The 114,925-nt window shown below is 36.5% G+C and overlaps 1 protein-coding gene across 2 annotated transcripts; it reads left to right on the top strand.

Annotated features, from left to right (window-relative positions):
* The first annotated feature begins 28,994 nt into the window (after positions 1-28,994).
* Positions 28,995-111,111, top strand: LOC145694338 (peroxisomal acyl-coenzyme A oxidase 3-like). 2 transcript variants are annotated; one of them, XM_081770457.1, is made up of 15 exons: positions 28,995-29,200; positions 66,785-66,944; positions 69,706-69,864; positions 75,423-75,569; positions 79,552-79,699; positions 81,902-82,076; positions 85,329-85,444; positions 87,297-87,460; positions 89,000-89,122; positions 90,920-91,040; positions 96,719-96,949; positions 100,228-100,382; positions 100,664-100,799; positions 107,821-107,975; positions 110,735-111,111. In XM_081770457.1, exons 1-15 carry the CDS (start codon positions 29,148-29,150, stop codon positions 110,834-110,836), a joined length of 2,145 nt encoding a protein of 714 aa, XP_081626583.1. In that variant the 5' UTR covers positions 28,995-29,147; the 3' UTR covers positions 110,837-111,111. The 2 variants fall into 2 exon arrangements, with proteins under 2 accessions (XP_081626583.1, XP_081626584.1); XM_081770458.1 differs by lacking the exon at positions 28,995-29,200 and adding an exon at positions 48,873-49,070.
* The last annotated feature ends 3,814 nt before the right edge of the window (positions 111,112-114,925 follow it).

Below are 114,925 nucleotides of genomic sequence, written 5' to 3'. Positions count from 1 at the left end.
ATTACTAGTTTGTACTTAAATCCTATTCTTGCTTTAGGAAGTGGTCCTAAAACAAAATACTCATGTTAGGACAATGTCGTTTTGCATATAATACTCATGTTAGGTCGTTTTGCAAAATACAAATTTATCGCATTAATTAATGATATCGCAAATTTTTAAATAAAAAATCATGTTATCAATTATGTGCAAATTCTCATTGCTTATCATTAATAACCTAAAACACACTTATTGCAGTAATTATACGACAACAGTGTTGCCAGGGGCCGCGTTTCTGTCAAAAAACACCCACTTTACGGACTTTCATTAAATAACCTTTTTATATATCAACACTGCAACAACCTTTTCACAGTTTCGCATCAATGGATAAATGTTGATGCATACTGTACATATAAAAAGGAATTTACCAGCAGGAAACCAGTTTTCTGCAACTGATATTGATTTTCTTAATTTTGTACAGTTGTATTTTCACACTTTCGCTAGTTTCTTTCATTACTACACAAAAACGTTACAAGTTCCAGCATTGGTCATGATCTCGAAAATATCTACATAGAACATGCTTATATTTTGTTTCAAGTTTCAGGTCTTTATCATTCTTAGATCAAAAGATATACACAATCAAAATTTGGGTTGCGCAACTTTACGGACACACTGTAGAATTGGATGTGTGGAAGGACAGTGAAAACATGGTTTCCAAAGAAATGAAAGATTTTGTGGAGTATTTTACGAAAAGATGAATGAGAAAAATAAACAAAAATCTCATACAATTTTTCAACGAATATAACGATATTTCCGTTTCCATAGCTAAACTCTTCTCGTTCTTTCCTATCCTCTAATTTACCCTTTTTCCTCTTCTATCTACACAATTACACATCTCTGTGTAAATATATTTCCATATAAATAGAAAGCACGACACACACAGAGAGACATATACTTTAGTCTACTTACTGCATGGAGGAGATGATTGATGCGAGACGTCGTTAGTTAACCTTTGGTCCTATTTTCTTCATGGTTTTGATGTCTTGCGATTAGCTTTCTTTTCTCTTCGTGTGGTTGCTCGCAGTGGTGTGATGTTCCGTCAATTTTACTTGGTGTTGTATGTTTGAGCATAGACATTGTCATGGAGCCATTCAGCCGGTTTTCAAAATTATTGAGGTTCTTTGAAAACCGGCTGAACGGGTGTTAATATTTAATTTTCTATTATTTTCTTTAGTATCCAGTATATATATTTTCCCTCTCCACCCTCTAAAGAGGCAATTTAAGGCATACCGCTATTCAGAGATAACACTAAGTTTCTTCAGCATTTCATTAATGAAAATATCATTGTGTCATTGTACACGTACTGTTCTTTATGTCACAAGTGTTTAGTTTCCTGACAGAAAAGCGAATATACTCTGTGCGGATGCATCATGTCGCGCTAAGAAGAAAGAAACCTTCCGAGTATTCTAAACAATAACTACATTGGTGCTTCCGTCTTTAATTTAGATTTTTTCAACATTTGGTGAGTTTTTTCAACAAAGTGTCAATATAGTTAATCCTGGCAATCATACTATAGCACGGTCAACAAGAGGTGGTCTCTGACGTTTCTTAGCACATGCGGTGGGACATTGCAGCCCCTACTTTGATACCAGTGTTACCAACCACGATCACTTTGTCATATACCATTAATTAAATTGCCACTACAGTTGCACCGAAAAAAACCTTGACACGCGAGTAGTGGCAATGTCATTGCTAGCTGTCAGAGACCTTCTCTTATTGGACGCACTATAGTACCATTTGTATAAATAAATAAATAAATAAATAAATAAATAAATAAATAAATAAATTAAATAAATAGTAATCTAGCAGACAAAATTAAAAGCTGATAAAATCATATTATTATTATTATTATTATTATTATTATTATTATTATTATTATTATTATTATTATTATTATTATTATACTCGTCATTAATATTATATTATAACATTAATAATAGTGTTATAACAAATTTTATTAGTATATTTATTGTGGTTGTCTCACCGAAAGAAATTCAGGAACAACCAAGGGGGGCGATTTCTCTGTAAATTTTTTTGGGGGGGCATTCAGATGTAGAAGGTATATATGTAAGGATTTTAAGACAAATTGCATTCAAATTATGCCAAATATTGTATATTCATAAATACAATAGGGAGGCCCACATGAGCTATCGGGGGGCCCGGGCCGGGGCACCCTTGGGAACAACCCAACTAGACTTCCACAGAAAAACTGAAGTGTTTATGCCTTTATACATATAGTCCACTAAACCTATCACAATGGATCCAGTAGTCTTAAATGAACCACCCACTTCAATAGTAATTTTCAATCTGTTATTCAACAAATACTACTGTTTAACCTGCCAATACAAATATACAAATACATTCGCAGGCTTCATTCAAACATATTCTTTTATAAAATATCTGCAAACATACTGACATATCCCTAGTTGTTACCAAACGACTCTCTTCACCATATGATAACAAACATTCATATATGATTACGCAGAATACACAACATACATGATCTAATATAAAATCACAACGACTTTTCCGTTAATAAAATAACGAGTCATTTCTACAACAAATAATTACATTCATTTAACTTACTATATTAATCATAAAAATAATTTGAATGACACCACTGGTTGTCATGTGTCCATGGAAGAATATTCTTCTAATGAAGATTGCTGATTGTGGTAACGGTTAGTTTGTTATGTCTGTGTATTGGGATTTATTTTTCTTCTTGATCGTTGCGGTTATGTTCTTTTGTTTTATTTTAGTTTTCTTCTTTTGCATTGTTTTTACTGTTGGATGTAATTTGGTGTATGTGCTATACATGTCGCCTTGTGTACTGATATGAGTATTGAGTCTATTCTAGAGAGAGTGTTGTGATGTTTTGTGGATGGCTTATGTAAGTTACTATTGGTATGCAGGGTTTGTAACCATGGGGAGAACAGAAACTGGCCATTTTATAATGGTCTGGATACTTTCATGATCCGGTCCTTCATGGCAGCAGATGAGACCCTGGTTACCCTAGCAGACATATGCTACCTTAAATACAAAATGTTAACAGGGTTGCCAGCAACATACGAAATTTCATACCATACATTGCTCAGTTTCATACCATACATACATAATAATTTACATCGATCCAACTATAATTTATACCCACCCAGAATCTAGGGACGGTACTACAACAGACCGAAAATACGAGGTGTTTTAAAGAATAATTTTGCACTTTCAAGTCCAGCTCCCATACCAATTAAAACACAAAAACCCGAAGTGACCTTAGAAAATTCGAAATCCGAGTTATGCAATAATAATCTACATCGACTCAACTATAATTTATACCAACCTAGAATCTAGGGACGGTACTACAAAAGACCGAAAATACGAGGTATTTAAAAAAATATTTTTTTACTTTCAAGTCCAGCTCCCATACAAATTAAGACACAAAAACCGGAAGTGACCTTAGAAAATTCGAAATCCAAGTTATGCAATAATAGTCTACATTGACTCAACTATAATTTATACCCACCTAGAATCTAGGGACGGTAATACAAAAGACCGAAAATACGAGGTATTTAAAAAAATAATTTTTAACTTTAAAGTCCAGCTCCCATACAAATTAAGACACAAAAACCAGAAGTGACCTTAGAAAAATCGAAATGCAAGTTATGCAATAATAATCTACATCGATCCAACTATAATTTATACCCACCTAGAATCTAGGGACGGTAATACAAAAGACCGAAAATACGAGGTGTTTTAAAAATAATTTTGTACTTTTAGGTCCAGCTCCCATACCAATTAGGACACAAAAACCGGAAGTGACCTTACAGAAATCGAAATCAAAGTTATGCAATAATGATCTACATCAACCCCACTATAATTTATACCCACCTAGAATCTAGGGACGGTACTACAAAAGACCGAAAATACGAGGTGTCTTAAAAAATAATTTTTCAATTTCAAGTCCAGCTCTCATACCAATGAAGATACTGTACAAAACCCGGAAGTGACCTTATAAAAATCGAAATCCAAGTTATGCAATAATAATCTACATCGATCCAACTATAATTTATACCCACCTAGAAACTAGGGACGGTACTACAACAGACCGAAATCACGAGGTGTTTTAAAAAATAATCTTTAACTTTCAAGTCCAGCTCCCATACAAATTAAGACACAAAAACCGGAAGTTACCTTACAGAAATCAAAATCCAAGTAATGCAATAATAATCTACATCGATCCAACTATATATTATACCCATGTAGAATCTAGGGACGGTAATACAAAAGACCGAAAATACGAGGTGTTTTAAATAATAATTTTGCACTTTCAAGTCCAGTCCCCATTCCAATTAAAACACAAAAAGCGAAAGTGACCTTACAGAAATCGAAATCCAAGTAATGCAATAATCATCTACATCAATCCAACTATAATTTATACCCACCTAGAATCTAGGGACGGTACTACAAAAGACCGAAAATACGAGGTGTTTTAAAGAATAATTTTTAACATTCAAGTATAGCTCCCATACCAATCAAGGCATAAAAACCGGAAGTGACCTTACAGAAATCGAAATCCAAGTTATGCAGTAATGATCTACATCGATCCAACTATAATTTATACCCAACCAGAATCTAGGGACGGGACTACAATAGACCGAAAATACGAGGTGTCTTAAAAAAATATATTTTTCATTTTCATGTCCAGCTCCATACCAGTGAAGGCAAAAAAACCGGAAGTGACCTTATAAAATTCGAAATCCAAGTTATGCAATAATAATCTACATCGACCCAACTATAATTTATACCCACCTAGAATCTAGGGACGGTACTACAAAAGACCGAAAATACGAGGTGTCTTAAAAAATAATTTTTCAATTTCAAGTTCAGCTCCCATACCAATGAAGATACTGTACAAAACCCGGAAGTGACCTTATAAAAATCGAAATCCAAGTTATGCAATAATAATCTACATCGATCCAACTATAATTTATACCCACCTAGAAACTAGGGACGGTACTACAACAGATCGAAATCACGAGGTGTTTTAAAAAATAATCTTTAACTTTCAAGTCCAGCTCCCATACAAATTAAGACACAAAAACCGGAAGTGACCTTATAAAATTCGAAATCCAAGTAATGCAATCATAATCTACATCGATCCAACTATATATTATACCCATCTAGAATCTAGGGACGGTAATACAAAAGACCGAAAATACGAGGTGTTTTAAAAATAATTTTGTACTTTTAGGTCCAGCTCCCATACCAATTAGGACACAAAAACCGGAAGTGACCTTACAGAAATCGAAATCAAAGTTATGCAATAATGATCTACATCAACCCCACTATAATTTATACCCACCTAGAATCTAGGGACAGTACTACAAAAGACCGAAAATACGAGGTATTTAAAAAAATAATTTTTAACTTTCAAGTCCAGCTCCCATACAAATTAAGACACAAAAACCGGAAGTGACCTTAGAAAAATCGATATGCAAGTTATGCAATAATAGTCTACATTGACTCAACTATAATTTATACCCACCTAGAATCTAGGGACGGTACTACAAAAGACCGAAAATACGAGGTGTTTTAAAGAATAATTTTTAACTTTCAAGTATAGCTCCCATACCAATCAAGGCATAAAAACCGGAAGTGACCTTACAGAAATCGAAATCGAAGTTATGCAGTAATGATCTACATCGATCCTAATATAATTTATACCCAACCAGAATCTAGGGACGGTACTAATATAGACCGAAAATACGAGGTGTCTTAAAAAAATATATTTTTCACTTTCATGTTCACCTTCATACCAATGAAGGCAAAAAAACCGGAAGTGACCTTATAAAATTCGAAATCCAAGTAATGCAATAATCATCTACATCGATCCAACTATAATTTATACCCACCTAGAATCTAGGGACGGTACTACAACAGACCGAAAATACGAGGTGTTTTAAAGAATAATTTTTAACATTCAAGTATAGCTCCCATACCAATCAAGGCATAAAAACCGGAAGTGACCTTACAGAAATCGAAATCCAAGTTATGCAGTAATGATCTACATCGATCCAACTATAATTTATACCCAACCAGAATCTAGGGACAGGACTACAATATACCGAAAGTACGAGGTGTCTTAAAAAAATATATTTTTCATTTTCATGTCCAGCTCCATACCAGTGAAGGCAAAAAAACCGGAAGTGACCTTATAAAATTCGAAATCCAAGTTATGCAATAATAATCTACATCGACCCAACTATAATTTATACCCACCTAGAATCTAGGGACAGTACTACAAAAGACCGAAAATACGAGGTATTTAAAAAAATAATTTTTAACTTTCAAGTCCAGCTCCCATACAAATTAAGACACAAAAACCGGAAGTGACCTTAGAAAAATCGATATGCAAGTTATGCAATAATAGTCTACATTGACTCAACTATAATTTATACCCACCTAGAATCTAGGGACGGTACTACAAAAGACCGAAAATACGAGGTGTTTTAAAGAAGAATTTTTAACTTTCAAGTATAGCTCCCATACCAATCAAGGCATAAAAACCGGAAGTGACCTTACAGAAATCGAAATCGAAGTTATGCAGTAATGATCGACATCGATCCTACTATAATTTATACCCAACCAGAATCTAGGGACGGTACTACAATAGACCGAAAATACGAGGTGTCTTAAAAAAATATATTTTTCACTTTCATGTTCAGCTTCATACCAATGAAGGCAAAAAAACCGGAAGTGACCTTATAAAATTCGAAATCCAAGTTATGCAATAATAATCTACATCGATCCAACTATAATTCATACCCACCTAGAATCTAGGGACGGTACAACAAAAGACCGAAAATACGAGGTGTTCTAAAAATTAATTTAGTAGATTTAGGTCCAGCTCCCATACCAATTAAGACACAAAAACCGGAAGTGACCTTAGAAAAATCGAAATGCAAGTTATGCAATAATAATTTACATTGACTCAACTATAATTTATACCCACCTAGAATCTAGGGACAGTACTACAAAAGACCAAAAATACGAGGTATTTTAAAAAAATAATTTTGTACTTTCAAGTCCAGCTCCCATACCAATTAAGACACAAAAACCGGAAGTGACCTTAGAAAAATCGATATGCAAGTTATGCAATAATAATATACATTGACCCAACTATAATTTATACCCACCTAGAATCTAGGGACGGTACTACAACAGACCGAAAATACGAGGTGTTTTAAAAGAATATTTTTCAAATTCAAGTCCAGCTCCCATACCAATGAAGACACAAAAAACCGGAAGTGACCTTATAGAAATCGAAATTCAAGTTATGCAATAATATTCTACATTGATCCGACTATAATTTATACCCACCTAGAATCTAGGGACGGTACTACAACGTACCGAAAATACGAGGTGTCTTAAAAAATATTTTTTTCAATTACAAGTCCAGCTCCCATACCAATGAAGACACAAAAAACCGGAAGTGACCTTATAGAAATCGAAATCCAAGTTATGCAATAATAATCTACATCGATCCGACTATAATTTATACCCACCTAGAATCTAGGGACGGTACTACAACGTACCGAAAATACGAGGTGTCTTAAAAAATATTTTTTCAATTTCAAGTCCAGCTCCCATACCAATGAAGATACAAAAAACCGAAAGTGACCTTATAAAAATCGAAATCCAAGTTATGTAATAATAATCTACATCGATCCAACTATAATTTGTACCCACCTAGAATCTAGGGACGGTACTACAACAGACCGAAAATACAAGATGTCTTAAGAAATAATTTTTCAATTTCAAGTCCAGCCTATCGTTTCAACTGAGAGAACAACTCAATCCAGGCTCGGTTGGGATGATCTATCGGTACGGCTCAATTGAACCGATAGCTTAAGCCGGTTTGGTTGGGATGAGCCATCGACTCGGCTCAATTGAGCGAAGGCTCGAGCCGACTTGGTTGGGGTGAGCCACCAACTTGGCTCAAGTGAGCCGATGGCTCGGTTGGGATGAGCCATCAGCTCGGTTTGGTTCGGCTCTGGTGAGAGATCAGCTCGAGCCGGATCGCTTGAGGTGAGACATCGGCTCAGTAGAAATGACATGCAAACGATTTTTTTGAGATCGGCTCTGTGGTGAACGAGTCGTGAGCCGACCCATTTAAACCAATTGCACTATTAGAGTCGGCATAGATGATTCAACATGATCATATGGATCGAGTTTGTTCACTAGAAGTCAGATGTCGCTTTTATTGAATTGACTGTATATCTGGATCAATGGATCTTGTATCTGGGCCCTAGTTTAAAGAAATTCTTGGTTCGGATATGAGAAAGACTATTACAAACTAAGTTCTTGTACAATCAGGTGTAAATTTCCAACTCAATAAATTTCTTGTTAGCTACACTAAGAAGAAAATGTAGGTAGCGTACTTAAAAAGGTAGGTTACATGCGTAATTCCTGTAGTTTTTGAACCTAACTTACACCAGACTTATAACTGAAAACGGTCCATCTATACGTACTTTTCGTATGAAACAATATAGGCGGCCAGGATCTCACATACAAATGGACGTATATAACATACGTTAGATCTAAAAATAAATAGGTAGATCTGGCAACCTGTCAGTAAGTACGCCAGAAATTTTTACTTGGGGGTGGTGTTCAAAATAAAAGGGGGGTGTGCTCTCAGATAGTGATATAATTTTTAAACAAACTCAAACAAGAAAACAGTATATTTTGTTACGCAATTATTGCAATACTACAACTATACTACTACTACTACTACTACTACTACTACTAATAATAATAATAATAATAATAATAATAATAATAATAATAATAATAATAATAATAATATCAGCTCTTCGCAGTGGTAGGTTCAATAAAGTAAGTTCACACATTTGGGCATTTATTATTATTATTAAACTAAGTAATACAATGTAACCTCTCAAAACGGACATCAGTGGAACCGATTATTTGTCCGTATATGAGAGGTGTCCCTAAAAGGAAGGGTTGTCTCTCATAACACCACACCACACATATTTATGGCATGGAAGAATAAGAAAGTTTGTCCTCTTATGAAGACATACACTACTGAAAGATGCCCGTTAAGAGAGGTTTCACTGTAGGAATTATACTGCACTATTTTACCCAGTAATTACATGTGAATTGATTACATACGAATTATTGTAATTATTTTGCAAAGTTCTGCTATTAATTCAATTTATTCACTCTCAGTAAGTTTTAGTGGGTGATTTATTCCAAAATATTAATTGGGAAAAAATTCCCTCGTCCCATGCTGAAATCACATTTGTGTAGTAATTAATACTGTACATAGTTCCAATTTCATTATTTTAATATTCTAACCCTGTTGTTAACGTTAATTGTTAACCTCTTAATATTATTTGACCTCTTAATCTCCGTTCCTGCCCCTTCCTGGCTACGTTTTTCGCTCTGAATATCTTTCATAAGAAAATTATTAATTGATTTAGTTGTTTTCCAGAAATACAGGTTTTCAACTTACAAATATTTTGTATCTTTCTGTTTTTTCTTCTTTAATATACCCTAATTTTAATAATCCCAGAGCTCATAGTGGTCTGGTCTCTTGTAAATAGTTGAAAAGTGATCAAAAATGGCCAAAAAACACACGAAAAAGTGACCAAAATCTCATCATGACCCTTTTTTCCTTTGTCAATTTCTCCGTCACCTCTCTCTTTGTTTGTTGTTTTGTTTCTTTACTATTTCTTTTAGAGCTTCCTCCTTTCTTAGGTTTTCAAAGTATGCTTTGTAGTTACGTTAAGCAGACTTAGCAGATGTAAAAAGCTTCTGAGCAAGTGAAACCGGTTCTGGCCTATTTCCGAATTTCTTGGCTTGCTATGAGGCCTAATCCACTCAATGAATTTACGTGAATAAAAATATACTTTACAAAACATTAAGCTAGCGCCAAATGCGTTCCTGCATAACACTAGACTCAGTCTAAATATATATAACAGCCTTCTCAGACTACAGCCTTCTAACGTCCGTCCGTTGATACACCACTTGCAGAGCAGGCTCGAAACCAGCCACACATCTTTGGGGGGCCATGAATATGTTAGGAGGGTCCAAGTCATTAAAAATTCTCTTACAGATATCTAAATTGTGCATTTTGTATTGCGGTCTGGATGGGACATGAAAAATTTAGGGAGGGCCAGGCCCTCTCTAGCCCCCCTCTGATTGCGATCTGTTGCAGAGTAGCACTTACCAACTGATTCTGGTGTAGGCTTATTACTATATTGTCACATTTTCCCTTATTGAGGAGGAGGTAGGTGAGTGACCCCTCAAGACGTTGCCAATTTCAGTCATCTGCATCTGTCCATCAATCTCTTTTCTCGGAAACGACCGCGGAGCTCAGAAGGGTAGATATCAGCGGTCTGTTTTGTCAATTGTTTCGATCGAAACACTGCCCGAAACAATGAAGTCATGTGGTTCTCGAAGCCGTACAGGAGAACGAGGTCGCTTCGTATTTTGAAATGAAATAAATAAATAAGAATATTGCCTTCTTTCCTAAATGCTAAACCTTTTTTAACTTGATGTAATAAATAAGATATGTGATACTGATTGATACAATTGGATTTGGAGGAGCATTCCTTTTCCATCCAGGGGTGTGTGTAAAGAAATTTGGAGGGGTGTTAGGGGGGTGTTGGGGGTGTAGATTACTACCTGCAACCTGTTATATCCGCATCTGCAAATAGCGGTTATACTTCATCTGTGTTTCTGAGTCTTTTCCAGTTGGGAGGGAAAAAATAAACATTTTCTCTGGAGACCGACTGGTTATGATTTACAACATGCTGTTTGGAACAATGTATTTACTCATGTTTCGTATTTTGTGAATCTACCGTCGGCAAATCGAACAAAATGTTCTTTCTTTTTTGTGTCCTGTACGTTTGTTTGAAGCGGTAAAACCTCCAAACTTCTAGATAGTGAGAGACTTGGGCCACAAAAAGTCAACAGAAAGATGCGGAAGAAAATACTTATATAAGCTTGTCTAAGTAGCGGCCTAGCTGATTTGAAAGAAAATGAAATTAAATATTTAAGTTTTACGTTCCTCGATTATGCCAACTAGGCTAAAGAAGACGGTGTTAATGAGGAATGAAAGAAATCGTGGAATGAAGAAAGTGGGAGGAAACGGGAGAACACCAAAAAAATTCACGCACACAGTGTTTGTCCACCACAAAGTTCACTTGGCACGAGCTGGGATCGATCGAAGGACCCCATGCACCAGAGGTGAACGCTCTGCCACTGAGCCACTGCGATCCACCTAGGTGATTTGTCCAAAGGACATGCCTATAATATTTTTGTGGTAATAATACGTTGCGTTTGCCACGAACATTAAAATATTGAATATTTCAATAGATCCTGTGGAATGCGTGAGCTAATCTTTTTCAGGACTAAGGATGTAAGAATATCTAGAATAATATGAGAAAAAACTATTCTATATGACACAAAAGGACACTAGAAGTGTATTTCATTTCAGTTTCCCAAATTTTGCCCCGAAATAGTGGTTGCCCTAGGTGACTCTTCGCATCCCCAGTTTTTTCGAGGGAGATACCATTGAAGTTTTAAGTGAAGATCATAAGCATCACAAATTATAGTTCTGAAATTAGAAGGTAACTTCCAATTGTCTTACGCAAAGAAATCTCGTCTAATAGATTTGTCATGATCTAGACCTATCAGCCTTTTGAATGCTTCTCGATGAAATTTCAATCAGTGCGTGTTGTGGAAGTAGGGAGGGGAGCGCAGAACAACAGTCCACATGACATTAGGTCTCTTTAAACAATAAAACGTTCTTTTATTGAAAGTGTGTTCTGCTATCTAAGCTTTTAGGATAAGGGAGAGGGAACAGTTAGGAACAGAAAAGGTGCTATAATTTTCACTGTGGATGGATTTTAAATTTCTGCGCTTTCGCCATCTATGGCCATTTAGCCCATCACGTTTGAGGGATCACATGCCTCGACGAGCACAGTATCCGGGGAAAGGGAAGAAAGAAAGGATTGGGGAAGGAAGGAAGGAAGCGGCCTGGGACCTATAAGTTAAGTACCACCCCGGCATTGGGCTGCTGTAAATGAGAAAAACCTAATTCAGGATGATTGGCCTAAAAAAGCTTCTTACACATTTTCGACCGAGTGCACCAAGCGGGAAGCAAAACCGGAACCGCTAGCACCGAAGAGAATTTTCATTGTGTAATACTATACTGTTTTCAATCATTACGCAGGAAATTAAGCTAATCCGAGGTCTACCAGCTTCTGGTAGAGATGCCAAGGAATCCACTTTTCCTGGGAATGTACTTTATGTCTTAGGGCAATTAATTTGGAAGGTCCTATAAACGTATGACCCCATGCCTACCATCACCCTCCTACGAAATATAAAACCGGAACCTTGTGAACGAAGTCCTTGCCTCTTAGACATCACGACTACCGAGATTGGCAGTCAACTAGTTTTTAGTATTCAGATACAAACCACTTCATATTTTTACATGATGTTATAATAATAATAATAATAATAATAATAATAATAATAATAATAATAATAATAATAATAATAATAATAATAATAATAATAATAATAATAATAATAATAATAATAATAATAATGTGTTGTAGTAGTATCATTGATAATAATTATTGTCTATGTAGGATACTTGAAAAGAGTATTTAGAACTACACACAGGAACTGGTTCGAATTGGCTCGTTTTGGCTCGACTCGACTCGAAACAAATTCGAGTCGAGTTGGAGGAAAGTTTTCGAGTCGAGCTGAAAGATGTATGTTTCGAGTCGAGTCGAGTTTCAAAGAAAACTCGCTCGAACTCGCTCGTACCCATCCCTAGTATTTTTTTAACTTTGTACCTAATTTTTAATAAGTCTCTTCTTTCCTTTTCATAAACTAGAAGGTAAACTACTTTGAATAAATATTCATAATAATTGCAATAATGCATATTTGTAACTTAAATTTAACGTGATGTTTTAGTGATTACACAAATTACAATTATGAGCATACTTTATGGAGATGCTATTACAGACAGTACCCGAGCATCTTTATACGCTATGGAAAACTGATATTTCAAGTCTTTTGGAGAAAAATACTGTGAACTGAGAAATCATAACCTTTTCCATATTGTACAGAAGTATTTTTCTGCGAATAGAAGTTTCTTTCGCAATGCATTTAGAAATTAACACTCGCAAGAATACTATCTTAGTACAAGTAGGCACACACTAATTTCCCCCCTCCTCGAAGTGCTTCAATTTCCTCATTGACAAACACTTTACCATTTTATATCGTAAAGGTCAGATCCACCTTTATTGTAACAGAGTGGTGCTTGAGCGATTGACCGTAAAAATTCAAACTCCGATTAGTGACAATTTCAGTCTTCTTTTGTTACAAGTGTAAACTCTTTAGTCAGTAGAAGGGCCGTGGATTATACTGTATGTAAAAGTTGATGACGAGATTTTGGTGAGTCAGAGTAGGTCACAGTGGATGAGAGTGGTTGATGGCGGGTGGTGGGTCAGAGTGGGTCACGATGGGTGGTGGTTCACTGGGTCGTGGGTCAAGTTTTCATTGACCCACGCCAACTCTGTAAGTGGAGTCTCTGTAGGTCATTACTGCATAATTTCGATTTCCATTTCTATAAGGTAACTTCCAGTGTTTGTGTCTTAATTGGTATGGAAGCAGGATTGCATAACTTTGATTTCGATTTCTATAAGGTCACTTCCGGTTTTTGTGTCCTAATTGGTATGGGAGCTGGACCTAAAAGTACAAAATTATTTTTAAAACACCTCGTATTTTCAGTCTTTTGTAGTACCGTCCCTAGATTCCCGGTGGGTATAAATTATAGTGGGATCGATGTAGATCATTATTGGCTAACTTTAATTTCGATTTCTCTAAGGTCACTTCCGGTTTTTGTGTTCTAATTGGAATGGGAGCTGGACTTAAAAGTACAAAATAATTTTTTAAAACACCTTGGATTTCCGGTCTTTTGTAGTACCGTCCCTAGATTCTAGGTGGGTATAAATTATAGTGGGATTGATGTTGATCATTATTGCATAACTTGGATTTCGATTTCTCTAAGGTCACTTCCGGTTTTTCTGTCCTAATTGGTATGGGAGCTGGAGCTAAAAGTACAAAATTATTTTTTAAAACACCTCGTATTTTCGGTCTTTTGTTGTACCGTCCCTAGATTCTAGGTGGGTATAAATTATAGTGGGATTGATGTTGATCATTATTGCATAACTTGGATTTCAATTTCTCTAAGGTCACTTCCGGTTTTTGTGTCCTAATTGGTATGGGAGCTGGACTTAAAAGTACAAAATTATTTTTAAAACACCTCGTATTTTCGGTCTTTTGTAGTACCGTCCCTAGATTCCGAGTGCGTGTCAATTGCAGCGGGATCGATGTAGATCATTATTGCATAAATTTGATTTCGATTTCTATAAGGTCACTTCCGGTTTTTGTGTCCTAATTGGTATGGGAGCTGGACTTAAAAGTACAAAATTATTTTTAAAACACCTCGTATTTTCGGTCTTTTGTAGTACCGTCCCTAGATTCCCGGTGGGTATAAATTATAGTGGGATCGATGTAGATCATTATTGGCTAACTTTAATTTCGATTTGTATAAGGTCACTTCCGGTTTTTGTGTCCTAATTGGAATGGGAGCTGGACTTAAAAGTACAAAATTATTTTTTAAAACACCTCGTATTTTCGGTCTTTTGTAGTACCGTCCCTAGATTCTGAGTGAGTGTCAATTGCAGCGGGATCGATGTAGATCATTATTGCATAAATTTGATTTCGATTTCTGTAAGGTCACTTCCGGTTTTTGTGTCCTAATTGGTATGGGAGCAGGAGCTAAAAGTACAAAATTATTTTTTAAAACACCTCGTATTTTCGGTCTTTTGTTGTACCGTCCCTAGATTCTAGGTGGGTATAAATTATAGTGGGATTGATGTTGATCATTATTGCATAACTTGGATTTCGATTTCTCTAAGGTCACTTCCGGTTTTTGAGTCCTAATTGGTATGGGAGCTGGACTTAAAAGTACAAAATTATTTTTAAAACACCTCGTATTTTCGGTCTTTTGTAGTACCGTCCCTAGATTCTGAGTGAGTGTCAATTGCAGCGGGATCGATGTAGATCATTATTGCAGAGATTTGATTTCGTTTTCTATAAGGTCACTTCCGGTTTTTGTGTCCTAATTGGTATGGGAGCTGGACTTAAAAGTACAAAATTATTTTTTAAAACACCTCGTATTTTCGGTCTTTTGTAGTACCGTCCCTAGATTCCCGGTGGGTAAAAATTATAGTGGGATCGATGTAGATCATTATTGGCTAACTTTAATTTCGATTTGTATAAGGTCACTTCCGGTTTTTGTGTCCTAATTGGAATGGGAGCTGGACTTAAAAGTACAAAATTATTTTTTAAAACACCTCGTATTTTCGGTCTTTTGTAGTACCGTCCCTAGATTCTGAGTGAGTGTCAATTGCAGCGGGATCGATGTAGATCATTATTGCATAAATTTGATTTCGATTTCTGTAAGGTCACTTCCGGTTTTTGTGTCCTAATTGGTATGGGAGCTGGAGCTAAAAGTACAAAATTATTTTTTAAAACACCTCGTATTTTCGGTCTTTTATTGTACCGTCCCTAGATTCTAGGTGGGTATAAATTATAGTGGGATTGATGTTGATCATTATTGCATAACTTGGATTTCGATTTCTGTAAGGACACATACGGTTTTTGTGTCCTAATTGGTATGGGAGCTGGAGCTAAAAGTACAAAATTATTTTTTAAAACACCTCGTATTTTCGGTCTTTGTTGTACCGTCCCAAGATTCTAGGTGGGTATAAATTTTAGTGGGATTGATGTTGATCATTATTGCATAACTTGGATTTCGATTTCTCTAAGGTCACTTCCGGTTTTTGTGTCCTAATTGGTATGGGAGCTGGACTTAAAAGTACAAAATTATTTTTAAAACACCTCGTATTTTAGGGTCTTTTGTAGTACCGTCCCTAGATTCTGAGTGAGTGTCAATTGCAGCGGGATCGATGTAGATCATTATTGCATAAATTTGATTTCGATTTCTCTAAGGTCACTTCCGGTTTTTGTGTCCTAATTGGTATGGGAGCTGGACTTAAAAGTACAAAATTATTTTTAAAACACGTCGTATTTTCGGTCTTTTGTAGTACCGTCCCTACATTCTGAGTGCGTGTCAATTGCAGCGGGATCGATGTAGATCATTATTGCATAAATTTGATTTCGATTTCTATAAGGTCACTTCCGGTTTTTGTGTCCTAATTGGTATGGGAGCTGGAGCTAAAAGTACAAAATTATTTTTTAAAACACCTCGTATTTTCGGTCTTTTGTAGTACCGTCCCTAGATTCCCGGTGGGTATAAATTATAGTGGGATCGATGTAGATCATTATTGGCTAACTTTAATTTCGATTTGTATAAGGTCACTTCCGGTTTTTGTGTCCTAATTGGAATGGGAGCTGGACTTAAAAGTACAAAATTATTTTTTAAAACACCTCGTATTTTCGGTCTTTTGTAGTACCGTCCCTAGATTCTGAGTGAGTGTCGATTGCAGCGGGATCGATGTAGATCATTATTGCATAAATTTGATTTCGATTTCTCTAAGGTCACTTCCGGTTTTTGTGTCCTAATTGGTATGGGAGCTGGACTTAAAAGTACAAAATTATTTTTAAAACACCTCGTATTTTCGGTCTTTTGTTGTACCGTCCCTAGATTCTAGGTGGGTATAAATTATAGTGGGGTTGATGTAGATCATTATTGCATAGCTTGGATTTCGTTTTCTATAAGGTCACTTCCGGTTTTTGTGTCCTAATTGGTATGGGAGCTGGAGCTAAAAGTACAAAATTATTTTTTAAAACACCTCGTATTTTCGGTCTTTTGTTGTACCGTCCCTAGATTCTAGGTGGGTATAAATTATAGTGGGATTGATGTTGATCATTATTGCATAACTTGGATTTCGATTTGTATAAGGTCACTTCCGGTTTTTGTGTCCTAATTGGTATGGGAGCTGGACTTAAAAGTACAAAATTATTTTTAAAACACCTCGTATTTTCGGTCTTTTGTAGTACCGTCCCTAGATTCCCGGTGGGTATAAATTATAGTGGGATCGATGTAGATCATTATTGGCTAACTTTAATTTCGATTTGTATAAGGTCACTTCCGGTTTTTGTGTCCTAATTGGAATGGGAGCTGGACTTAAAAGTACAAAATTATTTTTTAAAACACCTCGTATTTTCGGTCTTTTGTAGTACCGTCCCTAGATTCTGAGTGAGTGTCAATTGCAGCGGGATCGATGTAGACCATTATTGCATAAATTTGATTTCGATTTGTATAAGGTCACTTCCGGTTTTTGTGTCCTAATTGGTATGAGAGCTGGAGCTAAAAGTACAAAATTATTTTTTAAAACACCTCGTATTTTCGGTCTTTTGTTGTACCGTCCCTAGATTCTAGGTGGGTATAAATTATAGTGGGATTGATGTTGATCATTATTGCATAACTTGGATTTCGATTTCTGTAAGGTCACTTCCGGTTTTTGTGTCCTAATTGGTATGGGAGCTGGACTTAAAAGTACAAAATTATTTTTAAAACACCTCGTATTTTAGGGTCTTTTGTAGTACCGTCCCTAGATTCTGAGTGAGTGTCAATTGCAGCGGGATCGATGTAGATCATTTTTGCATAAATTTGATTTCGATTTCTCTAAGGTCACTTCCGGTTTTTGTGTCCTAATTGGTATGGGAGCTGGACTTAAAAGTACAAAATTATTTTTAAAACACCTCGTATTTTCGGTCTTTTGTAGTACCGTCCCTAGATTCTGAGTGCGTGTCAATTGCAGCGGGATCGATGTAGATCATTATTGCATAAATTTGATTTCGATTTCTATAAGGTCACTTCCGGTTTTTGTGTCCTAATTGGTATGGGAGCTGGACTTAAAAGTACAAAATTATTTTTAAAACACCTCATATTTTCGGTCTTTTGTAGTACCGTCCCTAGATTCCCGGTGGGTATAAATTATAGTGGGGTTGATGTAGATCATTATTGCAGAGCTTTGATTTCGTTTTCTATAAGGTCACTTCCGGTTTTTGTGTCCTAATTGGTATGGGAGCTGGAGCTAAAAGTACAAAATTATTTTTTAAAACACCTCGTATTTTCGGTCTTTTGTAGTACCGTCCCTAGATTCCCGGTGGGTATAAATTATAGTGGGATCGATGTAGATCATTATTGGCTAACTTTAATTTCGATTTGTATAAGGTCACTTCCGGTTTTTGTGTCCTAATTGGAATGGGAGCTGGACTTAAAAGTACAAAATTATTTTTTAAAACACCTCGTATTTTCGGTCTTTTGTAGTACCGTCCCTAGATTCTGAGTGAGTGTCAATTGCAGCGGGATCGATGTAGATCATTATTGCATAAATTTGATTTCGATTTGTATAAGGTCATTTCCGGTTTTTGTGTCCTAATTGGTATGAGAGCTGGAGCTAAAAGTACAAAATTATTTTTTAAAACACCTCGTATTTTCGGTCTTTTGTTGTACCGTCCCTAGATTCTAGGTGGGTATAAATTATAGTGGGATTGATGTTGATCATTATTGCATAACTTGGATTTCGATTTCTCTAAGGTCACTTCCGGTTTTTGTGTCCTAATTGGTATGGGAGCTGGAGCTAAAAGTACAAAATTATTTTTTAAAACACCTCGTATTTTCGGTCTTTTGTTGTACCGTCCCTAGATTCTAGGTGGGTATAAATTATAGTGGGATTGATGTTGATCATTATTGCATAACTTGGATTTCGATTTCTCTAAGGTCACTTCCGGTTTTTGTGTCCTAATTGGTATGGGAGCTGGACTTAAAAGTACAAAATTATTTTTAAAACACCTCGTATTTTCGGTCTTTTGTAGTACCGTCCCTAGATTCTGAGTGAGTGTCAATTGCAGCGGGATCGATGTAGATCATTATTGCATAAATTTGATTTCGTTTTCTATAAGGTCACTTCCGGTTTTTGTGTCCTAATTGGTATGGGAGCTGGACTTAAAAGTACAAAATTATTTTTAAAACACCTCGTATTTTCGGTCTTTTGTAGTACCGTCCCTAGATTCTAGGTGGGTATAAATTATAGTGGGGTTGATGTAGATCATTATTGCATAACTTTGATTTCGATTTCTCTAAGGTCACTTCCGGTTTTTGTGTCCTAATTGGTATGGGAGCTGGACTTAAAAGTACAAAATTATTTTTAAAACACCTCGTATTTTCAGTCTTTTGTTGTACCGTCTCTAGATTCTAGGTGTGTATAAAATATAGTGGGATCGATGTAGATCATTATTGCATAAGCTGGATTTCGATTTCTCGAATAATGTGTAGAACTCTGTATGGTATTTAATTTCAGATGTTGCTGGCAACCCTGTTAACAATTTGTATTTCACGTAGCAGATGTCTGCTAGGGTAACTGGGGTGCAGATGAGTTCTGTTCTTCTGAAGGGAGCATCCTCTTGTGAGAGGTAACTCTTTTTGATCTGGCATAGCATCAACCATTTCGAAAAGAGAAATCACCACCTCAAGTTTTGTCTCTTTCCTTTTTCTTCCTTGCACTGATACCTAAAATCCAGTTCCATTATTATATATTAAGTACGATATAGCAGCGCATAATTTTTCCAATTGTAATTGTTAGTACGCTTTTTAAGCTAAAAATAAAATCTACTTTTTCATGTTTTCTCTTTATAGAGTGAGCATTGTGCTGTGATGGGTAGTGCTTCCGAGCTTAAAGATATATCGAGTCTTGAGATCACAAATGCCATAATGTCCAAATTTTCTCAATATTAACTTTGTCAACTATTTAGATAGCTTGATATATGCTAGCATGTATCAAAAAGCCAATAACATGTTTAATTTAATCCCCAATATTCAACTATTTCAGTCACGATCCTGATTTTTGCCAATATTTTGAAACTTCGAAACAATCTCCTGAAAAAAAAAAAAAAAAATAGCCAACTGAATATATGACATTTTGTGCTCTCAAGACTCGATATATACTCAGGACTATCTATAGAGCAAAAGTATAACCCAAATCATGATTTTGAGGTTTATCTCGTTGACCATACCACATGCTTTGTTTTTGCTGCTTCATAATGAAGAGCTTCATAACAGTATGCATCAGTGTTCTTAATACATTGCATACTTCTCGTTCAGCATCAATTTTTAGCTTGGGGGGCGCGGTGGCTCAGTGGTAGAGCGTTCACCTCCGGTGCTTGGAGTTCCTGGTTCGATCCCATGTGGACTTTGTGGTGGACAAACACCGTGCTCGTGGGTTTTCTCGGGGTTCTCCCGTTTCCTCCTACTTTCTTCATTCCACCATTTCATTCATTTCTCATAGTCACCGTCTCCTTTAACCTAACCGTCATAACTGTGGAACGTAAAACTCAAAGATTTCATTTCAATTTTTAGCTTTCCAAAATTATTAATTTTTCTGAATCTTTTTGAAACCTACGCATGAACTTTCACAGTGACGTATATCATTTTCCTCTGTTCAGTAAGATCTTATGATTAGCATATGGCTGATCTTTGAACATTTTTTTTTTCGTTAAACGCTAAAGTATTACAGAATTTGTAATGTCTTGTACCTTTTTTTTAGTATATTTCACGCAAACAAGGATTCTATGGGTAAATAACCTAAAGTTGGATTTCCCTTGCTAAGTAAAAATTAAATAAGTTAATAAATATATGAATTGGATGGATTCAGTGGTAATAAAACTGTCTGCGTATGATGTATGGGTAGTACTTGGAAGGATTGCTTTTACACCTTTGGACGACAAGTACTTTAATGTTTATTGTGAATGATTGCAACATGCCTGCACGTACTTAGATATTGATTATTATTATATATTATGCTATTTTCGTGTTGCAATATATGATAAGTATTCTATTTACAAGCGAATATGAATTATCTTCTAGATGATAAATTAATATACGGTCATAAGTTCTCGGAGATGATTGATTTCCCAGACAGAATAACAAGGATAATCAAGAAAAAAATAGTCTCGTCATCTACGTAATACATTTAACTTTCATTCACTAAAGATGAATTTTCATGCAAGCGTCTGTTACGTTCTTTGATTGCGATGTGGCTGAATACCAATTGAGAAAGTTGTTTAAGTACTGTTCTACGTATAGAACAGTACTTACGTCTATAACACAACTTTCTGTTAGCTACACATAGAAATCGCAAGCAACGGACTCTTGCATGAAAATCCGCCCTAATACAGGTTCTTCTACCCTGTTTGTACATACAAGTGACCATCTAATGTTTCTTAGATACATCGCAACAATTATTGCAGCTTCAATCTTCCTCGAAAAGTACTTTTCGGTTTTCCATATTCTTCCAAACAATTTAATTGATCTCAACCAAATTTCGTATATCGATCGGAACTATTGATGCAAACGAGACGAGACATGTCTCTAGTCTCGTCTCGTTTTCGAGACGAGATACGCTTTGTGAAATTCAAGATGAAACAGTTCAAGTAAATATTTCGTCTCGAACTTCTGAGAAGAAAGACGAGCTGGGTACTTAACCTTTCGAAGTCAAGCTTTATTAGTTATAAAAAAAAAATACTGACGTGTGGATGCATTATTTAAGATACATAAGTAATAACACACTTTTAGGCAGCTATATATATAAATGAAAATTATGTTTGTAGCTTAATAACTTTTGAACTACCCGACCGATCTCGATCAAATTTTCAACATAGATGAGGTTCGAGCCTGGGGTGGTTTTTATCATTTCACCTTGACGCTGCTACGTGGGGGAGGGGGATCGAAAATGACCGAAATTAGTATTCAATCCATAGTTTTCGCAGTCGCTGAGATGAACAGTCGCACTTTCGATGCCTTTTAAATTCAAATTCAGCCACTATTAGTACTCCTAACAGGGCATACTGACATGTAAAAATAATTGAAAATGACCGCACAGTAAAAAGTGGTTGTGTTAATTCAACTCAATTTTAACACAGGGCAGTGGTTCCAACGTGACTACCACTATGCGGTGTTACTTCAACACATACCCCGCGGTGTTGGCGTTTAACTCAGGGAGTGTGCTACGTCTTTAACACACAACCGGTGTTGAGCCGTGCCGTAAGCGTTAATGAACCACAAAATTACTCCCTCAAAATATGTTAAATAACCTCTATGCGTAATGTGTTTACATTATGCTGAGTCTAAAAAAACTTTAAACACGTAAAAAAAAAAAAATACTCCACTGGCGGGGAGGATACGAAACACCAACCTTTCGATCACTAGCCGCGTGCTCTTCCGACCTGGCCACGGAGGCGATGAAGAAAACGTCGCTTGTAGAGGGGTAAATTGTTGAGGTCTTTGAATTTGGCTAATCAGAGTGCTCCTTTAAGCCGCGTATATTCGACGAGATAAAATCTGCTCGCCATGTAGACCTAATTTTATAACAAAATGACGACTGTCTATTTACTTTATTTTATAGTTCTTCCATATTGACTTTCAAATGATCGGCGACAGTTGCCATTTAATAAAGTTGATGTGTTTGTTACTTCTAGTACACAATCGCTTAGAAAAAGAAGCAATAAATGCATCAAATGTGGGAGATGAAATTTTGCGTATACCTGGATTTGTTTAAGTATTTCTTTCTACTGTGTTTGTCTGTATCTTCAATTCATAAGCCTTTATAATTATATGCCCAACATATTTGGCAATCACGCAGAAAACAACACCGAAGATTCTACACTTGTGTTAATTTAACACACAGGTTGTGTGTCATTTCAACTACCGGCATTTGACACACAACTCCAAGTGGACAGTGAGTTGTTCTAACCACTTGTTTGTGTTATATTTTAACACAATCGTGTTCACACATAGGCATGTCTTTGAAATAACATAACGATTTTTTACATTACAATATTAGTATGGAATTCATAGCTTTTGGGGTCCCTGAGTTGATTGGTGACAATTTTGGTGCCCCTTTATGTTCAAAATGAAAAGTATTCTCTCCATGTGAAGAGAGGGTATTCTGTTAGTAATATATGCAATATAAACTCGGACGTTTTAACACACTCTTGCTGAAATTCTGTGTACGCCATTGGTATGCAGTGCCAGGTATATACCTAGGTAGACTAGAAGTTTCGTTTACACGAGATATTAATTGGTTAGTTTTCAGTTTAACATCCTCTCATTACCGTCACTGTGTAAGGCATGAGTCTACAGCTTAATGTGGAATCCGAGCTCTATGAGCTAACGCCGGGAATCGAACTTCGGTCTTATGCTAACCATATAGCCATGAGATAGCTATGTTTTGACATTGAATGTAGAGCATCACAACTCACCAAGTGTGATGATTATATACAGGGGCATACCCACGGGAACCCTTCCTCCAAAATTTCGTAACATGACTAATGTAGACTTTCTTAACAGAACTATATTTGTTTAACAGAGAAATGATTGATGTGGGCTAAAGATTTGATTGTACGAAAAATCTGTACTCCCTTTAGTTGAAAAAATATTCTAGTTCTATTTTTTTTTTTTGAAATATAGGTGGCAGTAATTATAGACCCTAGACCTATTATTCATCGTCCTTTCGGGTGCACAATAAAACATGTTTAATATTACAAAGTCATACTGGACCTAGATCAAAAAATACTTTGCAGTTCTCCCAGGAAACATTTCTGGGTGCAGGCTGATTGTGTACGATAGTGCAAAAGCTGGGGACACCTACTTTTTACATACTAAGCTCAGTTGCTTTCAAATTATTTATGTAAAACAATCTGACATTAGCATGTTTGTCGTAACTTAAGACTTGCAGATTTGTGCCTTAAGTGTTTGTCAGTCCCATATCTATTTTTGCTTTCAAACTATTGGGTGCTAGAATTAATTCCCGCGGTTTATATATATATATATATATATATATATATATATATATATATATATATATATATATATACGAATGATAAAATGTCATTCCACAAGAACAGAACAATATCTTCTAGTGGAAGTACTGTCCCTCGGCAGCTACAAAATTTTCCCACTTTCCGTGTAAGAAATGTATTCAAAGATAGAAAAATGCGGGTTCCTTTGAGGCAATCCACCCATAGAGCCAGTTTTGGATATCTTCGACAGTTCCGAAGTGTTGGTCAAAAAGGTCATGCTGCATGGATCGAAACAAATGGTAGTCGTAAGGGGCTACGTCTGGTGAATATGGCGAGTGGGGTAAGACATCCCATCGCAATCCCTCTAAGGTTTCTTTCACTACATTTGCAACACGTGGTCTAGCATTGTCATGGAGCAGAATTACTTTGTCGTGTCTCTGGGCATATTCCGGTTGTTTTTCTTTAAGTGCTTGATTCAGATGCAGTAATTGTATTCGGTAACGATCAACATTCATCGTTTGACCCGGTGGAAGCAGCTCATAATAAACCACACCAACTTGATCCCACCAAATGCATAGCATGATTTTCTTTCCACGAATGTCCTGTTTTGGCGTTGAATGTTGATGGTTCTCCTGGCCTCACCCATGATTTTCTGCGCTTGGGATTGTCGTAACGAATCCATTTTTCGTCACCGGTTACAATGCGATGCAAAAACGACTTCCGTTTATGTCTTTGAAGCAGCACTTCACAAATGGTTAAACGTTTCGCAATATCTCTTTCCGGTAATTCATGTAGCACCCAGTTTCCCACTTTCTGGCTCATTCAGATGGATTTTAAATACTTACTAACAGTTGATTCATCAACATTTAGGGCCTTATGCAGAGTCGATTTGAAGTCTGATTAATGATCTACTACGAGTTTGACTAAAGGATGGTTATCAAAAGTGTATTCAGAGTCTCTGATTAGGACGTAGTAGTTGACGAAGTTAATCACATGTGACTAATTAATCTAGAGCAGAGAGTACCCTTTTAGCCACGGTTTAGCCTGTGCAACACATTTCAGATTTCGGATTCATGTATTTTCATGTTTACAGACTACGCATGCGCACATCTTGTTTTCCGTAGTTGGCGCATTTATTTTTCTTACCCGATGCATTCATGTTATATTAGTTAATCATACCCAAATTAACTTTTTAGTTGTATTCAAAGTAGACTCTGAATACCAAAAAGTACACATTTCTTAGTATAAAGCTAGCATGCCACTAACTAGTCCGTGTCTAGCCCTTCATTAACGAATTGTCTCTAAATACCGCCCTTAGAGTTTGAGACAACTGTTTAAACGTCTGGGATGAATCTTCTTTCAGTAGTGCCTCTAAGTCTACATCTTCAAACTTTTTCGGCTGACCAGGACGCACTTTGTTGCTCAAGTCGAAATCATTGTTCTTGAATCGTCGAAACCACTCTCTAGCCGTTGTTTCCGATAGAGCATGGTCTCCATACGCCTCCACTAGCAAACGATAACTTTCTGCAGCAGATTTCTTAAGATGAAAGCAGAAGAGTAGCGCTTCCCGCAAATGTTGTTTTTCAGGCACAAAGCCCGTCATGTTTAAGACACTGAAAACAAATGTTCTTTCCACTTCACTCGAAGACCAAAAAATGCTCTGATAGCCCACGGATTGCACTTCCAAATATTTATCCTGTCATAACTTATGCTGCAATAACACAACTACTGCCCTCTGTTCATCAACAGCGAGAATTAATTCAAGCACCTAATAGTTCAGAAATAAAAGAAAAATACTGTATTACATTTTTTGTGTAATTTTCTAGAGTACACAAAACACTAATTAATACTCGTAAACTAACCAATGGTTTAGACTATCTACGTCCGTTCTTAGTCCGTCATCTAAACCAATGAAATCATAATCGAATTGAAGACATTCATTTAGAACGAATGTGTTGTAATCACTATTTAAACGTAAAAACAAAGAGAAATAATAGCTACTTAAGCAATATTTAGCAGTATTTAGTATAGATACAATGTTATTAGCGCAGAAAAATACAAGTAACAGTGCCGTGTGTATACCACGTGAAGGGGTTTGGTTTCTAAGTCGTGATATTTTTTCAATTAATATTGAAGCCAGAAGTTGCAGTGGATTTTAATCACTTTTGGTTTTAATACAGAGAGATGATAATATATTCTCGGAACGCTTAATCTGATATTTAACAAGATTCATATAATGAGTTCATTTTGAGGAATGCTTTGTCCTATTCTTCCATGAATGTTCATGAGAAACAAAACTTATCACTATAGTGCGAGTCAATCAGGAGATTTTTATCTCCAGTGCATTTGCCATTAGTTATCTTTGCAGTTAAAGATTTTGCACTTACAAAATCAGCCGGTTGCATTTCAGTTAGATTAATTTTTGTTTTTCTTTCCGGTTTTAGTACAGCTTATCAATTTTACTTTCTCAGCAGGAGATAGACATATTTTTGTAGTCGATATTTCTTTCCTGTTAAAGTAACCCTAATCAACACTTTTGGGTCTCATTCCGTCACGGTGTACGTCAACGCAACGTAAAATATACAATTATCGGCATAGCACTTATAATAACTTTTGTTATGTTTTGTGTTGTGTTGCTATATTCAGAATTTTGCGAAGACTAATATGGAAATACCCTAGTAATCTTTTTCCGTTCTACAATTTCTTGTTCTTATTAAGTTTCTTTCCTCTGTTTCAACACTTGCATCACCATCAACATTTGGTTCTGGGTTTTTCTCTTGTAACACATGACACTGATGCTGATGCCTCATTGGTTGTTTGGTGGTTAGATCATTATTGCGATTATATAAAAAGGAATTTCGTTTCAGGAAAGAAATTAGCAACTCCAAACATACCTTTACGATCTGAATTTTGACTAACCTAAATACTGGGAAGACAACTCAACTTAAATGACAAAAGATGTAAGCAAACCTCATTTTCATTTTTTTGGGATTAGACCACATTTATTGCACTGACCCCTTCAATTTCTATATTTTTCTAAATGTATAAAAATGATATTGATGTTATTAACGGTTGTAAGGTTTGAGTTGAATTTTAGAAAATAGCACTAGGGTCCAGCTGAGTTGAAATTTCAATCCAATTCAAAACCCGATCAATCATCCATTGCACACAATTTCATTAACAGGGCTCCAAGTGTCTAAACCCGCTTTGAGTAGCCCAAGAGCGGAAGATTACGTAACTCCATCGTCACAACTAACATCGTATATCCTTGTGTTCTGATACCTGCACTTCATTTCATTGCTGTATATTACATATCATACTCAGTTCACCCTGTTCTGTATGCCTAATCAGATAAATTTATCAGTAAATAAATAAATCCTTATACTCATATCTCAATGAAACTACCAACAAGTGAATGTTCATGGCCCCAAAGAAGGCGTTACTTTCTGCGGCTCGCCCGATCTAACGTTTTGGGAAATTGTTGTACCACCATTATGCATATACCACATGCTGCAAAAATCGCTAGAGGGACATTTTCCATCGGGCAATGCATCCTGCAGAAAGGTCAAATATTGTGCTCCATTCAGTCTTCGGATATCATGGATAATACCACATCATACATTGAGTCCAAATTGGTGTTGGTGATGAGTGACAACCGTACCATGGGGATATGCATCTGCCCACGTATATGTTATGCATGCTAACGATGCCATTACTTCGAAACGTGGCCTCGTCAATGAACAGTACTAAAGCCTGAAACAGCATGATGGTAGTGGTTTGTTAAATGAACCACTGGCGGAATACTTTAATTGATTGGAAATTTGCTTTTGTCAGTTCTTGTACCCTTTGATGGTGTTATAGGCACAAGAAATTTTCATGTAACGCACGCTACACAGTCATCTGACTAACATGAATTTCACGGCAAAGTTCCCTGACTCATTGTCCACAACTTCTAACAAATGTTGGTCCATAAGAGGTGTTCGTATACCGTGGAGTCGACCAGTATCCACATCAGGCCCGTATCCACGGGGGACTAGGGGGAGCTCCCACCTAAACTTTTGCTGGCCTCCTAAAATTTTCACGATAGGCTTGCAAATGAACCATAATATGGTTGGATCGGACCCCATCCTAACTTCTACCGGGCTCAATACATTTTTGGGCTGGCTACAGGCCTGATCCACATGAGAGATAGTACGGTCCTTGTTTCATACACAGGCCGATAAATTGCAGCAAACATCCTGTATGATGGTTGGCATCTGTTAGAAAAACGCTCCTGATAGAGTCATGCTGCTTCACGTCCATTGCCATCAGCATGTTGTCCACCGCAAACTTACTTGGCCGGGGCGTTGAACTAGACGCCCTACCTCATATATAAACAGCATTTCAGAATAGCTCAACATCGTTAGCTAAGCAGTACAAAGAAAACTAAAAATGAATTCTTTCCAGAAGTATAGGAGTCTCTTTACCGCTGGTCTGATGGTTAGCCCAAGCCTCTTAAGTTCACGGGGTCATGGGTTTGATTCCCAACAGGAGGGTATTTTTGAATGAATTACGGTGGTTCCGGCTCATCTCATACAGTCTCGGTACTGAAAGGGGGCGCTAAACTTCAATAAACAAAGCTTATGAGAGTGCCCAGAACAACAATTAATCGAATTTGTCGCCAAAATAGATTACACAATTGTTCCTGATCAAAGGGAAAATATGGCAAAACAATACTTGAAGAGCTGTTTTCTGTATATTCTGTAGGTATATTAAAATTTAGCAAGTGGTTCTTATTAATTGATAATATAGATGTCGTAACTTAACGTCTTTTTAATTAATTTGACATTTTATAAAGTAGGAAGAAAGATATAAATAAAAGTAAAAAAAAAATACATATATACTTCTTTTTGTTCTTTCGAGTGGGGACAAGAGTCCATCTATATAATAACAAGATCATGACTTTTTTCAAAGAAATTTAAAGGTGTTGTAATCAGTCAAGTAGCCTCCTCAATCAACTGTTGGTTGTAATCGACCTGCGTCACACGGCCAAAGCTCTTATAACTGTCATTCCATTCACGAAGCACTCTAGTTCACTGTTAGGACAAACCAAGAAACTTTACGAATCAGACAACTATCGTTTTGTGTGTTGGTACAAAGTAACATCAGAGAACACAGCTGGAAGCTAAATTTTCTTCAGCAACATGCCTTACATATTAGAAGAAACATTTACCGATCCCGTTAGCAGAAATGGAAGGCAAGTATATCAAATCGACATTTGAAAATTTTTAGGCGAATGATTAGATTATTATGGTATATTTGAGTGGTTCTCAACTTAACTCTTAATCACGACACCATTTTATCACTTCCACTTGCTAGCGACCCCTTTATAATTTCTGGTTTGTAATAAGGTTGTATGTTTTTTTTTTTAATGACCTATTACGGAGATCTCACGATATCCACTTATTTTCTATAATAATAGAATCAATTTCTGGTATATAGTGGATACAGTAACTTCCCTAAAAACGAATGGATTAAAACCAAATTTGGTCAGTTCTTTCATATTCCAAATATCGAATCCGATCCGTCATACTGTTTCAAAATGGAGGCCGTTTGAAAATTTTTAAACTTCATAACTCCCTTAATTTTGGGTCATATGATAAAAAATAAGATGATTTCTAGTTTTGCTTTAAAAAACCTGGACAGTTGTTAAAAAGTTATTGAGTATTTCAAATGACTTGATAATGTGCGTCACGAAGATTGAACCGGATATTGCCGCACTAGTGAAATCACACTATGCTTAGGTATCTCATTAGCTTTCAATTTTAATTATATTTCAATATGCAGGTTTAGTATTTGTACATCTCTGTTATTTCAATATGGAGTTCTCATTAGTTTAACATCGTACCTCTTTCATTTAAATTGGTTTCTAAACAACTCTGCACCCGTTGAGAATATTTAGTAGACCTATTTTTTGTTGTTCTTCACAGCATGTATAAAAATAAAAATATGCCTATCAGAACAAGATTCTAAACAATATTTAAAAATATTTTCCGGTATTAGATTCTAATTAAAATTATCTCTTCCGGTTATCTTCGCGACTCCATGAAACCCTCTAGGCCAGAGACAGGCAAGGAAGAGGGGAGTGTGTTACTTGGTTGCCTTTACACAAACATATTTGAAACATGTTTTAGAGGTTAGAAATTTTATCTTCCATGTCAATTTTTTAATTGATTATTATTTTTTGATCATGGCAAGTGAGAAATATTTATTTTATTTTCTCTCTTTCAAACTAAAAGTCTTGTTGGTGTTGGAGCCCCGGAGCTCGCATGTATATATGAGGCATTGGATGGCAAAGTGGCGTAAGTCAGTTTTGAGACATTATGAGATATTGAAACTTTTATTAGAATCGATACAGAAAAAGCGGACAAAATCGGTTCTTTGTGCTGCCATCTTTTGGCTTATGGCCTGGTCTTGTAACTCTGAGATACGCAACGTTGCCATCCAACAGGTTATGGTTTCAAGTTCACGGAAATGACTTAATCTTATTATTTAAAAAAAAAGAAATAGTTACGCCACTTTCCATCCAATGCCTCATACATACATGCGCGCTCCGCGGCTCCAGCACCCACAAGACTTTTAGTTTGATAGAGAGAAAATAAAATAAATATTTCTCACTTGCCATGATCAAAAAATAATAAGCAATTAAAAAATGACATGGAAGATAAAATTTCTAACCTCTAAAACATGTTTCAAATATGCTTGTGCAAAGGCAACCAAGTAACACACTCCCCTCTTTCTTGCCTGTCTCTTACCTAGCCAAAGGCAGTCCTCACAATAAAAATGAAACTATATATATATATATATATATATATATATATATATATATATATATATATATATATATATATATATATATTATGTGATTGCGGACATCCAAAGAACTAAAAATCTTCCTATAAACATGGGTCGGATGCTGCTTTCTTTCCGAGATACAGGGTGTTTAAATATCGAGTTCCTCCAATGGTTTAATATGGGAAAGTGAATGGAAATGTTTAATATTACAGGAATAATACAATCAAGTAGAATTATACCTGAGCAAATACATTTACACTAATATAGAGAATGAAACTAATCAACATTTGAGATTATTGGGTTATCAGTGTTGCTAACCTGGTACAAAGTGTTATGTTTTCAAATAACACTAGACGTCCACACGTTAGCATATGATTCCTGACATCAGAACGTTCCTAAACATGGGATACTGTCTTTCGAAGTTTATGTGTGGTATAAACGAACGCTGTGGCCCCTATCGAATACATTTCTCTTCTTAATTACGTCTCTTTGGAAACATGCAATGTGATCTATGTATGAACCGTTGTTTACAATTGTAAGCCGTCAATTGACTTCACACTCGGACACTTGTCTTTCGAAAACGAAGTGGAATCTGCCCATATATAGGAACATTTTCATGTCAGCAATCATATGCTAACGTGTGGACGTTTATTGCTATTTGAAAACCTAACACTTTGTACCAGGTTAGCATATATACAGGGTCAGTCCTTAAAGTAGTAGGACTGAGTCAATTAAAAATAAGATATTGACAGAAATAACACTTACGCTTATCCACACACCGCTGTCAGCGGGATTTCCAGTTTTCATACGCTTCCTGGAAGGCGGAAATTGGAATGCTGTTCAGCTGCCTCGTCACGTCCTGTTGTAATGCTTCCACCGAGCCGTGATGATGCCCTTTGAGGGTGGTTTTGAGGCGGGGGAAGAGGAAACAGTCTGGTGGGGCAATGTCGGGACTGTAGGATGGCTGAGGCAAGGTTGCAATGTTATGTTGGGCCAGATACGCCATCACTCGGAAGGCTGTGTGGCTCGGCGCATTGTCATTATGCAGTCGCCAGGAGGTGACGATGGCTGGGCGGACGCGGACGATGCGTTTCCTCAGCCGTTCCAGGACCTGAAGATAAAAAAAAACTGCATTGACAGTCTGCCATGTGGAACAAATTCCCTGTGGATCACTCCCTGTGAATCGAAAAAGCAAATGAGCATGCTTTTCACTTTTGATTTCGTCATGCGCGCCTTTTTGGGGCGTAGGGAATTTCGGGTGTGCCATTCCGCGCTTTGACGTTTGGTCGCAGGATCATACTCAAACGTCCCCGTCTCCTCCCCAGTCACCACATTGTCTAACAAGTTTGGATTTTCACTCACTTCTTCGAGAAGATCCTGGCAGATCCGTTTGCGAACGTCATTTTGCTCGCCTGTCAAACTCGCGGCACCAACTTTGCACAAATTTTCCTCATTTGCAATTGTTCGTGCACAATTTTGTGAACTTGGGTTCTAGCAATGCCAAGTTCATCGGCAATCATGCGAACAGTTAATCTTCGGTCACTGTCCAACAAATTCTTCACTCTTGCAACATTTTCCTCCGTTTTGGAGCTCCAAGGTCGTACTGACCGTGCAGCGTCTTCAACTTCTTCTCTCCCCTCCCTAAACAGCTTGTGCCACTCAAACACACTCGATCTTCCAATGGCGTTATCACCGTACGCCATCTTGATCATTTCATGAGTCTCTTTCTCAGTTTTACCGAGCTTCACGCAAAATTTGATGGCGTAACGCTGTTCCAAAAGATTGGCCATGACGCAGCGTGACGAGGGTCACTCGCAGAGGTTACGATGACGAGCGATCTTTACCCTGCTATGGCTGGTAGCCGACTGGTGCTGCTTCCTGTCTTTCCTTAGACCCACCTCAACCAACAACAGGTGGAGTAACAGCCGTCAGTCTGTAAAAAGAAAAGAAAAAAAATCAGTCCTCCGTAATGCAATAATTAATAGCAACTTCGTGTAAGTGTATGCGTTTACTAGGTTTAATAAGAAATTTCTACATAAGTAAGCATGAACATACAATAAAATATGGGGCTACACCAATTTAAAGAACATTTTATGCAGAATCCAAATTAAGCTATAGAAGTTACCTATATCTACAGCAATGGCTGATATTTTACAAAATATGACTGCCAGATATTGTTAACGGAAGTTAATTTTAAGTTTGTACAAAAATGGCTTTCACTTGAACTACTACTTAATTGTATCAGGGGTGTGATTTAGGGAGAGCAGGAGGGGACAATTGTCCCCCCCTGCCGAGAGTTTGAGGAATACATATACTTTAATCTATTGCCTACTAATATACTAGTACAAAACGTGAAAGTCTTATGTCGGTGGTACTCTTGCCCCCCCCCAAAAGCGAAGTCTGAAATGACGCCCCTGAATTGTATATCCATGCAATTTAATAACTAGACTGCACAGCTTTGGCATGGAGTTCACTATAAGTTTCGCAGTATCTCTACTTGAATGCAATGTTGCCAGATGTCGATTATTGCTTGAATTATTTGATTTCTTGTTGTGAGGTTCTTGCACGAACCATAACCTTCAAATCACGCCATAAATTTTCAAAAAGGTTTAAGCCCGGCAAATTACTGGATAAAGGAAGTGATGTAACATGCCATAAGGACAGAATATAATCTTTTATATCTCTGGCACGGTGGCAAGGGACAGAATCGTCTTGAAAAATAAAGGGTTGAATAAATCTCTTCTCGAGAGTATCATTTTAGTCTGGATAATCATTTTGTATGTTCGTGCATTAACAGCATTATCCGAAATGTGAATTATACCGACCTCACTGAAAGGACAACATCCCCCGCGGTTTCAACAGTACAGGCAGAACTAAGTGCTTGACTCCAGTCCTTGTGAACATTGGCCCACTGTACATGCACTCTACGTCACCACACTTTTATTGCTCTACCCCTAATAGCACAAGTGCACTCATGTCCAAAATGATTGTCGCATATCTATAACTATCTTCTTGTAAGAATATAATTTGATAACGATTTTGCAGGGTACTTTCAATAGTGGTACTATGTGTATAATCGGGAAATATATATTTGTGATAAATTTCATAGGAAAAGAATTGTAAATACGAAAATTAGAATGAGTAAAACAAAACGTTGCTGAATGGACACGAAAGATTTAATTTCGTTTTATTGTTCTTATTTACTGCTGTTTTGACATGAAATTTGCCACATACATGTCTTTGCCGATTATACATATACTAACATTGTAAGAAATACCGGGAGAATTCGTTATCAAATTATGTTCCTACACCAACAATTTATAGACATGCGGCAATAATTTTGGACATAGCAGGCATATGCCTATCATGTTCCCTCAGATACATGGTAATGTGTCCAGTATGTGTCTTATGTGCCTCTGAGAGAGAAATCACATGGATGGTAAGTGATAGTCACAGTCTAAGTCCGCCCTTAGGCACATGCCTGACATGTTCCTGCGGAACGTGCCTAGTATGTTCTTCATGCCGTAAGGGTCAATGAACCACAAAATTACTCCCCAAAATATGTTAAATCGCCTATATGCGCAATGTGTTTACAGTAAGGTGAGTATAAAAAACACTTTAAACAAGTGAAAACATTAACGCCAGGGTAGGGCGGGGTGGACGCGAACCACCAACCTTTCGATTACTAGCCGCGTGCTCTTCCGGCTTGGCCACGGAGGGATTTCATGGTTCTTCCATATTCACTTTCATATGATCGGCGACAGTTGCCATCTAATAAAGTTGATGCGTTTGTTGCTTCTAGTACACAATCGCTTAGATAAGGAAGCAAGAAATGCATTAAATGTAGATGAATTTAGAACACCTAAATGTAGCATGCTTAGCACATCTTGTGCTGTTAGGGTATCTGAAACAGTATGTACCTAAAGGACATACCAAGAACATCGCAGATATATGTCCCAAGTGACGACATAAAAACAAATGACTGTTAGAGTGCGAAACTGAGCCAGGTATATAAATGCTATATTTGTGGTACATAGTTGCAAATATCAATTAAGTGTAACAAGTACCTAAAACTGTAGGTAGCTGAAGTACATACTTAGCACATGGATATCATATGTACTAAGTGTCGGGTACCTAAAAGTAGCTGGGACACCTAAATGGCACATGCCTATCACATCTTGTGCTGTTAGGAACAGTAGAAGATCTAAATTTATAATTACTAAATGAAATGAAATCTTAAAGTTTTACGTCCCACGGTTATGCCGGTTAGGCTAAAGGAGACGGTGATGATGAGAGATGAGTGAAATGGTGGAATGAAGAAAGTGGGAGGAAACGGGAGAACCCCGAGAAAACCCACGAGCACGATGTTTGTCCACCACAAAGTTCACTTGGCGAGGGCTGGGATCGAACCCGGGACCACAAGCACCAGAGGTGAACGCTCTCCACTGAGCCACCATGGCCCCATTTATAATTACTAGTTCATGTATAACCTTTCTAGATACTATACGTCTCACTTTCTACCCATCTTTATTGTCTTAAAGTTAAACAAGTGGTGTGGGATGTAAGAAAGTCAAATTAAGCATTATAAATCAAATAACCAACAATAATTCTTTTTTTTTCTCTTAAAACTATTGCGTAACAATAGTAATTTTTATGATAAAAAGGCCTTGTGTCCATCTTAAACACAAACCAAATACAACTTTCTTACAATTTATAATCATGTAACATTTCTAATTAATTTATAATAAACATTATAGACAGCCTTGTAAGAAAGTTATATTTAGTTTGTGAGTAATTTCTTATGAATGAGTTAGCTAAATAATTCATTATCAGCATTTAGTTGATCTTCCTTCAATCCACTTATTGCGTATTCTATTAATACTTTCACCTTCACATAAGCAACCTTATCAGGTTTCTATTCTTTCAAGATTTCTATTGTAAACAATAATTTCTATTATCTTTATTTTTTTCTGATCTTTTATAGAATCACACTTCGCAACAAAAAATAAGGCACATTCATACGTATGCGTAAATTCTTCGTCTTTGTTTTTCAGGGATTTAAGAGATGGTGTGTTGGAAACGTTTAGAAAAGCCCCGGAATGTTGCTCGCAAGACGAGGCGAGGCTAGAAATATTGTCTTTGCATGTCTTTTCGATTCTCTCAAAGTTTTCTCGTCGTTTTGTAAATTTCTGTTTAAAATTTATGCCCCGATTTTTGGATCAAAAGATTCAACATATTTCAAACAAAAATTCCCTTGTAGGCCTTATATCTGAAGAACTACATACAGTATAGCCGAACCCAACTATCACTTAACTCAGATGATGTGCTTGTTCCGTAGAAAATACGAAAACTTACTTTAGGGACCGTCCAAAAATGTTATGGCCCCTGATCAAAAAGTAGTTATTCGCCAAGATCGCAATGTTTTGATCCATTTTTGGTTTTCCTAAAATTTTTGTTTCTCAATTTCATGTAGAAGTTATCAGAATCCCTCCGCGTCACAAGAGTTAAATGAAGGATATGACATAACCTATAAACCATATTTATTATTGCAATATATCGAGTAATAACTTCCTTATTTTTAAACGTTTATAAATCATCTTCGTACTGTGTTCGTACAGTCAGTTTATTTATTTATACTTTTTACATTATGAATCAGGTAACACAATGTTGGAGTTCTAAGACTTGGATGAACCAGTGTTGCGCAAGAGACTTATGAAGATTTCGGTCTCGTCTCGGAAACAAAACAAGAATGTTATTGTTTCGTGGCTCGTCTCGAGTTTCAAAATGAATCTTGTCTTGTTTTTGATATGACAGGGAAAACGTTCTCATCTCACGGGTTACATTAGTTTCAAGTACAAGGCAAAGAATTACTTTCTGAATCCTGCATTTTTTTCTTGTCTCGAAAGTGAGTAGGGGAGAGATGGGTAGCCCCGGACAGGAGGTTTCCCCAGTCAGTTCGATATAGCGTGAAAAACTTGTCGTAAATAGAAGCAGTTGATGGTGCCTTATTGGCAGCTGTCAGATAAAGTAATTTTGAGGGCGACGCCATTGTAGGAGTGATAGGTATTAAATGAAGGCGTGTTGTTTTCTTCCCTGCGTTTGACGTAATATTAGGCAAAATATTCGACACTGTAAGTACTATTCCATTTGCTATTTTTATTAAGTGACTTCTTAGGTAGACACTATGCTTATACAGCTCTAAAGCAATCAATAAATTAATGTATTCATCTGTTTGTACGTTGGTGTTGACTGTGTTTTACTCAAAACACGCGTTTTGGGTAGCCCTGGTCAAACGGATGGAGTAATGGCAGTCAGCGATCGGGTCTCCCAGACATTAAAATAAATAAGTCTTAAATAATAAATAAATACGTCTTGACAGTCAACCCCCAAACAAAGCTCTTCAAGTGTAATCTAACTCAGAGGCCAGAGATGATGAAGTTGAACAAAGAACTTCCACTGAATCCAGATGTATTTTCTTATTTGATGATTTTTTGCCAATACCAATAGATTTACATATATTTCAAATATATTAAGGTGTTGACGAAAAATATATGCAACTTCAATGAATAATTAGTTTTTTTAAATCTTCTTTACACGAAACTGCGGTTTGTTATCTGTCCCTGTAGATATCCAACTATTCAAAAGTTAATGAATAAATTTGAAATCTTAATGATGTCGAAGTTTTGTTTTTTTCATATGTAAAGCATCGGGAAATTCCTGACTGCCATTACCAACCGTGTGGGAAATAACGGTCAATTGAGTATGTTCATCTTTTCGTTTTTAGCTTGACAATAAAATAAGAGATGTATTTTGAAATTCGTCACAATAAATTAGACAGAATTACCTATAGGATCGACTTATCGCGGAAACTTTTCGTGCTTTATAAGCTAGATTATAACGATTTATGCTTAGGTGACCGCCATTCCCCCATTCTCCCCTATTTAAACACTTTTGGTCATTTTTCATTAATGTTTCATTGGGAGCATGCTCTTCTGACGTAGAATACAATACTAACTAACTGCATGGCCTATAGAACGTGAAGGTACAGTGCCGCATTTACAAAAGCTCTACATTGACTTCTGTTCTTAGCCTACTGGATCCAGTTTGTACTTTGTATTCCTATTTCTGCGAGATCCATCTTTATATTATCGTCTCATCTGAACCTAGGTCTTCCTAATTGTCATTTTTCGATTTGATATCCAGTTAAGACTTTCATAAATTTCAATGCTCTCGTAACGTAAATCGACCCCAGGACCACGTCCACCAAAGGCACGCGCAATATCTATTCCCAATCGCGAGACATATGTCGCTATGGTCTGCTGGTTAATCTTTATTTAATATGTTACTTAATTCGCTACGATAGTACAAGCACTCAAACTTCGAAAACAGCTAGGATGGATTGCACATCGTGATCCGAAACCAAATAACTGTTACCATTAGGCCTACAGAAAGGACTGGAAAGATCTGAAATGTGGGTATAGGAAAGAATGGAGATAATTAGTTAGGTAAAGAATTTTTAAAAATATCCTATGATTGTGCACGAAGATTAAAGGAAATGGTGATGGTAACTGTGGAATGAAGTAAGTGGGAATAAATAGGAAATTCCCGAGAAAACCATATACACTAGGGATGGCCAGATCCGGATATTTTTGGATCCGGATATCCGGACACTGGATCCGGATCCGAGATTTCGGATCTTGGATCCGGATCCGAAAAACCGGATCTTGGATCCGGATCCGAAATTTCGGATCTTGGATCCGGAGCCGAAAAAACGGATCTTGGATCCGGATCCGAAAAAACGGATCTTGGATCCGGATCCGAAATTTCGGATCTTGGATCCGGATCCGTAATTTCGGATCTTGGATCCGGATCCGTAATTTCGGATCTTGGATCCGGATCCGAAAAAACGGATCTTGGATCCGGATCCGAAAAACCGGATCTTGGATCCGGATCCGAAAAACCGGATCTTGGATCCGGATCCGAAATTTCGGATCTTGGATCCGGATCCGAAAAACCGGATCTTGGATCCGGATTCGAGAAACCGAATCTTGGATCCGGATCCGAAATTTCGGATTCGAAACTCCGTGTCAGAAAATTCGGGTGTCCGAATCAGCAAAATTTTGGAAATTATTGACAAAGTGATTTTCATTCCTAAGGCACTTTTGGTATCTGATCGTGTGACAGCCTTGCGTTCTCTTCATTCCAAATTTGATTGAGTAAAACTGTCGACTTAGGTGAGAGCAATCTCATTGTCAGATTCGATTCTAGTGGAAATACTTGACCGAAAAGGTAGTAAATCTTTTTTAAAGCGATCGTCCTGATGGAAATTTGTCCTTTGTTTTCTGTAACACTAGTCAAATGCTTGGATGAAACCTTAGTCTCAAGCCCAAGCTTCTTCATTAGACTCAGGCTGCTTACTTTTCTAATTCTTTTCTGAGTTATTGTGGTCACTGAATGAGGCCATTTCCTAGTCGTGATGGGCTAGGCCATTGCTAATGGAACAGCCCATAAAATATAGATCAAATCAAATTAAGGAGCTACTTCCTTTTCTTGCTTTTGATGAGCTTTTTTTCTTTCTTTAAAAATACGTTTCTCTGTGACCGTACCACTCCAGTTAGAATTAAGAATTGTAATAGAGATGAAGTTCTAAATGGCAATTAATGTATCAAAATCAGTGTATTAATGTACTGTATGTGTATACAAAATACCATATGGAGGCACGAGCAGTAACACGTATCTTTGTAATTAGTAATCCACTACTTTAACTCTGCATAGGTTGTATAAGGAGCTATATCATTCATGTAAACACATAGGCGGATGCAGGGGGAGGGCGAAAAGTCGTTCGCCCCTACCCAGCGCCACCATTAACAGTGTACTTTAGTAGTAATTTGTGGCAATTTCAGATCATCTAAGTAATTTTTCACTGCTAGCATCCCCAACCGCCCCCTCCAGGAGTCCGTTCTGGATTCGCCCCTGCGCAAACATAATATACAACTCATTCAAGAGTACATTTTGGTAGCTTTTTAAAATTTTTATCTTAAAGGATTGTCATTTCTCGTGGCTACTTATGCAATTTTGTCCACAGGCATACATGCAATTTCCAGTCATTACGCAAATACATTTATATACTTAATAGACCTCGGCTAGTTGGGGGCTTCGCCACTAGACCCCGTTACTAGGGCCTCGCACCACAAAAGCCTCTAATCATAATCAATTTAAAAAGAAATGTCTGGGGATTTGCCCTTAGACCCTCTGATATCTCATTTGATCGGCCTATGACCTCGTACCTCGTAAACCTACAACCATACCGAATCTCAGTTCAAATATCAAATTGTATGTAATAACAATCTGGTATCCCAAGACATACCGAATTTCAGTGCGAGTACATGGGGGCTTTCCCCCCAGCCCACACATTTGCTCGGTCTACGGCCTCGCACATCATACGCCTGCAAACATAACGAATTTTTAAGGGGCCGCGGTGGCTCAGTGGTAAAGCGTTCACCTCCGGAGCTTGGGGTCCCTGGTTCTATCCCAGATCGCGCCGTGTGGACTTTGTGGTGGACAAACACCGTGCTCGTGGGTTTTCTCGGGGTTTTCCCGTTTCCTCCCACTTTCTTCATTTCATTTATTTCTCATAATCACCGTCTCCTTTAGCCTAACCGGCATAAACGTGGGACGTAAAACTCAAGGATTTCATTTCATAACGAATTTTTGTTCAAATAACAAGTTTCATTTCTCTAACATTCCAGGATTCCGAGATATAAAAGTCTTTTCTCCCCGCCCCTTTTCTTCTCCTCTAAGACATACATCAAAAAACGCTTAAGTGCATACCTAATTATTTCAAATGTAAAGTCCAAATACCAAATTCTATGCTCCTAACCTTCAGAGGTTCCCAGAAATCGACATGTTATTATAATAACTACAATCCCCACTCTCTTTCCTTTCTATCTCTTTTCTTTTCCTTTTTACTAAAACGTCAAAAAACACTGAAACACATGTCAAATTATTTTCAATGAGAAATGCAAATACCAAATTTCAAGTCTCTAACCTTAAAGGATATAACATATTAATACAGTAATTGTAATCCCCACTTAATTTTCTTCACGTCCTTTTTCTTCCCTTCTGGGCCATAATATATATAACTCTGCATATATATATAAAACGTTGAAATACGTATCTAATTATTTTAAGTGAGAAGTCCAAATACCAAATTCCATGTTTCTAACCCTTTAAGTTTCCGAGATATAGGCATATTATTATACTAGTTGCAATAATTGCAATTACCACCCGCCCTTTTACTTCCTATATCTTCCCTGCTCCTTCTAATTTAAATATCAAAAAGCACTTAAACAAGTATCAAATTATTTTCAATGAGAAACCCAAATATCAAATTTGAAGTATCTAACGTCAAGAATCATCAATATTTTCCACCCCATTTCCTCCCTTCCTCGTCGAATTTCCCAAAGTCCTTCCTTAGTGGTATCCTACGTCACAAAGCCTATAAACTGTCCAAATTTCAAGTTTGTAGCTTAAGCGATTTGGCCTGTACGGTGATCTGTCACTCACTCACTCAGTCACTCAGGACTTTGCCCTTTTTATATAGAGAGATTTAAGATTTTATGGGAAAACCATGGATTTTGTTCTAAGGCCGCCAGTGTCTTAGAAATGTAATAGCTTTGCTATAAACTTTAAGCAATCAACTGACTGATCTGCGTCTATATGTATTATGTAAAATACCGCTTATGATATTTATTTTGCTCGTAATAAAAAAATTAGAAATGATGACGAAAATTCAAAGACATCCATGATTTTAGCGTAATGCTGCAGGAGTTCAGATCATTGAATTAATCATAAGAGCCGACTGTATAAGGTAGACTACATTAAATTCCAATGTGGCACAAAGAAAATATGCAGCATTACTATGCAGTTTTTCAACGTTATAACTCATTCTGAAAATATTATCATAGGTCTCACAAACAATCGAATTTTAATCCTAACTCGATTAATATATAACAAAAGGCAGATCTATACAACTACTGACTTGAGATGAAAGTGGCATACTTGTAGTACGTTTAAAGATATACTAAAGACTAAATGATGGCGTGTGCGCAACAATGGTCTACACCCCGAAAAATGTGAAAATGAAATTTTGATGTAATCTTTTGTCATTTAAATTGAATTGTCTTCCCACTGAGTTAGATAAAATTCACCTAGTAAATTTTATACATATGGATATTTTAGTTCTGTGTCTCAATCTAAGGTCTAAAATATTCAAAACAGGAGTCCGAATCTGAACTTCGAAACTTCGGATCCGGATCCAAGATACAAAACTTCGGATCCGGATCCAAGATACAAAACTTCGGATCCGGATCCAAGATACAAAACTTCGGATCCGGATCCAAGATCCGAAATTCCGGATCCGGATCCAAGATTCGAAACTTCGGATCCGGATCCAAGATCCGAAACTTCGGATCCGGATCCAAGATCCGGATATCCGGATCCGGATCCAAGATCCGAAATTTCGGATCCGGATCCGAGATCCGGATCTTCTAGGATCCGGATCCGGATCTTATAGGATCCGGATATCCGAGATCCGGATCCGTCTGGCCATCCCTAATATACACTCTGTTTGTCCAGCACAAAGTTCACTTCTAGCGAGCTGGATAAAACTAGGGAACCCACTCACCAGAGGTGAACACTCTACCACTGAACCACCGAAGTCTCGGGTTAAGAATTATGGAAAGTTTGTAAGACAAGAGTAGCACCATAGATAGTTTTAAAAAAAAAAGAAAAGAAAAAGAGAGAGATGATCAGAACATTATTTAAAAATAAATTGTCTTAATAGTGATTGAAGTGAAGCGTGGTAGACGGTAAAAGCAAGGGGAAGAAGATTATTGTGCGTATTTATTACTTAAAAAACATGCGGAACGCAACTACAATTTTCATTACAATGTATTTGAGTAGAGTAAAGGAGCCTAATATGAGATGGTTCCTAATATGAGATACCATGAAAATACCGTTTTCCCTTGGTCTAACGTGAATGGGAATTTTTGAGGCAATAGGGGTTGGCTACCCTAGTACAGTGACCTATTCAAAAATGGTGCGTCATTGTGCATGTGGCTATAGGACAAGCAAGTCACAACTCGCTGTGGTGAAATATTTCGCAGAGCTTCATTTGCAGGTAAGTATGTGGTATAAAAGTTATTAAGCTAGGCTGATGTTTATTATAGTTATAAAGTGGAAATTCCAAAGATATTTTTTGCATGCTTTTGTTTTCAACATATGACGTCGTACAACTTTGCAGAAAACTCGCATTATTTTCTTTTGAAGTTGCCTATTATGAGATACCAAAGGGGTTCTAATACGAGACGTGTCTCATATTGAGAACCCTCTTCTCAGTACGTTGCCACAAATCCGGCTGGATTCAGAGTGAATTATTTACGAAATGCATGCAACATTTCATAGATTTCACAAAACCCACCCAAGAAGATCCGATTTTACTAGTGCTAGACGGACACTTTTCTCACACTAGAAATCTTGCCGTAATCGATAAGGCACGAGAAAATCATGTAAGAATCGTATGTCTCCCTCCTCACTCAACACATGCCATGCAACCATTAGACATTTCTTATATGGGTCCGCTGAAGACATACTATGCACAAGAAATTAAAACATTCCTAAGAAACAATCCAGGCCGTGTTGTAACCCACTACGTTGTGGCAAAGTTATTCGGTAAAGCTTACAATCGTGCTGCTAGCTTGGAGATATCTGCCAGTGGATTTCAAAGGAGTGGACTCTATCCTTGTAACAGGTATGCTTTTCGGGATAATCAGTATGTGCTTCATCAGCCGATAGCTTCGAGTTCAGACAGAAAAAGGAGTTCTGAAGTTCAAAATTCCATGGAACTAATCAATCAACCAAGTACTTCTGCAACAGTCCATCAGCCCACAACTTCAAGCTCCGACGACGCAACGAATTCTGAAGCTCGAAACTCGACGGAAATGATCGATCAAACAAGAATTCCTTCTGCACCAGTCCACCAGCCCACAATTTCAAGCTCAGACAGCGGTAAGGATTCTAAAACTATGAACTAAATGGAAATGATCGACCAACCAAGCACTTCTTCTGCAACTCTGTTTATTAATCACCAGTCCCTTTTTAGTGCAGATAATCGATCTTCGGCTTATCATGAAATTCTAACCCCCACAGACACACTAGCTACTGTAACACCAAATGATATCACGCCAATCCCTCAGCATACGTCAATGTTTACCGGGCGGAGATCTTCCAGGTAGAGCAGTGCTAAACATAATTTCCTCCTCTTATAAACAGTCATTACTACTGAAACAGAAAAGATGTAACCCTAAATCTACTAAGAGAAGCCAATCAGCGACTACACGCAAGAATTCGAAGAGAAGGAAGAGAGAAGAATCAAGCAGTGACTCGGATGTTCCTGATTTCCAACTAACGGATTCATCGGACGTTGACATTAGTGTTGATGAAGACAGTGACATTAGTGTTTACCAAGACGTTCAGTGCCAATTTTGTAACGGGCGTTTCTGGAAGATACTCGCGGAGAAAAGTGGGCCCAGTGTGTGATGTGCTTCTCATGGGGACACGAGGAATGTGGTGAAAACAAAGGAGCGGCTTTTCTTTGCAGTCACTGTGTCAAGGGCACTCTTTTTGAGTAATATGTAACTTTTATTTCATTGCTTTTTATTGTAGACATACTATCTCATAATAGGAACCCATTTTTTAAAAGTGAGTTTTTCATTCTTTTGTTCAAAATATTCTAGAGGCTTTAAATATTTCAATTTCTTAATATTATTATGATTATAGTAATTCTACATCTTTTTTGTGGTAGACCCGTAATTTTTGTCTGTATCCACTCACAAATAAAAGCGTAATATAAGTTTGGCAAAAAGTGTCTCATATTTGGGTCCTTTACTCTATGTACGAGGTGTGACCAAAAATACAGTGAATAATTTTATTAGAAACAAAGTAATAAGCTTCCATGGAATTTGATTTAATCTCCTTCAGGTGATTAATTTTATTAGAAACAAAGTAATAAGCTTCCATGGAATTTGATTTAATCTCCTTCAGGTGAATAATTTTATTAGAAACAAAGTAATAAGCTTAGATGGAATTTGATTTAATCTCCTTCAGGTGAATAATATTATTAGAAACAAAGTAATAAGCTTACATGGAATTTGATTTAATCCCCTTCAGGTGAATAATTTTATTAGAAACAAAGTAATAAGCTTCCATGGAATTTGATTTAATCCCCTTCAGGTGAATAATTTTATTAGAAACAAAGTAATAAGCTTCCATGGAATTTGATTTAATCTCCTTCAGGTGAATAATTTTATTAGAAACAAAGTAATAAGCTTAGATGGAATTTGATTTAATCTCCTTCAGGTGAATAATTTTATTAGAAACAAAGTAATAAGCTTACATGGAATTTGATTTAATCTCCTTCAGGTGAATAATTTTATTAGAAACAAAGTAATAAGCTTAGATGGAATTTGATTTAATCCCCTTCAGGTGAATAATTTTATTAGAAACAAAGTAATAAGCTTCCATGGAATTTGATTTAATCCCCTTCAGGTGAATAATTTTATTAGAAACAAAGTAATAAGCTTCCATGGAATTTGATTTAATCTCCTTCAGGTGAATAATTTTATTAGAAACAAAGTAATAAGCTTAGATGGAATTTGATTTAATCTCCTTCAGGTGAATAATTTTATTAGAAACAAAGTAATAAGCTTACATGGAATTTGATTTAATCTCCTTCAGGTGAATAATTTTATTAGAAACAAAGTAATAAGCTTCCATGGAATTTGATTTAATCTCCTTCAGGTGAATAATTTTATTAGAAACAAAGTAATAAGCTTAGATGGAATTTGATTTAATCTCCTTCAGGTGAATAATTTTATTAGAAACAAAGTAATAAGCTTAGATGGAATTTGATTTAATCTCCTTCAGGTGATTAATTTTATTAGAAACAAAGTAATAAGCTTACATGGAATTTGATTTAATCTCCTTCAGGTGAATAATTTTATTAGAAACAAAGTAATAAGCTTCCATGGAATTTGGTTTAATCTCCTTCAGGTGAATAATTTTATTAGAAACAAAGTAATAAGCTTCCATGGAATTTGATTTAATCTCCTTCAGGTGATTAATTTTATTAGAAACAAAGTAATAAGCTTCCATGGAATTTGATTTAATCTCCTTCAGGTGAATAATTTTATTAGAAACAAAGTAATAAGCTTACATGGAATTTGATTTAATCTCCTTCAGGTGAATAATTTTATTAGAAACAAAGTAATAAGCTTCCATGGAATTTGATTTAATCTCCTTCAGGTGAATAATTTTATTAGAAACAAAGTAATAAGCTTCCATGGAATTTGATTTAATCTCCTTCAGGTGAATAATTTTATTAGAAACAAAGTAATAAGCTTAGATGGAATTTGATTTAATCTCCTTCAGGTGAATAATTTTATTAGAAACAAAGTAATAAGCTTCCATGGAATTTGATTTAATCTCCTTCAGGTGAATAATTTTATTAGAAACAAAGTAATAAGCTTAGATGGAATTTGATTTAATCTCCTTCAGGTGAATAATTTTATTAGAAACAAAGTAATAAGCTTACATGGAATTTGATTTAATCTCCTTCAAAGTACTGTCCTCGGCTAGGAATGCACTTATTCCATCGTTGAATCCATGACCGGAAGCATTTTTGGAAGGTTTCTTTTGGAACGGCGTTCAGGTGCTCCATCGTGATGTCAAGAATGGTGTCAAAACGTTTTCCTTTAAGCATGGTTTTAACTTTTGGGAAGAGCCAGGAGTCACATGGTGCTATATCTGAAGAATACAGCGAACGTGAATAGACAGAAATATTTTTTCGAAAAAAAACTCGCGGACCAAAAGCAAGATGTGGCACAGCGCATTTTTGTAGTGAAGAAGGGAGCCACTTGCCCTTTAATTGGAAGTTAAAATGCTTTTTACGGACCCATACGAGATCCTTAGTCCTTCAGAAAGCTTTCGAATAGCCATTCACCTGTTTGAACAAATCATTTGTGCCACTTTTCACACGTTTTCATCTGTTTTTGACTTCGAAGAATGTCTCTATCGTTGCTTGTTTTCAACCGACTCCCTACCGCTTTTGAATCGCTCACACCACTTGTAAACACTCTTCAATGCCTCCGCTTCATCGCCATACACTGATTTTAACATTTCATGAGCTTCTTTGGCACTTTTTTTTTTTAAAGAATAAAACAATGTTGGCAGACACTGTTAACACGTCCTCACTCTTCTGCCTTTGGAAGCCAACTAACATGTCACAACTCGTTCAAACTCAACAACGATTGTGTCAAAAAGGTTTAGGCTACCGGGCTTATAGTTAAAATGTATACAACGTCGATAGATGGCACTGTGGGTGCAACTACATTCACTGTACTTTTTGATCACACCTTATATAATTCACATGTTGTGTACCATCTATCTACTTTTGAAATACTCTCTGACCTAATGCATAGATGGAATTGAATCAAATTCGAATATTAAGACGTTCCTGGTTCGATCCCTGAGCACGCAAGTTTGTGGTGGACAACATCGTGTCCGTGAGTTCTCCTGTTTCCATCTACCTTTTCATTTCACCAATTACTTCATAATCAACGCCTCTTTCATCCTAAAGGCGTTACCGTTGGACGTAAAACTATTGTGTTTCGTTTCATTTTGTACCATATAGGTCCTACTATTCCTAAATCTTTAATGGCTTCCGGACATAGAAGAATAATGGTATTCACTTTTATGCGGAAAGTGAATTGGCATTTTATCATTTATGAAGGTCATTGTGTTGCACACGCTGATATTCTAATATATTCATTTCTGCTAACCACTAAAATACTACATTTAAGTGCTCTTAATGCAGTCTAAAGTCGCTTAATGTTTTTACAGGAAATCACGTATTTTAAGATCATCTGCAAGATAGTAATATTTTTTCTTTTTTGGTACTGTTTGGTGGTGATTTGAGCAGTTCGGGCAAACATAATGGTAAGAGCTTCTTCCGCTGAAATTGTATTATAATATGGAACCGGTTGGGATCTGACCACAGAACAGTATGTAGGTAGTTTAGTCTACGAGTCTACAACAATCTACGAGGCCAATTTATACTGGAATGATTACCAACCAATATGAATAACATTAACCATAGTAAAGAAGGGGAAATAATCGAGTAGGGCGTGTATTTAAAAATTGTGTCTCAGCATCCGCCTGCTGAAACCGAGAAAAACCTGGGGAAATCTCTTAGAAATGCCAGCTAAAAGATTCTGTCAAATTATGATCTGTTCTAACCAGTAAGCCAACTTCTTCAAATACTTTCAAAATAAGGAAATTTATTTCAAAGAACTTGGCAGAATCGATATTACAACTTACTTTGATTGAAGAATTTGACTATATAAGGTTACTTTTTTTGCACTTGTTCGGAACTTTGCTTCTTTTTGACCCGAAATGTTTTTGGGTTGGGATACGCTTTACTAGTGACAGTAACGACACCGTACGGTGCAACTCTGCATCATTTATGTTTACACTGACCGTAGCTGCATCATCCTTCACAGCTGTCAAATCGTGGCCAATTATGTTGTAGTAGATTGTGGTAACTTTGAAAGAGTCAGAAGCTTTGTTTGTTTGTTTACTAGATGTTCTTTTTTTTTTTTTTTTTTTTACGCCTCTTGAGATAAATCAAATCATCGCTGAAATGGGGATAATAATTTTACAACTACAAACTAAAGGAAGGCTTCATATAGCTTCAGGAAGTTCTATATAAGAATTACTAATTTCCCTGAGCTCGAAGCAATAAAGTTTAAAATCTTGCCGATGTGACTTCCCTCAAGGTCCGCCACGGATCCCTTTCCACTGAATTTGAACAACGTGAGTTTCTAGCGGGAATCAAACTGGAATCTCAATACAAAACCCACTAAGAAGACAGCTTCACTTAGCAACTCAGATATCGTAAAAAGAAAATCATTCAAGTTTTGAAGCGTTATTGTGCTGGCAACTCTGAAGTAGAAGTCAATGCCACGCTTCCGCAGATAATTTCCAACGAAAGGTTATGAAGATTGTGAATTACGTCAATGTATACAGAAGCAATACTAAGAAAAGAAAGCGAAATGCTTACATGACTTAGCATCTCAGTTGTTAGCATGTTGTTCGATATGTGATAAGAAACAAGGAAAACTTACTCTCTACTGGAAACAAAGGTTACTGAAGACGTAAGTAAAAGTTCTTTAATTGGTGTAAGATATTATTAATTAAATCACATTCAGGTTCATTGAATCTCTAAACTTTCGTTTTAATTTACTTTAACAGCTAATTTTACTACTGGCAACAGGCATTACTGTAACTTGGAAAAATTGCAAGAGTTGAGTTAAGTTGTTTTTAGTTTAGCGTCCCGTTCAGCAGCGAAGCTATATGAGACATGAGCTCCCGCCGGGAATCGAACCCGGGTCTCCCACGCCAAAGGCGCGTACGCTAACCGCTTAGCCACGAATGAGCTCCAATAAATTGCAAGATTTTCAAAATATATGTTAATTTGATTTTTACATTACATTGTTGGATTCTTTCCACAACCCCTATCAAGGCTTGCCCTAGGCAATTTGCTGCTTTCTTTTCCAGAAAGAACAAATCTTAAGCCTCGATTTTAAGTATGCTACCACATCATGAACGAAGTGGAGGGGGAAGTACACTCGCACTAAGAATGGTCTAAACACTACAAATACAATATTGTGTGTAGTGTTGCCACGAGACGAGACAGAACACTTAGATGTGAGACACGAGACAAGACAGACTACTTGCCTCGTCTCGTTTTCGAGACGAGACACGAGACGTCTCGTAAAATCTCGTCTCGTGTCTCGAAAATGCAAACAGTTTTTGAATTTGTTTAAAAATTTATTAACTCGGAATAAATTATTTGGCTTCGAAATGTATTCCAGCGTATATTATTAGAAATGAGGACTATCCTACAAAGAACAGGGAATACCTAGAGTTATTTTTTAAAATGATTCTTACAAACAACTTTCATTTCCATATTTAAATCGATTCAACTTTAATTATCTTGTGATAGTGCTCCAGATTCAAGTACACTTTTAAAGTATTAATCGAGATTAGTGTTTCGGAAGATTCCATTCCGGGTACTAGTGGGAATATGTATGTATAAAAATCCTGTGATAGAAGTACAAATTCTCTTAATAGCAGTTATATCAGTAACTAATCATTTTTTTTTTTCATGGTATTTCTCGGCAGCCAGAAACGTGTCAACCTTTCTCGGTACTGAGTTTTAAAAGATGCTGGTTTGACAATAAACTTTAGTTTTCTTTTATCGTTTTATGATGTTATTCGAACTTAAGCCACTTTTGAAATCGGAAAGTCATATAGGCCTCCTTATTTGTTGAAGTGGCGCCAAAGGTTCTGAAAAAAGGATTTCAGGATGAGTGGGGAAGGCTTATCTTTCGATTGTACCGACGGTATTGACAAATATTCCTGCCGTAGTAATTCATTACTGGTTCAGTCGAAACTAAGCAGTCGTTGTTGGAAGATTGTAGTCGTGTTGTGTGTTGTGCTCTGTTAACCAAACTAAAGTTGGTTAAAAGTTGTAATTTTAACCACTTGGCATAACAGTTCTTTTTGTGGACCTCAGCCGCTCTAATGTTCCCACGAGACATTTCTCGTGGCTCGTCTCGTGTCGTAAACAAGACGAGACAGAACCAGACGAGACGAGATACGAGACGCCCAAACACATCTTTTCGAGACGAGACATGCTTTGAACGAGACGAGACGAGACAACGTGAAGTCTCGTATCGTCTCGTGGCAACACTACTTGTGGTTTTTTTCTTTAATAGTGCAAGATAAAGGAAACACACCTGCAGAGATTACCACATCTAAAGATGGTAATCATTTTTATAGAATTCAATTCAATATCGAGCTTCAATCTTAATATATCAGTTTGCAATTCCAGTGTGACTAGTTCTTTTATCTTTATTTCTTAATTTCCCTTCTACAATTTTTTGATTTCCCTCCCATTCCTATTTTTTTTAAAAAAATCTTGTTTCCACCTTCAATGATAAGGAACTTGTTTGTGACAAAGACAAGACTAGTTTTCATATCAAAGCCGTGGTAAGGAACGGGTGTTCGCTAAGGAACGGGTGTTCGCTACTGCTCGAGAATTGAGTTCTTGCATTTAACAACAATCAAGCTATTTATGCTGGGCTTTGTTTGACCATTTGCTTTAGCAGTGTCCATGTGACCTAAACATAATTCATGAATGTGATATTCAAATAGAAGGTCAGCTTAGTAAATTTAACTACCATCATCATGAAGTCTGTTTCCAACAAGAAATATTTATTTTAAATAATATAGATGACATATTTTGCCACCCCGTGCAAATGCACGTGTTGCACATATGGTAGAGCAGACCCTGACCCCCTATCACCAATTTATAAGCAATTGCGTCTTCCCCTATTATAATTCTTACCTGTCATCAGATTCTTTTTTCTCTTCCCTGTAGTTCTATGGTGTCTCCTTTAGGGCTTGTTTTGTTTATTGATTTTTTTTCATTTGTATACATCTTTTCTTTTATTTTCTAAAACACAAATACTTGCATGTCCTTTAATTCTACACTGTCATGTCAGAACAGTGAAAATTTATAAATTTCTTTAGTATTATATACACTGACCATCTAAAACATTATGTCCACCTCTACTTTTTGAACAAAATCGTTTGGCTGACATAAAAGCCATGGAGCACGGGAGAACTGCTCGCCAGATGGTGACATGGATCTCATTGTCAGTTAGTGAGTGTGATGCTTGTGCATAGAATGGGGAAGGCCAGCGATATATCAAAATTTGATAGCGGCCAAATTGTGGTGGTCAGACGGGTGGGAACGAGCATCTCGGAAAGAACTTATTGTCATGATTAGTGTCTTCTAAAGATTGCAAAAGACGGTGAAGAGAGACCGAGAAACGAACGAGAAACCGTTGGGCAGCCACACCTTATTAAACCTTATTAAATATGTCGGATGTCGTAGTGGCGGATCCAGGGGGGCGATCGTTGCGATCTCCCCCCTTCCCAGAAGAGGAAACTTTTTTTTATTTTACATATAAATAAAACCCATCATAAAGTCTGGAGCTCTTAAAAGTAGCTCTAAGTAGCAGTATTACAACCCACCGCCCCCCCAGAAGTCTGTCCTGGATAAGCCCCTGTCGTAGACTGTCGAAGTTGGTAGAAGATAGGGCACAAACTCTGGCAGAATTAAAGACAGACTCTACAGTGGACAAAGCACGAGTGTGTCTGATAACAGTTCCCCGTACACTGTTAAATATGGAATTCCGCAGCCAATCTCCTACATGTGTACTAGTGCTCTCAAACGGGTCGGGTCAACTCGGCTCGGGTTATTCGGGTCGGGTTGGGTCAATCGGGTCAGCTCGGATCAGGTTGTCGGGTCAGTCATTTCGGGTCACGGGTCGGTCTTCAACCCGACCCGTTGAGAGCACTATACAAATGTTAACCACACCTCATCATCGATAATGACTGGAATGAGCACATCATTAGGCCGCAGAGCAATGGTAGTGTTGCTTGGTCCGACGGTTGTGGATTATGATTTGGAGACTCGTCATATGATCTTCCATGGGCCCGGTAGTGTATGTGGTGTGCACCACGATGTATTCTAGCTATCAGCGGGTCATGTCAGTCATATATTGAGCAGAGAATGGCTTCTTTCAACAGTACAAAATTCCTTGTCACAAAGCTAACGTTGTGATGCAGTGGCTCGAGGAGCACAATGATGAATTTCAATTGCTTCAATGCGTCCCAAATTAACTTGAAGATGTCATTGAACATCAAATCCGAGCTCGTCGATCCCCTCCATAGAATTTATAGGTATTAAGTGTGTTGTGTGTGCAGATATGGTGCGCCATGTCTCAAGCCACCTACCAAGATCTCATTGTTTTCGTGCCAAACCAAATTGCTGCTGTCCTGCGGATCAAAGGTGCACATTGTTCTTTTGACACTAAGCAAGTGCCTGAAAAATTTATTCTATCGTAATTACAAAATCCTATAATTTCTCTATTAAAGTTTTACGTAAAAATTTACTCTTAATAATCTGAGCGAATAAGAAGATATTGTTACATTCAACTATCTCATTACGGTACTCAGTTTACTGTTTCATATCTTAGAAACACAAACAGATGTACTATACATCTAGGGTTGTCATATTTTAAAATTAGAAAAGCGGGGTATTCTAAACCGTAAGCACTGATATGAAATTGTGTATTACAAATACTGACTTGGGATCCTTCGGACTTTTTTTTTAGGTGATTTATTTGTTGAGTGACAGTTTCAATATACTTTTGTAACGAAACTAAAGTAAAGCAAATTTAGTTTTTACCTTTAATGTTTTATTAAGTTCAACAAATGTGAGTCTTCTCAAATTGGAAAGTAAGTATTAAGTAAGTATTACGGTAAGATATATGTAATTGTAAGAATATCTGTAAGACAATTTTTCCAAAGAAAAAAAGCAAGCAGTATATGGCAAATATTGTTCATACGGTTTTCTCTCTAAGAAACACTCAATAATTTCTAAATTTTTATCATAAGAAAAGTAAAACATATTTAGGAATCTTGGTCCATCTCTTATAAAATTTTGAATCATTTTTAAAGATTACTACTTAAAATCGTACTAACATGCCGGTACAAAATTACCACGGTTTCACAATATATGAAATACAGTATAAACATTTTGAAAGAAAAAAATATTAATAATGAATCTAATCTAAACTAAATGCTAAGGATACCGTAATTCTCAATCGCGATTGAGATTGACATAAAGATGTAGCGGTTTATGTTGAATATAACAACACTTTATCAACAAAGTCGTCTTAGATTTTTCTATAATCCAAAAAAAAGCGTTTTTTTTTATTGATTAAGAGATGATTAAGCGGGGAAAAAGTATAGGACCTGAAAATCGGGTGGGACACGCTAAAATCGGGTAATATGGTAACCCTATGTACAGGAAAACCCTTTCCTGTATATACATGGAAAAGCATATTGTAACTTAATTGAACAGTTTTATATATTAATATTCTGTATAATTACATAAATTGCAGTTAGCTTAGATTGACCAGGCACTGATTTTCGCAATACAGTAGTCTTTTCCAAAGAGCTGTCCTGCTTCTTTCAGAGACATGTAGAAAACCGAGAAATATAATTCTTTTTTAAAAATGTCCTACGAAAGTCCTGATTTAACTTATTTGCAATACTTCGATGTTTCATTCTTTATTCACATTATGAATCACAGGCACTCTTATTTTGAATGGTAAATCGTGGTGTTTTTCAACACTCCTCAAATAAGATTATTGTTAGGAAAAGAAAACAATCAACAAACCATTGTTTTTGTAATACATTGTTTTTACTGACAGTGTTCTTGAGATGTCTTAAGGCAGAAAAGATTTTTTGTTTCAGGTTACTATCGATGCTGTTTCTTAACTTTAAAATATAGAGATTGTTGCTAATTTGAATAATGATTTATAGGATATTACTTATTGTTTATTTTTGGTAGAAAGACAATATTAGTTTAGATGCATTTTGATTATTATTGAAACAAGTTACATAGAGAAAGGTTACAAAATAATAAATATAGAAATTATAAATTTTAACAATTTACGCTTGTTATGGAGGAAGATCTCCATGCTTTTTATGTGTTGCTTTTTAGCATAATAAATGAACTACTTACAGGAAGGTTTGATGGTATAGGCTGAGATCCATACTGCCAAGGTTTTAATTTTAGTGGTTGACTAACTATGTGGTCTTGACTGACGGACCGATTGTCAAAATCACTGACTAAATAATTGACCCCTCGTTTACCATTTTTTTTAGTTTATATATTTTGTTTTTGGCTGTTTATTTGTATTAGTTTTTTATTTTGTTTTTGTGTTTTGACATTTTTAGTTTTATTTTTAAATTTTACTTTTTTGAAAGTGTGTTTACGGAACGTCAGCGTGTTTGTTTCTTTTATTTTTAATTTTAAAAGTTTTTAATATACATTGATGAGTTGAATTTACATTACATTGCCTCTTCTAAAAAAAAAAAAAAATACAAAGTGCTTTTTTAGTCATTGGTTATTACTTTGTCCTCCCCTCCCTTTATGTTATCCTTCGTGTCGGTCTAAATTTTCCCCCATTCCTTAAAATTATCCCACACTTCGAAAGTCGATTTAAAAAAAAAATAGCCCTACACGAATTTTTACTGTACACTCATAAAAATAGACCACAAGCACAAATATTAATTACGTGTCTAATTATTTATAGTACAAATGATATAATTTGATTATAATATAAATGAATTTGATTCACCCATTTGCGACTTGCAGTGCGGAGTATTTTCGTCTCCTTCAGTAGTGTTCAGAGTAGGGATGCGCACGAGACAAGATTTGGGGCTGTTTCGTCTCGAAAATGTGCTGTAAAAGTGATGTCTCGACTCGAAAAATGTATATTTTTCTATTGAAAGAGCCGTGTCTCGACTCGAATTTCGTCAGGAAAATTCTGTCTCGACTCGACTCGTACGCATCCCTAGTTAAGAGTCTAAGTATATTGGTGTGAACAGACAGGAAGGACGTGGTACAACATGCGAAAATTCTCTATAGTTTAATTGTAACTGTATTTTTTAATCGAGATGACCTCAAAGACGAAAATGTGTTCTAAATTCAGAACTACAATCTCGCTACCCTTTTATTAAGAGAGGGAAGACAGATAGTGAGGGACATTGTGAAACAAGTTCAGTTCTGTTTTTCGTTGCCAACAGTGGAAAATCTGAAACAGAATGTAATTTAAAACCGAAAAATAAACACACTGCTGAACAAGACTGCACTTATTTAATATAAAAACACATTTACACGTGACGTTTCGATCTTCTATCCAAGATCCTCATCAGACGTACACTGCTGAGGATCTTGGCTAGAAGATCGAAACGTCACGTGTAAATGTGTTTTTATATTAAATAAGTGCAGTCTTGTTCAGTAGTGTGTTTATTTTTCTGATTTTATTCGCAAGACGTTGACTATGATTGTGTGTCAGTTTAAAACCGAAGAAAACATAAATCGGCGATCACTGCAATGGTTTCTTTTTTCTTTTCTTTTATTTTTCAAAATAAGGATTTCGAACAGAAGTAAGAAATGTTCGCGGCAGTAACATGTTTTGTGTTTCACGTACGTAGTGATGCATAATCAGTCATTTCGTTTATAACAGTCTGTAGTTCTAAGCTCATCAAGAAATGCTTGAAATCCCAGTATTCGTGTACAAGAATAAAATCTGAAGCTATTGTAATGTTTTGTTGGTTACCCTTCCTGTTAGCGCCCGCCACTACATTGAAAAATAGTACGTCCTTTGATACCGTACGCCATTATATTGGCGTATGCAGAAGGCCCGATGTGACATGCGGCTGGCCGGTTGGAAAATGGAGTTTTTGGTTCGTTTGGGTGTCAAATATCTCTTCACACATAGTAATAAAAGTTTATACTAATAATACTAATAGTATTAGTATTAGTATTATTACTATTAGTAACTAATAGTAATAAAAAATATAGTAAAATTTTATTTCGTCCTAATACCTAAACCAAACAGATTTCGCATTGGGAAGGTTGTATACATTTCAAATAAAATTAATTTTAAACCAAATTGAAAACGGGGGTGTTTTGGTGGTGGTTGAATCCAAAACTTATCCTTTTTTCTAGAATTTTCGGCTTTTGCCCTCGTGGCCCCCCTGAATTTAAAAAAAATATCATGAATGCGACCACAAAAAATTAAACTAGAGACCATAGACAAAAAAATACTTTTTACTTCATGTCTCTATGCACAATAGAAGTGATACTATACGTTTTTGTTTCATACACTATAGACTATTAAAAATCATTTAAATGGCCCGCAGAATCGCGAAGCATACTGGGTGTTGGCAGCGATATCAGGAGGGTTAAAGGTTCAGCATTGGTCACTGAACTCAAAGTGAAATTGATCGCTTGAAAAAAAAATGGGGTAGTATGGGTATTGATATGTTCGTTTTATTCAACTTCTATTCAATGTATTAAATAGTGGTTCACACTTTTCGCAGATATTGACATTTCGAACTGGACAAAACGTAACTCAGTAACTGAATGAGATAATGTACAGAGCAGCTTCAACTACATTAATAAATCAGGAGAAGAAACAAACGATTCTTAGCTGTTTGGATACTTCTATACTGGATACGGGAAAAAAGGATATTTCTTTAAAAAATTAAGGAATGGAACACTCCTAAAAATGAGGGTAGATTTAAGACGGAGTGAATTAGTCAAGCATTTAAATGAAAATTCCACTCCATATTCCCAAATATGCGATATTGTGGAGTTCAATGTGTGTCTTCCTGCTTCAACTACTCCGACTGAGAAGATATTTTTTTATAATTTGTGAACTGATGAGAAATTTCAGTTCAAAACTGAAACTCTTAAACACCTCAAATAATCAAATGTAACTGTAATTATAGTGAATTCCATGACATAATTTCTGCAAAACAGCAAGTTATTGCGCGCTATACATTCAAACGAAAATTATATGTCATAGATGTCACACATTAATGAAAATAATTTGTTAACATTTTTAGAAAAAGTTTGCAAGGTAATGGAAAAGTAACCGTTAAGGCAAACAGCATTTTTGTGTTTAATTAAAATTTTATTCTTCAATATGCTGTACTTAAGTTTTGTTTTTCGTTCAAGTGATTCCTTTATGTTAAACCATCGAATTGTTTTTAATTGTTTCATCAATCTTGTGTTTGTCATTCATGAAAGTATTAAAGAAAAAAAAAACTAAATGATTAACTTAGTGTTAACGTTAACTGAAATAACGCGTATTGTCGTTAAATGAAATAACGCGTATTGTCGACGCAGTAGGCTATCGTATATTATTACACTTATGTCCTACTTTTCATTTGTCAGGGTCTGGTCACCCTACATTGTTTCATACAAATTTCACAGGATTGAAGTTACGATACATTTGCTGGGAAAGAGAAAGCGTGTATTCTGGATAAAAGATCACAACCTTTTTCGATTTTTTTTAAAAAAGAAAATGCATCAAGTACCCATTACAACGTTGACTTTCAGTGTTAACCACAGCCAAATTCGGAAGTTAATATTTTATCATTGTAGTTCTTAGCTATGTTTTGATGCGTCACATACCACAAAAAGACCCCTTTCACAATCAGTTAAGCACAAGGAGTTCTATATCAACTGCAAATAATTTATACAGGGTATTTCAAAATAGGGTATTTCAGGGTATTTCAGCATAGACCAACCTGGGTACACAAATGCTTCCTTTCGAAATTATAGGCTGTCGAAAACATGAAAAAATGAATTTGAAAGGTCCATAGCTCCAAAACTATGGGACCTAAATTAGTCGGCTCAAGACTTCATTTAGGAACTAATAGATCTGTATGCACTTTCCAAAAATCCATGTTTGAGGATCCTAAAGTATTCATATAACGATTTTTATAGAGGCAATTTGGCTCCGGGCATATAATTTGAAGTACTGAATAGATTGTTACAAGAACTACCTCAAAAAAATTGTTGCGGAAGTAGCGTAGGGTTCTAAAACTTGGATATTTGGATAGGGTGCATATTAGTTCCTAAGTTAAGTTTTGACCCGACTACGGTAGGTCACATAATTTTGGAGCTATGGACTTTTAAAGTTCATTTTTTCATGTTTTCGGCAGCATATAACTCCGAAAGGAAGCATTTGGGCACCCAGGTTGGTCTATGCTTTTCGTCTTATTTTGGTGTCAGGAATCGCCTCCCAAACGTTATCGGTATTGTTTTGAAACACCCTGTATAGATCGTGGGGAATTCTTTTTCGACCTCTGTTTTAAGGTTGCTGATTTCCCTACCAGGGACGGCGTTAAGCGTGGGCGGGGGTGGGCGACCGCCCACCCGATGGATGTCCTCGCCCCCCCCAACAGAAGTAGAATAATGAAGGTGACCAATGCCGGATTTATGTTTGATGGGGCCCTAAGCTATTGAAGATAATGGGGCTCTTTGTATTTCTAGCTTTCTTTTTCAGCGACAAAATGTCGCCTTTTTTGTTTGAATATATGCTATATGGTAATTTATGGACCTAATACATATCTAAATACGTTTTCGTATATATTTCGTTAACTTAACTTACTGTTTTGAAGACATTATAGAAAAACTGTAAAATTTGTAAAATTAGCGATAGTTTAATTTGGTCCCAATAAAGCCCCTTGCCGATCTTCTCTGTTTTCTTTTTGCACTAACTATGATCCACGCTCCGGGCCATGCTTCTACAATAGAGTAAAGGGGGGCGAATCCGGACATTCTAAGGTTTTTGAATATTTTCTTGGAAAGTAAAATACGGAGCGCAACATGAATTTGCCAGTTGAAGCACTGTACCTCCTTTCACGTTCAATGTAGATTTGAACTTCATGGAAGACAGAGTGACGCAGCAGTTGGGTGTGGAAAACAAGTCTGAAGGTAAGTAACACCATAAAATTTGCTTCTTCTAATTTCTGAACAGTCTTACTTAAGGTATTATTAAAACATAATTGAGTTAAGATTTGAAACTTTCCTGGCGGCGTATATTATAAAGTTCTTCTCGGGCAATCAGCCAGGTGAAAACTGGTGGATAGGCCAACGTTTCGAGAGCTGTCATCGTTCTCGTCATCAGGGCAATTATGTAGAGATCAGCGGATATAAGTAATATATACTCTGGGCTGGAGAAAATGCTGGTTCCTGATTGGCTGAAAATGCTGGTTCCTGATTGGCTGGAGCTGTGATTGGCTGGCTAAGTTCCGCAGTCCGTGCTATTGATTGGCTGAGGGTTATCTGAATGTTTGTGTGTCGTTTTCTTTGCTGTGGTACTGATGACCGGGTTCCACAGGGGGCTGAGTTGAAATCCAGTGTCTCTATTAACGTTGTTCGGTTCATGAACTATGGCGAGAGATTCGGCTACTATCCTGGTCCAGTAACTGGTGCTCTTGGTAATGATGGATGTGTCCTTAAATAAAACTTTATGGCCTTCTGATAAACTGTGTTCAGCTAAACCTGATTTTTCTGGATGGAATAATCTAATGTAATTTTCATGTTCTCTGCAACGTTGTTCAATGGTGCGTCCTGTTTGTCCTATATAAGCCTTTCCGCATTCACAGGGTATACGATACACGCCTGGTGTCTTTAAGCCCAAGTCATCTTTGATCGGGCGAAGTAAGTTCCTGATTTTTGGTGGCGGCTTGTGTATGGTCTTAATGTTGTGTTTTTTCAGAATCCGGGAGATCTTTCCAGAAAGTTGTCCAGTGTATGGTAAAACTGCTATACTCAATGGTTCTTCAGTTTCTTCTTTGGATTTCCTCTGTTCAGAAAAGGTCCTGTGGAACCCGGTCATCAGTACCACAGCAAAGAAAACGACACACAAACATTCAGATAACCCTCAGCCAATCAATAGCACGGACTGCGGAACTTAGCCAGCCAATCACAGCTCCAGTTTTTCAGATTGAACCAGCCAATCAGGAACCAGCATTTTCAGCCAATCAGGAACCAGCATTTTCTCCAGCCCAGAGTATATATTACTTATATCCGCTGATCTCTACATAATTGCCCTGATGACGAGAACGATGACAGCTCTCGAAACGTTGGCCTATCCACCAGTTTTCACCTGGCTGATTGCCCGAGAAGAAGTTTATAATAATTGAGTTTTTCGAAGTCCAGTTTCGTGTGAGTAAAGAGTCACTTATGCTAATCATTTACTTCAAGGTCAGAGCCCAGTTACTTCTCGACGCCACTTCTGGTGATGAATAAAGTTAACGGTGCGCAGGCGGGGGGAATCCGGACAATAAATGTGAGGTGAATCCGGACACCTATTTTCCATTGGGGCTATTTCCATATGAAATCTATGAGATCAAAATAAAACTAGTTTAGACTATATTTTTTTGTAGAAGATGAGTTCACATATACATAAGCACATATACACTGCAAAATATTTCTAGAGAAAACGAAAAAAATCTTCGAAATAAAATATTATTTTGGAGAGGAAAATTACCTGTTATAAAATTAGCCCACCCCGATCTTCCTGGGGTGGGATATGGAGCCACTTTGAAAATTTAAATAGGGACCCGATTTTTTATATCAGATTCGGATTCTACTGGGAAAAATACGTAAATTTTATTCGATAAGTAAATGGCACTCTAGTCAATAAAAACTAGTTACACGAAGGTTTCTTCAATTGGAAATCCCCACGTTGTCCTTTCAGAATAAATGTGCAATAAACAATGCTAATCTGTCTTATACTTCTTCATGACTCGTAAAGGATTGCTCTATATTCAGCAAGGAATCTTTTTTTAGTAGAGAAATACATATTTTATTTAGTTATGCTTCAACGGTAATAAAATTGATATGACTCTTTCACTTCTCGGTATGACTCTTCACTTCTCATCTTTTGGTTACTGTATTCCATCTTCTGTCCCATCTTTTGGTTAGACTATTAGAACTGTAGTGTTTAAGGTCTTTACTCAGAAAAGTTCTAATGTTGACTTTTTCATTCAGAATCAGGTAAGATACACATTCTGTTGAGATTTTGTATAGACCCCTATGTTCAGACTTGGAAATGAACCTATATAATATTTCTTATCCTTACTTATAAGTCATTTGTATTAAGAAAACACACATAAGGTAAGTGTTGATATCGCATTTAATGTGTCTGATGATTCTGTAACCATATTTTGATTTTAAGAATATTTTCTACTTCGTCCGGATTCGCCTCCCCTAGTGTCCGGATTCACCCACCTCTTTCGCAATCTCCAGCAAAATGGCATCTCCTCTTCTGCTGATTGCCTTTATTAAGAGCAACAGGCTAGCACTTTATTATCATGTGTTATGTGTAGACTAAACTCCAAAGAATATTTGACCAGAGCATAGTGGCTCTCTCCGCTGAATTAATATGGCTACAATACAAAGTATCTGAATTGTCCGGATTCGCCCCCCCCCCCTTTACTCTATGTGAAGGCCGCATCATTTCTCATTTCAAGTTCTTTCTATTCAGTTGGGTAAAGTTTGAAATGTTTCCAGGGATCCGATGTAAGTAAATACAGTCTGAATATCATCCACGGTTGGTAATTACTGCCTGAAGCTCAACTAATCGTGTGAGCTTTTTCCAGGTCAAGTTACTAGAGTAACTCAAAATGGAAAAGTAACTCAAAATGGAATGCAAGCAACCCTCGAAGATTACACAAGGTGTAATAGACACAAATTCGCTGGACGCAGAGGCGAATCTAGAAGGCTAAAACTGGAGGAGGGGCAACTAAAATCCAGATTATGATAGATATATCGTGAGTTTACTATAAATTTCCAAAAATATGTAAGTAATGGCTTCAATTATTTTTGTCATTCAAAAAACTGGGGGCTTGGACCTCTCCGGCCCCTGGTTAGATACGTCTCTGGCTGAAAATCATAAAAATATCGTTGAGAAACCTAACCGTTGCAATAAAATTATTATAAGACCTAGAAATGTAGGTAGCATCTTATTACTGCGACGTGAAAAGATGTTGGTATTTTGCCTTGCTATGTGGTAACTAGTGCCGATAATTTAATGCATTCAGCCTGCTGCATACTAACTTACACAGGGTAAATTCGGGCAGTTCTGAACGTAACAATACATAAAATAATGTTAATATATACAAACGAACCACTCATATGCCTAGAACGAATGGATGAAATCACTATGATTCGTGCTCCTATTCTTTCCTTTAGTCAGGGGCGGATCCATTCTGAATGTTGGGGGGGGGGCAGTCTTTCGAAGTCAAAAGGTTTTATTTTACGTTTATAATACAAAGGTGAAAATTCTTAGGCTAGGTTTTATTTTTAAAATAAAAAAAAAATATTCAATTCTGGGAGGCAATCGCCCCCTGGATCCGCCCCTGCCTTTAGTGATCCATTATTGCATTCTATAGATCACTATATGAGCTCCTCCGTGACTAAGCGGTTAGCGTACGCACCTTTGGCGTGGGAGACCCAGGTTCGATACCCGGCCGGAGCTAATGTGGTTTGGATTCCACGTTTATCAGTAGATCCCGTCTCATATAGCCTCGCTGCTGAAAGGGAAGTTAAACTCAAAATAAACTCAACTCTATAGATCACTATGAAAATCAGTGCCAAGGTCTGAAAGTTATGAAAATACTTCTGAACACTATTTTTCATACTTACGTACAGCGAAATATCTATAATTTCGCGATATAAAGATTATTGCCGCTTAGGGCTGTAATTCCTTCATATTTTACTATTATTTTACTATTATTGTCGTTTCATGCATTCTTCTTTATGCATCCACTGTTACCAGACTCAATTTCTTGTCGAATTCCAAATAGTACGTGAAAGGGTAGCACTAGAGTTCTATCCGCATACAAGATACTGTATCACTTATGCTGTGAAGTCTTATTAAAGTAGCTAAGTGTAATGACTGTAAAACAGGGTCCCCATTAGAAATGGGGCTCTGAAACAAGATCCCCATTACAAGCGGAGCTGGAAAACGAGGGTTCCATTATAAGCGGGGCTGGGCAACGGAAATCCCATTGCAGGCGGGTTGGAAAATAGAGCCCTATTACTTGCTTCATGAGAGTTTAATACATAACAGTACAGAACACCGTTGTTGTATGTGCATTTTATCTTATTTGCTTTTTCTTATTATTTGGAAATGACATTACAGCCATTTTTTCTTTAATTTTTTCGGGCCCCCAAGAGAGTGGGACCCTAAGCTATAGCTTGTTTAGCTTATACGTAAATCCGACACTGAAGGTGACATTCTGTACTTCAAAAGCAATAGGTATTACTTTCGATTGTAATATAATAGGTTCTAGGACTCTGTTTAACTGTGCAATGAACAATGCTTTTAAGACAGATACTTGTAATATAATGATGGCAAAAGTCGTGATTAATGAATTAAAGTTTAACACATACACACACACACACAATCGTGCTATTGAAACGTGAGCGTTTGTATGTGCTGCACTGAAAAGAAGAAAGGAAGTGCTTTTTAAAAAGCTGACTAAATAATGGACAGGACTGGTCAGTATTATCTATTGTCTCATTTCAGAAAGAAAGCGAGGGGAGTAGTGCTTTGCGTTGGCGCTATAGCTTCTTATAAAAGGGTTGCAACTTGCAATTGTTTACAGCAATGTACCGCATGTCTTACCCGTGTGGCATTAAACAGATTTGAAAAAACCCTCATCATTATAGCATTATGCTGGAATTGCACTTTCTATAAGGCCAAGACAACTGTTTTCCACATTCTTGTTTCTCTAAGCCTTAGCTAACTGAAGAGTATAAAAATTGAAATTTAATCATTGTCAAAAAAGTCTACGTTGCCCAGTTCTCATTTTCATTGTCCGCCCACCCAGCAACTAGGTCCACCTCTTTCCGCCCACCCCATCAAGCGTTCCTGACGCCGTCCCTGTTCCCTACTCTTGTTTAGCAAAACATTTTAACGAGTATCTAGTGAAATAATAAACACTTCTGACCAGAGTATATACACTTGTTTATTAAAAACTAAATTCCAGTGTAACAGTTTCAACAACGTAACGTTGTCTTCATCAGACACTAACTCCTGATGTTAGTGTCTGATGAAGACAACGTTACGTTGTTGAAACTGTTACACTGGAATTTAGTTTTTAATAAACAAGTGTATATACTCTGGTCAGAAGTGTTTATTATTTCTTTAGTGAGTTCCAGAGTCGTGATGGATAGAGTATCTAGTATTCTAGGACAGGGCAAGTGCGTTCTAAGAAGGGGTCTGGCGACCCTTTAGTCAGGGGTGCCCACAAGGGGGGGCTATGACGCAAACTGCGTCATTGAAATATTGTGGGGGGGTTAAAAATCCATATAAATATGTTTGATGGGGGGGGGGTAAAATTAATCGAAAAGAAGATTTTTTTTCATGGAAGAACACCTACGGATAGACAATTGGGGGAATGCGTCATGGACATAAGGGGGGTGGGCACCACTGCTTTAGTTACGCCTATCTTAACAGTAATGAATTCGAAGATAACTCAAAACTGAAGCATGCTTATTTATTTATTTATTATTTTGTTAACGATGCATAGTAGGGCCCAATTTTTATTGGGATCACTAACAATCTAAAGCATTAAGAACAACAACGGAAATGTGGGAGGATATAAAGATTCCTTCTTGGCATTCACTTGGTCGAACTAAGGAAACAACTTTGCTGAAATTACATAATAATATCTCTGTGAAGATACAGTATGTAATTTGTACATAATAAAACCATAATGAAATAGATTAATTTAATCCAAGGTTCTTAAAATAATCTTTGTAAGGATGAGTATGTATCTTCATTGACGATCATACGTCTAAGAACTTGAGCATGAGGTATACATTTCATATGCATGCGAAGTTTATAAAATAATTTTGATACTATTCTTTTGCGATTTACATCTCCATCACGACAAATTATATTTAAATTGGCGCTGGATTGAATAAAATTGAAGTTGAGAATGTGTGTAAAAGATACCTTTCGCTAGGCAGTCAACAAAGAGATATGTGAAATGGGATACAACATCCTCTTCCATGCCTCTAATTCTGTAGTGATGAAAGAAACCTTTGGATTGGTTACTGTTACAAGTAATACGTGTGTCACTCTTAGGAGTGTGTCAACGTTAGAAAAATACAGCAATAAATAAACTTCGCTGGATAATATACTTAGTTATGGGCCACGCTGTAATATATGGAGGGGACCGCGGTGGCTCAGTGTTCTTTGGTGTACGGGGTCCCGGGTTCGATTCCCGGTGGGAGAGCCTTTGTGATTTTAACTGTCCTCGATGTTTCTGTGTTCGTGTCCCTGTCGTTCTAGGTGATTAGAAAAAAGTCACAAGTAAAATTAAGTAATAAATAGTTCAAGTAAGTTACCGAGACACGTTCGGTAAGTCAGTTAACTTTTTAAAAAAGTGGTAGAGCGTTCACCTCTGGTGCTTGGGGTCCCGGGTTCGATCCCAGCTCCCGCCAAGCGAACTTTGTGGTGGACAAACACCGTGTGCGTGGATTTCCTCGGGGTTCCCCCGTTTCTTCCCACTTTCTTCATTCCACTATTTCATTCATTACCCATCATCACCGTCTCCTTTAGCCTAACCGGCATAACCGTGGGACGTAAAACTCAAAGATTTCATTTCATTTCATTTTGTAATATATGGAGCAAAGTAACATAGTCGAAACAGTGTTGGTAGGAACACAATAAATTTGATGGAGCTCCCTCGTGGCTAAGCGGTTAGCATACGCGCCTTTGGCGTGAGAGACCCGAGTTCGATTTCCAGCAGAAACTCATGTGCATCGGATTCCACGTTCATCAGTAGGTCCACGTCTCACATAGCCTCGCTGCTGAAAGGGACGCTAAACTAAAATCAACTCAACAATAAATTTGATGGCGGTGTCGGCAGTCTTTCACATAGGCTATACTACTGATGAATACTTGTACACAAACAATACTTATCAATCTTGCTCCGGCCTCTCTTGTACTTGGGTCTTTCATGATATGTCATGATGTTACACATCAGGAATTGGGCTCCATCATTACGTTGAGTCACCTACAAAAAAATGGTTTAACAAAGTTCGTTTAATCTTTACTTTCATTTGGAGAATTGTCAGCTTCATTAAAAATACGACTGAAGCTTCCCTTTACAAAACTCACATCAATACGATTTCAAAATAAATATAGCGTTATTGTTTTGGTTGCGACATTTACTGAAACTTTAAAACAGAAAAATCTATAATTAATCCTTATCTGTGAATGAAATTTTTTATCAAGCGAATAATCTCACGTCTATATATCAAAGTCTACCATTTAATCCCATAAAAACTAATTATTTAAAGACGGGATACAACACGTAATTGTATTTTATGCAGTTGGCCTCCAGACGAACCAAGCACAGAAATGTCAGACGAAATATCAGAGCTGCTTCCGGATTTTGCCCCTGGGCCTTTGGATTTGTACAGAAGGCAAGCATCTTTCGACTGGAGAAAGTTGAAGATATTCCTTGAAGGCGAAGAATCTTTGAAAATGAAGGTAAGACGAATCCGTAGATTAATGTGTAGTATATGATATTTGTAGGTATTTTGTAATCAACAAAAATGAAATGAAATGAAATTTTTGAGTTTTACGTTCCACGTTTATGCCGGCCAGGCTAAAGGAGAAGGTTTGTAATAAATAGTACAAAATAAATGATTTTGTAATAAACAGTACAAAATAAATACAAATAGTATTTAAAATGTAGTTAAGAAAAAAAAATAAGTCATCAATTATCGTTGAGTTCATTTTTCTAGTCACTGCCTTAACCTAGATTTTTGGGTAATTCAAATTCTGGTCACAGTGTAATTTATATGGATGGCAACACTGAAAATTCTTTTGATTCGTATTTTCAAAAGAAGAGGTAAAATAACTTTATCTATTATTGTGATAAGTTACATTTCATTATCTCTTTTCACTTACGAAAAACGGGCAAAAGAAAAATGGTTAGCTTCTTTTTTTAAACATCTTTAGTAGTCTGCCCCTTAAAAGCCTGACATACTAAAAATAATACAAAGTTTACCGTTTTCTTTTGCTTATTTTCCATAAGTGAAAGAAGATAACGAAATGCAACTTACCACAATCATAGATAATGTTATTCTACAGCAGAAAATATGAAGAATTTTAAGTGTTGCCATCCATAGAAATTAAAGTGTTGCCAGAATAACATTTCTCCAAAATCTAAGTTAAGGCAGCGACTAGAGGAGAGAACGCAACTGTATTTGACTACGTATCGTGTTATTTTGAAATTCTGTAAACTACTTTTTAAATAATAGCTGTATTTAGTTTGTAATAAACAAAATAGGCAAGGTCAAACGTGTCGATTACTGGGCGTGGCTTTTTGTAAAAGTTGCAAGTGTTTTGATGGATTCGATACTGTTTTTCATGAATGACGAAGCATGATTTTCTTTGTCAGGGTATGTAAGCTCGCAGAACACCAAATATTAGTCCATGGAAAATCATCACATGAATGTCCTCTACGTGACCAAAAGATCGGAGTCTGGTTTGATATGTCTGCCAGTAGGATTGTGAGTCCTATATTGTTTGACTCAATAATAAACACTGAGGTGTATATTGCAATTTTTTTGAAGAATTTTATGAACAATTGAAACACTTGGAACGCAATTATGCCATCTTTCAACAGGATGGAATAATCTGTTACACTTCCCGTGCATCCCTCACACTAATTTAGATAGGAAAGGATTGTGGCCGCCGCTATTACCAGATCTGTCTATTCGTGATTTTTATCTTTGGGCAGTCTAAAGGGTAAAATATACTCAAATAGACCTAGAACATTAGAAGATTTAAAAGACAATATCCGTAGTGAAATGGGAAACATTTACGTAACAAAGCTGCATAATGTATTAAAGCGTGCACAAAAGTGCATTGATACATGAGAAGAACATTTTCAGTACCTTCTGGTAACTTTGATAGGTACAAAATTTTCCATTAGTGGGGGGCGCGGTGGCTCAGTGGTAGAGCGTTCACCTCCGGTGCTTGGGGTCCCTGGTTCGATCTCAGCTCGCGCCGTGTGGACTTTGTGGTGGACGAAGCCCGTGCTCGTGGGTTTTCTCGGGGTTCTCCCGTTTCCTCCCACTTTCTTTATTCAACCATTTCAGTCATCTCTCATCATCACCGTCTCCTTAGCCTTACCGGCATAACCGTGGGACGTAAGACTTAAAGATTTAATTTCATTTTTTCTTTCCATTAGTGACATATATATATATATATTATTATTATTATTATTATTATTATTATTTAAGTCTTCCGTAGATGGTTTTGATTTCTCTACTGTTGTAAATCTTCATTCACTGAAAATAATTGGCACACTTGTTTGAAAATTCTGAAGTCGCTGCTAGTTTCAGTATAGAAATTTCTCTTTTGATTTGTGATTATGGTGTATAACAGTGGTCGCCAAACTTATGACGTTTCTGAGCTACTGTACCGTTTTAAATTCTACTCTGAGCTACCAACCAAAAGAACTACCAACCTTTTTTTAAAATAAAAAAAAAAATCTTACATTTGTTTATTACTTATAAACTTACATTTTTAGTAAATATAAAATCAATTTTAATTAAACTGTATATAACAAAAATAAAAATTAAATTGAATTGTACATAAGAAACAAATTAAAATGTAATTAGTAATAAATAACAAATGTAGTAAGAGATTTTTAAATTAGACTTTTTAACTTTTAATGACAAGGAAGCGAAATCGAATTCCCTAGATGTAGCGACTTTTATCCCGAATTGGCAACACTGATCAAGGTTAGCCAACCTGAGCATTAAGAGTCTTCATCCCGGCGAAATTAAAATACCGCTAATTTTACAGTAATTATGTGATATCTGCAAATAGATCAAAGATAATTGAAACGTGGAACAAGAGCACCCTAGACAATATTATTTTGCGTGAAGTACCGTTATCACAAGTCACCTAGTGACTTTCCGTTCTCAACTGTTTAGAAACGCGAAAATAAATGCCGATTTTCAAAATGGCTCGAAATCGAAAGCAGATAAGTGAGTCGTGATAACGGTTTCTCATGTAAAATAATATTGTCTAGGGCGCTCTTGTTCCATCTTTTATCTATATGAAAATATCACATAATTACTGTAAAATTAGCGGTATTTTAATTTCGCCGGGATGAAGACTCTTAACGCTATCTACCGAAAAGCGTACTAGTAGCTCACGATCGACGGTTTCGCGATCACTGGTGTATAATAACTGAAGTGTTGCTTATCATATTTGTTATCCACAATTCCAGATGAAAGTATGGAAGATCCTGGAAAATGATCCTTTGTTTAGTCGCTCACTGACGACTCCTTCTGCAGAGGAACAGAAGCGTCTTACAATGTTGAGATATTTTCGATTGAAAAGGTTAAACATCGTACCAAACGAAGAGTACAAAGCCAACGTAACTAAAGTAAGTAAATTTCATTACCACAAAAGGTTTTCGAGTAGTATAGGCGTTACTGTTAGAACTCTGGGTGTCACCGTTAGGAGAGGAGATACAGGTGTGTAGCTTTTACATATAGACCTACGCTACAAAAATAAATAAGTAAACTATTTCCACAGAATAATTATCAACAATAATAGGCGGCGAACGACATACTTTTAGCATTCGTTTTTCTAGACTTTCTCGAAAAATACGCATGAGGATTTTATGTACGATATCATTTTGTTTAGCCCAAAGAGACCTGTGGATTGATTTTTTTCATCTATTTGTTTCAAAATCTATTTTTAAATATTTAGAGTACTCTAGTTAATTGTATTATATACAGTACATAATGTTTTCTGTAGTCAAGTGTCCAGGCAATTCTATAGATAGCAAGGAGTTTGCTTTCAATTTTAAATTAATTGAACTTGTAAGGTTTCACTTAATTGTTTATGTGGAACTTCTATGCAGGGATGAATTCAGGGGGTAGCCCGGGGGGAATCTCCCCCCCCCCGAAGAAAATTCATTCCCCTCCGGAGAAACTCCCAAAATTTCAGTCACAAAATGTAGAAATTATTTCACCCAATTATTTGTTTTTCTTTCCGTGCACGTGCAGACGAAATCCGATCTCTCGATATATATATAAATGACGCAGACTCATTCTATATAAATATTAAACATGCAACATCTAAAGTAGAATACCAAATAGTCAATAAAACCTGTATTTCTTAACTCTATGACCGAGTTTGGCAGAACATGAAATTGTCAACTGTTGAAGAAATGTTTGTATTTTAGTAGGTACTATACCCTCGTCCTATATTATATATTAGTAGGTAGCACTAGCACAGATTGAGATAGGAAAGGAAAGATAGGGAAGATCTTTCGATCATTCTATATGATCTCTGATGTCAGCAGACTTCATTTCTTGAAAATGTACAGCTCTTGCATTATTTGAAATAGAGCGCCTAAATCCCATTTCTCACATCGGAAGTAACAGACGTAAATGTGTTTTACGATTTTTAAAGTAAACACACCTTTCTTTAAGAGTCTTAATCCCGGCGAAATTAAAATTCCGCTAATTTTACAGTAATTATGTGATATCTTCAAATAGATAAAAGATAATTGAAATTTGAAACAAGAGCGCCCTAGACAATATTATTTTGCGTGAGGTACCGTTATCACAAGTCACCTAGTAACTTTCTGTTTTCAGCTGTTTAGAAACGCAAAAAGAAATGCCGATTTTCAAAATGGCTCGAAATCGAAAGCAGATAAGTGAGTCGTGATAACGGTTTCTCATGTAAAATAATATTGTTTAGGGCGCTCTTGTTCCACATTTCGATTATCTTTTATCTATTTGAAGATATCACATAATTGCTGTAAAATTAGCGGTATTTTAATTTCGCCGGGATGAAGACTCTTAAGTAAAAATAAGTCAGTTAAAGGGTGAGATTCAGAGGGTGTCATTTAGAGGGATCGGGGAAGAACAGTTATCCCTACTGGGTTAGAGATTTATATAAGTTTATCAATATAATAGTAATATATAAGTGAAAGATTACTATTGAAGGTGACGAAGGAGGGGCAAGCGGGGCGACGGCCCCAGGCACCGAAGTAAGGGGCGCACGATTCGGGAGGGAAAAAGAAAAGAAAAGAAGGAAAGAAAAAAGAGAGGAATGAAACACATGTGCACATATATAAAATAAAAGGAAAAAAAGTAATAAAAAGTGCTCAAAATCAAGGAAAGGCAGGGTTTACTTTTTAAAATTTTCTCACCTTTCGCAGCTGGTCTCTCGACCTCACTCATATGTACGGAGGTGCCGTCGTATACTCTCGCTCCAAGCGCTGATTTTCCACTACACGGCACTAATCCTACTGAAGATTTCGTAAACTAAACTATTGATGTGTGTGCAGTGAAGAAAGCAAGGCTAATATACTTGATTTAGAATCAGAAGTGCGAGAAAAAAATGATTACTTTTTGTTAAGATATTCCTATGTATGTTTGTTTTAGGACAAAAAATATTTGAGTTACTTTAAATCTTTTTAAAAACTTCTACATTAGTAACAAACAGTAACTACTGAATATAGGGAAAAAATAACCAAAATAGCTACTGTAAATAGCAGTTAAAGTTTAGTCTAAAAATATATTTGCTAGTCTTTATTTAATGTTTTAGATAAAATTAAAGGATTTAAAAAAAATTATAATCTCACATTGAATATTTATCAGCAATTAGTCTCAATATTAGCTAAGATGTGCATGTGAATGGAATTGTTAAATATGCTGCTTTCTTGAAAAAATACAGAAAAACAACCCCCCCCCCCCGAGGAGTTCACATTCCCCCCCGGTTGAAAATGTCTGAATTCAACACTGCTTCTATGGCGTGCAAAAGGATGTTAAAATACAGGGTATTCGGAATGGGGCTGACAGTTTTTAAAAGTGCGTGCTTTTAAAATGGTAAGAAATGGCGAAAAAAGAAAATATGAATTTTCAAAGGAATCTCTAAAAGCTTTTTGGCATTACTTACAAGTCATTGTAACTCAGTAACTCTGTGACTTGGACAATATCCAGCCTGAATTCAATTTCTCTCTCCACACATTTTGCAAAGTGTGACACAAGCGATTGCGTATACGGTTGATCAGTTCATCAAAGTTACGAGCTTTTTTTTTCTTTTTTTTAACCAGAATACATAGTGCGTTTCACATATTTTCACAGGAAAACGCCCAAACGGGTTTAAATCAGATGAACGTGGTGACCATGGAATGGATGGATCAAGCATGGCATATTTCCCTCAGTACTTCTGGTGGATTCCAAACACATAAGCTACATATAAAATTATAGGCATTATGTTTTGTACTGACTTACAAGCATTATAATGGAAGAAACAATTGCAATTTCTGTTTTAAAAAACGTACTTTCAAGAGTAAATGAATCAAATATAAGGTAGGTAAAGAAACTTATTTACATGAAAACAAAATGAAACACTATAAGCTAATGCTTTGTTTACCTACCAGACGTATTGTTTGGAACCTAAAATGTGAGTTTTGGAACCTTCCAGTTAAGTTGACAACGGAAGTGACGAAATTACGTCACTCATCCATTGGCTCACTCAGTGGCGGCGATTGGACGTTAAAAGTGGGGGGCAAGACATGATCTGAATATTTGTATATCAATCGGTTTCCCTGGTTGTATAACTAAAAGGATATTATCTTTATCGATTAAGTAAATTGACAAGAGCAACGCAAGTAGGTATTAGCCCTTTGTACTCTTAAACAACGAAAGTGTAAGAAGAGATTTGATTCCTTACTCATGAACATCTTAAAAATTCTGGCTGGAAAATTGTGTGATCAGATTATTTAATAACAAATTTGCCAAACAAATAAATAGAAAGGATAATATTAATCATAGTAATGAATGATGAGGTTTGTATTGTAGAAGTTATATTGAAACTGAGGGTTAATGAACAACTTATATTTTTAATTCCACACATGCTATTAAATGTATGTTACTACTCTTAGAAAATGAAAGACAGTAAATACTACAAGTATATGTTACGACATTTAAAGAAATATATATTTGCTTTTGCACCTTCCCGAAACATGTTCGTTGCCATTAGGTACAGTTTCCACTTTCTTGGAACACATCAAAACACAATAATACTTACTAGAATCACTCCACACTCCAGTTGTACAAAATAATCATAAACCTAGAATTATGTTTAATTCACTAAATTTAATTGCATATACACTCGTATACCCCTAAACGCACCACTTCAATCGTATATTACACTGCAAAACAATGGAAAAAGTAGAAGTTGTTTCCTATTACTCTCTTTTTAATCAATATTTCTTACTATTGGAAAGAAGAAGAGACATATTAGGAACTTTGAATTTTTGTGCAATTAAAGAATAACTTGTGAAAGACTTCTTTTTGTGCGAAATGTGCTCTCAATTAGTTTCAAAGTGGCTGATTAACACATCGAGCCCTTGTAAGAAGAAGTGAAAGTATGCTGGAATTGTGCTACAATAGGTTAATTTTGGGTCATTTTCCGTGTCAATTAATACGCAATTCCCGAAGCTTTCTTAACTCCACGGGAAGACAACAATACGTACTAACGCAACGGCAAATATTATATAGCACAATTTTTCTATGAACCTGTAATAGATACGAAAACTTTACATTTCCAAATGAAACTGTATACATTAATGTACTATTTCAAAAAGTGGGGGCAACTGCCCCTCTTGGCCCCCCCAATCACCGCCCATGGGCCCACTACAGCTTATCCAACGTCAAAGAAGTTCCGTATCAAGACACTCCCTTATTCGTAGGCTTCAATGTGGTGAGCTACCTGCTCTCCAATTAGAATATCACCTGGAGTTGCAAATGATATAATTGGAAAACTGCAAAGTTTTGAAGCATGTCTAGGAACACATTTCCTTTTATGGTTTACTCCATGATAAAGAAAAAGCTTATAACTTCACTATATGTTTAAGCGTACCAATCATTCACATTGGAACTGTCTTGGGGAAGTTTCACATACACATGCACATTCTCAGATCTCCATATCCTAACACTGTGTATGTTAGCACAGTCAAACAAGTAAAAAAAGTTTCTTTACCTGAAAAAAACAATGTCCGATAGAAAATTAAGGTCACTAGAATCTTGTGGAGAATTTCATTGCCAAATACAATTCTTTTTGCTTTGTTGTTAGAATTAATTTCTTGCAAGAATTCCACCTTATATGAGCGCAAACGTAATCGGTTATGTACCATACAGTGCACAATTACCTTGGAATTACCAGTTGTCTGATCGCAGCGCAAATTAACTTCTTGGGACTACATGTGAAACACTCTCTTATTGTCTCTACCTGTGTGTCTGACACATACAATTTATCAGCACTGTGATGTTTGACTACACTCGCTGTTAATAAAAAAATGTTTCTTCCATGGCGGATGCCGTTGCGGTTGCGTGATGGAGGATTTTTGTGGTATCAATACACGTGAACAACTCTTAGTCTCTGCCAATCATCACGCGCATTACACTTTTTCGAATGCCGATGCCATTTTACGTTTCAGTGATACTAGTGCCGCCACCGGTAGTCGTACAAAATAATAAGAAAAGTTGCTGGAAAATACTGTTTGAGTTGTCCTTCAAAATGCAAGTTTTCTTTTTTCCTTATCAATTACGATATTAAACTACACAATTATACAAACCGCTAGTGAGGAATATTCGGTCGAAAAGGTGTCAACTTTTCCAGGTGAACCATCCTGAGAGTTTTTTATGGGTTTTCCTCCTTCACAGTAGACAAATTCCAGGATGGTACGTAACATAGAAGTTCCAGGTTGCTTCCTTCCTTCCCTGGATATTGTGTTCATTGAGAGATGTGATCTTTCATACGTGACCCGTTTAAGTACCAGAAATACGTATAAATAAATATATAGAAGCTGTTAGTCCCTTCCGGACACCCATTTTAACCTACTTAATCTCAGCTACGAAGTTACTAAATGAATATTTATTTCAATATTATTAAAATAATTACTATTTTATTTTTCAGGGTTTTGCATACAGTAGTGCAATCGTACAATATGATGTGTCTCTCGCTATAAAAGATACTTTTGCCTACAATTTCTACCAGAGAGCCATCGAGACCTTGGGAACTAAGAGGCATCGGCCTTTTATAGACAAAATGGAAAATCTCGAGGTAATTATTATATAATAAAGGCTTCTTAAAGTTTATTTACATTTATTTATAGATTGTATTAATTGAATAAAGATTACTATTAAACACTACCCTAGAGTCCTGTTTAACCGAATTCGATGAGACCGGTGGTACGTCGGTTGATAAAAACTTTGTTAAACTTGAATGAAGGCTTTTTTTTTTTTTTTTTTTTTGTATACAGTACTGCAGGGCTGGCCCTAGGCAATTTGCTGCCCCGTACAATGGCATCATTTGCGGCCTCTCCTTCTTTCTCCAGAAAGAACAAATCTTAAAAGCCACGATTTTAAGTATGCTACCTCATCACGAACAACGAAGGGAAAGGAAAGTGCACTCGCACTCAGAAAGGCCAAAACAGTACAAATACAATCACGTGTCTGTCTGTTTTTCTTTAAACAATAATCTATTATGTTAGTGAGAGATAAATAAACACACCAGCAGAAGAAAGATGGTAATCCTTTTTTATAGAATTCAACATCGAGTTCCATCTTAATATATTAGTTTGCAATCAGAGTGCAACTAGCTCTTTTATCTTTATTTCTTGATTTTCCTTTTAAACTGTTAAGAAAATTGAAAAAAAAAACTTATCCTACATTCAATGATAAGGAACTTGTTTGTGACAAAGTAAGAACTAGTTTTCATGTCAAAACTGTGATAAACTAAATGAAACAGGTGTTCGCTACTGTTCGAGAACTGAGTTCTTGTATTTGACGATAATCAAGCGATTCATGCTGGGATTTGTTTCACCATTTGCTTTAGAGCACTGTCCATGTGCCCTTGCGATATAAACAATCTTTATAAATGTAGTATTCAAATAGATCAGCTTAGTAAAATTAACTGCCATAATCATGAAGTCTGTTTCCAACAAGACATATTTATTTTAAATAATAGAGCTGATCCTGCAGTACTGTAACAATAAGATAGCTGCACTGGATTGAATACAAATCTTAACTGGCAGGTGTCTCTTGACCTTTATAATACAGCAGAGTACGTGTGCTAAAAATACGACGGGGACAGGGAATGGGTGAATTCAGACAAAACATCATACTCTTTGATAAATAGCTGTGAGACGGAAACAAAAATTGTATTCTTTATTTGTGTTTTTAAATGAAAGTCCCGAACAAGTAAAGATTTTTTTAGCAATTCTGTAAAACCGGAAATTCGGTTAATCGGGACTCTACTGTTGGTTGTCATACTCGAGCGGTCGCCCCGATCGCCCCCCGTGGATCCGCCCCTGGGTCTAGGGCACTACAGCTTTTCTATTTCAACTGTGCCCCTTCTGGCGCTGCTGTCGTTGTGTGTTTTCCTGTACCTTTGTTCAAAGAGGAAGGACAAGTTGCTGCGAGGGAGATCTTTCAATTGTTTCTGGATGAGGAAGCGAAGCATTGTCACAATGAATTATTTCACGGACTTCGCTATGCACTGCCTTGTTAGCCATCCTAAGTAGCCTACGATCTTCACTCGTCAAGACCAAACGACTGAATAACAAATTGGCAACACACCGGAGGTCATTCACTTTTTTTCCCTAAACAAAGGGAGGGTTTCCTCCATCAGAGGGCGGTGCGGGTGGGGCTGAAGTATGTTTCGCATATTTTCCTAGGGTACACCTGAGATAAACAGGCTGTAGACTGTTGACCACAAGACATATTTGTCGTGAGTTTGAATCCTGCTTAAGCCATATCATGTATTATCCTACCATTATTAATTTCATGATCAATTTTCTACTTTGCTGTGGCCTAAAGAACATACCTATTTGATATAACTCAACAAATAAATAATATAATAAGATTAAAATGAAATAATACATCAGAAATGTTTTAGAATTGATAGTAATAAAAGCAAATATTTACCCAAACAAATAGTGTATACGTTTATTATCATGCATATTGCATATGTGAATATTTCCATTATCCTACTTACAAATTCTTGTCACAAGATTGTCTTTATAATATTTTATTACAACGGAGCACTATTATCCCAAAGTTGAAGTCTAGATACACGATTAGACAATAATATCACAATAATGTAGGTAAAAATAAAATATTAACCTGTGTAGATTTGACTCGAACTAAAGTCTTCTACAATGCATCTTCCATCATACACCCGTTTCGTCAATATTGACATAGTGACCACAAGATATATATTTTTTTCTAGCTAAGTTCAGACTTGAGTTTTTAGGCTAAGTTCAATTAAGGTTCTCTGAACAGAGACAGACTACAAAATATTAATTTAGTTCAAAGTTCAAACGTACAATGTACTGGAAACTCAAACACGTCTCTTCTGAAATCGAAGGCGTGGAAGGATCAATAAGCCTACACAAGTGTGATGCTCCCCAACCGAAGTGGATCAGAGTGAAGGATTTGTTTTAAATGAATTAAATTTATGGATTAAGTGATTTCTAGGTTTCGAGAGATGTGGTGGATTATGACAAGAAATGAATCCTATGTGATTTTCATATTATCCAGTAAAACTGAAGTCTGGAACAAGGAGATACGTTGTCGCCATTATTATTAAACTTTGTCCTGGAATATGCTATAAGGAAAATCAAAGATAACAACTAGGGCCTAAAGTTCAATGGTATTCACCAGGTTATGGCGTATGCTGATCATGTATGGGGATGATAGGAGAACAATAGAAAGAAATGCAGAGATCTTATTAAACGCTTGAAGGGACATGGGTTTAGAAGTAAATGCAGAGAAAACTAAATACATGGAAGTGCGTCGAGACCGTAATACGGGAAATTATGGATGCGTTAAAATATTAAATAATACTTTTGATAAAGTGGATATTTTCAAATATCTAGGATCAATATTAAGAGACAAAAACCATATTCACGAAAAAATTGAATGTCGATTAAAAGCAGGGAATTCGTGTTATTATTCACTTCAAAATCTCTTGTCGCGAATTCTATCGAGGAATTTGAAGCTTAAAATACATAAAACGATAATCATGCCTGTTGTTCTGTATGGTTGCGAAACATGGTCTCTTACTTTGAGGGAAGAACATAGACTGAAAGTATTTGAGAACAAGATCCTGAGACGAATATTCGGGCTCAAGAGGAACGGGAATGGGGAATGGCGGAAACTTCATAACGAGGAACTACATAATTTATATGGTTTACCCAACATTGTTAGGGTCGTGAAGTCTAGGAGGCTTAGGTGGGCAAGTCATGTAGCTAGAATGGAAGAAAGTAGAAACGCTTTCAAAGTCTTGACTGGAAGACCAATCGGAAAACGACCATTAGGAAGACCTAGGCGCAGATGGGAGGACAGTATTAAGATGGATCTCACAGAAATAGGAATACAAAGTAGAAATTGGATCCAATTGGCTAAAGATAGAAGTCAGTGGAGAGCTTTTGTAAACGCGGCATTGAACCTCCGGGTTCCATAGGCCATAGATTTAGTTAGTTAAAAATGAAGTCTGGTGCAATCGACAATATTCATCGGTTTTAGCTATATCGTGTTTGGTAATGGATACGAGATATCGTTGTATCACATCTGACTTTTTAGATCAAAAGAAACAGTATATTTCAATCAAAAATTTTCTTTTAGGTCTTATATCTGGAGAACTACATATAGTGTAGCCAAATCCGAACTATCACTTAACTCAGTATGATGTGCTTATTCCGTAAAAAATACGAAAACTCGATTTAGGGGCTATTCAAAAATGTTGTGGCATCTGATCCAAAAATTACTTATGGGCCAAGATAGGAATCTTTTGATCCATTATTTATTTATTTATTTATTTATCTATTATTTTTATTTATTATTATTATTATTTTTGGTTGACAGAAAGTTGCCGCACTTTACTGAAATAGTAGAATATTGTAATTTTCATACGATTAGTGACAAAAATATATTAGGGTAGAAAAACAAATAAGTACATAATAATAATAATAATAATAATAATAATAATAATAATAATAATAATAATAATAATAATAATAATATAATAATAATAATTGCAGTCTACTGGTTGTTTTGCTCTGACTGAGGTTGCACATGGCACAAACACTAAAGGAATGAGGACGACAGCCACATACGATCCCTCTCACCAAGAATTCATCCTCAACACTCCAGACTTTGAGGCCGCCAAGTGCTGGATCGGAAATTTAGGTAGGAACACACAGTTTTATGCCTTTATTAATAATTAAATTAAATTTTGCTTGTAAACAGAACGGAATTGAAACTCAGGACTAGAGAGCAAAATTTTAGATTTTGATTCTGTCTTACTGTTTATTTATTTAATTAATTAGTTTATGACTTAAAATGATTTAGAATTACTCTGCTGACCAAACGTGACTTTCCTCTTTTGTATTTATTGTCATATAGCAGCGCTGGATTCAAAAATATTTTTGAACGAGAGTCGAGTAAGAATCAGCGTATGCGTGACTAGTGATCAGTCAATACTGTTTTTTTTTTTTTCTCAATTTTTAAGGTATATTAAATCTGAAAAATACAGGGTGCATTTTAACCTATAGTATAGTGTAATATTTTTATTCACACATACTTATTTACTTTGTTTAACGTCTTTTTATTTAGTCAGTAGGAAATGTTAGATCATTGAAAACAAAGTTAATAGTCATTAGGAACGCTAGATCATTGAAAATAAAGTTAATAGTCCATAGGAAGCGTTAGATCATTGAAAATAGAGTTAATAGTTAACAGAAGGCGTTAGATCATTGAAAACAAAGTTAATAGTCATTAGGAACGCTAGATCATTGAAAACAAAAGGAATGCTAGATCACTGACAATAAAGTTAATGGTCAATAGGAAGTCTTAGATCATTGAAAACAAAGTTAATAGTCATTAGGAACGCTAGATCATTGAAAATAAAGTTAATAGTCCATAGGAAGCGTTAGATCATTGAAAATAGAGTTAATAGTTAACAGAAGGCGTTAGATCATTGAAAACAAAGTTAATAGTCATTAGGAACGCTAAATCATTGAAAACAAAAGGAACGCTAGATCACTGACAATAAAGTTAATGGTCTTAGATCATTGAAAATAAAGTTATTAGTCAATAGGAAGCGTTAGATCATTGAAAATAGAGTTAATAGTTAACAGAAAGCGTCAGATCATTGAAAACAAAGTCAATAGTAATTAGGAACGCTAAATCATTGAAAACAAAGTTAATAGTCAATAGGAAGCATTAGATCATTGAAAACATAGTTATTGGTCTATATGAAGTTAGATCATTAAAATTAGTTAATTACTGATGAAATCTTTTTTTATTATTAGGTTGGTTAAGAGTATAATGTAATTTCGAGCACTTACGTTATTTGTGATGAACTTTAAATATAAATTATATCTATGTGGGAATAATATAATCTACTCCTATCTCTAGCCTGTTATGAAAACTTGGCCTATTATATATACGTATTATGGTGGATAAGGAACATCTTTCAACTTCTCCAACTGTTGATTGTTACCAATCTGAAAGTTATCTGTTTTTCGTCAGTCATGCAGGGAGAATGTTCTTGGTTTAGCCAAGGATGTTATAAAACAGAGAATCTGTTCATATGTATCTTCAGCTTATTAAATCAATGAAGCCAAAAAACAACCGAGCATCGACACGTCTGATTGGCTTCTCTCATTTACGCCATCGTCTGATTGGCTACTTTCGTTTCCGCCATGATTGTTAGCTCAAAACATACGATCTTATTGGCCAGAGTGGGCAGAGTAGGGGCGGTGAAACTGTGACGTATGGCTTCAAGATTTTGTTGTAAGGGAAGATCCTCTATTTTATAACATCCTTGGGTTTAGCTCTGTCTCTTGTCTTCTTCACTATTACTAGTGTTCTTCGGGTGCACCAAACTCATTCTTGTGTGCTAAGAATGCAATTAAAGAAATGATAGAAATTAGCTTTAAATCATAGCTACGTATGTAAAGATTTAACTACTACTACTACTACTTTAAAAATTAAGGTTTTTAAGATAAAAAGTCGCAGCTTAGCAGCCAAATCGACCATATTACTAAGTTTGTTATAAAATCAACAATTGTGTTAAATAGTAATGGCACATGCACGAAACCGAAATTACTTTCTACAAGTATACATTGTAAAATATGGCAATCAAAAAACTCTGTTTTTAAAATTGTTTGAAATTGCCATTTCAGACAATTTGACCACCGAATTATGTAGAGTTGTTAAAATTATATGTAGTTTTTATATAATGTTTGTACATTATTATATTTTCTATGTCTGATAATTGATATAATTTTTATTTCGTTGCATTCTCAAATATATCACTTTTAAAAACACGATTTAGTGTATATAGATGAGCATATGACAAAAAGTCATTATTTGTTATTTGCACAGGAAAGTGCTGTACACATGCAATTGTATACGCACAGCTTATAACTCCCGACGGATCCAATCACGGCCTCCATGCATTCATAGTTCCCATACGAGATGGAAAAACTCTTCTCAGGTATCCTGGAGTCACTGCTGGGGACATCGGAGAAAAGGCTGGATGCAACGGAGTGGACAATGGGTAAGATTTTCTCAAAGCAATGTGAAATTATTATGTACAAATTTAGTACAAGTATTACATAAATTTGATTTGTAAATATTAAAATGATACTCATTATAATATTTAATTTTACAATAGAAGAGACATTGGAGTGTGTTTGAAGATGAAATCAGTAAAATAAAACCAGAAGTTTGACAATGAAGTTCCAGGATCGACGCTCGTAGTCTGTAATTGATAATGACGGAAAATTGTTTAACATGTGAGGTTAATGTTACGCTTTTCTTATTTCGGAAGACACGGACATTTGGTAAAGAGAGTATCTTTGCCTTCTAAATATCGCTTACCGAAGCCAATCTGATATCTGGTTTCTATTGTGATGGGTTCCTATGTAAAACAAAGGGTGAACATTAAGTTTTCCTGTAAGTTAGGGAAATTAATAACAGAAAAAAAAATTAATTGAAATGAAATATTTAAGTTTTACGTCCCACGTTATCCCGGCAATCAGGCACGTAGCCAAGGGGGGGGCGGACCCCCCCTTCGAGACCAGAAATGAAAAAAAAATTAAGGAAAGATGATACAAAATGAAATGAGAAAAAGAACGATCATCGTTAAAAATAAACTACAGGAAGCTTTTGGTTACTCTTTCTTATTAGGAAATTTGTATTACTTGCAATACATGGTGGCGAGGTGAGCAAAATATCCTGGAAGAACCAGGGAATTTGAAATTTCTAGAAAAGTTACTGAATTCTCAGAATTTCTGCTACTAGTCAGGGAGATTTCAAGCTTCCGAAAGCATTGTGCCGTTGCGTAACAGCGTGGACATTTTTTATCATAATTTTCAGTATCAAACATGTTATTTAAAAACAATTTTCTACTGCTCCTTTAACCTGTCATTTGGAACAGACAGTAGTTGACGGAATAATAAAAACAAAAATTTACGTGGAAAGAAAGTTCTGTTAACATTTGATTCAACAGAGAAAGGAATGCAGATATTGTAAAATATTTTACAAGACATTATTGAGTAAGTACTTTTTATAATAGTGAATATGTACTTTTTATAATAATCGAGGTCATAATGAAAGGAAAATTGTTATACTGTATTTGAATAAACAGAGGAAGGACGTAAACATTGTATAATCTTTTTCAATACTTTTTTTTATTATTTTGCTCGAGATGTCTTCATAGTTTGTTATTAAAATACAGTAGGAAGTCGAAAATCCGAACTAATTGGGACCATAGGTAGTTCGGATTTTCAAATCATTCGGATTTTCGGAAATGACTAAGAAAATGCCATTTAGGCTTAAATATACTGTACGGTCTCTCAATGCTCTTTTATTGATACAGTGGTTATACAGTACATACAGTAATTACAATACCGTACGTAAGGCTACTTACATTTTATGTTTCTCAAAAAAACTGCTCGTATACTAAATTACACTGTTTTTTGTAACTCACATTTAAAACTTAACTTGAATAGGCATAAGGGAAAATAAAAATTAAAATATGTATGACAAACAATTACCTACATATGAATAAGCTTTTGTAAAAATACTGACTTCACACAACGCCGACGAACAACCCTATTGTTTGTTTATCGCTAGCGCTAAGACAAAATGTAAAAAGCTTCTAGGGACCGCGTTCGGATTGTTGACGTCCTACTGTTCTTACCAACATATCCTTATTCTATTGTCTTAACAAACCAATATATGCTGATAGTAAAGTAGTTTAGATTGGTCGAACTCCTGGGCCTTCAGAATTTCATGTCATCCCCCCACTCCCCGTTACGAAATCCTGGCTAAACGAACTAATATATGTTCCAGTAAAATAGTTTACAATGATCGAGCCCCTGGTGTGATGACCACAGTATTTCATGTGACGGACCCCCCCTTCACGAAATTCTGGCTACGTGCCTGCGGCATTGCTAAAGGAGACGATGATAATGAGATATGAAGGAAATGGTGGAGTGAGGAAAGTGAGAGGAAACGGGAGAACCCCGAGAAAACCCATGCACATGGTGTTTATTCACCACAAACCTTACTTGGCAAGAACTGGGATCGAACCAAGGACCCTATGCACCAGAAATGCACGCTGTACCACTGAGCCACCGCGGCCCGAATCAACAACAGAGATATACAAGATGATCAGAACTATTTACCAAACGACAACCATCTCTCTCATGACCATACCATTATGCCCAATTTCGTGATGAATGTGAAGGTGTTTCTGATAATTCCAGAAGTGAACGACTGTCAACCAGTCGTTTAGAGTATAATGTGGAATGTGTTCACAACCTTTTACAGACAGACCGTCGCATAACCGACCGCTTGATGCAGAATGCGCTTCACATCAATCGCGAAACGATCCAGCAGATACTGAAAGATCTCTAAAACAATAAGATTTTGTGAGAAGTTTGTGCGTAATTCTTTGACTGAAGCGCGAAAAACTCAGTCAGGTGCACAAAATTGATTAAATCTGTAAAGTTAATCATTGCTCACTTCTGGATCACATCCTGCAATTATCAACATAAGAATCCATGGCGATGGGAACCAAGCTGTCTTTGATGACCGAGTTCAGATGTGTACATATTATTATTTACCAAATCTCCACATGCCCTACAAAAGAAGAATATGATAGCATTAATCTCACATTATAAACTATTTTGTTGCATTAATATTTACAACGTAGGTGCTAGCATCAGTCCTGGAACTTTACTATCAAACCTTGTATTAAAATGGTGGTTCGTTTCGAAAGATAAAAGAGTAAGCGGTTAGCGTATGTACCTTTGACGTGCAAGACCCCGGTTCAATTCCCGACGGAAACTCGTGTGGTTCGGATCCCACGTTAAGCTGTAGGTCCACGTCTCATATAGCCTCGCTGTTGAAAGGGACGTTAAAGTGAAAATCCTATCCAATCCAATCGGAAGATAAAAGACAATACTTCTTCATGTCAACCAATTAGCTGAGAAACCAAAATAATGCCGGTATTCAACAGCTTTAAACTTATTGCTAAGGTGTACTTTTTTGTGCAGATGCTTGAAATAAATTAACTTTGTTAATAATGTATGAACCAAGATGCAGGTAGTTCCTTAGTGGAGTTAATAGTTGCTTGTATATAGTTTTTTCCTGTCACCACATAAACTAGTTAATTTCTTACTACCGGTAAATGATAGCTAATGTTTTGCATACGTATATCAACATTAGTTTCCTTTCTAAAAGGAAACCAACTGCTATGTAGCTATTAAAACACAGAATTTATAATTTTATTCGTTTTTAGGTTTGTGATGTTCGAAAACTATAGGATACCACGCGAGAATCTCTTAAACAAAACTGGTGACGTAACACCAGAAGGAAAATACGTCAGTGCCATGAAAGATTCCAGCAAAAGGTTTGGTGAGTGAAATTTTCAAATGATTTTATCAGTCTTATAATAGTTAAATTTTAAATATAGTTTCAGGCAATAGATCTATGTCTCTTTTCTTTGCTGCTGTGGGATTCGCTTTGTCGAACATGGTATAGCGTACTCTGCTCTTTCTGGATCTCAAATTAGAACGAAGTAGTTTGGAGATATTTGTTCCACTGCTACATTGCTATCATTACTATCGTCAAAATAAGTATTCGGTTGTCAGTGACAGGTCACTTGCCGTAAATTGATAATCTTGAATACCGTCAATATTTTAACTGTCAGTGTTCGAAGTGGAAGAAAAGCAGAGGCGGTATGTTTTTTTAATATTTTGACTCGACATACCGGCTATCTAAATGCTGAAATGCAATGAGGGTATGTTCAAGGGCGCCTATGTTGTGGTTTCCAAGGGGGGACAAGTATAAGCAACGTTTCAAATATAGTTTCAAATTTTGCTGTAACTAATGTGAAAATTCTATTGGGTTTTCGATATTCCCAAGTAAAATTTCCTCTTAGGGGGGGCGAGCGCCCCACCTTGCCCCCCCTGATGGGCGCACTTGGGTATGTTGCCTAAAAGATTGCATTTCTATTTATATAATGACTGAAAATTATTGAAGACCTTCTCTTTAGTAACGCGGGAGGAGGGGATATCGAGACTTTCACCCCCTTCAACAACTATCAGAAAAAAGTCCCTTTATGTTGTATTATAGAGAATTATACACGAAATTGTTCAAAAACCGAATAATGATATCAACAATTTCCTGTGGAAAAACTCCTAGTCCCCCCACTCGACTGTGGGTAATTCCAAACACCCAGAAGGCCCACCCGCACAACAGACAACCCCTAAATCCGCCCATGCTCAAAACACAACATTTATCCTATGCATTAAGACAAGAAGATACACACATATATTACAAAGAAACCAGTCAATATAGCACATCAAAATATAAACTAGGTGAACTTCTTTGAAGACACCTAATTTTGAAAATAAAAGATAGGAAAAATGTAAGAAAAATGTCGATGTAGTCAACTTAGACATTATTTCTACATAAGAAATAAAATCTCTTTACGTGCAAAGTTATTCGTCAATTATTGTGTGTAAAAATGGATTCGTTAAAGGTATTTAGCATCTACTTTCCAGTGACGGTACGTCATCATCATTGAAAAACCAGAGGCGGTATGACCAGAGCGGTCTCACTTCGACCACTGCTAACTGTCGAATATCCCATTTGTTATGCATCACGAATCGGCGAATGTGCAAAATCTTGGTTTTGAAGAAAAATCACCTTTGAAAGTCGTAAATTTTGCGTTACTGCCAACTTTTATGTATAAAACTGAAAGTGACTATGTTTGTGACTTAATAACTCTTGAACCACCCGAACGATCTCGATCAAATTTTCTACATAGATGGGTTCGGACCTGGGATGGTTTTTATAATTTTACTTTGACGGCACATCAGGGAGGGCGAGGATATATATATAGTAAGCAAGAGGATACCGTATATTTGTGCAATATACCGCTGTCCGGAGAACGGATTTTTCTCAGTGTACTCCTTTTTAAAATGCCTTTTTTCTGGGTCACCCTGTAGTTTGATACCTATAAGTAGTCCCTTGTTTTACCTCCTCCAACTACCAATGCAACATGGATCTATATTCAGAATATCTAAATTTTCCGTTTTTTTTTTTTTTTTTTTTTTAATAGAAAGGCAATCGATATTGGAACTTCTTAACTAGTATAACTTGAAGGAATTAGTGCATAAATACTTACAAATAATCTTCTGTCTGTCCACGGACTCTTGCAAGATTGTGAAAATAAGCTAAGACAGTTTTGTTATTATTACAGGTGTGGTGTTGGGAAGTTTGTCGTACGGCCGAGTATCAGTCATAGGTATTAGTATTACAAACTTATGGAAAGCTGTATCAATTGGTGTTCGCTATTCAGCCCTACGGAGGCAGTTTGGTCCCACCAAGGATAAGGAAGTACCCATATTGGAATATCAACTCCAGGTAAATGATATTTACTAATGGAATATTCGTTAAGTATTATTTTTTCATTTAGTAGCCTAACCAAGTAAATTTTATGGCATAAGCTCAATAGACGGGTAACGTAAGTTCTTATTTAAGGAATTCTTGGGAATAATACGATTGAAAGAGGGATATTATACAAGATATGAGTCCATAAAATGTATTTTGATTAGGATTTAGATTTCTGGGCTTAGGCATCTAAGGCCATTTAGCACTTCACGATTTGAGGGATGACACAAAATCCGGGGAAAAGGAAGGAAGAAAGGATTGGGGAAGGAAGGAAGCGTCCTGGGACCTATAAGTTAGGTACCACCCCGGCATTTGCCTGGTGTCAATGAGGAAATCACCTTATTCAGGGTGGTTGGTCTGAAAAAGCGTTTTACACTTTTTCAAACGAGTGACCCCACCGGGAATCGAACCCGGGGCCGCTCGCCCCGAAGACCAGAGCGTGAGCGACTACGCTACTCAGGGCCACGAAATGTATTTCGAGTCAAACTCTAGGGCGATATTCTTCAAAGCACTAAAGGAGGAAATAAAGATATTTGTAGTTCAATCACTCCATTAAATAATAATATTAATCGCCAAATTTATGTACTCCCTTAATCAATGCTTCAGAGAATTACCATTCTGAATAGTTTGTCTAAACTGAAACAATGAAGATATGAAATTCAGTCAAATATTGATTATATAAAAAAATAATAATCTTTTGTTTAAAAAATATAGTTTACATTAAAGTGTTACATTTTTATGTTTGTTTAATGATGTTAACAAAATGTAACCAAGGGGGCCACAGTGGCTCGGTGGTAGAGCGTTCACCTCTCGTGCATAGGGTTCCTGGTTCGATCCCAGCTCTCTTTCCCGGCGGGAGCTCATGTGATTCGGATTCCACGTTAATCAGTAGGTCCACGTCTCATATAGCCTCGCTGTTGAACGGGACGTTAAACTCAAAATCAACTCAACTCGATCCCAGCTCCCAAGTGAACTTTGTGATGGACAAACACCATGTGCGGGGGTTTTCTCGGCGTTCTCCCACTTTCTTCATTCCACTATTTTCATTCATTTCTCACCATTACCGTCTCCTTTAGCCTAGCCGGCATAATCGTAGTACGTCAAAACTTAAGCATTTAATTTCTCCTTTTTTTTAATATAACCAAATAAAACAGACGTAACTTGAAGAGAGAAATTAAATTCTTGTAGAGAAGAAATGTGATTACTACGCAGTATTCCCACTTTCTAGTTGCAAATTGTAGTCTAGTTGCAAATTGCTTTAAAAAAATGGTCACTCACTTTTCTATATAAGGTATATTCTTTTAACTATTCGTAGAAAATTTTAATATTTTGTTTTAAAATGTAGCTCTCGACTGCCAAAGATTCACATTTTCAGAAATTAATTCTATATATAGGTAAGGATGTAGTTTTTTTTTTAATTTGTAGTTGCCAGTTGTTTTTAATAACATTGTATATACATAACTTATGTTTACAGAATTTGATTAATTAATGTTTCTTGTTTATCTTCTCTAGCAATGGAGGCTCCTTCCGTACACTGCGGCAGCCGTAGCATTCAAGTTGTTCTACAAACAATTTGTACAGGGTTTCTTCACCTTCCAAGCAGCAATCACATCCAACGATCAAACAGTTGATGCTGTGAGTTATAATATTTATCGCATTACATTTTAAAATAATGTACCTGAAATCAATGGTGACTTTTTCCACATAGTTAAGGACTCATTCCCATACCCCCTGAAAGACAATTACTTTTACATTTATTCTAGGGTAGCATCTCTAATACTCTGCAGGCGTGAGTAAATTTTTTCATGTTTAGATTAATAATGCTCTACATTTTAGAATCAAACTAAACTTTCTGGACCGTATTCAGAATCGGTTTAAAAGGCTCTATCGCTGCGAAATTAAAATACCACTAATTTTACAGTAATTACGTGATATCTTCACATAGATTAAAAATACTTGAAAAGTGGAACAAGAACTCCCTAGACAATGTTATTTTGCATGAGTTACCGTTATCACGAGTCACCTAATAACTTACCGTTTGCAGTTATTTAGAAACGCGAAAATAAATGCCGATTTTCTAAATGGTTGGAAATTGAAAGCAAATAAGTGAGTCGTGATAACGGTATCTCACGTAAAATCTAGGAAGGTCTTGTTCCACTTTCTGATTATCTTTAATCTATTGGAAGATATTACACAATTACTGTAAAATTAGAGGTATTTTAATTTCGCAGTGATAGGGCCTCTTAACGTGTGATGAGAGTCATACTAAAGACTTGACTACCGCATGAAACATGCTAGTCGAACTCTTTAGTATGACGCTAATCACACGTCAGAATGACTCTGAATACGTCTTCTTTTTTAAAATAACACATACCTTATTTAACGAAAATCAGATGTACTAATGTATTTATTTTCATGGAAGTTACGATAAAACAAGTTCTTACCCGGACTGACATAAGCGAAAAGAATTTATATCCCATTGATAAGTCTCAAACAAGGCATAGGAAATGTCTTTGTTGACGAGAAGGGTAGCAAGCTACAATAAAAAGTTTTGGTTCAATGTCAAACTTAGGTAAATTAGCACATCCACGTACCTAAATGTTGTGAGTAACCATTATTTTTTAACCGATTTTCAGCAACGCAATAATGATTTCGTTCGCGTTCCATAAGTATAAAGATATTTCCGTGACAGTAAATCATGAAAGAGATAATACAGTATTTTATTCAGAGATGTTAAGAGGTAAGGAAATTTCCCTCCAAAGTTTTAAAATTCCCCCATTTTGATGATTAGGTGTACCATGTAGTGGATGAATATGGTTTTCCCCTAGAGGTTTAGATGTCCACTCGAAATCGACAAAACTGGATATACACAGAAAATATCAACAAGTTATACAAGCATTAACTCTTCCTTTGCTTCCGTTGTACCTCAATGCCTATAACATTTTCAGTACCTTTAATAGTTTTAGTGTGTCGTATTTCTTTTCCCTTTACACAACAGTAAAAATCTCGCTCTAAAACTTCATAAATGAATGAATTTAATGCATGATATTGGAATTACCCAAGGATCTTTTAAAATAGAGGATCTGCCCTTAACAACAAAATCTTGAAGCCATACGTGACAGTTTCGCCACCCCTACTCTGCCCCCTCCGCCTAATAGGATCGCAATGTTTTGAACCAACGATCATGGCGGAAACGAAAGTAGCCAATCAGACGATGGCAGAAACGAGAGTAGCCAATCAAACGTGCCGATGCTCGGTTGTTTTTTGGCTTCATCGATTTAATAGGACGAAGATACATATGGGCAGATCCTCTATTTATAACATCCTTGGAATTACCCCAGAAACTATCAAAGTAGGGAAATTTATATACTGACTTAATAATTAAAAAATCATACACTGTAGCTGATCTTATTCTATTTTGTACTATTTCAGTCAAACTTAGGCGCAGAGATCCATGCTTTGTCTTGTGTAGGAAAAGCGATTGTCTCATGGACTGCAAGAGACGCCATCCAAGAGTGCCGTGAAGCTTGTGGAGGTCATGGCTATCTTAAAGGTATTGTGTTATTTTATTTATTTTAGTTGTAAATGGTCTGCCTTCTGTATAGTAGGGTAAAGGTACCGAATATGGAATACTATTTGTTTCCTCTTTATTTCTCAGAAACGTGTATTCCAGAATAAAAATATTATACATCATAATACTTGTGGTACCTTTGTAAAACAAAATACAGGTATGAAAGTTTGTTTCACATTATTAATTTTTTACAATATTACGAAATTGAAAGAAATCAATTTCCCATATTAGGCACACCCCGCTCCTAATATGGAACACTACCTGTTCTTAAAATGGAATACTAGAACAAAATATGCGCGTCTGCCTACAATGCGACATTTGGATAATTGGAGCATGGAGAATGCATTCGAGCAATTTATTTGCTTATTTAAGAAATAAATTTATTTATTAGGTCAAGGAAAGGAGCAAAGTTAGTGTTCGAGCCTCTAACACCGAGATCACATCGGCCCTTAAGTCTAGGAATTGGAAAGGTCTCGGGAAAAGAACCATCCCAGTATACACCTGAAAGGACTGAGGAAAACCAGAAAAACTCAGAATGGGTGGTCTGAGCAGGGATCGTGCCCATGCTTGAATTATCCAAATGTTGCGTTGTAGGTATTATAGCCTATATATCATATTTGGTAGGTCTATACGACAAGTACACAAAAAGTTACATAACATTCTTAAGATAATGAAAATATAAAACAGCAGAAATACCAGAATTTTACGTAGTACAAAGACATATATATAGAACTGCAAAATAAAACTTGAATCAAAATTTAGACGCCTTAAGACACGCTAATCCAGTATGTTTGAACTTTTTCTTGTATATATATATATATATATATATATATATATATATATATATATATATATATATATATATATATATATATATATATATATATATATATATATATATATACAAGAAAAAGTTCAAACATACTGGATTAGCGTGTCTTAAGGCGTCTAAATTTTATTTCAAGTTTTATTTTGCAGAACAATGGCCACAAACATATTTTTCTCCACTTTTCACAGGAGACATCGTGGGATTATCTTTTACAAACTGGGCATTTTAACCAATCTATCTCCTCTGCACTGAGTGACTACAATTTACCACAATGTCCGCTTTTCTCATCATCGTCAACATCATCAGTAGGATCACTTAAACTGTCACTACTTTCGTTCAAGTTTCTCACTGACTCTTCGGATTAACTATCTAATTTGTAGTAGTGTGAAGTCCTTTTCTTTGGCTGTTTCGATTGAATTTTGTTGGGTGGGGCTTAGAAAGCTAAACATCTTTTTAATTACTTGCAATGATGAGGTAAAGGCCCGTTGTGTTGAAGTAGAGGCAGTTTTTAAATCGTTTTTGTGCGGAGTACTCGTAAGTACTTTTGCCCACCTTGCTTTCGACTACGTGTGCTGCGATGCTGTGGCTGTAGTTGTGATGGCGGACTCACTACTTCAATCGGTACTGTCGTGCTATTCTCTTCACTTAGCACTGTAGACGACACTACAGTTGGGACATTTAAACCAATAATTATTCTGTGAAAGTTTTATTCGAATTGGTTCATGCGTTCACGATTTATCGCGAGACAAACAGATACACACAAACAGATACCCACATACAGAGTGTCCATAAAGTCTGGGCAAATAGGAATCCTAGTAATTTGTTTTTATTTTTCCAGATTGAATAATGACTGACTAAAGAAGAACGAGTCGAGTTGGTACTCTAAAATGGACGAAAAGGATGACGGTATCGCAAAATTGCGCAAGAATTTAACCTTCGACACCCTCATTGTCAACCTATTTGTTTTACTGCCGTCGGGAAATTAATCACCAAGATTAAAGAAACAGGCTGTATGTTGGACAAACCCCGTTCCGTGCTAGGACCTTTCTTCGTTGATGATCATATAACTAGTGAGACTTGTCTAAACATGATGAGAGACAAACTGATGCCTCAAATAGAGCGTTTGAGTGAGGGACTTCCAGACTGGTCTCAGCAGGATGGGACCCCTGCCGATTTTGCCGCAACTGTTAGAGATTGGTTGAATGATAATTTCCCTCACTGGATTGGGAGAAGAGGTCATGTGAAGTGGTCCCCTCGTTCGCCAGACCTTTCTCCACTTGTTTTCTTTTTCTGAGATATGCTGAAAGAGAAAGTTTATTCGATGAAGATTAGAAATTTAAATCACCTGACAGAACGCATTACCAGTCGGTTGCTGAAATCGACGGCAATTCACACCTATTCCATCGAGTTCACATTAATCTTGCAAAGCACATCAAATTATGCATTGAACATCACGGAAATAATATAGAAAATATTATTCATTAACATTAAATTGACTAAATTGTGCTTTTCCCCATGTATCCAGACTTTATGGACACCCTGCAACACAAATGCCAAACGTTTCAACTAGGAGACTTCCCTGATGCTCGGTCTAAAACAATGTCAGGTCTATTATAACTTACAATTCAGTTATTCCTCATCACTTCTAGTTCACATACGTATGAACCTATTTAGGAATGTTCCATATTAGGATCTTGGTGGTATTCCATATTAGGAAAATCGCCATTTTGGATAGTTATCTTTCTACACACCCTTACGTGATTCTCTGTGTACTGAATCTTTATGCCCTTATGGTACATTATATATGTAATCTAAATATCACAAACTCAACAATAATATATGCCTCTTTGCGTATATTCAGCAGCCTGCAAATGTTCGTCCGAAAAACTCAAGTTCTTCTAAAAAGTATTCTGCAACGAAAGGAAATGTTATGTTATTGTTCGGCAGCAAACCACTCATGCGCAGACTGAGGGTGTCACTGTGTATAAGTTTACGTAAAGTCTATTCGGTGGCAGCACATAGCAGACAAAATAGACTGGTATTTGATATTAGGAACGTATTCCATATATGGCGCACCCACCCATATTTAAAACTTAATGGAAAATTTCAATGATAAATCGATCTAAGTACTTAATTTTAAAGTTTTATAAACCCTCCTTCTTCCTCTCAAGCTAGCAATCTTTGGTTTAGTTTGACATAGCTTTCGTCACTTACTTTTCCCTTCCATCGACTGTTTCTTCCCTGCCTTATTTGGCCCGTATACACCTACTTCAATCGTGTTCTCCCTCTAAGCATTTTTCGTTCTGCCATCCCCTCTGAGCCAAAGCTAGATTCGTTCATGTCTCATAATGGATCCAATCATCCAGTCTCTTCTTTTCGAAATATTTTTCAGCGTACTCCTATTATCTCATACTCCTATTCTAATTCTCTTTCATTCGATATCGATTCGATTCACCTATCTAATTTTCTACAGCCTTCTAAAGCACTATCTTTCGAGGACTACCATTTTATGTTTTTCAACACCACACACCGGTATTCTTCAATTCGATGTCGATTTCCGTCTAGAATCCTCTGTTTTTTTTTTTTTTTTTTGTTTTTTTTTTCTCCTAGAGTCCATCTTCACATCCGTATAATGTATCACTCTATACATATGCTTTCATCAGGAGTTTCTTCAGTTCTGTTTCGATGTTTGCAGTTAAAAGCTTCTGTGTTTTTTTTTTCCCCTTTCTTCAAGTATTTTCTTCGCTGCAGCTATTCTGTACAGTATTTTATATCTTGCTAGCAATAGTGTTTAATGAATGTATAGTTTAACTTTATTCATTTAAAAGTTTTAGTCCATAAGAAGATAAACAAAGAGTGTCATTGTACTGTGACTTAAAAAACTACACCGATATTACATGGAAGATGTGGGATAAATGAAAACATCTTTGTTTTCTGCAGTCACTCCTGCACAAGCCCTGACGTATTTCGCTGCAAGATGCTTGGTTTGATTTAGTAGCCATGAAATCACAAATCTGTAGTTACACTCACAAAATAAAGTGCTCCTAGACGGACACGAGATAAGGCGTACATTGTAAACAATCGGCAATGGTTTGAGTTAGTGCGGTACTAATAACGGATTCTTACCTCTATTAAAATAATAACGTCCTTCCACTGAAAATTACCGAAGCAAACAACACTGCATGATGTGGTGGTCTCAGCGCTGTCTCCCGGGGTATTCGTCAAATCGGACTTCTTCAAGGCCGTGGCACATATTGCAGGCGCATTCTAGCGGATTTCGTCGGAAACGTCTCACCACTGAACACTTGGCTTATTTAGCTCCACTGGCGTATATACCTGCAGTTAACTTATATGGCATTGGCGTAAATAGCATCCCCACAACCCTTGCGGCGATGGAGGAGTGCACGAACTCCAGGAGCGCAAAATATATAGAAAGTAGGCTGAAGCTTCAAGTTAACGCCACTGCTACAGTACATAGAACGTGTAAATACTCAAAAATCATTCATACGGCATAACACTCCCGATATTTCGCTGTCCACACACACTATACGTACATACATACTCTATCTTCCCGCCGGGAAATTAACAAACAGATTTGTAGTGTGAATTCAAGACAACAATAGTCTTCAGTGCTCCCAGATCTTAAGATTAAGAAGTATTAAGACAAGAATTGAACGAATATATAACAAGTTACTTTTTGTTTTATTGTTCCCTGCGAGTAGAAATATTCAACAAACAAAACTTTCAATATATTATTCAAAACATAATATTTTGTAATTTTATATATGAAAATAAAGAAGTAGCATATTTTGAAGATTTAGTAGTAGTAGGAACGGGTTAGAAGCCCCGCAGGGGTTCGTTGGATTGTATTCCACTTACCTTTATGGTTCCAATTACTTCCACTTACCTTTATGGTTTGTACAGGTCTCCTACTGCCTTCAAAAATGTGTGTACAATACTTTTTTTGACTACTTGCACACCAGAATCAACTCATTTCTCCTGTATTTTTTTTTTGCCAGTTTTGGCCCCCCATTACTAAACAGTTACCAAACCCACTTTATGAAGACATGAGAAAAGTAAACATTTACTGTATTAATATATATATATATATATATATATATATATATATATATATATATATATATATATATATATATATATATATATATATATATATATATATATATATATATATATATATATATATTAGTATACAAACACCTGTAATTGTATGAGCTTGGAAGCTTGAAGCCCCCTTGATGAACTTCTGTATACTCCACTGCTGGTGGGAGATCATTAAACACATTACAACGGTTTGGTTCCATGTTAAAGTATAGGTCCACGCTTAAATAGCCTCAGCGTTGGAAAGACACGCTAAACTTCAACTAACATAGAAACAAATAATCCAAAAAATATATTCTTTATAAACGTTTTACTGTGTAGGCCTATAAAAGTGAGCAATTTCTTTTAAAAAATCGTTTGAATGTACTTCAGTCTGGTGTTTTGATACAATTAATGATCTTCTAAACGATGTCAATTTTATTTACGTAAGTAACGTTTCAAGAAGTTCGTGATTTAAAGGAAAAAATAAATTTTAAAAAAAGAACAATATCACTTGCTGGTAATTGTGTTTCTTAATGATTGCACCGTGAGAAACTCAAAGTGTGAAGGACTGAAGTGTGACACGTGCTAAGTGAACGGCTGACATTAATTGTGTAGAAAACAAATGGCTATATATATATATATATATATATATATATATATGTTATATGTAAGTACTTCATAACTAATTCCACAACAATGTGTTTACTTTCTTGGATTTTTTCTCCAGTGTCTGGGTTAGTTGACCTCCGCAATGACCATGATGCCAATTGTACTTACGAAGGCGACAACAACGTTCTTATGCAGCAGACAAGCAATTGGTTGCTACTTCTCTTGGCAAAGAGCAGGAGACAACCCGTAAATACGCCCTTAACATCAGCTAATTTCCTCTCAGACGCTACCAGGATATTACAGTCGCAGCTGACAGTTCATTCAGTCGAAGATATTCTGCAAATAGAAGGTAATAAATTTTATCTTTGCGGTTTGTGATGCCTGCACTGGTACAGTATATTATGGAGTTCGAAGCTACAAGATTGTGTGGGTGTAGTGTGTGATTTATTATTATTATTTTGTACTTCAACATAGTTTTTCATTTAATATCATCATAATTGAACTCATGATATGATGTTTAATATAATATATTAATAACGAAAAATATTATTTACTACTATATATAAAAAAAGAAACTTTTTTGCGATCTGATCACGGAGAAACGGCTGAACCATTTGAAATGAATTTTTGAATTTAGTTATCAATTGCCTAGAACTGAGTTTTTGTCATTTTATTTTTATTAAATTGCATATCTTAAGAGGGGAGCGGGGATCATAATTTATGCGAGAAATTGAGTATCTCAAGAGCCCGAGTCATCGATGTTTGTCGTACAACGGGTTAAATGTGCTATTTTTTGTCTGCCTCGACGACAGTGTTGCCGTCCAATTTCCACAAATAATTCGAAAAAGGGATATAGTCAAGAAAATTTTAGAAATCCCTATCATATACATTAGACTTTCATACTATACATCATTCGAAAGGTCACTCCCCCCCCCCCCCTTACCTTTCCAACGCGCTATAGCACTTTCCAGAACGGCAATAGATGAGTAAAAAATACTTTTCTGTAGGGAGGAATCTAAAATAGTCAATAACCTGTGGCTCGCAAACCATAGAGAATTTGGACCTAAGTTCATGGAAACTTTCTTGCTTATAATCACCCATAGTATCAGCACCCAAAATATTTTCACTTCCTCGTGAATCACCCTGTATATGGAAATTTTCAATTTGGGGTAGTTTCTATTCCATTTTTCTTCACCAATTTTAATACGAAACAATAAGCATAATTGTTTTAAACTTCAAAGATAAGTATTCGCCAAGTTTAATTAAAATCGAATAAATTTTACAAAAGTTTTCTTAGAAAAGACAGAATACAGTTGTATATTGAGTCGAGTAGTAGAAGTTCGTCTACGCGCATACCAAGTATGCGTAATAATTAATTTACGTTTGCAGTTCTCTCATAAATTGCCAACCAGCCAGTGGCGGCTCCTAGAATAAAAGATAGGGTGGACCAAGCCTCAAGACAAATACTTTATGGTTACTACTATTACTACTACTAATGTATTATTATTGTTATTATTAAGTGAATTGCTTAAAAACTCGAAATTGCAGTGAGGAAAACTTTTCATACTAACACATTAAGTATAGCTATAGGGCAACAACACTATGTCCAACAGTTTTGACACCTCAAAAAATGTATCTGTTAAGTCATTGTCACGCAGAAATAGTAATAAATCACTTTTGCTATTAATTGCGCAAAGAATATCATTGCTCTATGCGACCGGTAGTTCGGATTTGAGCTTTTCTCTGTTCAGCATCGGATAGAAACAAGATACAACTGTTAAGTCATTTTCCAGGAAGGAATGTTTAAAAGTGAAGTTTTGAGGGTTCACCTATTGGAAACGCACGTAATACTTTCTCACACGCGTACTTTATTCATTTTCACACAACCACACGAAAACACAAGGGGAAAAATAGCACAAAAGACACTGAGAAGATGCACGTCTAAACTGAAGGGTGGACTCGCGGTTGATTTTGGAATCCCTTCAGCAGAAGTAACAGAAGAGAGCAAGGTCAAGGGACAAAACAACTGAAAGTGCGGAATCAACAACCTCTACAAACAAAACGAATTTTGGCAACAAGCAAGCTTCAAACCTTTTCGTTCGGAAGGGGTCGGGTGCAAAAGTGTGATGAGGGCCTACGATTCTTGGCCCATGCCACCGACATTTAAGCTGGGTTTTTACGTTGTTCGGCACAGGAGTCAATGCGAGACGATACTAAGTCCATCTCAGGCCCTTTTTGCCTTTATTTTCTACTGACCGCATGAATAGCGTGCCCATAAGCGCAAGTAGTACATGGAAATCTGATTTGAAGGAGTCAGAACTACAGTTTTTGTTTCAGAGCGAAATTATAGCAACAAGAGTATAGCAGCATAACTTAAGATACATATATTTTTCTATGTTAATATAAAAACGATGGCAGGGCCCCTTATTACGGGCCGCCTCTGCAACCAGCAATTAGTTACGAGCCAGAAGGAAGAGTAGAAGTTATTTGAAACATTACGCAAAGATCAGAAATGTCTATTCCCTCCTATTCTTTTTTAAGGAATGAATTTAATTTTCTTGAAAGTTCATGGCTTCAGAGTATCACCCCTACTATAACACTATATCATTTACTTGTGTTTAGTTTTGTTTACTTACCCTAAATTTCCTTGTTTCATCTAAATCCTCATTTTCCTTATCTGTTTGGTAGTCCCCCTCTGGTATACATAACATAGTTGACAGATTTAACGAAAAGATCCAAAGTGTGCCTGAGAGACCACTGACCATAATGGCAGATTCTTTTGATCCCACATATTACCTTACAATCTCTTGTCATAATACTTCTGTATTCTAGTAAACTCTTATATTATTTTATCAAAATAATTACGTATATTGCAGTTATTTTGTGCAAGTTTTTATTACAGAATGTTGTACTTGATTTTTGGATGATTTCAATGATCCGCAAGAGATACCACAATGGAATTTACGTAACATCTGATTATGCTAGTATTTTCCTAATGCTTCTATTTGCATATTTTCGGTTCAAAGCCAAAGAGTAAATGCTCAAATTTCAATGTTTAGAATGTATCATAGGCATTCTTTAGTCCTACTAGGGCAGCAATAGCTTGAGTCTTCTCGGAGTTATCTATTATCTTATAGAAATCGTTTGTTTATAATTGGATTCTAAGAGGTTTGGATTCAGTTTTATTAACAAAGAAGAATATGATTAATTAACGTAACTCCTCTAACTACATGATGCTACGGGTTGCATGAGATTCTTACAAATGAATAAAGAGTCATTTCAACATGCAACATACAAATTTCACTACATAGACAACACGCAACATAAAAACTTCCCAATTAATTGCAGTAGAACATAAATCCCCTCTTAAGCAGACACAACGTGGGTTGTACGTGCAAATTAAAGTGAAATTCAAGAAGAGTCACTCCCACGGTATTTGAAGGATATGTACTAGGCAGTCAATACTAACAACAAAGATAACTAAATATTTAAAGACGAGAAAATAATGAAGATATATTGCATCATTTGTTAGTATAAGCAACAAGATTTAGCAAGGAAAATTATTTGCGAAAAATCTACGAAAAATACAAATTGTATTAACAGTTACTTTATTATTCTATTCAACAGTCATATTGGATGCGTACAAATGGATGGTCTGCTGGTTATTGCAAGCAACAGCGCGAAGAGTGAAATCTGAAATGCAACAAGAAGGAAACATTTTCTCTGCCAAAAACAACTCTCAAGTCTATTACGCAAGGGATCTCTCAGTAGTGTTTCTTGAGGTAAATATTTACTTTTATTATTAATAATAATTAGCCCTTCAATTTGATTGTAAAATATTGAACATTAATTTTATGCAGGGGGGCAATCCCCCCACAAGAGGAAAGTTTTTTTTTTTTTAAATTTTATATATAAATTAAACCCATCCCAGAGTTTGGAGCTCTTAAAAGTAGCTCTAAGTAGCAGTATTACAATCCACCGCCCCTCCCTCCAGAAGTCCGTCCTGGATGCGCCTCTGATTTTATGATCAAAGTAATTAACAAGTTTTGCTCTCTATTTATAGCATTTCATCATCGACTCTTCCTGGAGGTCAATCGCTACCAGTGACTTGGATGAGTCTTTGCAATCTGTGCTAACGAAGCTTTGTTTGTTATATGGTGCTTGGAGCCTCGAGCGACACCTGGGACTTCTCTATCAAGGTAAGAATTGATATATTTCTTAATGGATAGCTTATGATCATTTAATACCACTATTTGCTTTTTATTGGGTTTATGCATTAGTTTGAGAGTTTGTCTCAATATAACAATACCTCGCTGTTAGCAATTCGTTTATCCTGTAACGTTAATCATTTGTGATGGCATTTTTGGACTTAGGCTAGTTTTAGATGGAAGCATTTATCGTAGCATTTCTCGTAGCAAAAATCGTATCATCGATATCCTACCGTGTAAAGTAGCAAATGCTATAGCATTTCCCATGCCATGGCATATCCTATGGCATTTCTTGTCGATAGAACCTGCTCTATTTCGTAGCATTTTCCCCAGTATTTCTGGTTCGATTTCAGCGCCGTGGTGTGTTAAAAAGAAGCGAAAGATTTTGTGCCAAATATCCATGCTCTTTGTTATGTGTGGGAAATTGAATTGTAGTAAAGAAAAATGAGTTGGAGTAGGGATGCTCTTTGTCCACATACTTCTTTGTGATTTTCGTTTTTTAATATGACCGACGAGAACTGTTGTTACAATTACTATAGCTTTAGCTACCTCACGCTTAATTTCGGAGCCATAATTGCGCTCTTCTCCAGTGATTTGTTTGCTACGTCACGACAGATGCTTATCAAAATTCTATCGTTTAAAAGCACCATATACTTTTGATGCCATAAAATATTATATGAAATTTTTGGCAGCACATCTGCTACGATAAATGCTTCCGTCTAAAACTAGCCTTACAAATACTCTTGAATTTTGAAGTTTTCAAGGAAATAAGTGCTATTTATGGGCAGGGCTGGATTAACCCATCTGGAGACCCAGGGCTAGAAAAAGTATGTGGCCTCTGCTGACTCCACCTAATCAGGGGTAAAAGTAGATCATAAAAGATAGGGGAACGCATGACATCACACCATTCCCCGTGACTATCTTTCTCCATTATAATGTTTAAGGAAGTGGAGGGACGCCATAAACATTTTTTAGAAGTGGGGGAACGGCGTCAACCCATGTTCTCCCTCATTTTTACCCCTGCATCTATGAAAAATCTTTGAGTTTTACGTCCCACGGTTATGCCGGTTAGGCTAAAGGAGACGGTGACGATGAGTAATGAATAAAATAGTGGAATGAAGAAAGTGGGAGAAAACGGGAGAATTCCGAGGAATCCCACGCACACGGTGTTTGACCACCACAAAGTTCACTTGGCGGGGGCTGAGATCGAACCCGGGATCCCAAGCACCAGAGGTGAACGCTCTACCACTGAGCCACCGCGGCCTCTGCATCTATGAAAGTACAGTAGGGAAGTTAAGGGAATATGTTTCCTATTTTTGCTCATATTTTATTTTATGATGATGATTGTATCTTCATGATTCTTTTTTAGATAGCCAGTTGAGATTTTGATCAGAATGGAGGCCTCTGTCCACCTGGAGGCCAGAGGCTATAAGACCCCTAAATTCCCCTTAATCCGGCCTTGCTATGGATATTATATACGACCCCTGTTGATTTCACCTACCACATTTCTGTGAAAGTACAGTACTAAAGTTAAGGGAATATGTTTCACATTTTTGGTCATATTCTATTTTATGATGATAATTGTATCTTCATGATTCTTTTTAGATAGCTAGTTGAGATTTTGATCAGAGTGGAGGCCCCTGTCCACCTGGAGACCCGGGGCTATAGCCGCCCTAAGCCTCCCTTAATCCGGCCCTGTTTATGGGCTAAAGAATAATAAGGATCAAACAAAAAAAAAGGATCATTATGTTTCGACTGTTCATATTCCTTTCCCGTTCGTCATCCTTTAACTCATGCCCAACATGTATCACCACTCCATCATTACTCTTCACATTACCGGTGACATGAAATGGTGCTTTCGGAAAAAAAAAAAAAAAAACGAATGACTAAAGTCAAAGAAAAAACATAGCTTCCCTATAAAATCTAATGTCTATTTAATGAGGATAATGTTATAAGCCTAGTGGGAGAGATAAGCCTTCGTGTACTACGAATTAATTCTCAGCAATATTATATTACCGCTGACATTTATTGCTATCAGCAGAGACGTATTTTGGGGCAATTAGAGAAACATGACCGGCAATATTGCATCAGGTACTATTGCAACAGGATAATTAGAGTACCAGGTAAACACTCTTGCTTCCTAGACTAAACTTCTGCAACTCCTCCTTCCCCAAAGAAACGAATTTTAAATATATTTCTTCTCACTGAATTTCTAGGTATTGTGGCTGTCGCCCACTGTGTTTTAATACATGAAGAAAATGTTATACCTGGATAAGTCATAAATCTACCAATGTTCTAGTACACCACAGGACTATATTTATTACCGTACAATCAAAGCAATTAGATTAACATTCAAAGTATAGCTCCTCGTGTTGAACTGTCTACACCCACATTCCTGTCAGTTCCTCGATTCTACGTCCATCTGGTTAATGAAGCATCGTTTCTTCAGGGAGTGCAAGTTGAAAAAGTTGGGCTCATAGGTGCCATATAAGTTGACAAAATACCCTTCTAGGGCAGTAGGTAGAGCAATTAGCACACGGGATTTTGGACTTTCTCCCACAACCTTCTATTATGAATATTGTGTTGCGTACAAATATAACACAAATCACTATAATACAAGTACGAAGAGTAATACAATGTTCATTACACACATTCTTATTTGGAAACGGGTGGTCCCTAGGCGCAAGCAGCCAAATGAAGGATGCTCCAGAGCTCCATGCAAGCTAAGGAGTGCAATTAGGAAACCACAGCGCTCCAGGCAAGTTAAATAGTTATGGTTAGGATCTCCCAGTGCTTCAAGCAAGCAAAAGAGGAGTTAAGATCCCATACAACTCCAGGCAAGCTAAATGGGCAAGGAACCTCACAGTCCCACGCAATGTTAGAGGTTTAGGTTAGGTTAGATATATCAGAGCTCCAGGCAAGCTAAGAGAGACAAAGGAGCCTTAGAGCTCCAGACCAGCTAAGAGGCTTGACCTAGGTAAATCTCTGAGAGCTCCAGGTAAGCTAAGAAAATGAAACTGACCAGTCGAAACTAATGCCGTTGGAGGTCCTACGGTGACTTTTATACCCTCTTCTTGGGTGTGGGTGGAGCTAGTATTCCTCTTCGGTCACATGTCCCATCGCTGATTATGTCTGTCGTCTGCTGGTTTGGAGTAGTAGTAATGAAACACGTGGCTTCGTTTACAAATACGAGGCATGTAGTAAATAACAATGCAATAAGAACTGTTCTTTAAGTATAAGGTAAAGCCTGGAACGTTTCCTGCATCAGATTGTCATTTCAGATGAAAAATGGATTTGTTCTGGCAAGAGTTGGATCGTGATCAACGTCCAGGACAGTTTCCGAAACTCCCATCCACTCACAGATGGTGCGGTGGTCTATAGAAGGACTAATCCATCATACCTTTCTACGTTTACACCAAACCATTCATGTAAATCGTTAAGTGCTGAAACACCGCAAACTTATCTGCAAGTATCCAGCAATGGTCAACAGACATAGTATACTTCTCTTACGCAACGATATACGTTCACACATTATTCAAAGGACCATAGAGACTCTCCAGAGTTGTAGAATGGTACCCTTTCTTACTTATCCTGTTCTTCTGACGTCCTTCCTACCCACCACCGCATCTCGATCACTTCTTGGCATGGAACACTTTACCTCATGACCGGATGTGTTATTGAGAACTTTTCGAATCGTAGACTGTCATGAAATCCAATCGTTGGCTAAGGGATGCAGAAAGTATGTGGCTGCAAGCGGAGACTGGTTTGGGTAACCAGGTTTGAAGTTGTTTTTTTTTCGATCATTTGAAAGTGACATATCGATTGGACTTTTCAATTGCATCAACCCAATACTATCACTATTTTAGGTCATTGCTTTATCAATCTATTTCTGTTGTGGTAACTCTGTTTCTTTGCATGTAATTTTTTTTACGAGAATTTCAATTCCAATTTCAAAATTATTGATAATTTTGATTCTTAGAAACTAGAGATGTAATGGTTGGAAACAATAATAATCAGGTTGTAAAATTGTGTTTCTGATGTACAAATTATAAACAAGTATTTTTTTATAACATGCAGGAAAACATTTATTTATTTATTTATTTATTTATTAGAGTGAGGATGATAACACTAGTTAACAAATTTAAACTTTTTGTTTGTTACATGAGAAAAATCACCTGATCTTAAAGGAACTTTTTGCGCTGAATTCGAATATGCACTCGGTTTCTCTCCATCACGTACAGTTTTCCCGTAACAGAGGGATTTTCGGGAAATTCCCTCAAAAATTTCCCTTTTTCAGATATTTTATTCCCCTAGCTCCTGTCCCCTTACATATAGTAACATAGAAATTATACCTAAGTATACCTTGATTTATATTTAATAAACCCTAAAAGTTTCGTAAAAATCGCTTTGTTCTTTCTAGAGAAATAAATATATTTGTATGTATACTGTGTGCACTGTTTATTGCACCTGATAGTAATGCTTTCAGATCTCCTGAGTTGGGGTAAAAACGATTTGCTTTATTACTACAAACACAGACATAAAAATGAATATTTACAATAGTCAACAACACACTTGTATTGCTGAGCTCCCTCGTGGCTAAGCGGTTAGCGTACGCGCCTTTGGCGTGGGAGACCTGGGTTCGATTCCCGGCGGGAGCTCATGTGGTTCGGATTCCACGTTAATCAGTAGGTCCACGTCTCATATAGCCTCGCTGCTGAACGGGACGCTAAACTAAAATCAACTCAACTCAACTCAACACTTGTATTGCTCTCTGTAAATTAGAAACGTGTATAAAAATAGAATGTACTTCCAACGTATATTTTTTTAAACGTACAGTATATGTATATCTTAATACATATATATACAATTCTCCAAGTTTTTTCGTTTTGTTCATGAAATCGTTATCAATATTTGTTATCAAATGTAACAGAATGCAAAAGAACTTCCACTTCCCGAGCCCCCTACCAACTGGGAAGAGATATGGCCAAAAGACTCTGATGATGATCATGACCTTGATGAACCATCGACATCAACATGTACATCCAAGGATCCAACGTTCATCCCTGACTGTGTTCGCGAGCCACATTTCATCCGGCAATGTGAACTTAATGACCTAGTCCGTGATTTGCACCTGACAAAACAAGAGGCGGAACTTCTGGGATCAAGGCTCCAGCAGTGGAACTTATTGGATGCAGAAACGAACATATCAGTGTACAGGAAAAGGCATGTTCAATTTTCAAGCTATTTCTCAATGCAAGATAATGTGTGCGTATGTACGGATATAAATGGGTTGATGGCGGAGCTAGGAATTCCTTACGTTCCAGAAGAATGGAGGTTATTTATCGACGAGTCAAAGGTCAGCCTTAAAGCTGTCCTTTTACATAATGGAAATAAAAAACCTTCTATACCACTTGCGCACTCAGTGAAGATTAAGGAATCCTATGACACCATGTCAACTTTGCTAAATCTTATAAATTACAAGGACCATTGTTGGCAAATATGTTGTGATCTCAAGGTAGTTGGTATTTTATTAGGACTGCAGTGCGGTTACACGAAGTACCAATGTTTTTTATGTTTATGGGATAGCCGAGCTGATGACAAACATTATGAAGTGAAGGAATGGGAACCTAGAGTGAATTACCTACCTGGAGAATGCAACGTCAAATACGCTCCTTTGGTAGATCCTAATAAGATATTACTACCGCCACTTCATATCAAGTTAGGACTTATAAAAAACTTTGTCAAATCCATGGACACATCTGGTGAAGGTTTCAAGTATTTGCGAGATAAGTTCCCTAACCTGAGTGATGCTAAGATTTCAGCGAGAGTGTTTATTGGTCCCCAAATTAGGAAATTAATGCTTGATAATAGCTTTGATAGCAAGTTAAACAGTGCTGAGCTAGCTGCCTGGACAGCATTTAAGTGTGTTGTGCGCAACTTTCTGGGCAATAACAAAGCTGAGAGTTACACAGAAATCGTACAGGACATGATACAGAAATACAAAGAGTTGGGTTGTAGGATGTCTTTAAAAATCCACTTTTTGCACTCCCACCTCAGCTTCTTTCCTGCTAACCTAGGTGCTATCAGCGACGAACAGGGGGAAAGATTCCACCAAGATATAATGGCAATGGAGAAAAGGTACCAGGGACGATGGGATCCTTCAATGATGGGGGACTATTGTTGGGGTCTTGTTAGAGAATGCAACATTTCTTACAAGAGAAGGAAGTAGTGTACGTTTTTGTAACCCAATGGAAGTTTCATATATTGTGATAGTTTTGATTGTCTTTTCATGACCTTTTGGTACATTTGTATTATTGTGTATTGTAAATTGTCACACTTGTAAGTTATATTGTATTATATTTTATATATGTGTTTGTGGTAATAAAGCAAAACGTTTTACCTCAACTTAAGAGATCTGAAAGCATTACTATAAGGTGCAATAAACAGTACACACAGTATACATACAAACATATTTATTTCTCTAGAAAGAATAAAGCGATTATTACAAAACTTGGAGGATTTGTTAAATATGAATCAAAGTATACTTAGGTATAATTTCTATGTTAGTATATGCAAGGGGACAAGATCTTGGGGTGTAAAATAAACGAAAAGGGAAATTTTTGAGGGATTTTCCCGAAAATCCCTCTGTTACGGGAAAATCGTACGTGATGGAGAAAAACCGAGTGCATATTCGAATTCAGAGCAAAAAGTTCCTTTAAGAACAGGTATTTCCTTTTATGTAACAAAACCTTTGTTAACTAGTGTAATTCGTGCTTAGCTTATAGACTCTTAACACGAAACATGAAGATTCAAAAGAGACTGGAAGTAGATGTAAATTGAAAGTAGGATTTTTTAAAATAATAAAAAAAAATATTTTTGACATTGATTGGAAACGTAAGGTAAGTTGTCACAGTTAATAAATGGTTGTCAAAAGAATCCAGGTTGCAATATAATGTATACCAACATGGTTATATTAAGTGATAACGAAGTCTATTATTAATGTATATTTCAGGAGGCTATGTGGTTGGCCGTGAAGCAGGTGAACTATTGAAGGAAGGGGTTCTGCAACTGTGTAGGCAATTGAAACCAGAAGCTGTGGCCCTGGCTGATTCTTTGGCTCCTCCAGATTTCATTCTTAACTCAGCTCTAGGACATTCTAACGGACAGGTGAGATAATATTGAATTAGCAGTATTAATTGTCAACGATATATTCGAAATATGTTATATTATGCAAGAGTGCATATTCTTATATATTCAGCTATAGTAGTGATACATATAGTCGCTGTGTGTCACGTTGTATAATGCGAGACCAAATTATTTCTAGAATAATTTTTATAGATTTTCTTCTTGATAGTATTCTGTTTTATGAGTTTTGTACTTCCATGCAATTAATACGACCATTAATTGTCACTGAGATTCTCATGATTAGTCAGGAAACTCACTCACCCTACTGTCATAGGGCTGAACTGATTATTATTGCATGATAGGTGTGGTTCCGGGTTTCAGAGGAAATCCTTGCCTCTTACGTGTTGTATATAGTAGTTAGTTGACATTGTTAATATAAAGTTTGCATGGGGCCACTGTTGATGTTCGTATTTATGTAGAAAAAAAAATATAATCTAATGTAGTGCTGGCAACTAGCCGTAGAGGGACTAAGCGATTGATATCTTGGAGTCTAGAGAGGTTAGAGAGATATACCATTCCTAGCGAATCCATGAAAAGTATATTACTTCACGAAATGTTGAGAGCCTTGTAAAAGGCGGTTCTTGTCCCCGTCCTGTGACCTGGAATGATTCTAGCTCCATGATTTTGAATGTTTCAGTGGAAGTTTATGACGAATGTAGTGATCAAATTGGAAATAAGTTAATGCTTGTGTGCTGCCTTCGCATAGACCTGCCTTAGGTATACTTCTATTTAGCAAACCTTATTTTTTAATTTTTGCAACTGGTATGATATCATCTTCGTTTACTACGGGTATATCATACCGCCCCAATTCAATCACTGGGCGCATTTTCCCATGCCAGGTTGGCGTAGAGAAGTTGCTAACGATGAACATATACAGATACAGCCGACTGCTGAAATGCAATTGATGAGAACATAGAAGAAAGTTGAATGGCCTTCCTTGGATCTTGTTTGAATTTGAGATTTTTGTCAAAATAGATACAGGAATATCGGAGTCCTGATTAAAATGGCATGTGGATTTTGTAGAGAGTGATTGATATTAGAAGATGTTCTCAAATTACATTTTGTCAACATTGAATTTGACATTTGGCTATCCAGCGGTTCCATATACCAAGGTCACACTGACAAATCTGATGCTCTGGTCTACTGCAAAAATCACCTTATTACATGCAAAGGTAGTTAGTCATAGTTGGAATATCCACAGTGTAAATTTTATAGAGCAGTGCACGAACTTGGAGAAATGCCTCCAGTGATTCTTTGGCTGGTAAATGAGCCTCTAATCTTGACTCGAAGAAGCGGCGCTGCAGGAAAAAGTTCTCAAGAGGAACGTACAGCGCCGAAAGCCTTTGAGGACACATTTTTAAAAAATAGACTGGAATGACAAACCTTGTCAAAATCTTTTCAACATCCAAGAACCCGAAAATAAATCTCAAGTGTTTGACGAACATTAAAGCTGTAAGTAATGCATTCCACTAATTGGATAACTTTATCGAAATATTGCTGTGTGGTCCCATTTCAGAATGACGATCCTGAAAAGCTGAGTGTTATTGAAGATAAACTTGAAGTTGGCATTGGAAATTTAGTGAGAGAGTAAACTGATGGCATGGTAATGATATGAAAAAACTAGTGTTTTTGCTTAGTCAATGATTCTCTAGTACCTCTGCCAGTTGCTAGTATACCAATAATTCAGCCCTCAGTGATAAATAGCCGAGACCACAACGCTAATTTTAAACGCAATCTTTCTTTCGGGAAATCACTCTTTCGATTACCCTTTAATCCTGACTCTAAATATTTTACTGAAAAAGTAGTAAATCCAGTAAACTTTGCGTCAATTTAAATTTATCTCCATATGAGAGCAAACCGTTTTCAGGTTCAACTAAGAAATAAGATTTGTAGTACAAGTTAGTGAGAAAAATATGTTTGTTGCATACACAAGTCACTACAGCACACTAAACGCATTACACTTCCTGAATATCGGGGCCGCGGTGGCTCAGTGGTAGAGCGTTCACCTCTGGTGCTTGGGGTCCGGGTTCGATCCCAGCCCCCGCCAAGTGAACTTTGTGGTGGACAAACACCGTGTGCGTGGGTTTTCTCGGGGTTCTTCCGTTTCCTCCCACTTTCTTCATTCCACCATTTCATTCAGAACTCATCATCACCGTCTCCTTTAGCCTAACCGGCATAACCGTGGGACGTAAAACTCAAAGATTTCATTTCATTTACTTCCTGAATATCCACTAAGCATTTATTAAAACCCGATTATGTATTAAAACATCTGTGTTAAATGTTTCATTTAATCAAAAAATTAAATTTACTAGTGTTGGTTTGACAAAGAATATGTCTTTATGGTGATTAATGTAGTATTTAAGCTCTACCATTATCCCCATAGCAATGTCATTTAAACCAACGATGTTATAAATGGAGGATCTGCCCATATGTATCTTCATCCTATTAAATCGATGAAGCCAAAAAACAACCGAGCATCGGCACGTCTGATTGGCTCCTCTCGTTTCTGCCATCGTCTGATTGGCTACTTTCGTTTCCGCCATGATTGTTGGCTCACAACATTGCGATCCTATTGGGCGGAGTGGGCAGAGTAGGGGTGGCGAAACAGTGACGTATGGCTTCAAGATTTTGTTGTAAGGGCAGATCCTCTATTTTATAAGATCCTTGATTTAAAGCATATCGTCAGGGATGAGATTTGGGTTTGAGTCCCGATTTAAGTATTATTATTATTATTATTTCAGGTGTATAAGAATTTGCAAGAAGCAATTCTACGTGATCCCAGTGCAACGCAAAGACCAGCCTGGTGGGGAGAAATAACTGCAGCCGCTCGCTCAAAACTCTGAATTGTAATCGAGAACTTCGCTTTTATCGTTATCGTGCATTTGATTATTCACTTGTACATATTTTACATAAATATGGACGCATAAGTTATATTATAATATATCAATTCAACTGTAAACATACTTATTTATATTTGCGTGCGTGTGTGTGTTTGAGTTAAATATCCTATTAAAATTCCAATAGAAAATACGTTGTAAAATTTTATGGAACAAATTTGGTATCCAATACTGTTAATATTATGATATTCTTTAAACAATAAAATGGTTGTTATTTTGTACATTGGATATTTATTTGTGTAAATTTCAATATCAAACCTTGATCGATAAATACCTCTTCACGTTTATACTTTTATTTGTTTTATGAAGGTGATAAGGTGCTACGTTGAAATTAGGACATGTGTCAACAAAGGGTGGCCCATACCGCATTGGTCTAGAATAGATCTCCCAGATTGTTAGACTAAAAAACTGGGACATCATATGGAAATCTACAGTATGGTCAAGCTACGCACTTTCTTCTAGTTGATTCGATCCCAGCCCACGCCAAGTGAACTTTATGGTGGACAAACACCGTGTGCGTGGGTTTCCTCGGGCTTCTTCCGTTTCCTCCCCCTTTCTTCATTCCACCATTTCTATTCATTACTCATCATCATCGTCTCCTTTAGCCAAACCGGCATAATCGTGGGACGTAAAACTCAAAGATTTCATTTCATTTTTAATTTTTTCTTCTAGCTGAAATATCATCAGAATTCAGTAATAGGCTAACACTCACCAAACATGATTGTCAGAGTGAATTATTCGTATTAATTGAGTATCGATGTCTGATACGAGGGTAGACCCCAAAATAACTGTAATTTCCTGATAAAAAGCATAAACTTTATTCTTTTATTTCTTGAATACAACTTTTTTTTGCTAAATATAACTTGAATCATCCTCAAAGTACTCTTTATTAGTACTTGTACAGTCCGCAGCAAAAAACCAGCAACATGAGCATGTAAGTTTATTGTGAAACGACGAAGTCTTTTGCTTCAAAATAAGTGAGCAGGGGAGGACGCCGAGGTTTCCGCTGGCGTGATTCGTGCCACTTAGACGTCATGTTGATTACCTGTGCTGTTAGGCGTATTTTCACAATAAACTTACATCGTCATGTTGCAGGTTTTATGCCGCGGACTATATATATGTTCATTCCATTGTTGGACTCACCTTACATAATCGGCCTCTTTGATACCTGCTACCGCCGTCATGTTACTGCGTTTGACTTCACGATCTTTGAAGTCCCTTTTCATTCAACGAAACAGGAAGAAGACTGCAAGAGCCAAATATGGCAAATATGGAGCGTGTATCGTCTGTGACTGCGTTCTTGACTGCACGACAGGCTTCCTACTCGACGATCCCTTTGCTCTTCGGTGAGAAGTCTGGGCACAAACTTAACCACTCGTTGCATTTCCAAATCATCGTGTAAAATGTACTGAATGGAGCTCCAGGATAACCCGGAGTCCCTGATGAAATCAAGGATTTTTGCGACGTTGTCCTCGGTTCGCGCACTTGAAGGACGACCGGAAGAGGGCTGAACTTTAATGGTCACTTCCGCCCTTTTAAACCGAGCAAACCATTCGTATGCTTGCGTTTTACTAAGAAAATATTCTTTGAAAGCTGTTTCCATCATCACAACAGTTTGTGTTGCGTTATTGCCGAGTAAAATACAAAACTTCACAGCCGCACGTTGTTACGGCGTACACCCATCTCAAAGTTTTGGAAACTATCGTATAGGTACCTAAAAAAGTACGTGGGTATATGCTACATTCGATTCCTAGTATACTGACTTGATTGGAAAAATACAACTACCACTTGTACGTGTAAACTCTCTTTGTAAACGTTTCAAGGAATCCACCCACACTGCATCACCATATAATAAATAAAGAACGCGAACCGAACATACAGCAGCGCGGACAGACGACGACTTCTCCAATCAGGCTCTTTAGCGGCAAAGCTGTTATCGTCACTGGCGGGCCGCCACGCGAAATAACTGCAAAACTTCATTGCAGCACTTTAGCGGATCAGCTGCTATCGTCGCTGGCGGGCCGCCAGCGGGAAAGAGCTGCAAAACGGCATAAGCGGGCAACACTCACATCCCGCCTTGACACCGCCTGTGTTGGCGGCCTGGCTGCTGAAGTAGGAGGCGGTCCGCCATCGATGGTTTCAAATTGTCAATGGGGTACCTATGATATAGACGAATATGTTACTTGTAGCACACACAAAAGTCATTCCATTTAAGATTAGGCTATCAAAAGTTACATTAAAAATATTTCATTTCCAGATGTTCCAGGAGCAGTATTCTCTATATGACAACTTTTGAAGCAGACAGCATATCTGTTGAAATACGTTATTTCTGAGTGTATGACTGAATTAAGAACTATTTTGAGTCAGTTTGACTTGTTTCTAGTTAAGGCTAGGTAAATCAATTCCCGGAAAGAAAATAGATTACTCTTATGTTATTTCTTAGTAGAGAACATGTAGTATTTTCCCGGAAGACAGTGTCTGTTTATGGATATTGGCATTTCCACGTTTATTTAAGATTGCTAGAAATACCTGGTTTCCATAGTAACGTAACAAGTCGTAGGGATTTTAGGGTGAGAGCCTTATTTGAAATGTGAGCAAGGAGGATCCTTGTTTACGAGGTTCAAAGACTTTTTTTATCCGCAGGATGACTGTATTCAACTGAGTGCGAACTTAAAGAATACTGAACTCAGTTCTCGGTGCGAGAATGTGATGGCTGTTTTTGTTGAAACGTAACCTCAAATGAAGAAAGCCGAAAATCTCTGCACAGCTGTGATTGCGGATTATCCAATCAAATAATTTACTCCGAATACAAATAGATGCACCAAGAAGAAATTATGGCTGACTTTCTTAATTTGGAATTTTGAAGAAAATTTACGAAATTAAAATTTTAGTTTTCTTGTGAAGATTCCCTATGCCGAAATATCTATAAAAATAAACTGAAAACCATTTAAAAAGCTAAAATATACTTATTTTCTAAGATAATGTTATATTTTTGGATAAATACGTAAAAATATACAAAATATAATTACTAATCATATATTCTTCATTTAATACTCGTTGAAACGATTTACTTAATTGAAATTACGCTAAATTTGCGACCTACAGTTTCCTACTACAACATAAAACATGTTTTTCTGACATTCTAAATAAAATTAAAATTCCCTTTCAATATACAAGGTGCCCAAAAGCACCGGGCCATGTTACGTTATGCCGAGCATAAGGTAACATCCTCTGGGAGCTTCGGGAAAAAAAATCTGAACTTATGAGTTCTTCTTAAGTTGATTTTTTTGTGACTACAAAAATGCTGAAGATTATACAAGACAAAATATTTTGTTTTAATTTGAATAAATTCTCGATCCTAATCACAACTATACATACACCCTATATAATATGATAATATCCTAACCTAACCTTAACCTATAAACTAAGTTTTTTTCATCCTTCTAATAATTCTTTTCTTTTCTCTTCAGAACAGCGGAACAGTTTCAGATTGTCAAAACTCTGTACTCCTATGTTTTCTCCCTTCAGAGTTTGCAATCTCGCTGAATTTCGGGTTAAGGATACAACTTTATACGGTCCAACATAGGTATTCATAAATTTGGCGAATACCTTCTTTGGTATTGACGACACATCGCGAGTTTTCACCATCACCAAAGAACCTTCAGTGATGTTATCTTGTTGTTTCCGCAGCTTTGTTTCCTTCTTCGGTACTGCTGCCGGAATAGAGACTACAAGTTTCTTGTCTTCTTTTACTTGCACAGTCTCTTTGGGCCAAATGAAGTTTTCTTTGAAGCTCTTGGATGCTGAATACGACAAGAAACGCTCTGCTGGAGTACATCCGAGAGCATCACACCAAGAGTGATTGCACAAGTCTTGGGCGGCTTTTAGAAAATTACTCCATTTGGACTGGTTGTCACTGCAATATAGGCGGAGAATGCGATGAAGGTCACGATGTCTGCGTTCAATAATGCCATGAGAGGCCGGATGGTACGGCGTGGTAAGTATATGTTTTATCCGGTGTTTTTGACAAAACTC

The sequence above is a fragment of the Thermobia domestica genome, chromosome 9 (genome assembly GCF_964235325.1).
Source record: "Thermobia domestica chromosome 9, izTheDome1.hap1.1, whole genome shotgun sequence".
Taxonomy (NCBI): Eukaryota; Metazoa; Arthropoda; class Insecta; order Zygentoma; family Lepismatidae; genus Thermobia; species Thermobia domestica.
The sequence above is the reverse complement of the archived record's forward strand: the minus strand, read 5'-3'. Positions and strand labels throughout refer to the sequence as shown.

Bases quoted from the DNA above. Each gene is read 5' to 3' on its own strand.
- LOC145694338 (XM_081770457.1), top strand. From the start codon at position 29,148: ATGCCTTACATATTAGAAGAAACATTTACCGATCCCGTTAGCAGAAAT. The intron at 29,201-66,784 runs GCAAGTATATCA...TATTTTATGCAG, and splicing joins CCCGTTAGCAGAAATGGAAG to TTGGCCTCCAGACGAACCAA. The intron at 75,570-79,551 runs GTAATTATTATA...TAATAATTGCAG, and splicing joins ACAAAATGGAAAATCTCGAG to TCTACTGGTTGTTTTGCTCT.